General features: G+C 39.0%; 5 protein-coding genes, 1 long non-coding RNA gene and 2 pseudogenes across 6 annotated transcripts; 5 read left to right on the forward strand and 3 right to left on the reverse strand.

The window, feature by feature from the left end:
* Positions 1-2713: 2713 nt before the first annotated feature.
* Positions 2714-7537, forward strand: LOC120858067 (lysozyme C-2-like). Its single transcript, XM_040233938.1, has 4 exons — positions 2714-2909; positions 4401-4565; positions 6135-6210; positions 7459-7537. The coding sequence occupies exons 1-4, from the start codon at positions 2714-2716 to the stop codon at positions 7523-7525; spliced, it is 504 nt and encodes a 167-aa protein (XP_040089872.1). The 3' UTR covers positions 7526-7537.
* A 13879-nt stretch (positions 7538-21416) lies between these two features.
* LOC120857731 lies at positions 21417-27044 on the forward strand (annotated as a pseudogene).
* A 22055-nt stretch (positions 27045-49099) lies between these two features.
* On the forward strand, positions 49100-54547 carry LOC120857724 (lysozyme C-2). Its single transcript, XM_040233430.1, has 4 exons — positions 49100-49276; positions 50497-50661; positions 52472-52547; positions 54005-54547. Exons 1-4 carry the CDS (start codon positions 49141-49143, stop codon positions 54069-54071), a joined length of 444 nt encoding a protein of 147 aa, XP_040089364.1. The 5' UTR covers positions 49100-49140; the 3' UTR covers positions 54072-54547.
* Positions 54548-70910: 16363 nt separating this feature from the next.
* Positions 70911-72180, reverse strand: LOC120857736. Its single transcript, XR_005719726.1, has 2 exons — positions 72100-72180; positions 70911-71606 (listed from the first exon to the last, which is right to left on the reverse strand). It is a non-coding gene; the product is annotated as an uncharacterized LOC120857736 (long non-coding RNA).
* Positions 72181-73969: 1789 nt separating this feature from the next.
* Positions 73970-79662, forward strand: LOC120857729 (lysozyme C-2-like). The gene is made up of 4 exons (XM_040233434.1): positions 73970-74272; positions 75440-75604; positions 77671-77746; positions 79103-79662. Exons 1-4 carry the CDS (start codon positions 74077-74079, stop codon positions 79167-79169), a joined length of 504 nt encoding a protein of 167 aa, XP_040089368.1. The 5' UTR covers positions 73970-74076; the 3' UTR covers positions 79170-79662.
* A 19140-nt stretch (positions 79663-98802) lies between these two features.
* Positions 98803-104382, reverse strand: LOC120857728 (lysozyme C, intestinal isozyme). The gene is made up of 4 exons (XM_040233433.1): positions 104225-104382; positions 102830-102994; positions 100867-100942; positions 98803-99666 (listed from the first exon to the last, which is right to left on the reverse strand). Exons 1-4 carry the CDS (start codon positions 104358-104360, stop codon positions 99600-99602), a joined length of 444 nt encoding a protein of 147 aa, XP_040089367.1. The 5' UTR covers positions 104361-104382; the 3' UTR covers positions 98803-99599.
* Positions 104383-124514: 20132 nt separating this feature from the next.
* On the reverse strand, positions 124515-124619 carry LOC120858996 (annotated as a pseudogene).
* Positions 124620-127210: 2591 nt separating this feature from the next.
* On the forward strand, positions 127211-134080 carry LOC120857730 (lysozyme C, milk isozyme-like). The gene is made up of 5 exons (XM_040233435.1): positions 127211-127346; positions 128788-128952; positions 132253-132331; positions 133600-133675; positions 134013-134080. The coding sequence occupies exons 1-4, from the start codon at positions 127211-127213 to the stop codon at positions 133664-133666; spliced, it is 447 nt and encodes a 148-aa protein (XP_040089369.1). The 3' UTR covers positions 133667-133675; positions 134013-134080.
* Positions 134081-144179: the final 10099 nt, after the last annotated feature.

A 144179-nucleotide genomic window follows, 5' to 3' on the forward strand; every position in this document is an offset into this window, starting at 1 on the left:
TGTGGACAAAATCTGGAGTAAGGGAGCTTACGGAAATATCAAAGAACAGTTTGTTTTTAAAATCTATATATTTTTCCAGTCCCATGTTTGCTTTAGGCAACAGTTATCACTTTGGATGCTTGCATTTCAAAGATATGGTAAGGTCAATATTTCTATAGCACTGAGAAAAGATTGTAGGGTTTATCTAAGAAGGAATTCAGGCATTTTTGCCTATTATCAGAAATCTAAGTCAATTACTATAACACTTTGTTTAACAGTAAGATAGCCCAGTTCAAGGATATTTAAATTAAAAAAAAATTTTTTGTAGTGGAGCCCCAAAATACGGGAAGGTCTGGACATGGTGGTGTCTGCTTAGAATATAACAGACAATAAATCAAGCCTACCTGTGCATTTTCTGGACCTTTGCCAAAACTCTTTGCTAGCTATCTTTATTTCATTTTTTATACCTGCTTGAGTGACATCTGCAGATATTGATGCTTATTTTCTGATCTTCCCCTCCTAATCTTAAGAAAGTGTTTTTTTTTTTCTCACACTAACCGTGGTATTCTATACTTATCTTTCTCCTTCTTTCTTTCTTTTCATTGCAATTTGATCTTCCCATAGGTAAAAATAGGGCCTTTGTTAAAATGCGAGCTCTCTTAAAATTCCTTTTACGTGTAAAAGTTTAAATCTTAAATAAACGTATTCCAGTTGTGATTCTCAACCAGTGGGTCTATTATGGCTTGAAACTATTTTTAGGATTTAACCATGGACACAAGAGGTATCTCTTAAGAAATGTAGCCCTCTCAAGATCCAGAGACACTCCAGAGAAAACCTAAGGAAGGAAAGATCTTCCTGTTATACATGAAAAAGAAACCTCTATCTCCCACAAAGTGAGACACCTTGAATCACTGATCTCCTAACATGTGTTACCTGAAAGGTGATCCTGCTATGAAAGTTTTTCCTTCACAAGTCCGGTAATGAAGGTAGAGGTGATAGAGGCCCTTAGAAACTGAGACCACTTGTTAAGACAAAGTCCTTTGAGAGCCAGCACGGTGGGACAAGGAGAAGGTTGCCTATCACTTAAGGCTTAGGCTCCCAGCTGCCTGGCCAGCTGCTGATGCAAGCCTGACAGACAACATGCACTCCCCAGGTGGCAGAAACCAGAGGGAATATTCTCCCTGGTGACAAAGCCAATTTCTCAGTATGTAAAACAAGGCAAATAGAGATTCTCATCTTATGGCTTTTCATCTTTATGACAAATGACAGAGACAAAGAAACATAACTCTTTCTGGGAGGTTAAGAGTTAACAACTATAGATGTTGATTGCCAAAACCAAATTCACAAGTTATGATTCAAGATCTATTTTCACAAATGTTTTTCTCCTGCTGCTGTGAATTCAGAAAGGAAGGGACATGAAGAAAATTATCCTTCTCTCTTGGCTGTGCACTACAGAGAGCTGGGAGACTGACATGGTAAGAATTCTTACTTTCTGCTGATCTGTTGTTGGTTATCCCGTATCTCAACTGCAGTCTCTAGGGAGAGTGGAGTGTTCCAGCCTGTCAATGTTCCATCCTCATCACTAGAAACCGTACAGGATGAAACATTTGTTTCCCTTTTACCCTTTTCAGTTTTTGACTGGGTCTCTGTAAAAGGAAACAAGTATATTAACATATACATCTCATGTATACTTATGAGAAATGCGGAGATGAGTAACTCGAAGTGGCTGGAATTTGGATTTGTAGATCATCTTGATAAATAACAACATATATTGAGAGGAGACTACACAGAGAAAAAGAGTACTAGGTGCCAAGGGTGCCAAATTTCCAGACGATAAATACATTACAAACTGATGGAAGATAATACATAGTCAAAATGGCTGTTTCGTAGTCTTCTGGTGCTGTCTTGAGGCTGGTAAGTGTTAAGGGTTGTTGTTTCTGCACAAATTTATGTTCTACTTTCAGGATGATAAGGGGAGGAAAGAACATATCTGGGATCTGATTCTTCTCAATTGCTTTCAGCTCAAAATAATCCTTGGGCAAAAGGCAAGATTTTGGGGTGGCACATTCTGTTATTCCTCTGTAGGTTTTACTATAAAGTTCCCTGCGTTTACAATGACACTTTATGTCCTAACATGGAAATTGAAGTAAGGCATTATCAGAGAGGAGTTAGGAATGTTATTCACATGATGCTTACCAATTATAATAAGATATAGATTTATAAATTAAGAATTTATAAGAGACAGCAAAAGTATTTAGTATAAGAATCTGGCTGAGCAACGTGATGCTGGGCCTGATCAGAACAACAGGCAGTGTGTCATGTTCTTTTGTGAAAAGTATATATAAAATAATTTTAAGTGAAAAAGATAAAGACAATATGCTGCAGACATATAACACAACTTAATGTAAATGCATGTTAATCAAAGATGGGAGCTCATTTTCAGTTGAGTAAAATGTTCATTCAGGTTTTTTTTCTTTAAACTTGCTCAACTTCATAATAAAATAGGAGGAAATTCCTCCTTTGGCAGTGCTAATCCCAGTTTTTCCTGAGCAATGTCTTTAAGCAATCTCATTTCATTATTTTCTTGCAGGTTAATTCTTAGAGTATCGGAATATCTCTCTTCAAACGTAAGAAGGGAAACTTTTAAGTCAGTGGACCAAAAAGCTCTTTCTGTTTTCCACATATCTCAGAGGGTGGAGCAACCAAACCAGTGAGGTAAGAGGGAAGTGAAAAGATGTTAAATAGCAAGTCCAGCTCATGCTGGTCAGCCTGGAGGTCTGGCTTCTCAGTCAACGTGAGGGCCGTCCTTATTCTGGGGCTTCTCCTCCTTTCTGTTGCTGTCCAGGGCAAGGTCTTTGAGAGATGTGAGCTTGCCAGAACTCTGAAGAAGCGTGGATTGGATGACTATAAGGGAGTCAGCCTGGCAAACTGTAAGTTAACTCTTCTTCATCCCTCCAAATAGGTAGCCAGGTGTGGAACAGATACTAATAGAGAATGAATAATAAGAAAGGGACTTTGGGTGAATTACTTTTTTCTTTCTTGAAGGGTTTGTACACTTACATCAACTTGTTCCTTTAGAATCAGATGTACAGGCTGAAGGACTGAGGCACGGAAAGTTCAAATTCTGTCCTGTTCTAAGCATGCCAGGTTCCCATGTATTCCTCTAACACCACTAAGTTTGCCAGCTGGCACATGAAGGCTGACTATAAGATATATTTCAGCACCTGGGATATCTCTTTCAAGCACTTGGTGTCTGACTCTATCCATTTCCAGTTTAGAAGTTGGGTTCTTCAAGCCTGAGTAAGACCGTGTTTTTCTCATTTTCAATCCCCCTCCCATGATGTTGCAGAGAAGGCAGTGACACCCCGCTCCAGTACCCTTACCTGGAAAATCCCGTGGGTGGAGGAGCCTGGTGGGCTGCAGTCCATGGGGTCGCTAAGAGTTGGACACGACTGAGAGACTTCAGTTTCACTTTTCACTTTCATGCACTGGAGGAGGAAATGGCAACCCACTCCAGTGTTCTTGCCTGGAGAATCCCAGGGACAGGGGAGCCTGATGGACTGCTGTCTATGGGGTCGCACAGAGTCGGACACGACTGAAGCGACTTAGCAAGAGCAGCCCATGATGTTGGGCTTTTAACAGTAAGGTTTTTTAAAACTTACATTGAACCCTTAAAACAGGGATAGGTAAGAACGATTTCCCTTCGATCAGCATCTATCTGAGGATCCCAGAAATGCGGTATGTAATGATGTTTTATTATTCTGACTCTAACTCATTAATTATTTTTCATTTTCTTACATAGAATTGAAGATGTTCCCTAAGGAAAAGTCACTCTATATTTTAGTCCATATTTTTCAATGTCATTACTGTATTTTTCAGGTAGAATTCAGACATTTCCCCTCCATAACTATTTTTGAATGAATGAGCCAATGGCTAGATGGATGGATGACATAGTCTTTCCTATTCAATGATTCTTATTGTCTGGATTCAAATTTGATACCCAAATTCACCTTTAGGTATCATAAGAAATTTTCCTTCTCCCATAAAATCCTCATTTTTCCTAATAAAAGTGTTTTTCCACTAGTGTATACATCTGCATCAAACAACCAAAGCCACTCAACAATTCTGTTGATTTTCTATTCTAGGCTCAATCTTACTTGAGAGACGGGAGCAGAAGAGCATCTTTTAATATTAAAAAAATATATATTGTTTCATTGGTATTACCAAATGATTCACCAATGAAAGAATTCTCTTAACAGCCCTTTAACACAAAAGTGTTAAAATATTTCACAAGTAAATACATCTTTATACTTATAAATAAGTCATTACTAAAGTAGAATTAGTTAAAATTGAACTAGTTGGGCTATGAACTCTAAGTCTAGTTGTGTTGCTCTTTATAATCTAAAAATATTTTTATTCAGGGTTGTGTTTGACCAAATGGGAAAGCAGTTATAACACAAAAGCTACAAACTACAACCCTAGCAGTGAAAGCACTGATTATGGGATATTTCAGATCAACAGCAAATGGTGGTGTAATGATGGCAAAACCCCCAAAGCAGTTGACAGCTGTCACGTGTCCTGCAGCGGTAAGACAAGATGATGTTGAGTGATAGCTCAGGCCCCATCTGGTTACACCTATAAGAATAGAGATTAGGTAGAAATGAAAATGTCTTGAAGAGTTCATTAGGGACCTAGAAAAATTCCACCATAACTTCTATAAACTCTCTATTATCCTTTTCCTAATTTTTTAACCAAGAAATTAAAGAGCTGGTATCTTAAAAGGTTGCTGTTTGCTAACATACAGGTTAATTTATACATTTGTTTAATTGGAGTGAAATAAATATTCTATTGAGTTTCTTTTGAAATCTTAGCTGCACAAAATATTGGAGAACAATCCAGAATTTATATTGTTAAAATTTTTACATTAAAATTTCTAGTAAAGAAGATTAAGGCAATGGCACCCCACTCCAGTACTCTTGCCTGGAAAATCCCATGGGTGGAGGAGCCTTGTAGGCTGCAGTCCATGTGGTCGCGAAGAGTCGGACACGACTGAGCGACTTCACTTTCATTTTCACTTTCATGCACTGGAGAAGGAATTGGAAACCCACTCCAGTGCTTTTGCCTGGAGAATCCCAGGGACGGGGGAGCCTGGTGGGCTGCCGTCTATGGGGTCGCACAGAGTCGGACACAACTGAAGTGACTTAGCAGCAGCAGCAGTCTAAGAATATCTTTTGTAACCAGGTAATTTAATTAAAAAAAAATATTTTGTGTTATAATCTGTGGAGTGAAAGTCATTCAGTTGTGTCCAGCTCTTTGGGAGCCCATGGATTATACTGTCTATGGAATCCTCCAGGCCAGAACACTGGAGTGGATATATACATGTTCCTTCTCCAGGGGATTTTCCCAACCCAAGGACTGAACCCAGGTCTCCTGCACTGTAGGTGGATTTTTTTTTTTTTTTTTTGTAGGTGGATTCTTTACCAGCTGAGCCACCAATATATACACATCCGTCCCACATATGAACACGTAAGCAATGTATTTCACATAAAAAGAAACTGTAGTAAATTTACTGCTTTACAATATGCTCTTTATTATACAAAATTATTTTTATCAACAAATACCAATCTTTATTATATTTCAAGAAGAATAAATTCCACAAAATAAATATTCTATAATTTATTTATCCAACTCACACTGTTAAGGACTTAGGCTATAATTTATCCTTCTATTAATTGCTTTGAAACATCTTGTACACACATCTTTGGGTGCATCTCTTATTATTTCTTTAGGTTAAACTTCCAGTAATAGAATTGCTAAGCAAAAAACTGCTAGACCAGTTTCTGCTCGTTTGTTTTGTTCTGTTTTTGTGGTGCATAGTAAGAAAAAGAAGCTTCTATCACAATATTCAATAGTTCCAAAGGTTCCAATGACTTTGGAAAATGAGAAACAGAATGCTTTATTTCATGCCAAATTGGACAGAATAAAGAAAGAGTTTTCTCCCAACGTTCACAGACACACTCACTCTTAAAAAAACAATTTTAGCTGTTTTTTCCTCAACCTAAGAGAATTTAGTTGTTCTTTCATCAACCGAAGAGAATAAACTTAAATGAAATTTCTGTAAGTGTTGTTTTCATTTCTCACCACATTACTTTCATAATTAATGGAAAATGGCATAGCTAAAGCTGTAGCATGTGCTAAGAAGATTGTCAGCGAGCAAGGCATTACAGTATGGTATGCTGTTTTTGTTTGTTTTCTCCTTCCAGTTCTATTGAGATGTAATCGACATTCAGCATTGTAGAAGTTTAGGGAGTATAGCCTAACGATTTGACTTACATACATCATGAAATTATTGTCACAATGTTTAGTGAACATCCTTCTTGTCATATGGATACAGAATTAAAGAAATATAAGAAAACTTAATGTGTGATGAAAATTCTTAGGCTTTACTCTCAACAGTTTTCATTATAACATATAGCAGTGTTAATTGTATTGATCACATTCCAAATTACATCCTCAGTGTTTATTTATCTTACTCCTAGAAGTTTGTAGTACCTTTGACTGCCTTTGTCTAATTCCTCACCCCTCACCCCTCAGCCTCTAACTTCTGGTAACCACATATCTGACCTCTTTTTCTATGAGTTTGTTTGTATGCTTGTGTTTGAAGTATAAGGGACCTACAACAGTATGTAAGTTCATGTTACAGAGCGTGGTATGTGTTAAGCATTAAAGAGGAGAGCTGGGGACTTCCCTGGTGTCCAGTGGTTGAGCCTTTTTGCTCCCAACACAGGGGATACTGGTCAGGGAACCACTTGCCATGTGATGGAGAAAAAAAAAAAAAAAGGGTGATGGGGGGGCTTTTGGCAATGCCTCAGGCCAGGTGAGATTTTAGACCCCGACCCCACTACCAGGAATCAACCCCCAACCCCAGCATTGAAATGGTGGAGTCTTAACAACTGGACCACCAGGAAAGTCCCAGGTGAGAACTCTTTTATCCAACTTATGAGAGAAGTGAGGGAATATTCCCAAGTACGCTACCGAGAACTGAAAATTATAGCTTTAGGTTTATGCTAGACAATTTATTACATAGAAACAATCTATTTTCAGTGATTCAGAATCTTATTCTTTTACTCCTCAATTTATTATAGGGGATTCTAGAGTTTTTAAGGTTTTACAGGCTCTGCTAATTCCTTGTCATATCTTGAAATTATTTTGGAATTAAGTAAATGTGGAATGCACTCTGCAGTTGTGTTGTGGACTACACGGGACTCACCATTTGTGTTCGGCATTCTGTGCCCTAGTGAAGGCTTGGGGGAGATGTGAAGGCCTTGGTATACATGTCTCCAGTTAATAAATAGCAATACTTGGATCTGTCTGTAGACTCTATTAAACTATTTTGTTCTCCCAAAGGATTTGAAGTATGTATATTACAATGAAGCTATGTTTTAGCCTAAGTACCATTTGTTTCATCTTTCTCCATAGGGTGGCAGGGAAAAGTCATTGTCGAGACCATGACGTCAGCAGTTATGTTGAGGGTTGCACCCTGTAACTGTGGAGTTAACATTCTTCAGCTCATTTTGTCTCTTTTTCACATTAAGAAAGTAATAGTTGAGTGAAAGCTTATACCATCATTCTTTCAAGCAAATAATGGTTTTATAGAAGCAGGAGCTGTGGTTTTTCAAGAGACTTAAAATGTATTAATATGCTACTTGTTTGATACTAGGCCTACAACATTTTTGAGTTTGCTATTAGAACTAATGCTGGTGAATATTTGCCTAAAACCTTAATTATCAAATATATCTTCAGCATATTCGGTTCTTTATCAAAACAAGATCATTTATATATTTTGCTGGTCATGAAGGTATATAAAGGGGGATTAGGTGAGCTGTTGCATTTCCTTAATATTATTAGCTTAGATTCATGCGTTATGACAGATTCAGAGGCTGATGAGTTTGCAAGTATTGAAATAATTGCTATTAAACAAATGTGAAGTTATGCTTGCTGTAAAAAAAATGCATTTTCATTAAAAACTTTGCAATTCATACCTTGTCTGTCTTTGTTTGGAGCCATTTAGTTTTTCTGAAGAAATACATAAGTATATATTTGGGGAAAAATGAGCTGACACAGTAATTCAAACATCCTCACCTGTACACCATCAGATGGATATTGCTGAATAAAACTCCATAGGAATGCTGACAGATCTCATTTAATTTTTTTTTAGCTGAGCTGCACAGCTTGTGGGATATTAGTTCCCCAACCGGGGACTGAACCCCGACCCTCAACAGTGAAAATGCGGAGTCCTAACCACCAGACTGCTAGGGAATTCCCTTCAGTTTAAATTTGTAAACACAAACCTCAAATGGGCCCTGAAGTCTGCTTGCTCATCTTAATGTCTTCTTGGCAATCCTTCTGTGTGGCTGTCCCTACTCTCCAAACTGATTGTCACTATTTACTTCTCTCTTTTCAAAGTCCCAGCACACATGCCAGCTTCTAGCCTCCATACTCTGCTCTCAGTAGATGACCTGGCCTCACCTTACACTGACAGAACAGAAGCAACTCATACAAAACCCTCCCCTCCTGGCCACCGTAACAGACTTCACATCTTTCCCTGAACCTACCTTCCCTTCCTTCCCCTTGATCACTGGGATGAAGGGGTCTTCCTCCTGCCAATGGCAGGGTCTCCACATGCAGTCTTCATCACAGCCCTCTCACTACTCCAGTTTAGGCTGTTTCCTGCATCCTGAGGTTCTCCCTCTCTGCTGGATCATCCACATCACTATCTGAACTACCCTGGTAACCTTCCAGCTTAGAAAGAACTCTCCGTGGACTCTATATAACCCTCCAGCTACAACATTTTCAACTCCCTTTTACAGCAGCACTTCTGGGGTGAGATATCTATATTCACCCACTCCACGTCCTCACCTCCCTTTCTCTTTTTATCTCTTCTTAATCTGACTACTGTCCTCACTCAGCTGAAAAGGGCTCCAGCCTGACTCCTCCCAGGATGCCTTGGGGCAGAGTCTAGTGATCACCTGATTTCTGTTCATCCTGCTTGATCTCTCAGCAGCATTTGACAGAGTGAACCACTTCCTGCTTCTGGAAAAATATTTTTTACTCAGCCTTTCCTTCTTTATATCCTGCCTCATTGGTGGTTCCTTTTAGGACCCTTCTTGGCTGGCTGTTTCTCTGCTCTTTGATTTTCAACTGTGCGAATGCCCCAGGACTCAAGTCTGTAACCATTTGATAAAACTGTTTTACTTATCCATTTATTTCTCTTCTTGCTGAAGGATAGCTTTCAAAAGAATAGAGTCTTTCCAGCTCTTTAAGGTGATTAAAATATTTCAATCTTTTCCAGAATTTGCAAGTACAGAATAGACTTTTATGTTTCTGAACAGTATGAGAATATACTGCCAACATGGTGCCCAAAGGTTCTGAATCCTTCAGTCTGTAAATCCTACAGAACCTCAAAACTTCATCCAAATCAGGAGGTGAACACTGACAAATTAGGACCATCTCATCATCAGATCTATGCAGTTTTATCAATTGCCACATAACTTTTTCTTAACTAAAAGTTCTAATTCAGAAACACATGTGAAAATTGGTTGTTACATTTTTCAGTTTCCTTCAATCTAGATCATTTCTTCACTTTTCCCTTAACTTTTATGACTTTAACCCTTTTAAAAACCTCAACCAGTTGTGCTATAAATGGCCTAAGGTTTTTCTGATATTCTCTGGAGTAGATTAGGTTATGCATCTCTGGCAGGGATGCCACAGGCGTGATATTATGCTCTTCCTGTTGCTTCCTTTCAGGTGACATGCAATTTTGGAGTGTTCTATTACTGATGATGTTCTCATTGATCATTTGATTAAGATGATGTCTGCAAGTCACCTACATTGTGAGGTATATGGGAAAGGATGAGGTACTTTGAGAAATCTTCCTCATCAAAATGTCAATTTATGCATTTATTTCTTGTATCAGTATGGACCCTGGCTTTCTACTTTATTCCAATTATAATGAGGCATGAAAGTGAAGTCATTCAGTTGTGTCCGACTCTTTGCAAGTCCATGGACTGTCGCCTACCAGGATCCTTAGGTGACAGTCCATGGGGTTTTTCAGGCAAGAGTACTGGAGTGGGTTGCCATTTCCTTCTCTAGGGGATCTTCCCAACCCAGGGATCGAACCTGGGTCTCCCGCATTGCAGGCAGGTGCTTTACCATCTGAGCCACAGGGAAGCTTCATTATCATTTGCTTTGATGTTCACAGTATCCCTGATTTGGCCACAAGAGCCTCTGCAAGCTAGCTTCTGTGTCATTTTGACACATCCCTGTCATTCTCTGGGCACTTTTTTGTTTTCTGGCATAAAATGTTCTAATGCTCACTTTGTTCTTTTCTTGCTTCAGCCTGGAATTAGCCATTTCTCCAAAGAGCCCTTATTTTGAAAAACCAGCTCTGGGAAGTAAAGTCACTGTTCCCAGGCCCCATCAATGGTCAAAGCTGAAGGATGTAGTATTTAAGTAATTTTTCTCTATTTAAATTGAATTCATATATCTTCAACTCCAATCTCACATCACAAGGTTAATTCTAGCTTTTTCCTTTTTCATGTTGGCAACTCCCTTGTATGACAGTGAGAAACTGGGCATATATTGTCTTTAATATCCTTAAGATGTATCCTGAGCACATGCATATATTTGATCAATTTGCCTGTTTGTAACCAATTTTGTGATCTCCCAACACTGCCACATCATGGAATAGATGGTCTCCACTCAGGCCTTGATACCTCTCATCTGATCACCCCTTCTTCCACTCCTAGACACCTCCTTTACTGTGTTATATCTCTGATACTGTATGCAGGGCTGTGTCCTTGCAGGAAAGAGGGCAGAAATCCTTTACTCTTCTTTACACACATGTTCCAAATATATAGAATAGTGTCAGTAGCATTGTACATGCAGTAGCAGTAGTATTGTACACGATCAATAAATATTGGTTGATTTAATGAATATCTCAATAATTTGGCACATTCCTCCACACTGGGCATTCTGAGTTTTCTTACTCTCTGATCCCACGTGACTCCAGGATAGCAGCTTCTGGGGCTCCACGGGTCAGGTCTCAAGTCTATGTGACCAGCCATGAGAGGACAGCTGGGGGTTCAAGATTCCGGTACCATTTTAATATGAATAAATGCCAAAGCATATGGGTTTATTCATATCAGGATATCCAGAGGTGTATGGAGAATGAGTCAGGGTAGGGGAGAGAGATTTGAAGAGTGACAGTTCAGATGCAGAGACAGGATGTATCTAAGAAGCCCCAGAACTGACCCACGACAATGGCTGACTGACAAAACAACCAGAGATTAGCGAAAGTTGGCCTAAGAGGGATAGTGATTCTTGTTGAAGATTTTGCTTAGTGTTTTTGATAAATGGCATATCTTATTTATACCTGTTATTTTAATACCTTCAAGTTCCCAAACCAAATTTTGATCCTTGTTCTGAGACAGAAATAAAAATCAATATGAAAGTTTCATCATTTTTAAAAGACACTCAATTCCGATGTTGCTCAGTTTCACCTCAGGATATTATTTGAAATGCAGAGTGATATTCCAGATGATTACTGGGCTCTTCCCATAGCACTAGTTGTAACTGAACCTTGAGCACATCTCTTGCACTTATATTTAGCAGACTTATTTAAAGAATATTTTCTTAGAAGTTGCTAAAAGGGAATTACTAAAAATGCCTAATCATGTGTGACTAATTAGATATGATGCTTTTATATCCTTGTCTACTATGCAAAGTATACTTTAAATCATATAAAAATTTTTGTTGTTGCTGTTCACTCACTAAGTCGTGTCAGACTCTGTCTCCTGCACAATGTTAGGAATCTCCACCCATAGTTCTTTAGACACTCTATCCAGAAGATCTAATCCCTTGAATTTATTTGTCACCTCCACTGTATAACCATGAGGAATTTTATTTAGGTCATATCTGAATGGCCCAATGGTTTTCCCTAATTCTACAATTTGAACCTGAATTTTGCAATAAGGAGCTTATGATCTAAGCAACATTCATCTCCAGGTCTTGTTTGTTTTCTGACTGTATTGAGCTTCTCCATCTTTTGCTGCAAAGAATATGATCAGTCTGATTTCAGTATTGACCATTTGGTGATGTCCATGGGTAGAGTCACCTCTTGTGTTGCTGGGAAAGGGTGTGTGCTATGATCAGTGTGTTCTCCTGAACACACTGTTAGCCTTTTCCCTGCTTCATTTTGTACTCCAAGGCCAAATTTGCTTGTTACTCCAGGTATCTCTTGACTTCCTACTTTTGCATTCCAATCCTCTGTGAAGAAAAGGATGACATCTTTTGTTGGTGTTAGTTCTAGAAGATCTTCTAGGTCTTCATAGAATCAGTCAACTTCAGCTTCTTCAGCATTAGTTTTTGGGGACATACCTGAATTACTGTATTGTTGAATGGTTTGCCTTGGAAACAAACCAAGATCATTCTGTTGTTTTTGAGACTGTACCGAAGTACTGTATTTTGGACATTTTTGTTGACTATGAGGGGTACTCCATTTCTTCTAAGGCATTCTTGCTCACAGTAGTAGATACAATGGTCATCTGAATTAAATTTGTCATTCTGATCCCTTTTAGTTCACTGATTTCTAAAATGTCAGTGTTCACTCTTGCCATCTCCTGCTGATCATGTCCAATGATTCATGGATCATGGTAACATTCCCGGTTCCTATGTAATATTCTTCTTACAGCATTGGACTTTACTTTCACCACCAGACAAATCTACAACAGAACGTCATTTCCACTTTGGCCCAGCTCCTTTATTCTTTCTTGAGCCGTTAGTAATTGCCCTCCACTCTTCCCTAGTATCATATTTGGACCCCTGTAACCTGGGGGGACTCATCTTCTGGTGTCATATCTTTTTGCCTTTTCATACTGTTCATGAGATCCTCAGAACAAGCATACTGGTGTGGTTTGCAATTTCCTCCTCCAGTGGACCACATTTTGTCAGAATTCTTCAAGGGGACTTGTCTTGATAAACCTCTAGTAGGCTAACTAAATAAAAGAGATGGCACAAATTACTAAATTCTGATACATGTGCTGATTAGTACAAGAACTGATACAGGATGAACTTTGAAAAATTATGCTAAGTGAAAGAAGTCAGTCACAAAGGACCACCTATTATATGATTCCATTCATATAAAATACCCAGCCCAGGGAAGTACATAGAGATAGAAAGTAGATTAGTGATTGCCTAGTGCTGGAATTAGGGGTCAGTGGGTGAAAGCCGAAGGATACCTAGTTTCTTTTTTTAACGTGGTTTCTTTTGGTGTAATGAAAATGATCTGAAATCAACTTAGTTAATGGATATACCTATCTGTGAACAATTTTAATATATTCTTATATCCAGCAAACTTGCTGAACTTAGTTATTAGTTCTAACATGTTTTTTTAATGGGTTCCTTAGGATATTTTATCAGGTTGGCCAAAAGGTTCCATAACATTTTATGGAAAAACCTGAACAACATTTTTGGCCAACCCAATACATGAAAGATCATGTCATCTGTGAACAGAGATAGTGTTCCTTCTCCTTTCCAACCTGAGGGCCTTTTATTCCTTTTCAGTGTTGAGTTGAGGTGGTGAGAGTGGGCTTCTTTGTTTTGTTCCTGATCATAGAAGAAAAGTATCCTGTCTTTCTTCATTAAGTATAATCTTATCTTAGGTTTTTAAATAGACATCTTTTATCAGACTGAAAATGTTCCCTTCTAGTCCTAGTTTGCTGAGTTCATGAAACTGTGTTGGGTTTTTTCAATGTTGTTTTTTTATGTCTGCTGAGATCATTTTGTTTCTGTTTCTTTTTTTTTTTTATCCTATTGATGTGATGTGTTACACTGATTTTCAGGTGTTGAACCAACTAGTATTCCTGGGAAAAATCCATTAGTTTATAGGATATAATTCTTTTTATGTGTTGCTACATTCTGTTTCATAGTATTTTGTCAAGGATTTTTTACATCCATATTCATAAGAAATATTGATCTGTTAGCTTTCTGTCCTTGTGATGTCTTTCTTTAATTTTGGTATCAGGGTGATATTTGCCTCATAAAATGGGTTGGGTACCTTTTCTGGTTTTTGGTAGAGTTTATGAAGAATTGGTATTCATTCTTCTCTTATCCATTTACATTTAATGTTATTATTGATATAGTTGGATTTGTATCTGTGATTTTATATTTTATTTGTACATATCTCATGTCTTTTTTGTTCCACTTTTCCTCCCTTACTGTGTTTTTTCATTAAACAAAATTTTCTAATGTAGTATTTCAATTTCTTAAATGATTTTTCACTACTTTTAGGGATTTTTTCACTTGTTCAAAGAAATGTGGATAGTTTACAGGTGTTGGCTATTTAAGAATAAAGTTGCTATGAATACTCATATAGAAGTTCTTAGGAGGAAAGACATTACTCTGGGGTAAATACTCAAGAGTGGATTGCTGGGTTGTATAATAAGTCCATTTTCAATTTTGACAGGAACTGCCAAGCTATTTTCATATTTAATAGAGAAATGAAATCAGAATACTCTTCTGGAAACAGAAAACTAAAATGGGAACATTTCCATCACTTTGTAAACAAGATTATGCTTTATGACGTGTTTGAAAAATAATTTCTCAGTGATGATAGCCCAATTGTTATGTAAATTGAGAAAGAATTTTTGTAACTTGATCTATGTGGAAAGGGAAATATTTGTTCATAAAGTGAAAAGAAGTAAGATCCAGCCTAAGTTCTAATTGTATTGACTGTGGACATTTAAAGATAACAGAAATAATAGTACAAAGAAAGTATGCACAAAGAAATCCAAAGCTTTCCACAATTATCAGTTGTGCACATTAAGAATATTGATATTTAAATAGTCTCTAATTGTTCCTTGGCATTCCTGGTGTTAGATCAACCTCTTAGAGAAAACTCACACCTTAAAAATAAATACATAAAATGGGTTTGCACAACTATATTGGGATCCAAAATCAGATACGTGATAGACAAAGAAGTTATAGCTTGTTGAGGGATGAGGATTACATTGCAATAGAATTCCTTCCCTTTCACTTCAACTTCAAGATAATGTGGTAAACTGAAAAGGCCATGGAATTGACCTGAATCTTAAATCCTAGCTCACCTGCTCACTAGCTATATGTCTTTGGACAGATGATTTATCTTCTCTAGGACACATGTTTTTCATCTGTAAGATGGACATAATTCCTACCTGTTAGACCCCTGTACAATTATGCTGTTGTTGTTCAGTTGCTAAGCCGTGTTTCACTCCTTGCAACACTATACACTACAGCAAGCCAGAATCCTCTGTCCTCCACAGTCTCTGAGAGTTTTCTCAGATTAATGCCATTCAGTGATAATGCTTTCTAACCGTCTCATCATCTGCCACTCCCTTCGCCTTTTGCCTTCAGTCTTTCCCAGTATTATGGTCTTCTCCAATGAGTCGGCTCTTTACAGCACATGGCCAAAGTATTGGAACTTCAGCTTCAGCATCAGTTCTTCCAATGACTATTCAGGGTTAATTTCCTTTAAGATTGATTGGTTTGATCTGATTCCAGTCCACGGGACTCTCAAGAGTCTTCTGCAGGATCACAGTTCGAAAGGATCAATTCCTCAATGCTTATCCTTCCTTATGGTCCAGCACTCACGGCAAACACGACAACAGGAACCCCGTAGCTCTGAGTAGACAGACTTTTGTTGGCAAAGTGACGTCTTTGCTTTTGAATACGCTGTCTGGTTTGTAGTCGCTTTTCTTCCTAGGAGGAAGCATCTTTTGATTTCATGGCTGCACACACCTTCTGCAGTGATTTTGGAGTCAGAAAGTAAAATCTGTCACTCCTTCCACTTTTTCCCCCCTTCTATTTGTCATGAAGTGATGGAACTGGGGCCATGAGCTTAGTTTCTTGAATGTTGAGTTTTAACCAGCTTTTTCACTCTCCTCTTTCATCCTCATCAAGAGGCTCTTTAGTTCCTCTTCACTTTCTGCCATTAGAGTGGTATCATCTGCACATCTGAGGCTGTTGATATTTCTTCTGGCAAGCTTGATTCTAGCTTGTGATTCATCCAGCCTGGCACTTCCCATGATGTATTCTGTATATAAGGTAAATAAACAAGGAAATAACACACAGCCTTGTTGTACTTCTTTCCTAATTTTCAGTCAATCAATAATTGGTGTATTAATTCATTACCCAAAGTCTTGGCCAGATTAGTGGAACTCCTTTCAATAAGTTCACACATTCCAGGCCATCTTCAAGTTTTTCCCTGGGAAGTTCACAGGGACACTTTTCCCTTCATCTCAAAAATTTACCTTCTCCTTTCTTCTGTATTAGAACCTCATTTCCTAGATCCCTCATATTTGATCTTATTTATTCTTTTAAATTTTTATTTATTTATATATTTTTGGCTGAGCTGGGTGGCTTGCAGGATGTTAGTTCACCAGCCAAGGATTGAACCTGGTCTGGCAGTGTAAGTACCAATTCTTAACCACTAGACTACCAGGGAATCCCTAGGAATATATCATTTGGTAATTCCTAGAGACATATGTCTTTTTATAGGATGTTTGTTTAGAGTGGCAAAAAGAGCATGTTATTAACAGACCCAAATATTCTTCATTTCTCTAATAAGAAGTCAAAAGCAGATAAACATATGTTTGACAATTAATGTTTCAGTATTTTCTCTTTTTTTGGAAATGATGTACATATTCAGTGTTTGAGTTGCCATGAAAATTTCATGAGACACTAAAAATTAACCATCATTTAAAGCTGTTTCTCTTGTTGACAAATCCAGCAAGTAGCAAAAATCACAGAGCAAAGAACCTTAAAATTTACACGTCTTTTTTTCTTACCATATTGATGACATACATTAAAGAAATCATTTTTTAAAAATTCAGTTCTGAAGTTGAATTTATAATTTTATCACATCAAGCATATAGTAGAGACAAAATATTTGTTAGCAAGCTTATTTGATGAAGCTTACTTATTTTTTAAAAAAATATTTATTCAGTTATTTGGCTATACCAGGTCGTAGTTATGGCATGGGGGATCTAGCTCCCAGGCCAGGGACTGAACTTGGAACCCTTGCATTGGGAGCTCAGAATCTTAGCAACTGGACCACCAGGGAAATCCCATGACTAGTCTTAATTTATACAAGTGCTTTTATTTTCTTTAAGCCAGTTAAATAGAGCTCTTTCACAAGTTTTTAGGAATATATCAAGAGGGAGAAAAATATCCCATATACATAACATACATATACGGATATAGATAGACATATAGATAGATGCAAACGGATCTTATAGCTTTCATTTAAACATTTTAGCCACATTTCAGGTACAGTAGTACAAAACTCAATAGCTTATAAAAGAATGTGCTCAGTCACTTTAGTTCATGGGCTCTTTGAGACCCCATGAACCATATCCCATCAGGCTCCTCTGTCCATGGGATATTCCCAGCAGCAATACTGGAGTGTGTTGCCATTTCCTACTCTTGGGGATCTTCCTGATGCAGAGATGAAACTCTGCGCCCCCTGCATTGCAGGGGGGTATTTATTACCCCTAAAGCCCTGTAGGGAAGCTTCAGGAAAGCCCTGTAAAAGAATAATTGGCTCAAAATGGTGTTTCTGGCAGATAGAACAAGTTAAATTTACCCACTGAGATGGCTGACCCCTTTTACCAAGATTTGTGGATAAAACTTAAGATTTTTATTTGCCTTTAAAAGATAATCTTACAGAGGCTGTGAACAAAATCTGGAGTAAGGGAGCTTATGGAAATGTCAAATAACAATTTGTTTTAAAAAATCTCTCTCGCTATTTTTTTTCCAGTCCCATGTTTGCTTTAGGCAACAATTATTTCTTTAGATCTTAATGTTCAAAGATATGGTAAGGTCGATATTTCCAAAGTACTGAGAAAGAATTGTAGGGTTTATCTAAGAAGGAACTCAGGGGCATGTTTGCCTATTATCAGAAATCTAGGATAATTCCTATGGCATTTTTGTTTTCTTTAACAGTAGGATAGGCTAGTTCAATATCTTCGTTTTTTAAAAAAAAATTTGTAGCGCAGCCCCCAAATACAGGAAAGTCTGGAAATGGTCAGGTCTGCTATAGAGTAACAGGCAATACATCAAGCCCTCTTGTGCATTTCCTAGACCTTTGTCAAAGCTCTTTCCTGGCTATCTATATTAATGTAAATTTTACAATTGCTTGAGTGACTCCTGCAGTCCAGATGTTTATTCTCTGATCTTTTCCTAATCTTGTTAAGAATGTGTTTTGTTTTTTTCCTCACACCAAAGTATTCTTCTATAGCTATCTTTTTCCTTTCTTCCTTTTTTCTTTTCAATCTGATCTTCCCATTGGTAAAAACAGAACATTTGTTTAAAATATGAGCTCCCTTAAAAATCCTTTTAGGTATAAAAGTTCAAATCTTCAATATACCTATTTCAATTGTGACTCCAAACCACTGAGTCTTTTTATGACTTAAAACCAATATTAGGGCTTACCCACAGACATGAGAGGAGTCCCTTAAGAAATATAGCCCTCTTGAGATGCGGAGCCTCTCCAGAGAAAGCTGAAGAAAGCAAAGATCTTCCATGTCTCAGGTGGCAAAGAAACCTCTGTCTCACACGAAGCGAGACATCTAAAACGACTGATCTCCTCAGCCATATCACTAGAAAGGTGATACTGGGTTGAGAGTTTTCCGCTCAAACCAAGCCGAGAAGGTAGAGGCCATAAAGGCCCCTTATGCATGTGGACCCTCTGTTAAGACAGGCTGCCCTGAGAGTCGGCATGGGTGCACAGAGAATGCTGCCTGTCACTTCATGTCTCAGGCTCCCTGCTGGCTGGCTGCTGATGCAAGCCTGACAGACAACCGGCACCCCACAAGCGGCAGAAGCCAGAGGGAGTACTCTCACTGGTTACAAAGCCAAATTCTCAGGATATAAAACAAGACAAACGGAGATTCTCATCTTATGGTTTTTCATCCTTATGACAAATGACAGAGACAAAGCAAAACATGACTCCTTCTGGGAGGCTAAGGAGCAATAACCACAGGTGCTGATTAGTTAGTTAGTTCAGTCACTCAGTTGTGTCTGACTCTTTGTGACCCCATGAATCGCAGCACGCCAGGCCTCCCTGTCCATCACCAACTCCCAGAGTTCACTCAGACTCGCATCCATCGAGTCAATGATGCCATCCAGCCATCTCATCCTCGGTCGTCCCCTTCTCCTCCTGCCCCCAATCCCTCCCAGCATCAAAGTCTTTTCCAATGAGTCAACTCTTCGCATGAGGTGGCCAAAGTACTGGAGTTTCAGCTTTAGCATCATTCCTTCCAAAGAAATCCCAGGGTTGATCTCCTTCAGAATGGACTGGTTGTATCTCCTTGCAGTCCAAGGGACTCTCAAGAGTCTTCTCCAACACCACAGTTCAAAAGCATCAGTTCTTCAGTGCTCAGTCCCGAGTCATAATTTAAGATCTATTTTTACAAATGTTTTTCTTCTGCCACTGTGAATTTGGAAAGGAAGGGATAAGGAAAAGCTTTATCCTTCTCTCTTGACTGTGCACTCTAGATAGAGAACTGGAAGACTGACATAGTAAAAATTCTTACTTTCTGCTGGTCTGTTGTCAGCTATCCCATATCTCAACAGCAGTCTCCAGGGAGAGTGGAGTGTTCCAGCCTTTCACTGTCCCATCCTCATCACTAGAAACTGTACAGAAAGAAACATGTGTTTCCCCTTTACTCTTTACCATTTTTGGCTGGGGCTCCGTAAACCATTTTTGGCTGGGGCTCTGTAACAAAGAGTTACAGAGTTCCCTGGTGGCTCAGAGGATAAATCATCTGCCTGCCATGTGGGAGACCCAGGTTTGATCCCTGGGTTGGGAAGATCCCCTGGAGAAAGAAATGGCAACCCACTCCAGTATTCTTACCTGGAGAGGCCCTTGGACAGAGGAGCCTGGCAGGCTACAGTCCACGGGGTTGCAAAAAGTCGGACACGACTGAGCGAGTTCACTTTCACTGTAACAAAACACAGATTAACAAGAGAAAAGGAAACAAGTTTATTAACATGTACATCTCATGCATACTTGGGCTTCCCTGGTAGCTCAGATGGTAAAGAATTTGCCTGCAATGCTGGAGACTCGGGTTCCACCCATGGGTCAGAAAGATCCCCTGGAGAAGGAAATGGCAACCCACTCCAGTATTCTTGCCTGAAAAATCCCATGGACAGTCCATGCAGGCACAAAGAATTGGAAATGACTGAGCGAGCAACACTTTCACTTTCTCATGTATACTTATGAGAAATGAAGGGATAAGTAACTCAAAGAGGAGGCTAGAATTTAGATTTACAGATCATTTAAACCAAAGAACAGCATATATTTAGAGGGGCAACTAGAAAGAGGAAAAGAATACTAAGCTTCTGAGGGTTCCAAATTTTGGAACAATAAATACATTAGAAAGGGAAAAAAAGATACTACCTAGTCAAATTGTTGTTTTGTAGAATCCTTTGGTGCTGTCTTGGGGCTGATAAGTGTCCAGGGTTGTTGGTGATTAATTTATGCACAAATTTATGTTCAGCTTTCAGGAAGATAGGGGGAGGGCAGAGAACTTGTCTAGGATCTGCTTTTTCAGCTGAAAATAATCCTTATGCCAGAGGGGAAGATTTTGGATGGCATATTCTGTTATTCTTCTGTAGGTTTACTATGCAGTTTCCTTGCTTTACAATAACCCTTTAAGTTTAACATGGAAATGTGAAGAAGGCATAGTCAGAAAGGAATTAGGAATGTTGTTCATGTGAGGCTTACTTATCATAGTAAAACACTGATTTATAAATTAAGACTTTACAATAGACACCAAAAAGAGTGAGTATAGGAATCTGTGAGCAACGTGATGCTGGGCTATACACTGATCAGAACAACAGGCAGTGTGTCATCTTCTTGTGGAAAGTGTATATAAAATAATTTTAAGTGAAAAAGGTCAAGACAATATACTGCAGACATATAAAACGACTTAATGTAGATGCATGTTAATCAAAGATGGGAGCTTATTTTCAGTTGAGTAAAATGTTCATTCAGGTGTTTTTTCTTTATACTTGCTCAACTTCATAAAAATAGGAGGAAGTTCCTGTTTGGGCAATAGGGCTAACTCTGAATCTACCTGAGCAATGTCTTTATGCAATGTCATTTCATTATTTTCTGCAGATTAATTCTTAGGATATCAGAATATCTCTCTTCAAACATGAGAAAGAAAACTGTTCAAGTGTATGGACCAATAAACTGCTCCTGTTTTACACATGTCTCAGAGGGTGGAGCAAATCAGTGGTGTGGTTCACCACACCAAATCAGTGTGGTGAGAGTGAAGTGAAAACAATGTTAAATGGCAAGTCCAGCCCACCCTGGTCAGTCTGGACACTTGACTTCTCAGTCAACATGAAGACTCTCATTATTCTGGGGCTTCTCCTCCTTTCTGTCACTGTCCAAGTCAAGGTCTTTGAGAGATGTGAGCTTGCCAGAACTCTGAAGAAACTTGGACTGGATGGCTATAAGGGAGTCAGCCTGGCAAACTGTAAGTTAACTCTTCTTCCTCCTTCCAAACAGTTAGCCATGTGTGGAACAGATACTAATAGAGCATGAACAATAGGAAAGGGACTTTGAGTGAATGGCTCTTTTCTTTCTTGGAGGGTTTTGTACATTTACAGTGGTTAAAAACAGCAACTTGTTTCTTTAGAATCCGATGCACCAAGGGAAGGAGTGAGGCATAGGAGGTTCAAATCTATATCATTTAAGCATATTAAATGCGACTGTACTTGTCTAGTGCCACTAAATTTGCCAGGTGGCACAAGTAGGCTGACAATAAAAATATTTCGGCACCTGTGATATACCTGTCAAGTGTTTGACTCTCGTCAGTTTCAGTTTGGAACTTGGGTTCTGCAAACATGAGTAAGGTAGTATTTTTCTCACTTTTAACCCCCTTACCATGATGTTGAATTTTTAACAGCAAACTTTAAAAAAATTACTCTGAACTCTCAAAACAGGGACAGTGGGAACCTATTTCCTCTCAATTAATATCTGCATAAGGATCTCTGAAATGCACCATGAAATGATATTTTACTATTCTGACTAGTCCATTAGTTAATTTCCATTTTCTTCCACAGAATTCAAGGTGCACACTAAAGAAAAGTTACTGTGTATTTTAGTCCATATTTGTCAATGTCATCACTGTATTTTTCAGATTGAATTCAGACATTTCCCCATCATAATTATTTTTGAATGAATGAGCCAATGGCTAGACAGATGAATGGATGACATAGTCTTTTCTATTCTGTGATTCCTTTGGTCTGGATTCTAATTTGATACCCAAGTTTACCTTTAGGTATTATAAGAAATGTTATTTCTCCCAGAAATTCCTTATTTTTCCTAATAAATATTTTTTAAATAAAAGTATTTTTCCATTAGCTTATATATCTGCTGATAATGAACAATCTCATTCAACAATTCTGTTGATTTTTCTATTCTTGGCTGCATCTTACCTGAGGGATGGGAACAGGGGAAGAGTAACAGGAATGGAAGAAATAGCTATTTTAATGTTTTAAAAAATATGTTGTCTTGTTTCATTAGTATTACATGATTTGCTAATAAAAGAATTCTCTTAAGGGAATTCTTAACATTAAGGTGTTAGAATATCTCACAAGTAAGATACATCTTTAAACTTATAAATTAAGTCATTACTAAAATAGAATTAGTTAAATAGATGTCAAGTTATTTCATGTTGTCATGTCATATTGCTGTCTATAATAAAAAAATACATTTTTTTTCAGGGTTGTGTTTGACCGAATGGGAAAGCAGTTATAACACAAAAACGACAAACTACAATCCTAACAGTGAAAGCACTGATTATGAGATATTTCTGATCAACAGCAAATGGTGGTGTAATGATGGCTAAACCTCTAACGCAGTTGATGGCTGTATGTATTCTGCAGTGGTAAGACAAAATAATGTTGAGTGATGGCTCAGGCCCCATCTGGTTATACCTATAAGAACAGAGATTCCATACAAATGAAAATGTCTTGAGGAGTTCATCAGAGACCTAAAAAAATTCCATCTGAACTTCTAGAACCTCTCTATTATTCTCCTCAAAATTTCTTAAGTAAAAAATTAACGAGCTGGTATCATAAAATGTTGCTGTTTGCTAACCTATGAGATTTTCTGGAATGACCTGTCATGTTATTATACCTGGACTTGTTGATGCTTGTAAAGAACAATGCCGTTCCTCTTACTTACCTGGTTTGGGGAGGAGAAGGTAATTCGATTATGTGGTATTTTTCTAATCTGCCCTGCTTTATTGGAAAACAAAGGATTACTAACTAACCAAAGAGGAGGACTATGTGTGGTCCTTTTAAAAATTTTGTTTTTACTTTTTATGATTAAATGTTTTAAATATATGGAAAATTAGAAACATTAATATAATAACCTTCAATATGTTCATCATGTACTGTAACAGTTATTAACATTTGGTCATATTTATTTATCCTATGTATATAAACTGCTACTGTTGCTGCTGCTAAGTCGCTTCAGTCATGTCCGACTCTGTGTGACCCCATAGACGGCAGCCCACCAGGCTCCCCTGTCCCTGGGATTCTCAAGGCAAGAGCACTGGAGTGGGTTGCCATTTCCTTCTCCAATGCATGAAAGTCAAAAGTGAAAGTGAAGTCTCTCAGTTGTGTCCAATTCCCAGCGACTCCATGGACTGCAGCCTTCCAGGCTCCTCCGTCCATAGGGTTTGCCGGGCAAGAGTACTGGAGTGGGCTGCCATTGCCTTCTCCAGTATATAAGCTATATATATATATATATATATATGCATAACAAAATTTTGGTTGTTCTTTCCTCAGCCTAAGAAAACAAAGCTGATTGAACTTAAACTTATAATGAAATTTCTATGAATGTTGTCTTCATTTCTTACCATCTCCTTTTCAGAATTAATGGAAAATGACATTGCCAAAGCTGTAGCATGTGCAAAGCAGATTGTCAGTGAGCAAGGCATTACAGCATGGTATGTTTTGGGTTTTTTTCTCCCCTATTCCAATTCTACTGAGATGTAATTGACATATATCACTGTAGAAGTTTAAAGTGTACAGCAAAATGATTTGACTTACATACATCATGAAATTATTGTCACAATGAGATTAGTGAACATCTATCATGTCATATAGATACAAACAAAGAAATGGAAAAACTTTGTGTGTGTGATGAAAAGTCTTAGGCTTTACTCTCTTAATGATCTTTATATACAACATATATCAGTGTTAATTGTATTTATCGCCACATACATTACATCCCCAGTATTCATTATCTTATACCTAGAAGTTTGTAAGAACTTTGACTGACTTCATCTAATTCCCCACCCCCACCCCCTCCCAGTACCCCTACCTATAACCACACATTGACCTCTTTTCCTATGATTTTGTTTGGATGTTTGTGTTTGAAGTATAATGGACTTACAGTATGTACATTCCTGTTACAGAGCATGGTATGTGTTAAGCATGAAAGAGGAGAGCTGGGGACTTGCCTGGCCATCCAGTTGATAAGACTTTGTGCTTCAGTGCAAGGGGTGCTGGACAGGGAACCACATGCCTTTAGATGCAGCCAAAAAAATAACGGGAGGATGGAGAACTGGGGTTTTTAGTAGTGCCTTTGGGCACCTAGGAGAAGGCAACGGCACCCCACTCTAGTACTCTCGCCTGGAAAATCCCATGGACGGAGGAGCCTGGTAGGCTGCGGTCCATGCTAAGGGTCGGATACGACTGCATGACTTCACTTTCACTTTTCACTTCCATGCATTGGAGAAGGAAATGTCAACCCACTCCAGTGTTCTTGCCTGGAGAATCCCAGGAACAGGGGAGCCTGGTAGGTTTATAGCCTCCTACCTAACTACCAGGAATCTACCTCAATATTGGAGGGATGGAGTCTTAACCACTGAACCTCCAGGGAAGTCCCAGGTGAGAGCTGTTTTACTCTACTGTTATGAGAGAAGCAAAGGAATATATTCCCAAAGACCAAAATATGCTACTGAGGACTGAAAATTGCAGCTTTGTTTATGTGTTCAGTCAGTAAGTCATATCTGATTCTTTGTGACGCCATGGACTGTAGCACACAGGCTTCCCTGTCCTTCTTTATCTCCTGGAGTATGCTCAAATTCATGTCCATTGAGTTGGTAAAGCTATGTATGCATCTCATCCTCTGCCATACCCTCCTTCTTTTGCCTTCAATCTTTCCCAGCATCAGGGTCCTTTCCAATGAGTCAGCTCTTCAGGAAACCTGGCCAAAGTATTGGAACTTCAGCTTCAGCATCAGTCCTTCCAATGAATATTCAGGATTGATTCCCTTTAGGATTCACTGGTTTGATTTCCTTGCTGTCAAAGGGACTGTCAAGAGTCTTCTCCAGCACCACTATTCAAAAGCATCAATTCTCAGGCACTCAGCTTCTTTATGGTCCAGCTGTCACATCTGTACCTGACTACTGGAAAAACCATAGCTTTGACTATAAGAACCTTTGTCGTCAAAGTGATGTCTTTAGTTTTGAATACACTATCTAGGCTTGCCACAGCTTTCCTTGCAAAGAGCAAGTGTCTTAATTTCATGGCTGCAGTCACCAACCACAGTGATTTTGGAGTACAAGAAAATAAAATCTGTCACTGCTTCCACATTTTCCCCCTTCTATTTGCCATGAAGTGATAGGACCAGATACCATGATCTTAGTTTTTTGAATGCTGAGTTTTATCCAGCTTTTCCACTCTCTTCTTTCACACTCATCAAGAGGCTCTTTAGCTCCTCTTCACTTTCTGCCATTAGAGTGGTATCATTTGCACATCTGAGGTTGTTGATATTTCTCTTGGCAATGTTGATTCCAGCCTGTGATTCATCCAGCCCAGCATTTTGCATAATATACTCTGCATATAAGTTAAATAAACAGGATGACAATACATAGCCTTGTCATACTGATTTCCCAATTTTGAACCAATGAGTTGTTCCATGTAAGTTTCTGACTGTTGTTTCTTGACCCATATACATGTTTCTCAGCAGACAAGCAAGGTGATCTGGTATTCCCATCTCTTTAAGAATTTTCCACAGTTTGTTGTGATCCATAGCACAGTTTGCTTGCATATCCATACAAGGTTTAAGCATAGTCTATGAAGCAGAAGTAAATGTTTTCTAATAAATTCCCTTGTTTTTCCTATGATCCAATGGATGTTGGCAATTTGATCTCTGGTTCCTTTGCCTTTTCTAAATCCAACTTGTACATCTGGAAGTTTTCGGTTCATGTACTGCTGAAGCCTAGTTCGAAGGACTCTGAGCATAACCTTACTAGCATGGGAAATGTGCTATGTGAAATGTGGAAGGAGCACAATTGTATGATATTTTGAACATTCTTTGGCACTGTCCTACTTTGGAATTGGAATGAAAACTGATCTTTTTGAGTCCTGTGGCCACTGCTGAGTTTTCCAAATTTGCTGACATATTGAGTCAGCACTTTAAGAGCATAATTCTTTAGATTTATGCTGAACAGTGTATTATATAGAAACAGTCTATTTTAACTGAATCAAAATCTTATTCTGTTATTCCTCCGTTTATTTTAGGGGATTTCTAGAGGTTTTAAAATTCTCTCTCTTCTATCAATTCCTTGTCATATCTTGAAATTATTTTGGAATTAAGTAAATGTGGAATGCACTCTGCAGTTGTGTTGTGGACTACACAGGACTCAACATTTGTGTTCAGTATTCTGTGCTCTAGTGAAGGCTTGATGGAGATATGAAGTCCTTGGTATACATATCTCCAGTTAATAAATAGTGATACTTGGAACTGTCTATAGCCTCTATTTCATGTATGGATAAGCTATTTTGTTCTGCCAAAGAATTTGAATATGTTTATTACAGTATCACTATGTTTAAGTCTTATTAACATATGTTTCATCTTTCTCCGCAGGGTGGCATGGAAAAGTCACTGTCGAGACCATGACATCAGCAGTTACGTTGAGGGTTGCACCCTGTAGCTGTGGAGTTCTCATTCTTCAGCTCATTTTGTCTCTTTTTCACATTAAGGAAGTAATAGTTGAGTGAAAGGTTATACCACCAGTCCTTCAAACAAATAATATTTTTACAGAAACAGGAACATCTGGTCCTTCTTCTAAGAAGATTAACGTTTACCTGATGTGTTAACTGTTTGTTAATAAGCCTACAATATTATTCAGTGTGCTAACATAACTAATGTTGGTAAATATTTGTCTAAACTCTTAATTATCAAATATACCTCCAGTATATTCAGTTCTTAATCAAAGAAAGATCACTTATACATCTTGCAGATCAAGAAGGAATATAAAGAGGGATTAGGTGACCTGTTTCTTTTCCTTAATTTTATTATCATAGATTCATGCATTATGACTAAATTCAGATGAGATTGCCAGTATTGAAATAATTGCTAATTAACCATAGATATGAAATGATGCATCTGTAAAAAATACAGACATTTTCATTAAAAGCCTTGCAATTCATACCTTGTCTGTTTTTGTTTAGAGCTATTTAGTGTCTATGAAGAATACATATGTATATATCTGGGAAAAAATGATACTTAATATTTACAGCACCTTTATCTATACCCAAATAGATGGATATTGCTGGAGAAAAATCCATAAGCATGTTGACAGTTCTTATAATTTTTTTTTTGGCTGAGCTGATCAGCTTGTGGGATCTTAGTTCCCCAACCAGGGATTGAACCCACACCCTCAACAGTGAAAGATCAAAGTCCTAACCACAAGATTGCCAGGGAATTCCTTTCAGTTTTAATTTATAAACATAAACCTCAAGTGGGCACTCAAGACTGTCTGGTGTTCTTAGTCACTTCTCTGCAATCCTGTGTTGATGCTGCCACTCTCCAAAATGACTGTCACTATTTACTTGCCTCTTTTCAAATTCCCAGCACATACACCAGTTACTAGCCTTCTACACTCTGCTTTCAGTAGATGACCTGGCTTCTCACATTACACTGACAGAAGAGAAGCAACTCATACAAAACTCTCCCCTCCTCAGCACCATAACAGAGCTCACGTCTCTTCCTGGGCCCACCCTCCCTTCCTTCCCCTTTATCACTGGGATGAAGGGCCCTGCTCCTGCCAACGGCAGTGTCTCCGCATGCAGTCTTCATGACAGCCCTCTCCCTACTCCAGTTTAGGCTGAGGGTTTCCTGATCCTGAGTTTCTCCCTCATTGCTGGATCATCTCCATCACTGTACAAACTGCTCCGGTAATCTTCCATCTTAGAACTCTCCATGGACTCTATATAACCCTCCAACTACAACATCATTTTTGGCTCTCTTCTTTACAGCCACACTTCTGGGATGACATGTCTATATTCACCCACTCCACCTCCAACCTCCCTTTCTCTTTTCATCTCTTCTTAATCTGACTGCTCTCCTCACTTAGCTGAAAATTGCTCCAATATGACTCCTCCCAGGATGCCTTGGGGCCGAGACCAGTGATCACCTGATTTCTATTCATCCGACTTGATCTCTCAGCAGCATTTGGCAGAGTGAATCAATTGCTACATCTAGAAAAGTTCTTGTTCCTCAGCTTCTCCTCCTTTATATCCTCTCATTGATGGTTTCTTCTTAACTCTTCTTGGCTGCCTGTTTCTCTGATGTTTACTTCTAATTGTGGGAGTATCCTAAGACACAAGCCTGTAACCATTTGATAGACATGTTTTATTTAGTCATTGATTTGTCTCTTCCTGCTGAAATATAACTTTCAAAATAATAGAGTCCTTCCCCCTTTTCTAGAAATAGTCTCAATTGAAATAATCTCAATAATCTCAATTTTAATAATAATTCAATTTTCCCCCTAATTTGCAAGTACAATAATTGAAATAATAATCTCAATTGAAATTGAAATAATCTCAATTTTCCCCCTAATTTGCAAGTACAATACAGCCTTTTGAGAATACACTGACAACATGGTGTCCAGTGGCTCTGAATCCATCAGTGTGTAATTCCTACATAACATCAAAATATCATCCAAATCAGGAAGTGAACACTGACAAATTAGGACCACCTAAGCTATGGTTTTTCCAGTGGTCATGTATGGATGTGAGAGTTGGATTATGAGGAAAGCTGAGTGCCAAAGAATTGATGCTTTTGAACTGTGGTGTTGGAGAAGACTCTTGAGAGTCCCTTGGACTTCAAGGACATCCAACCAGTCCATCCTAAAGGAGATCAGTCCTGGGTGTTCATTGGAAGGACTGATGCTGAAGCTGAAACTCCAATACTTTGGCCACCTGATGTGAAGAGCTGACTCATTTGAAAAGACCCTGATGCTGGGAGGGATTGGGGGCAGGAGGAGAAGGGGACGACAGAGGATGAGATGGCTGGATGGCATCACTGACTCAATGGATGTGAGTATGAGTGAACTCCCGGAGTTGGTGATGGACAGGGAGGCCTGGCGTGCTGCGATTCATGGGGTCGCAAAGAGTCAGACACAACTGAGCAACTGAACTGAAAGTGAATCATCAGATCCTGTGCAATTTCATCAATTGTCCCGTTAGTCCTTCTTAACTAAAATGTCTGATTCTGATTCACATGTTATATTTGTTTGTCATGTTTCTCAGTTTACTGCAATCTAGATCACTTTTTACCCTTTCCTTGACTTTTATGGCGTTAACGCTTTTGAAGACCTCAACCAGCTATGGTGTGAAATGGTCTAAGATTTTTCTGATATTCTCTGGGTTAGATTAGTTATGCATCTTTGGCAAGGATACCATAGAAGTAATGCTGTGCTCATCTCATTGCACCCTTTCAGGTGACATTCAGTTTTGAAACATTTTATTACTAATGATGTTCTCATTAATCATTTGATTAAGGTGATGTTTGCAAGTCACCTCCATTGTGAGGTATTTGGGAGAGGATGAGGTACTTTGAGAAATTTTCTTCCTTATCAAAATGTCAGTTTATGTTTTTACTTATCATATCAGTATGGACTCCTGGCTTCCTACATTACTCCAATTATTATGTATCATAATCCGTGGCTATCATTTATTTTGATGTTCACATTGTCCCTGATTTGGCCATGAGAGCCTCTGCAAGCTAGCTTCTATGTCACTTTGGCTTGTCCCCATCATTCTTTGGGGACGCTTTTGTTTTCTGGTGTAAGATGTTCTAATGCTCACCTTCTTTTCCTGTTTCAGCTTAAAATAAGTGATTTCTCTCATGAACCCTTATTTTAAGAAAACAGCTATAGGCAGTAGAGTCACTGTTCCCAGGCTCCATCAATGGTCAGAGCTAGAGGATGTAGGTATTTACATTATTTTTATCTATTTAAATTGAATTCATATAGCATCTCCAATATCAATCTCACACCACAAGGTCAATTCTAATTTATTCCTTTTTCAGGTTGGTAACTCCCTTGTAGGACAGTGAGAAACTGGGCACCCATTGTCCTTAATATCCTTAAGATGCACTGTGAGCACATGCGTATATTTTATCTATTTGCCTGTTTGCAACCATTCTCCCAACACTGGCGCACCATGGAGTTGATGCTGTCCACTCAGGCTTTGATACCCCTCACTGTGTCACCCCTTCTTCCACATCTGGACACAGTTTTCACTGTGTTACATCTCTGACACACCATCTGGGCCACTGTCCTTACAGGAAATAGGGCAGAACTCCTTTACACTTGTTTACACCCATATCCCAAATATCTGGAACTGTGCCTGTAACATGATGAACAATAAATATCGGTTGATTTAAAGAATCTCTGAAATTATTTGGCATATTCCCACCACCCAGGGGATTCTGAGAGTTTTCTTATTTTAGAGTCCCACATGATTCCAGCATAGCAACCTCTGGAGCTCCAAGGGTCAGGCTTCAAGTCTATGTGACCAGCCATGGGGGAAAGCTGCGGGGGGGGGGGGGGTCCAAGATTCTGGGATCATTTTGATATGAATCAACAGGAAAGAATATGGGTTTATTCATATAAGGGTATCAAAAGGTGTATGGAGAATGAGTCAAGGTAGGGGAGAGAGACTTGAAGAGTGTCAGCTGAGATGCAGAGACAAGATATAGCTAAGAAGCACCAGGCCTGATCCATAACAATGACTGACTGAGGAAACAACCAGAGAGTAGCAACAGTTGGCCTAAGAGGGAAAGCAATGCGTATTGCAGATCTTCCTTTTTTTTTTTTTCCACATCATATCTTACTTATTCCTGTTATTTTAATACAATCAAGCTCCCAAACCAAAAATTGACCCTTATTCTGAGAATGAAGTAAAAATCAATATCAAGGTTTCCTCATTTTTATTTCAGTTCAGTTCAGTTACTCAGTCGTGTCCAACTCTTTGTGACCCCATGAATCGCAGCATGCCAGGTCTCCCTGTCCATCACCAGCTCCTGGAGTTCACCCAAACCCATTTCCACTGTCAGTGATGCCATCCAACCATCTCATCCTCTGTCGTCCCCTTCTCCTCCTGCCCGCAATCTTTCCCAGCATCAGGGTCTTTTCAAATGAGTCAGCTCTTCGCATCAGGTGGCCAAAGATTTGGAGTTTCAGCTTCAACATCAGCCCTACCAATGAATACTCAGGACTGATTTCCTCTAGGATGGACTGGCTGGATCTCCTTGCAGTCCAAGGGACTCTCAAGAGTCTTCTCCAACACCACAGTTCAAAAGCATCAATTCTTCGGCGCTCAGTCTTCTTCACAGTCCAACTCTCTCATCCATACATGACCACTGGAAAAACCATAGCCTCGAGTAGACGGACCTTTGTTGGCAAAGTAATGTCTCTGCTTTTCAATATGCTATCTAGGTTGGTCATAACTTTCCTTCCAAGGAGTAAGCGTCTTTTAATTTCATGGCTGCAATCACCATCTGCAGTGATTTTGGAGCCCCCCAAAATAAAGTCTGACACTGTTTCCACTGTTTCCCCATCTATTTGCCATGAAGTTATGGAACCGGATGCCATGATCTTCGTTTTCTGAATGTTGAGCTTTAAGCCAACTTTTTCACTTTCCTCTTTCACCTTCATTAAGAGGCTCTTTAGTTCTTCACTTTCTGCCATAAGGGTGGTCTCATCTACATATCTGAGGTTATTGATATTTCTCCCAGCAATCTTGATTCCAGCTTGTGCTTCCTCCAGCCCAGCGTTTCTCATGATGTACTCTGCATAGAAGTTAAATAAACAGGGTGACAATAGACAGCCTTGACATACTCCTTTTCCTATTTGGAACCAGTCTGTTGTTCCATGTCCAGTTCTAACTGTTGCTTCCTGACCTGCATACAGATTTCTCAAGAGGCGGGTCAGGTGGTCTGGTATTCCCATCTCTTGAAGAATTGTCCACAGTTTATTGTGATCCACACAGTCAAAGTCTTTAGCATAGTCAATAAAGCAGAAATAGATGTTTTTCTGGCACTCTCTTGCTTTTTTGATGATCCAGCATTTAAAAGAAACTCAATTTCAATGTTGCTTAGTTTCACCTCAGGATAGGATTTGAAATGCAGAGTGATATTCCAGATGGTAATTGGGCTCTTCCAGTAGCACTAATTATAACTGAGCCCTGAGCACATCTCTTGCACTTATAGTTAGCAGACTTATTTTAAAAGTATTTTCCGAGAAGTTGCTAAAGGGAATTATGAAAAGTTATAATCATGAGTAACTAATGTCATTCACAGATACATTTTTTAAGTTATGTGCATGTCTATTATGCAAATTATATCTTAAATCATTTTCTTAATTGTTGTTGTTTTTCAGTCACTAAGTCATATCTGACTTTGTGACCCCATGGACTGAAACTAACCCAATTTTATAAATCTAAATCTAAATATTATATAAAATAAAAAATAATTTTTGAAAAGAAACAGTTGCAACAACAATAACAAATAAATAGACACCTGAATTCCATTATTTGAAGAGGGGAGAGGTTGGTTAGGAGAAAAATAGCTGAAGTATGGCAGACACCATTGTAAAGTAATTATTCTCCATTTAAATACACAATTAAATTAAAAAAAAAAAAAAAAAAGAAATGAGGCCCTGGAAACTTCATTCACCAAGAATTTTTCTTTTTTTTGGCAATGCTTTGTTGCATTTCAGATCTTAGTTACCTGACCAGGGACCCAGGGCGGTGGAAGCACAAAGTCCTAATCACTGGGCCTCCAGACAATTTCCACACTAAGAATTTCTAATCATATAACATAGTTACTCTTGTTGTTTCTCAGGAATTCTTAATTGCTGACTTTCCCCCTCCCTATGTTTATTTCTAGAAATAGAATGGAATCTTTAAAAATTGAAATTCCTCTATATTGTTGTAAATTTTAGAGAAATCACACTGTGATATGAATGCTTCACTTTTCTATGTTCAGTTGAGTTCAGTTCAGTCGCTCAGTCATGTCCGACTCTTTGCCACCCCATGAATCGCAGCACGCCAGGCCTCCCTGTCCATCACCATCTCCCGGAGTTCACTCAGACTCGCGTCCATCGAGTCAGTGATGCCATCCAGCCTCATCCTCTGTTGTCCCCTACTCCTCCTGCCCCCAATCCCTCCCAGCATCAAAGTCTTTTCCAGTGAGTCAACTCTTCACATGAGGTGGCCAAAGTACTGGAGTTTCAGCTTTAGCATCATTCCTTCCAAAGAAATCCCAGGGCTGATATCCTTCAGAATGGACTGGTTGGATCTCCTTGCAGTCCAAGTTAGGACCTTATAACTCCAGCCCAGATGCTTTTTTTTTAAGATGAAAGGACCCAGCTGGACAACCAGACATATGGACTTGGGATTTCAAACACAACATATTAAAAGCTGGACTTATCATATCCTATGCTATCCTCCTCTAAGTTTATTCACTGTCCAATATTCCCCATAACTGCCTGCCAGCAACTCCAAAATTAAGCTTGCTTTCCCCCTTTGCCTTGTACCTCTCCATCAAAGCAATAAAAAAATTCTCCTGGTTCCGATCCTTTGATATCTGTCTTATCTATCCCCTTTTCTCTGTACATCCTACCTGCTTCTATCTTGATCTTTTATTATTTCTCTTGTAAATTGTAACAGCAGTTTCTCAAAGAATTATTTGCAGTCCACAGTCCTCCTAAGAGACCATGAATTGAACAAAATATTAAAGACTTTTTGCCCATTTTATGGACTAATGATGCACAATTTTATATATTTTCATTTGTAAATAAAGGATTAATTATTAATAACCAATTAAATGAGTTATTAAGGATTGCCAATATTTTGTATTTATAAAATAAAATGAGCACATTAATAGGATTTACTGATTAAAATATATCCCACAAAGAAGTCTGGCTGAATGTAATGTTATTGTACATCAGTAGTTGAAATTACCCTTATTTTCAGAATAGAAGCCTTCATGTCAGTGTCATAGTTTTAAATTCCTGCTCTTTTGCTTTTTAACTATAATTTCCCATAAATGTAGCTTTCATCATAGTGCTTTAGGTTTATAGATACCTTTAAAGACATATATGCATTTTTATTCAAATACTAGCCACTCACAACCCTAATGATAAAGTAGGTATATATATATAATCCCATTAAGTCTTGGTTTACAAAAAATGACATTTCATCCTATGACTCAGAATTTTTTTTCTCAAGAAAGTGGCAACAGTGGGTAAAATATCTTATGGGGTCATTTCTTCCTCCTGCAAAATAGACTACAATCTAAAGAATCTGAAGATCATAGTCTTTATTACCATCTTGGCTTTAACTTCTGCCTTATTTCTCCAAACACATACACATTATCACTGTAGTCTAGACTATCAAGAAGAGATCTTTTTTGCACACAAAACAGAATTGTTTCATAACTCTTGCTCAGAATATTTCAGTTTCAACATTACCTTCAACAATGATTATTAGCATATTTTAGATGCTTTTCCTTTTAAGAATAAATGAAAAATAATTAAAGTTTCTAACTTTCTTCTGAGGAAAATGTACATATACACATACACACGATATACAACTCAAGAGGTTTTGCAACACCCCTGAAGCCCATCCACAGATCTTTTAGGAATCCCTCACCCAGCCTATACAATTTGCAAATTGAGTCTCCTTTGAATAGTACAAAAGATCTTTTGCCTACCTAACCAAACTCTTAACTTTCTCTCCCCACTTCAAAAGGAATTTTCAGAGCATATTATATTCTCTTATACCTCTTTTTTAAAATAAACTTTTAATTTTAGAATAGTTTGAGATTTACATTAAAGTTCCTATGATAGTGCATATTGCTTCTGTGTGCACCAAATCCACTTTCTCCTATTATTAACATTTTACATCAGTGTAGTACATTTATTACAATTAATGAAAAAATGTGGTGGTTTAGTAGTTAAATCATGTCTGACCCTTGTGACCCCATGGTCTGTAGCCCACCAGGCTCCTTTATCCATGAGAGTTCTCAAGAAAGAATACTGGAGTGGATTGCCATTTCCTTCTCCAGGGGATCTTCCTAAGCTGGGGATTGAACCCTGGTCTCCTGCAGGCAATCTCTTGCATTGCAGGCAGATTCTTTACTGGCTGAGCCACCAGGGCAGGCCCAATGAACCAATATCAGAATGTTATTACTAAATAAAGTTCATACTTTTTTTCCAGATTTCCTTAGGTTTTATGAAATTACCGTTTTCTAAGATCCTCTCCAGAGCACCACATTATATTTAGTTGCTATGTTCTTTTGGCTCCTCTTAGCTCTAATAGTCTCTCAGACTTTCTTTGTTTTTTGATGACCATGACAGTTTTGAGGGACACAGATCAGATATTTGGTAAAATGATGCTTACCTGGGATTTGTCTGACGTTTTTTCTCATGATTAGTCAAGGATTATGTGTTTGAAGAAGGAAGACCACAGATATCATTTTCATCATATGGTATCTAGGATACCTCCCACCAAAATAACCTATTACTGTCGATATTAACTTGGATCCACTGCTGAAGTAGTATTTGTCAGGTTTCTCTGCTGTAAAATTACTCCTTTATCCTCCTTTCCATACTGTATTCTTGAGAAGGAATTCACTATGCACAGCCCACACTAAAGAGTAGGGCGTTATACTCTATTTCCTTGAGGGCAGAGTATCCTTGTAAGTTTCTTGGAATACTTTTGCATGGGAGATTTGTCCATTCTTCTTTCCCTTTGTTTTTAAAATTGTTTTACCTCCATCAAAATGACGAAATAACAAAACATTCCCCAAATTTCTATGACTAAACACACAATGTATTTCTCATTCATCTCACAATGTCCAGCATGGTTCCACATGTGGCTCTGCTCCACACAGTCACGCAGGCACTCAAGCTGACAAGAGGTTTTACCAACAGGTGACTATGCCTTCTGACACACACAACTTCATCAGTTGCCAAGGTAGGTAGAAAGCACTGGAGTGTTTTCACTAGCAATTAAATGTTTTCACTTTTAAAGTGACCGGTATCATTTCTACCCATAGCTCATTGGCCAGAATTACATAGTTCTCTGTAAATTCAAGGGAATAGGGAAGTATCATCCTCCCCTGTGCCTGGAAGGAGAGAGAACCAGACTTGGAAGGTTCCTATCACAAATCTGCTACCCCAACTATCCACCTAACAAAATCCTATTCTTCCTCCAGTTCTCCTTTATCTTAAATGCTGTGAAGCCTTCAATTCAGCTCCCCCTCCTTGCTCCATCAGTCCTGTGAGCAGACCAACAGTAAACAACTATTGTGAGTGAGTGTTAGTCACCCAATCATGTCTGAGCCTTTGCAACCTCATGGTCTGTAGCCTGCCAGACTCCGCTGTCCATGGGATTATCCCAGTAAGAACACTGGAGTGGGTTGCCATTGTAATTGTTGGTTTGCAGAGAAAAACAATTATGCCTTTTCACCTTGGTATCCTCAGGTTTAATACAGTACCTCTTACCTAGAAAATATTCAATCAACTTCTATTATTTATCAAATTAACAACTGGAGGAAATCCTAAATTCATAACCAAATGTTACATAGGAACTTTTTCCCTAATAAAATTATTCATGCATAAATTCTTGACAATTGAAGTATAAAATTATTTTCTTTTACTAACTTTAATGTTGAATCATACCTTCAAAGATTTTACATATATTGGCCTGAGTAATCCTGTATCTCAAACATATGGTCTTGTTTCTAATTTATTTCAGAGACCTAAGTTAACTCTTTATTAAAAAAGTAATAATTCTGTCTTTAAAATTTTAGATTTGTTGGTGCACTTAATCGCTCAGTCATGTCTGACTCTTTGCAATCCCATGGACTGTAGCCCACCAGGTTCCTCTTGTCCATGGAATTTTTCAGCAAGAATATCAGAGTGGGTTGCCATTTTCCTCCTCCAGGGGATCTGCCAGACCCAGGGATTGAACCCAGGGTCTCTTGCATTAGCTGGCAGAGCCTTTACCAATAGCACCATCTGAGAAGCCCCCAAAGTAAATGGTCTCATTCCTAATTTCTTTCAGAAATCTGAGTTAACTTTATCTAAAAAGTGATTCTATCTTTAAAATTCTAGGTTGTCTTTTGTAATTACTTTCCCATGTTGGAGAAGCACATCCTTCTGTAGTTTATGTGCTATGCATGTGCTTAGTTGCTCAATCATGTCTGACTCTTTGCGACCCTATGGACTATAGCTTAACAGGCTCCTCTGTCCAAGGGATTCTCCAGGCCAGAATACTGGAGTGGGTTGCCATGCCCTCCTCCAGGAGATCTTCCCAACCCAGGGATTGAACCAAGGTCTCCCACTTTGCACTCAGATTCTTTACCACCTGAGCCACCAGGGAGGCCATGGAAGCCGTGGCTGTAGTTTGTGGTTGATATTTGTTTGTAAGCTTGCATTACTTCCCTGCATCATTTGTAATATCAAAACACTATTTTAACGCAGGTGGTCAAGAGAGGAGTGTAACACCTTAATTGCAGGTGGAGTATATTTATATACAAGGAATTTACCAATTTTGTTGAATGTCTACACTATTCATATGAGTATCCTTCTTTCTGAGAAAGCAGAGGAGAAGCCTTAAGGGAGCATAAGACCTCAAGTAGCTCATCATGATGAGTATAAGGACATGACCGCAAACCTCAGGATAGACAATAAAGTCATAGGTGACATGTGATTGACATATGTGTGTTATAAAGGCCGAGTCCTCTGAGTTCAAGGTAGGCATGCTCTGGATGCAGAGTGGGTCAGAGAGAAGAGAAACCAGAGGGAAGAAGACTGCTTAGAAAACCAAATCAGTAGTCCCATCATGAAATTCAAATCCTAACCAGATTTTACATGCTGACTGCGCAGAGGATATTTAACTTGCCGTGGATTTAACTTTTACATAAGGAAGATATTTTAAGTGCATTCACTCAGTCGTGTCCAATTTTTTGTGACCCCATGGGTTGTAGCCTTTCAGGTTTGTCTGTCCATGAAATCCTCCAGGCAAGAATACTGGAGTGGGTAGCCATTTCCTTCTCCAGGTTTCTATACTTAGGCTTATTTTATTCCCATTATTTTTCAGAAAAATTAGTAGTCATGCATGTATGTATAAGTGAGCTTGTGTAAACTTTCCTATTAGAAGATAGTATACTTTTGAGGAAACTTATAAGTACCTTAACTTCCCAGATGTTGAAACATCCATTTATTTTTTTTTAAAGCAGGTTTAAGTTTACCATTTTATATTCACATGATATTTCTGATTTACTAAATTGCTCTTTAACTGAAAATCCTTTTGCAGAAGGAGAGAAGCTCAAGAGGGAGGGGATTTATGTAAACTTAGGCTTCCCTGGTGGTGCAGAGGTTAAAGCATCTGCCTACAATGTGGGAGAACTTGGGTTCGATCCCTGGGTTGGGAAGATCCCCTGTAGAAGGAAATGGCAACCCACTCCAGTATTCTTGCCTGGAGAATCCCATGGACGGAGAAGCTTGGTGGGCTACAGTCCACGAGTTGCAAAGAGTCGGACACGACTGAGCAACTTCACTTTCACTATAGCTGATTTACATTGTTATACAGCAGAAGCCAATGCAATATTGTTAAGCAATTATCCTCCAATTAAAAATAAATCTTAAAATAGAAAATCTTATTGAATCAGTAGTCAAGGAAACTATTTTCCAAAATAAATCTATAAGGCACTGATACTAGCCCTCATCATCTTTGGGATCAAATCATGTTAGACTCTGTGAAAATGGTGCCATGTTTGTGAGCTCAGCTTCTATTTGACTGAGTTGGAAATAGACCACTCCCATGCCAGCAACCAGCTACCTCACAGAGGTATGATATTGGCTTGAGGTGAGGGGTTGGGGTGAGAAAATGAATTTTAAAAAATCTTAAACAATTTGGAGTGTTTCATCTTCAATTCAATGTGTACAGATAAATTGTTGTTAATAAGAAGCTGAGCACATTATCTTATTTGGTTCCTAAGGGTAGCAATAACAGGTTTGTTGAGAGAGAGAAAAAATACAACCCAAGTACATGACCTCATTTGTAACAATTTCTTCTCTCTTAACCCAACATTTTGTGATGTTGCTGCTGCTACTGCTGCTGCTAAGTCGCTTCAGTCATGTCCGACTCTGTGCGACCCCATAGACAGCAGCCACCAGGCTGCCCTGTCCCTGGGATTCTCCAGGCAAGAACACTGGAGTGGGTAGCCATTTTCCTCTCCAGTTTTTTTGTGATGTTACTAGAGCTAAATTACAGATTGAAACCATAGCTTTCTAGTTCAAGAAAGAAACTGAATGACTACGCAGCTACACAAATAAAAAGATCAAACCTAATCTTAAATCAAAAAGTAATGCTTAACAGAGAAATAAAATCAGAATTCTCTTCTGGAAAGAGGAAACTAAAATGGGAACATTTTGTTCTCTTTGTAAACAAGATTATGGTTTATCACCTGTTTGAAAAATTACTTTTCAGTGATGAATGCCCAATTGTTATGTGAATTGAGAAAGGATTTTTGAACCTGACCTGTATGGGAAGGGAAATATTTGCTCATAATGTGAAAAGGAGAAGTGAGATCCAGCCTAAGTTCTAATTGTATTGACCATTAACCTTTAAAGATAATAGAAATAATAGGACAAAGAAAGTATGCACAGAGAAATCAAGATTTCCTCAGTTATCAGTCGCGCATACTTTAAGAATTTTGTTATTGAAATAGTCTCTAATTGTTTTGTGGCATTCCTGGTGTGGGATCAATCTCTTAAAGAAAAGTCACACTTTAAAAATAAATACATAAAATGGGTTTGTACAACTGTATCAGGAACTAAACGTGGCAGATAAAGGAGTTACAGCATGTTAGGGGGTGAGAATTGCATAGTGATAGAATTCCTTCCCTTTCACTTCAACTTCAAAGTCAAGTGGTAAACTGAAAAGACTGAGAGGATCTGAATCTGAATCCCAGCTCTACCACCATCTGTGTCTTTGGGCAGGTGACTTTTCTTCTCTGGGACTCATATATTTTAATTTGTAAAATAGACATAATACTTACATTTAAGACACTGGTATGAATTATGTTGTTGTTGTTCATTCAGTAAGTCATGTAGTCTCTGTGGCCCCTAGGACTATAGAACACTAGGCTCCTCCATCCTCCACTACATCCCAGAGTTTTTTCAGATTAATTCCATTCAATGGTAATACTATCTAACCATCTCATCCTCCGCTACCCCTTTCTCCTTTTGCCTTCAATCTTTCCCAGCATCAGGGTCTTTTGCAATGAGCTGGCTCTTTGCATCACATGGGCAAAGTATTGGAGCTTCAACTTCAGCATCAGTCCTTCCAATGAATATTCAGGTTTGATTTCCTTTAGGACTGACTGGTTTGATCTTCTTGCAGTCCAAGGGACTCTCAAAGTCTTATCCAGTACCATAATTAAAAAGCTTCTGTTCTTCAGCACTCAGTCTTCATGATGATCCGACTTTCACATGACTTTTTACATGACTGCTGGAAAAACCATAGCTTTGACTAGACAGACCTTTGTCAGCAAAGTGATGTCTCTGCTTTTGAATACATTGTCTAGGTTTGTCACAGCTTTCCTTCCAAGGAGCAGAGCAAGCGTCTTTTAATTTCATGGCTGCACTCTCCGTCCACAGTAATTTTGGAGCCCAAGAAAATAAAATATCTCACTGTTTCCACTTTTCCTTCTTCTATTTGCCATGAAGTAATGGGATCAGGAGCGGAGCAGTGGCTGCATGGGCACAGGACGGCCTAGAGGAGCTATCCCATGTTGAAGGTCAGGAAGGGTGGTGGTGAGGAGATACCCTTTGTCCAAGGTAAGGAGCAGTGGCTGCACTTTGCTGGAGCAGCCGTGAAGAGATACCCCACGCCCAAGGTAAGAGAAACCCAAGTAAGATGGTAGGTGTTGCAAGAAGGCATCAGAGGGCAGACACACTGAAACCATACTCACAGAAAACTAGTCAATCTAATCACACTAGGACTACAGCCTTGTCTAACTCAATGAAACTAAGCCATGCCCATGGGGCAACCCAAGATGGGCGGGTCATGGTGGAGAGGTCTGACAGAATGTGGTCCACTGGAGAAAGGAATGGCAAACCACTAAAGTATTCTTGCCTTGAGAACCTCATGAACAGTATGAAAAGGCAAAATGATAGGATACTGAGAGAGGAACTCCCCAGGTCAGTAGGTGCCCAACATGCTACTGGAGAAAAGTGGAGAAATAACTCCAGAAAGAATGAAGGGATGGAGCCAAAGCAAAAACAATACCCAGGTGTGGATGTGACTGGTGATAGAAGCAAGGTCCGATGCTGTGAAGAGCAATATTGCATAGGAACTTGGAATGTCAGGTCCATGAATCAAGGCAAATTGGAAGTGGTCAAACAAGAGATGGCAAGAGTGAACGTCAACATTCTAGGAATCAGCAAACTAAAATGGACTGGAATGGGTGAATTTAACTCAGATGACCATTATATCTACTACTGCGGGCAGGAATCCCTCAGAAGAAATGGAGTAGCCATCATGGTCAACAAAAGAGTCCGAAATGCAATACTTGGATGCAATCTCAAAAATGACAGAATGATCTCTGTTAGTCTCCAAGGCAAACCATTCAATATCACAGTAATCCAAGTCTATGCCCCAACCAGTAACACTGAAGTAGCTGAAGTTGAACAGTTCTATGAAGACCTACAAGACCTTTTTGAACTAACACCCAAAAAAGATGTCCTTTTCATTATAGGGGACTGGAATGCAAAAGTAGGAAGTCAAGAAACACCTGGAGTAACAGGCAAATTTGGGCTTGGAATATGGAACGAAGCAGGGCAAAGACTAATAGACTTTTGCCAAGAAAATGCACTGGTCATAGCAAACACCCCCTTCCAACAACACAAGAGAAGACTCTACACATGGATATCATCAGATGGTCAACACCGAAATCAGATTGACTATATTTTCTGCAGCCAAAGATGGAGAAGTTCAATATAGTCAACAAAAACAAGACCAGGAGCTGACTGTGGCTCAGATCATGAACTCCTTATTACCAAATTCAGACTCAAATTGAAGAAAATAGGGAAAACCGCTAGACCATTCAAGTATGACCTAAATCAAATCCCTTATGATTATACAGTGGAAGTGAGAAATAGATTTAAGGGCCTAGATCTGATAGATAGAGTGCCTGATGAACTATGGACCGAGGTTCATGACATTGTACAGGAGACAGGGATCAAGACCATCCCCATGGAAAAGAAATGCAAAAAAGCAAAATGGCTGTGTGGGGAGGCCTTACAAATAGCTGTGAAAAGAGGACAGGTGAAAAGCAAAGGAGAAAAGGAAAGATATAAGCATTTGAATGCAGAGTTCCTGAGAATAGCAAGAAGAGATAAGAAAGCCTTCTTCAGCAATCAATGCAAAGAAATAGAGGACAAGAACAGAATGGGAAAGACTAGAGATCTCTTCAAGAAAATTAGAGATACCAAGGGAACATTTCATGCAAAGATGGGCTCAATAAAGGACAGAAATGGTATGGACATAACAGAAGCAGAAGATATTAAGAGGAGGTGGCAAGAATACACAGAGGAACTGTACAAAAAAGATCTTCATGACCCAGATAATCACGATGGTGTGATCACTCATCTAGAGCCAGACATCCTGGAATGTGAAGTCAAGTGTGCCTTAGAAAGCATCACTACAAACAAAGCTAGTGGAGGTGATGGAATTCCAGTTGAGCTGTTTCAAATCCTGAAAGATGATGCTGTGAAAGTGCTGCACTCAATATGCCAGCAAATTTGGAAACCTCAGCAGTGGCCACAAGACTGGAAAAGGTCAGTTTTCATTCCAATCCCAAAGAAAGGCAATGCCAAAGAATGCTCAAACTACCACACAATTGCACTCATCCTACATGCTAGTAAGGTAATGCTCAAAATTCTCCAAGCCAGACTTCAGCAATACGTGAACCGTGAACTTCCTGATGTTCAAGCTGGTTTTAGAAGAGGCAGAGGAACCAGAGATCAAACTGCCAACATCCGCTGGATCATGGAAAAAGCAAGAGAGTTCCAGAAAAACATCTATTTCTGCTTTATTGACTATGCCAAAGCCTTTGACTGTGTGGATCACAATAAGCTGTGGAAAATTCTGAAAGAGATGGGCATACCAGACCACCTGACCTGCCTCTTGAGAAATCTGTATGCAGGTCAGGAAGCAACAGTTAGAACTGGACATGGAACAACAGACTGGTTCCAAATAGGAAAAGGAGTACAACAAGGCTGTATATTGTCACCCTGCTTATTTAACTTCTATGCAGAGTACGTCATGAGAAACTCTGGACTGGAAGAAACACAAACTGGAATCAAGATTGCTGGGAGAAATATCAATAACCTCAGATATGCAGATGACACCACCCTTATGGCAAAAAGTGAAGAGGAACTAAAAAGCCTCTTGATGAAAGTGAAAGAGGAAAGCAAAAAAGTTGGCTTAAAGCTCAACTTTCAGAAAATGAAGATCATGGCATTCGATCCCATCACTTCATGGGAAATAGATGGGGAAACAGTGGAAACAGTGGCTGACTTTATTTTTGGGGGCTCCAAAATCACTGCAGATTGTGACTGCAGCCACTAAATTAAGAGACGCTTACTCCTTGGAAGAAAGGTTATGACCAACCTAGATAGCATATTCAAAACCAGAGACATTACTTTGCCAACTAAGGTCCGTCTAGTCAAGGCTATAGTTTTTTGTGGTCATGTATGGATGTGAGAGTTGGACTGTGAAGAAGGCTGAGCGCTGAAGAATTGATGCTTTTGAACTGTGGTGTTGGAGAAGACTCTTGAGAGTCCCTTGGACTGCAAGGAGATCCAACCTGTCCATTCTGAAGGAGATCAGCCCTGGGATTTCTTTGGAAGGAATGATGCTAAAGATGAAACTCCTTTGGCCATCTCATGCGAAGAGTTGACTTATTGGAAAAGACTCTGATGCTGGGAGGGATTGGGGGCAGGAAGAGAAGGGGACGACAGAGGATGAGATGGCTGGATGGCATCACTGACTCAATGGGCATGAGTCTGAGTGAACTCTGGGAGTTGGTGATGGACAGGGAGGCCTGGCGTGCTGTGATTCACGGGGTCACAAAGAGTCGGACAGGACTGAGCACCTGAACTGAACTGACCTGAGTTCTTAGATTAAATTTATAATTTTATCATCTCAAGCATCTAGTAAAGACAACATAAAATTTGACAAAACTGAATCATTTTATTAAAAAAAATTTACTTAGCTATTTGGCTGCACCAGGTCTTAGTCGTGGCAAGCAGGATTTCTATTTGCAGTATATGGGATCTAGTTCCCAGACCAGGGACTGAACCTGGGCCCCCGGCATTGGGAGCTTAGAATTTTAGTCACTGGACTGTCAAGAAAATCTTATGACTAGTCTTAATTTATACAAATGATTCTATTTTCTTTAAGCCAATTAAATAGAGCACAAGTTTTTAGGAATATTATCCAGAGGGAGAAAAATATCACATATATACAACATAAAAACATATATATATATATAGACATATAGACATGTGCAAACACAGATCTCATAGCTTTCATTTCAATTTAGTCACATTTCAGGTACAGTAGTACAAAACTCAAGAGCTTATAAAAGAATAGTTGGATCTAAATGGTGTTTCTGGCAGATGGAACAAGTTTTCCCCTCAGATGACTGGCGTCTTTTACCAAGATTTGTGGAAAAGACTATTAAGATTTTTACTTGTCTTTAAAAGATAATCTTATGGAGGCTGTCAACAAAATCTGGATCAAGGGAGCTTATGAAAATATAAAGAAACAGTTTGTTTTTCAAATCTCTCTTTTTTCTCCAGTCTCATGCTTGCTTTAGGCAACAATTTTCTCTTTGCATGTTTACATTTCAAAGATATGGTAAAGTCAATATTTCCAAAGTACTGAGAAGGAATTGTAGGGTTTAATCTAAGAAGGAACTCAGGGGCATATTTGCCTATTATCAGAAATCTAAGTTTATTCCTGTGATTCATGGGGTCACAAAGAGTTGGACACGACTGAGCGACTGAACTGAACTGAAGCTTATTCCTATAACATTTTTCTTTTCTTTTATGATAGGTTAGTTCAATGATATTTTAAGTTTCTTTTTCTTTTTCTTTTTCTTTTAGCCCAATCCAGACTATAGGATATTCTGAATGTGGTGGGATCCTCCTACAGAGTAACAGACAATACATCAAGATTTTTTGTGCATTTTCTGGACCTTTGTCAAAACTGTTTCATGGCTATTAATATTTATGTAAATTATAAACCTCCTTGAGTGATGTCTACAGGTTTTGACAATTATTCTCTGATCTTCTTCTTTTAATCTTGTTAACAAAGTGTTTTGTTTCGCTTTGTTTTCTCAAGCAACCAAGATATTTTTCTGTAGCTATCTTTGTCTTTCTTTTTCTTTTCTTTTCAATAGGATCTTACCATAGGTAAAAATAGGACCTTTGTTTAAAATGCAAGCTCTCTTAAAAATACTTTTTAGATATAAAAGTTCAGATCTTCAATATACTTCTTTCAACTGTGACTCCAAACCAGTGAGTCTTTTTATGGCTTAAAACCAATATTAGGGTGGCTCAGATGGTAAAACGTCTGCCTGCAATGCGGGAGACCTGGGTTTGATCCCTGGGTCAGGAAGATCTCCTGGAGAAGGAAATGGCAACTCACTCCAGTACTCTTGCCTGGAAAATTCCATGGATGAAGGAGCCTCACTGGCTAAAGCTCATGATGTTGCAAAGAGTCAAACATAACTGAGCGACCTCACTATGGACACGAAAGGTGTCCTCTAAGAAACGTAGGCCTTTCAAGATGCAGAACCTCTCCAGAGAAAGCCTAAGAAACAAAGACCTTCCTTGTCGCAGGTGACAAAGAAAGCTCTATCTCCCGCAAAGTGGGACACCTTAAATGACTGACCTCCTAACCTATGCTACCAGAAAGGTGATACTGGGATGAGAGGTTTTCCTTCCAAACCAGACAATGAAAGTAGAGGCTATAAAGTCCCTTTATGAACTGAGACCCTTTATTAAGACAAACTCCCCTGAAAGCCAGCATGTTTGGACAAAGAGAATGTTGCCTGTCACTTCATGTCTTCAGCTCCTAGCTGGCTGACTAGCTGCTGATGCAAGCCTGACAGACAACCTGTGTTCCCAAGCAGCAGAACCCAGAGGGAATATTCTCACCAGTTACAAAGCCACATTCTCAGGATATAAAACAAAACAATTGGAGATTCTCATCTGATGATTTTTCATTGTTATGACAAATGAAAGGGACAAAGGAAACCATGACTCCTTCTGGGAGGCTAAGGATCAATAACCACAGGTGTTTATTACCAAAACCATGTTCACAAGAGTCACAGTTCAAGATCTATTTTCACAAATGTTTTTCTCCTACCACTGTGAATTTGGAAAGGGAGGGAGAAGGAGAAATATTTATCCTCCTCTGTTGACTGTGCACTACAGACAGAGAGTTGGGAGACCGACATGGGAAGAATTCTTACCTTCTGCTGGTCTGTTGTCAGCTATCCCATATCTCAGCTGCAGTCTCCAGGGAGAGTAGAGTGTCCTGGGTTTTCACTGTCCCATCGACAATACTAGAAACTGTACAGGAGGAAACACATGTTTCATTTTACTCTTTTCGGTTTTTGGCTGGAGCTCTGCAATAAAATACAGATTAACAAGAGAAAAGGGAACAAGTATACTAACATGTACATCTCATGTATACTTATGAGAAATGCGGGGATAAATAACTCACAGAGGTGGCTGGAATTTGGACTTACAGACCATCTGAACCAAAGAACAGTATATAATTAGAGGAGCGACTACAGAGAGGAAAAGAGTAGTAGGCTTCCAAGTGTATCAAATTTGGGGATGATAAATACATTTGAAACTAATGGCAGATAGTAACTAGTACTAATGTTTGTTCTGTAGAGTCCTCTGGGGCTGTATTGGGGCTGATAAGTGTTCAGGGTTGTTGGTGATTAATTTATGCACAAATTTATGTTCTTTCCAGAAAATAAGGGGAGGACAGAGAACTTGTCTTTGATCTGCTTTTCCTCCATTGCCTTCAGCTCAAAATAATATTTGTGTCAAAGTGGAAGATTTTGGAGTGACATACTCTGTTAATCCTCTGTCAGTCAGTCAGTTCAGTCGCTCAGTTGTGTCTGACTATTTGCAACCCCATGAACGGCAGAACGCCAGGCCTCCCTGTCTATCATCAACTCCCGGAGTTTACCCAAACTCATGTCCATTGAGTCAGTGATGCCATCCAACCACCTCATCCTCTGTCATCCCCTTCTCCTCCTGCTCTCAATCTTTCCCAACATCAGGGTCTTTTCAAATGAGTCAACTCTTCACATCAGGTGGCAAAAATATTGGAGTTTCAGCTTTAACATCAGTCCTTCCGATGAACACCCAGGATTGATCTCCTTTAGAATGGACTGGTTGGATTTCCTTGCAATCCAAGGGATTCTCAAGAGTCTTCTCCAACACCACAGTTCAAAAGCATCAATTCTTCGGCTCTCAGCTTTCTTCACAGTCCAACTCTCACATCCACACATCACTACTGGAAAAATCATACCCTTGACTAGACGGACCTTTGTAGACAAAGTAATGTTTCTGCTTTTTAATATGCTGTCTAGAGGTCATAACTTTCCTTCCAAGGAGTAAGCGTCTTTTGATTTCATGGCTGCAGTCACCATCTGCAGTGATTTTGGAGCCCCCAAAAATAAAGTCAGCCACTGTTTCCACTGTTTCCCCATCTATTTACCATGAATTGATGGGACCGGATGCCATGATCTTAGTTTTCTGAATGTTGAGCTTTAAGCCAACTTTTTCACTCTCCTTTTTCACTTTCATCAAGAGGCTTTTTAGTTCTTCTTCACTTTCTGCCAGAAGGGTAGTGTCATCTGCATATCTGAGGTTATTGATATTTTCTCCTGGCAATCTTGATTCCAGCTTGTTGTAGGTTTTACTATAAAGTTCCCTTGCTTTACAATAACCCATTATGTTCTAATATGGAAATGTGAACTAAGGCTTTGTTAGAAAGGAGTTAGGAATGTTGTTCACATGAGGCTTACAGATCATAGTAAAATACTGACTTATAAATTAAGAATTTACAACAGACACCAGAAGAGTGAGTATAGGAATCTGTGATCAACATGATGCTGGGCTATACACTGATCAGAACAACAGGCAGTGTGTCATGTTCTTGTGGAAAGTGTATATAAAATAATTTTAAGTGAAAAATGTCAAGACAATATACTGCAGACATATAAAACCACTTAATGTAAATACATGTTAATCAAAGATGGGAGCTCATTTTCAGTTGAGTAAAATGTTCATTCATGTTTTTTTCTTTATACTTGTTCAACTTCATAATAAAATAAGAGGAAGTTCCTCTTTTGGCAATAATGCTAACTCCAGTTCTTCCTGAGAAATGTCTTTAAGCAATGTCATTTCATTATTTTCTGCAGACTAATTCTTATGATATCAGAATATCTCTCTTCAAAGATAAGAAGGAAAACTTTACAAGTGTGTGGACCAATAAACTTTCTGTTTTCCACATGTTTCGGAAGGTGGAGCCACCAAACCAGTGAGATAAGAGGGGAGTGAAAAGATGTTAAATAGCAAGTCCAGCTCACCCTGGTCAGTCTGGACATTTGGCTTCTCAGTCAACATGAAGGCTCTCGTTATTCTGGGGCTTCTCTTCCTTTCTGTTGCTGTCCAGGGCAAGGTCTTTGAGAGATGTGAGCTTGCCAGAACTCTGAAGAAACTTGGACTGGATGGCTATAAGGGAGTCAGCCTGGCAAACTGTAAGTTAACTCTTCTTTCTCCCTCCAAACAGTTAACCAACCAGGTGTGGAACTAACAGAGGATGAATAATGAGCAAGGGACTTTGAGTGAATGGGTTTTTCTTTGTTGGAGGGTTTGTACACTTACCATGGTTAAAAACATCAACTTGCTCCTTTAGAATCAAATGTACCAGGTGAAGGATTGAAGAATGGGAGAGTCAAATTCTATATCATTCTAAACATGCCAGGTCCCCCTATACTCCTCTAGTGCCACTAAATTTGCCAGCTGGCACTTGTAGGCTGATGATAAAATGTTTCAACACCTGGGATATCTCTTTCAAGCCCTTGGTGTCTGTCTCTAGCCATTTCTAGTTTGGAACTTGGGTTCTACAAGCCTGAGTAAGGCATTATTTTTCTCATTTTTATACTCCTACCAAGATGTTGGGCTTTTAACAACAATGCTTTTTCAAAAAATTACATTGAATTCATAAAACAAGAACAAGGACAGTAGGAACCTATTTCTCTTTAATCAATATCCATATATAGATCCCTGAAATGCACCAAGAAATGACATTTTATTATTTTCACTCGTTGATTAATTTTCATTTTCTTCCTCAGAATTCAAGATGTGCCTTAAGTAAAAATTTTAGTATTTTAGTCCGTATTTGTCAAGGTCACCACTGTATTTTTCAAATTGAACTCAGACATTTCCCCTCTATAACTATTTTTGAAAGAATGAGCAAATGGCTAGATGGACAGATGCATGATATAGTCTTTCCTAGTTTATGATTCTTATTGTTCAGATTCTAATTTGATACCCAAATCCACCTTTAGATATGCTAAAAATTTTTCTTTCTCCTAGAAACATATTTTTCTTAATAAAAAGCGTTATTCCAATAGTATGTACATCTACTGATAAAGACCAAACCCATTCAACAACCCTGCTGATTTTTCTCTTCTATGGTCAGTCTTACCTGAGGGATGGGAGCAGGGGAAGAGCTATTTTAATGTTTTTTTAAAATGTATTATCTTGTTTCATTAGAATGATTTACTAATAGAAGAATTCTCTTAAGGATGCTTTAACCTGAAAGTGTTAAAATATCTTGCAAGGAAAATATTTCTTTATATTAATACTTATAAAAGTCATTAGTAAAATATTATTATTTAAAAGAACTGATTTGTCTGTGAAGTATAAGTCAGGTCCAGTTGTTGTTTTTCAACTAAAAATACATTTTTTTCAGGGTTGTGTTTGACCAAATGGGAAAGCGGTTATAACACAAAAGCTACAAACTACAATCCTAGCAGTGAAAGCACTGATTATGGGATATTTCAGATCAACAGCAAATGGTGGTGTAATGATGGCAAAACCCCCAAAGCAGTCGACGGCTGTCATGTGTCCTGCAGCGGTAAGACAAAATGAACATTGAGTGATGACACAGGGTCCATCTGGTTTTACCTATAAGAATAGAGATTCAATACAAATGAAAATGTCTCGAAGAGCTCATCAGGGGCCTAGAAAAGCTCCATATTAATTTCTAGAAGCTCTCTATTATACTCCTCCTAATTTTTTAAGTAAGAAATTAAAGAGCTGGTATGATAAAAGGTTACTTGCTCTTGCTAACATCAAGAGTTTCTGGAATGACTTATAACTTTATTATAACTAGACTTGTTGATGCTCTGTAGAGAACAATACCATTCCTCTTTCTTATCTTGTTTGGGGAGATTTAGGGATAATTTGGTTGTGTCGTCTTTTTTTTTTTTTAATCTACTCTCCTTTATTGGAAAATAAAGAATTACTAGTTAAACAAAGAGGAGGAATACATGTGGTCATTAAAAAAATTATTTTTACTTTTAATGATGAAATGTTTTAAAAAATAGTAAATTAGAAACATTAATAGACATCAATATGTTCATTATGTACTTTAACAGTTTTTAATATTTTTTCATATTTACTTCTTTTATGTATATAAATTATATGTGAAAGTGAAAGTTGCTCAGTCATGTCCAACTCTTTGCGATCCCATGGACTCTACAGTCCATGGAATTCTCCAGGCCAGAATACTGGAGAGGGTAGTCCTTCCCTTCTCCAGGGGATCTTCCCAACAAATTACATATATGGGTTTTTTTTCTTACTTAGCTATTTAAAGAGAATTAGAAACATTATGATATTTCATTTCTAAATTCTTTAGCTTGCATCTCCATAAGATACAGTTCCTATATAAATATTGTCATTTGAGCAAGTTAATTTACACATCTGTTTAATTGCAGAGAAAAAAATATTCTATTGAGTTCCTTTAAAAATAGAGATATGGAATCTTTAGTGCATAAAATATTGGAGAACTATTACAAAATTTATAGTTAAATTTTTAAATATTAAAATTCTTAATGAGAAGATTAGTCTAAGAATATTCCTTTGTATCCAGTTAATTTTCTTTAAAAATATTTTGTATTATGCAACAATATGTGGTCATTGAGTAAATATTCTTACTACCCTGAGATGTATGACCACCGGCAACTTTTGGTACCCACGGTTTCTTTTGGAATATACATCACTCTTGGACATGAATGTAAAGCTAAATTACATATATCTGTACTCAGATACGAACATGTAAGCAATGTGTTTCAACAAAACAGAAATTGTACTAAACTTATGACTTAAAAATATGCTCTTTATTGTACAAAATTGTTTTTATCAACAAATACCAATCTTTATTATATTTCAAGATGAATAAATTCCACTAATAAAGTGTTCTATAGTTTATCAATCCAAATCACACTGTTAAGCACTCAAGCTGTATTTTCCCCTTTTATTAATTGCTATGGAACATCTGGTATACACATCTTGGGTGCATCTCTTAGTACTTCTTTAGGATAAACTTCCAGTAACAGAGTTGATGAGCAAAAAACTGCTAGACTGGTTTCTGCATGTCTGCTTGTTTTATTTTGATTTTATAATCCCTAGTAAAAGAGAAGATTCTATCACATTAGTTAATTCCCAGAGCTTCCATTGACTTTGGCAAATGAGACACAGAATGCTTCTTTTCATGTCAAATAAGATGGAAAAGAATTTTCCCATGATATTCATGGACACATGGACTCTTAAAACATACTTTTAATTGTTCTTTCCTCAGCCTAAGAGAATAAAGCTGGCCGAACCTAAATTTAAAAAGAAATTTCCATGAATGTTGATTTCATTTTTCACCATCTCCTTTTCAGAATTAATGGAAAATGACATCGCGAAAGCTGTAGCATGTGCAAAGCACATTGTCAGTGAGCAAGGCATTACAGCATGGTATGTTTTTGTTGTGTGTGTGTGTGTGTTTTTTTTTTTTTTCCTCCTTCCAGTTCTATTGAGATGTAATTGACACACGGCACTGTAGAAGTTTAAGACAAACAGCAGAATGATTTGACTTACATACATCATGAAATTATTATCACAATAACTTTGGTGAACATCCATTATATCATACGGATACAAATTAAAGAATTAGGAGAAAAAAATTTATGTGTGATGAAAAGTCTTAGGCTTTACTCTGTTAGGAATTTTCATACATAACAATAGCCATGATAATTGCATTTATCACGCTGTACATTCGATTCCTAGTATTTATCGTATACCTAGAATGTTGCAGTACCTTTAACTGCCTTCATTCACTTTCCCACCCCTCACTTCACCCACTACACCCTCCACTGGTAACCATAAGTTCAGTTCAGTTGCTCAGTCATTTCGGACTCTTTGCAACCCCATGGACTGCAGCACACCAGGCTTCCCTATCCTTCACCAACTCTGAGAGCTTGCTCAAACTCAGGTCCATCTAGTCGGTGATGCCATCCAACCATTTCATCCTCTGTCATCCCCTTCTCCTAATCTGATCTCTTTCACTGTGAGTTGTTCCTATATTTGTTTGTTTGTTTGAAATATAATCGATCTACAACACTATGTAAGTTTCTGATACAGAGCATGGTTTGTGGTAAGCATTAAAAAGGAGAACTGGGGACTTCCCTGGTGGTCCTTTGATAAGACTTGTGCTTCTAACGCAGGGGGTGTTAGACAGGGAACCACATGCCATTAGATGCTGCTAAAAAAAGGTGGGACTCAGGAAGAACTGGGGTTTTTTGGCAGCACTCCAGGGCATGTGGGACTCTAGCCTCCCACCCCACCGTCAGAAATCAGAACCACTGCCTCAGCACTGGAAGGTCCAGTGGTCCTTAACGCTGGACCACCAGGGAAGTCCCAGGTGAGAGCTGTTTTACCCTACTCTTCTGAGAGAAGGGAGAAAATATTCTCAAAGACAAAAATATGCTACTGACAACTGAAAATTGCAGCTTTAGATTTATGCTAAACAATGTATTACATAGAAACAATCTACTTTAACTGATTCAGAATCTAATTCTTTTACTCCTCAATTTATTTTAGGGGATTCTAGAGTTTTTAAGATTCTACAAATAATATCAATTCCTTATCATATCTTGAAATAATTTTTGGAATTCAGTAAATGTGGAATGCACTCTGCAGTTGTGTTGTGAACAACACAGGACTCCACATTTGTGTTCAGCATTCTGTGCTCTAGTGAGGGCTGGTGGAGATGTATGTATCTCCAGTTAACAAATAACAATACTTGCATTTGTCTATAGCTTGTATTTCATGTATTGATGAACTATTTTGTTCTCCCAAAGGATTTGAAGTATGTACTTTACAAGGAAGGTATGTTTTAGCCTTATTACAATTTGTTTCATCTTTCTCTACAGGGTGGCATGGAAAAGTCACTGTCGAGATCATGACGTCAGCAGTTATGTTGAGGGTTGCACCCTGTAACTGTGGAGTTATCGTTCTTCAGCTCATTTTGTCTCTTTTTCATGTTAAGGAAGTAATATTTGAATGAAAGCTTATACCACCATTCCTTCAAGCAAACAATGGTTTTACAGAAGCAGGAGCATATGGTCTTCTAAGAAGCTTGATGTTTATCTAATGTGTTAGTTGTTTGACACTAGGCCTATAATATTTTTCAGTTTGCCAGTAAAACTAATATTGGTGAATATTTGTCTTAATTATCTTATATATATCTCCAGTACATTCAGTTCTTAATTAAAGCAAGATCATTTATGCATCTTGCTGATCATGAAGGAATATAAAGAGGGATTAGATGAACTGTTGCTTTTTCTTAATTTCATTAGCATTATGACAAATTCAGAGACAGATGAGTCTGCAACTATTGAAATAATTGCTAGTTAACCACAGATATGAAATGATGCATGCTGTAAAAATACAAACATTTTCATTAAAAACTTTGCAATTCAAACCTTGTCTTTGTTTGTTTAGAGCCATTTAGTGTCTCTGAATAAATATCTATGTATATTTTGAACAGCAACAAAAAGGGCTTCCCTGTTGGCTTAGAGGGTAAAGTGTCTGCCTGCAATGCAGGAGACCCGGGTTCGACCCCTGGGTTGAGAAGATCCCCTGAAGAAGGAAATGGCAATCCACTCCAGTACTCTTGCTTGGAAAATCCCACGGACAGAGGAGCCTAGTAGATTACAGGTCATGGAGTCACAAAGAGTTGGACACGACTGAGCGACTTCACTTTCCTTTCCTTTCCTTTTGAAAAAAATGACATTTAACATTTCCAACATCCTCTTCTATACCCAGACAGATATGCTGGAGAAAAACCATAAGCATGGTGAAAGATCTTACTTAACTTTTAAAATTTTTTTGGCTAAGCTGCACAGCTTGTGGGATCTTAGTTCTCCATCTAGGGACTGAATCTTTGCCCTCAACAGTGAAAGCAGGGAGTCGTAACCACCAGACTACCAGGGAATTCCCCTCAGTTTAAATTCATAACCACAAATCCCAAATGGGCCCTCAAGACTACCTGGTCATCTTAGTCACTCCTCTGTATCGGTGTCCCCACTCTTCAAAATGTCTGTCATTATTTACTTCTCTCATTTCAAAGTCCCGGCACACATGCCAACCACTGGTCTTCCACGCTGTCAGATCTCCGTAGATGACCTGGCCTCACATTACACTGGCAGAACAGAAGCAACCTCATAAAAATTCTCCCCTCCTCGCCACCATAACCGAGCTCATGTCTTTCTCTGGGTCCATCCTCCCTTCTTTCCCCTTTATCACCAGGACAAAGAGCCTATGCTTTTGCCAACTGCAGTGTCTCAACAGGTAGTCTTCATCACAGCCCTCTCACTACCCCAATTTAGGCTAAGTTTTTCCTGCATTCTGAGTTTTTCCTTTTCACTGGATCATCCCCATCACTGTATTAACTGCCCTGGTAACATTCCAGAGCTCTCAGTGTACTCTACATAATCCTCGAAGTAAAATATTATTCTCTGCTCCCTTTAACAGCAACACTTCTGGGATGAGATATCTATATTCATCTACTTCATGTCCTCAACTCCTTTTGCCTTTCAACTCTTCTTAACATGACTGCTACCTCACTTCGGAGAAATCTGCTCCAACCTGACTACATCCACGATGTCTTGGGGCCAGTTCTAGTGATCAGCTATTTCCTGTTCATCTTACTTGATCTCTCAGCAGCATTTGACAGAGTGAGCTACTTCCCACTTCTAGAAAAGTTTTTTCGTCCTCAGCTTCTCCTCCTTAACATCCTGACTCAATGATGGCTCCTTCTCAATTCTTCATGGCTGGCTGATCTCTGCTGTTTGATTTTTAACTGTGGCCGTGCCCCAGGATTCAAGACTATAAAAGCATCTGATAGACCTGTTTTACTTATTCATTTATTTGTTTCTTCTTGTGGAAGTGTAACTTTCAAAAGAATAGAGTGTTTCCCACTTTTTCAGGAGATTGAAATATCTCAACCTTTCCCCAAAATTTGCAAGTTTGAAAAATTTAAATTTTTGAACAGTTTGAGAACACACTGCCAATACAGTGCCCAGTTGCTCTGGAATCCATCAGTGTGTAATTCCTACAGAAGCTCAAAACATCATCCAAATCAGGAGGTAAACACTGACAAATTAGGATCTCCTGGCTGGATGGCATCACTGACTCGATGGACGTGAATCTGAGTGAACTCCAGGAGTTGGTGATGGACAGGGAGGCCTGGCGTGCTGTGATTCATGGGGTCGCAAAGAGTTGGACATGAATGAGCGACTGAACTGAACTGAACTGAACTGAATCATCAGATTCTATGCATTTCATCAATTGTTCCATAAGTCCTTCTTAATTAAAAAGTCTAATTCAGAATTGTGTTATATTTAGTTATGTTTCCCAGTTTTTTAATTTAGATCACGTCACATTTTTCCTGACATTTATGACTTTAACCCTTTTGAAGACCTCAAGAAGCTGTGGTGTAAAATGGCCTAAGTTTATATATATATATATTCTCTGGAATAGGTTAGGTTATGCATCTTTGCAGTGGAATCTTAACCAATGGACCTCCAGGAAAGTCCCCGAAAGTGAGGTTTTTTTTTTTTTTTAATGAAATATAGTTGGATTTTGCTTTTTTATCCAGTCTGACTTCTCATTTCGGTATCAAGACATCCTAAGTGCTTTTTCTTTTGATTATCAATACTTGTACTCTTCTTCTGCTATTTGCTCTTAGCCCACTTTTTCCATAAAATTTGATTATAGTTACTTTAAATAGCTTGTTGTTGTTCAGTCGCTCAGTTGTGTCTGACTCTTTGCAACCCCATGGACTGTAGCACATCAGGCTTCTCTGTCCTCCACTAGCTCCTGGGGTTTGCTTAATCTCATTTCCATTGAGTCTGTAATGCCATTCAACATCTCATCTTCTATCCCCCCCTTCTCCTCCTGCCTTCAATCTTTCCCAGCATTAAGATCTTTTCCAGTGGCTGTTCATATGGCTTTTCCCAGCATCAGGATCTTTTCCAATGGCTCTTCATATCAGGTTTCCAAAGTATTGGAGCTTCAGCTTCAGCATCAGTCCTTCCAAGGAATATTCAGGGTTAATATCCTTTAGGATTGACAAGTTTGATCTCCTTGCTGTCCAAGAGACTTTCAAGAGGATTCTCCAGCACCACAGTTTGAAGATGAATTCTTTGATGCTCAGCCTTCTTTATGGTCCAACTCTCACAGCCATACATGACTACTGGAAAAACCATCAGTTCAGTTCAGTTCAGTAGCTCAGTCGTGTCCAGCTCTTTGCGACCCCGTGAATCGCAGCACGCCAGGCCTCCCTGTCCATCACCAACTCCCGGAGTTCACTCAGACTCACGTCCATCGAGTCAGTGATGCCGTCCAGCCATCTCATCCTCTGTCGTCCCCTCCTCCTCCTGCCCCCAATCCCTCCCAGGATCAGAGTCGTTTCCAATGAGTCAACACTTCGCATGAGGTGGCCAAAGTATTGGAGTTTCAGCTTCAGCATCATTCCTTCCAAAGAAATCCCAGGGCTGATCTCCTTCAGAATGGACTGGTTGGATCTCCTTGCAGTCCAAGGGACTCTCAAGAGTCTTCTCCAACACCACAGTTCAAAAGCATCAATTCTTCGGCACTCAGCCTTCTTCACAGTCCAACTCTTACATCCATACAAAACCATAGGAAAAACCATAGCCTTGACTAGACGGACCTTAGTCGGCAAAGTAATGTCTATGCTTTTGAATATGCTATCTAGGTTGGTCATAACTTTTCTTCCAAGGAGTAAGCATCTTTTAATTTCATGGCTGCAGTCACCATCTGCAGTGATTTTGGAGCCCCCAAAAATAAAGTCTGACACTGCTTCGACTGTTTCCCCATCTATTTCCCATGAAGTGATGGGACCGGATGCCATGATCTTCATTTTCTGAATGTTGAGCTTTAAGCCAACTTTTTCACTCTCCTCTTTCACTTTCATCAAGAGGCTTTTTAGTTCCTCTTCACTTTCTGCCATAAGGGTGGTGTCATCTGTATATCTGAGGTTATTGATATTTCTCCCAGCAATCTTGATTCCAGCTTGTGTTTCTTCCAGTCCAGCGTTTCTCGTGATGTACTCTGCATAGAAGTTAAATAAGCAGGGTGACAATAGACAGCCTTGATGTGCTCTTTTTCTTATTTGGAACCAGTCTGTTGTTCCATGTCCAGTTCTAACTGTTGCTTCCTGACCTGCACACAGATTTCTCAAGAGGCAGGTCAGGTGGTCTGGTATTACCATCTCTTTCAGAATTTTCCACAGTTTCTTGTGATCCACACAATCAAAGGCTTTGGCATAGTCAATAAAGCAGAAATAGATGTTTTTCTGGAACTCTCTTGCTTTTTCCATGATCCAGCAGATGTTGGCAATTTGATCTCTGGTTCCTCTGCCTCTTCTAAAACCAGCTTGAACATCAGGAAGTTCACGGTTCACGTATTGCTGAAGCCTGGCTTGGAGAATTTTGAGCATTACTTTACTAGCTTGTGAGATGAGTGCAATTGTGTGGTAGTTTGAGCATTGCCTTTCTTTGGGATTGGAATGAAAACTGACCTTTTCCAGTCTTGTGGCCACTACTGACTTTTCCAAATTTGCTGGCATATTGAGTGCAGCACTTTCACAGCATCATCTTTCAGGATTTGAAATAGCTCAACTGGAATTCCATCACCTCCACTAGCTTTGTTCTTAGTGATACTTTCTAAGGCCCACTTGACTTCACTTTCCCGGATGTCTGACTCTAGGTGAGTGATCACACCATCATGATTATCTTGGTCGTGAAGATATTTTTTGTACAGTTCCTCTGTGTATTCTTGCCACATCTTCTGCTTCACTATATGAACCTTTAAAAAAATCATTTAAAATTTTGTTGTTGCTGTTGTTCAGTCACTAAGTCAGATTCAACTCTTTGGGACCCCATGGACTGCAGCACACCAGTCTCCACTGTCCTTTACTAACTCCTGGAGTTCACTCAGATTCATGTACATTGAGTTGGTGATGCCATCTAACCATCTCATCCACTGCCTTCCCCTTCTCCTTTTGCTTTCCAGCATTATGGTCTTCTCAACGAGTCATTCTTTATATCAAGTGACCAAAGTATTGGAACTTCATCAGTCTTTCCAATGAATATTCAGGATTGATTTCCTTTAAAAATGACTGGTTTGATCTCCTTGCAGTCCAAGGAACTCTCTTTTTCCAGTATTAGATATAATGGTCATCTGAATTAAATTCACCCAATCTTGTCCATTTTAGTTCACTGATTTCTAAAATGTCAATGTTTCATCTTGCCATCCTCTGCTTAACTATGTTGACTTTATCTTGATTCATGGACCTAACATTCCAGGTTCCTATGCAATGTTCTTTACAGCGTTGGAGTTTACTTTCACCACTAGGCACATCCACAACTGACTATTTTTTCCTACTTTGGCCCAGCCACTTCATTCTTTCTGGAACTATTTCTCTGCTCTTCCCCAGTAGCATACTAGACACCTACCAACCTGGGGGACTCATCTTCTTGTGTCCTATCTTTTTGCCTTTTCATACTGTTCATGGAGTTCTTGAGGCAAGAATACTGCAGTGGTTTGCCATTCCCTTTTCCAATGGACCGTGTTTTGTCAGAACTCTCCACCATGATCCTTCCTTCTAGGGTGGTCCTGCAAAGGATGACTCATGTCTTTATTGAGTCACACAAGACTGTGATCCATGTGATCATTTGTTTAGCTTTCTGTGATTGTGGTTTTAGTTCTGGAGGATGTGAGATTATGCTTCTTATTTCTGTCTACCCTCTGATGGATGAGGATAAGAGACTTGTGTAAGCTTCCTGATGGGAGTGACTGTCTGTGGGGAAAACTGGGTCTTGCTTCGGTGGGCTCAGACAGTAAAGAATCTACCCGTGATGCAGGAGATCTGGGTTCAATCCCAGGAGAAGGGAATGGTTACCCACTTCAATATTCTTGCCTGGAAAATCCCATGGACAAAGGAGCCTGGTGGCTTACAGTCCTTGGAGTCACAAAGAGTCAAACACAACTGAGTGACTAACACTTTTGGTGGGCAGGGCCATGCTTAGTAAATCTTTAATCCAATCATCTGCTGATGGGTGGGTCTGTTCTCACTCTCCATTAGTTGCTTGGCCTGAGGAAACTCTTTGGCCACTTGATGGGAAGAGTTGACTCATTGGAAAAGACCCTGATGCTGGGAAAGATTGAAGGCAGGTGGAGAAGGGGATGACAGAAGATGAAATGATTCGATGGCAACACCGACTCTATGGACATGAGTTTGAGTAAGCTCCAGGAGTTGGTGATGGACAGGGAAGCCTGGCATGCTGTAGTCCATGGGGTCACAAAGAGTCAGACATGACTGAGTGACTGAACTGAACTGAACTGAGGCAACTCAGTCCTGGAGTGTACAAGCTCTATGGTGGGGCTACTGTTTTTGTTCAGTAGCTAAGTCATCTCTGACTTTTTGTGACCTCATGGACTGCAGCACCACAAGCTCCTCTGTCTTCCACTAGCCCCTGGAGTTTGCTCAAACTCAAACATGTCCATTGAGTCAATGATGCCATCCAATCATTTCATTCTCTTACCGTTTCTCTTCCTGCCCTCAATCTTTCCCAGCATTAGGGTCTTTCCCAGTGAATCAGCTCTTTTTATTAAGTAGCCAAAGTATTGGAGCTTCAACTGCAGCATCAGTCCTTCCAATGAATATTCAAGGTTGATTTCCTTTAGGAATGACTGATTTTATCTCCTTGCTGTTCAAGGGACTCTCAAGATGATGCTCCAGCAACACAGTTGGAAAACATAAATTTTTTGATGCTCAGCCTTCTTTATAGTCCAACTCTCACAGCCACACATGACTACTAGAAAAATCATCGTTTTGACTATAAGGAACTTTGTCAGCAAAGTCATGTCTCTGTTTTTTAATATGTTGTCTAGGTTGCTCATAGCTTTCCTTCCAAGGAGCAAGCATCTTTTAATTTCAAGGCTGCACTCACCATCCACAGTGATTTTGGAGCCCAAGAAAATAAAATCTCTCACTGCTTCAACTTTTTTCCTATTCTTTTTGCCATGAGGTGATGGGGCCAGATGTCATGATCTTAGTGTTTTTGGAATGTTGAGTTTTAAGCCAGCTTTTTCACTCCCCTCTTTCACCTTCATCAGGAGGCTCTTTAGTTCCTCTTTGCTTTCTGCCATTAGAAGTGGCAGTGGCATCATCTGCATATCTGAGGAGGGCTACTGGCTACCTCCTCAAAGGACTGGTGCCAACACTTGCCTCCTGGGACTGCTGCTGCCTGCGCTCTTGTCCCCATGGCAGGCTACTTCCAACCCTTGCCTCCGTAGGAGAAAATCTTTTCATCCGTGTCAGACTGGCTTCTGCTCAGGATTTTAAAGCTGCCATATTTCCGAGTCATTTTCTGTTCTGCTCCTCTCCATTCATTCTGGAAAATTGTTCAGGAGGTCAAAAGTCCATCACTGGTCTTAGGTGATAATCAAAGCACTGACAGGCCTGTATTCCATTCTAAAGGTTCAGGGACAATCCATTTTCTTGTCTTTTCCAGTTTCTGGAGGCCATCGGTCTTCCTAAAGCTGAGATGCCTGCAGCAGCAACTTCTTCCAGCCTCTACTTAGTTTGGTTTATCAAACCTCTACTAAACTTTTCAGAGAGCCAGATTTTCGTTTGCTGATTTTCTCTATTGTTTTTCTGTTTTCAGTTTCACTGATTGCTGCTCTAATTTGTATTATTTCTTTTCCTCTGTTTTAGGTTTGAGTTGTTCTTCTTTTAGGTTCTAAGTTAGAAGCTCAGGGTTGTTTTATTTTTTATTTCACAGTTTATTCTCTACTAATACATGTCTTTAATGCTATACATTTCTCTGTAAGCACTGTTTTTACTGTACCCCATACATTTGTATGAGCTTATTTTTATTTTCATTTAGTATAAACAAAATTTTCATTTCTCTTGAGAGTTTTTATGGACCCAGTGTTATTTAGAAGTGTGATGCTTCACCTTTATTTTTAAAATATTTTTTCTGTGTATAAAATACTAGGTTGACTATTTTTGCCTTTCAGTACTTTAAAGATGTTACTCCAATGACTTCATTGTTTTTATTGTTTCTGATAAGAATTCTAATCTCACTCTTTGTTTCTCTATATGTAACTAGTCTTTGTTTTCTGGATCCTTAAAAAACAGAAACAGCTTAATTGAGATAAAATTATTTTCATCACCCATTAGTAGTCCCTTCTCATTTCTCCCCAATGCTCATAACAGTAGCCAGCCACTAATCTCCTTTCTGTCTCTACAGGATTGCCTAACTAGACAACTCATGCATATAGTGTGTGGTCTTCTATAACTGACATTTTTCACTTAGCATCTTGTTTTCAAAATTTATCCATGTCGTAACATGTATCAGTACTTTATTTCTTTTTATGGTGAAATAATATTCAGTTATATGTATCCTGTTAAATGTATGTGCCACATTTTATTTACATGTTTATTAGTTGATGGATATTTGAATTGTTTTCGTTTTTAGCTGTTATGAATAATACTACTATGAACATTTGTTTACAAGATCTGCATGAACATGTGTTTTCATTTCTTTTAAAATGAAACCTAGGAGTTGAAGTGCAGGATCATAAGGTAACTATGTGTTTAACATTTTGAAGAACTGTTAGACAATTTTCCAAATGACTGCACCATTTACATTCCTGCCAGGAGTGCGTGAGATTTCTAGTTTCTTTGCATCCTAACCAATATATGTTATTATCTGTATTTATGAATCTAGCCCTTCTAGCCAGTACCACACTGTCTTGATTACCATTGTTTTGTAGTAAGTTTTGAAATTGAGGAGTGCGAATCCTACTTTATTCTTTTTCAAGATTTTTTTTGCTATTCTGGGTCCCTTGAATTCCATATGAATTTTAGGATCAGCTTGTCAGTTTCTACAAAGAAGTTACTGGAATTCTGATAAGGATTTTGTTGACTCTATAGATTAGTTTGGAGAATATTGCTACCCTAACAATGGTAAGTCTGCTGGTCCTTGAACATGAAAATTTTCCCAATTATTTAGATCTTAACTTCTCTCAACAATGGCTAGTGATTTCCAATGTGTATGTTTTGCACTTTTTTGGTTAAAGTTATTCCTGAGTATCTCATTCTTTTTTATAAAGAATAAATAATCTTATTTTTTAATAAGAATAAACAGTAATTCCATTTGTAAAAGGAATTATTTTCTTAATTTCATCTTTGGATGGTGCATGAAAAGTGCAGAGAAATGCAACTGACTTTTATAACTGGATCCTGGATCCTGCAACCTTGCTGAACTTGTTTATTAGGTGTTTGTTTGTTTGTTTGTTTTTAACAGATGCTTTAAGATATTCTATCAGGTTGGCCAAAAAATTCATAGTTTTCCATAATGTTTTATGGAAAAATCTAAATGACATTTTTGGCCAACCCAATACATACAAGATCATGTCTACTGTGAATAAAGATGGTTTTACTTCTGCTTTCTGATCTGGATGACTCTTATCCTTTTTGTAACTAATTGGTTTGGATAGGGCCTTCAGTACAATGTTGAATAGAAGTGGTAAACAAAGAAGGGCTTCTTTGTTTTGTTCCTGATCTTAGGGGGAAGCTATTCAGTTTATCAAAATTAACTACACAGGTTTTTTTTATAGACATCCTTTATCAGACTGAAAATGTTCCTTCTGTTCTTAGTTTGTTGAGTAGTTCCATCAGGAAATGGTACAGGATTCAATGTTTTTTCTATATCTACTGAGATGATAATGTAATTTTTGTTTTTTATCTTGTTGAGGGGATGTATTGCATTGTATTCAAGTGTTAAGCCAGTTGGTATTTCTGGGATAAAATCCACTAGATCATGGTGCATAATTTGTTTTATGTGTTGCTACATTCAATTAGCTATTATTTTTTGAAGAGCTTTACATCCATCTTCATAAGAAATACTGATCTGTATTTTTCCGTTTTTGTGATGTCTTTCTTTACTTTTGGTATGAGGGTAATATTTGCCTCCTAAAATGGGTTGAGTAGTTTCTTATTCTGATTTTGGTAAAGTTTGTGAAGAATCGGTATTCATTCTCTTATCCATTCACATTTAATGTTATTATTGATAGTTAGATTTACATCTGCAATTTTATTTTTTTTTACACGTCTCATGTTTTTTTGTTCCACTATTCTTCCTTTTGGAGAAGGAAATGGCAACTCACTCCAGTACTCTTGCCTGGAAACTCCTATGGACAGAGGAGCCTGGAAGGCTGCAGTCCATGGGGTCGCTAAGAGTCAGACACGACTGAGCGACTTCACTTTCACCTTTCACTTTCATGTACTGGAGAAGGAAATGGCAACCCACTCCAGTGTTCTTGCCTGGAGAATCCCAAGGATGGGGGAGCCTGGTGGGCTGCCGTCTATGGGGTTGCACAGAGTCGGACACAACTGAAGTGACTTAGCAGCAGTAGCATTCTTCCTTTACTGCATTTTTTCATTTAACAAACTTTTCTAATGTAGCACTTTAATTGAATGATTTTTCACTATTTTTAGGGTTTTTTAGTAGTTGCTCTAGGTTTTACCATCTTTATCCTAACTTATCAAAATCAGCTTCAGATTTTTACCACCAAAAAATAAAACTATTCTTCTTGGCATTCAGTAGGAGGGGCTTTCCTGATGGCTCAAATGGTGAAGAATCTGCCTGCAATGTAGAAGACCCAGATTCAATCCCTGAGTTGGGAAGATCCCCTGTTGATGGGAATGGCAACCCACTCCAGTATTCTTGTCTGGAGAATTCCATGGATAGAGAAGTCTGGCAGGGAACAGTCATGTGGTCACAGAGAGTCAAATATGACTGAGCGACTAACAACACAGCAACAGCTTTATTAGTATGACAATTTTATATTATTTACAATTTTGCAACAGCTGTGTTCTTTTTATAGTCACACAAAAAATAAAAATGAAATACACAAATAAATAAATAAAAAGAAAAACAATGTTGAGGTTCAAGTAACCTGCAACACATATAGGAAAAAATTTAAAGATAAAGGGTATACTTTCATGTCAGCTTATTTTCTTTTTCCTAAAATGACAGCATGTCCAGATCATTTGTGAACACCTGCAATTACATATTTCTCACTGGTCCTTTTTGTTATATCAGCTTCTAAGTGTCAAAATAATTCTATTCAAAGGTTTTCAATGAAAGGTAAGAGAAGATAGTAGCTTTAGATTCAGTAAAGTTCAACAAAGGTAAAGTTTTTTTCTGTGTAACTGACAAAATTATTAATTATAAGTAAATCATATTCTTAAAATGTTCATAGCTGCCTTAAAACATTCTTATTTTGAAATAATTATAAATTCATAGAAGTTACAAAAAATGTACAGAAGAATCCTATGCACTCTCCCTCCAGCCTCCTCCAGTGTTCACATTTTGCACAACTATAGTACAGTACCAAAGTAAAAGACTGACATTGATACAATCTAGAAGGCTTATTTAAATTTACCACTTATACATGTACTTATTTGTGCGTGTGTGTGTGTGTGGCTTTATGGTGTTTTATCACATGTGGAGTCTTGGATAATTACAATCAAGATACTTGATCATACATATCAGCCCAAGACTCCTCTCTTCCACTACTTTATAGTCATAACTCTCTACTCCCTCCCATCCCTAACACCTATAACTGCTTCTCTATTCTCCGTCTCTTTTATTTAACATTATTTCGTGAATGTTAAATAAGTGGAATCTTTCAGTGTGTATCCTTTTGAAATCTGTTTTTTTCATTCAGTATGATTTTCTTGATGTTCCTCCAAGATGTTGCATGTATTAATAGTTTGTTTCTTTATTATCACTGGGTATTCAACCATGGTTTGGACACACCAGTTTGTTAAACCATTCCCTTGTTCAAGGAAATTTGGATAGTTCACAGTTATTGGCTATTTAAGAATAAAGTTGCCATGAATACACTTACATAGAATTTCTCATGAGGAAAGAAGACGTTTCTCTGGGGTAAATACCCAAGAGTGGATTGCTGGGTTGTATCATAAGTCCATTTTAATTTTTCCATGATTTGCCAGGCTATTTCATACTTAACAGAGAAACAAATCTGAACACTCTTCTGGAAAAAAACCAACTAAAATGGAAAATTTTCCATCACTTTTTAAACAAGATTATGCTTCACGATGTGTTTAAAAAATAATTTCTCAGTGATGAAGGCCTAACTGTTATGTCAATTAAGAAAGGATATTTTAATCTGACTTATGTGGGAAGGGAAATATTTGTTCATATTGTGAAAAGGAGAGTGAGATCAAGCCAAAGTTCTAATTGAACTGACCATGGAAATTTAAAGATACCAGAAATAATTGTACAAAGAAAGTATACACAAAGAAATCCAAAGCTTTCCACAATTATCAGTTGTACACACATTAAGAACTAATGTTTAAATAGTCTCTAGTTGTTTCATGGCATTCCTGGCATTAGATCAATCTCTTAAAGGAAAGTCACACTTCAAAAATAAATACATAAAATGGTTTTGCACAACTATATCAGTAACTAAAGTCAGACACGTAGTAAATAATGAAGTTACAGTGTGTTAAGGGGTGAGAATTGTGTTGCGATAGAATTCCTTCCCTTTCACTTCAACTTCAAAGTAACGTGGTAAATTGAAAAGGCCAGGGAACTGACCTGAATCGAAATCCCAGCTCTCCCACTCCCTGTCTATATGTCTTTGGGCAGATGAATTTTCTTTCCGGGACACATATTTTTTGATTTGTAAAATGGACACAATACCTATGTTTAAGACCCCTGTTTGAATTGTGTCATTGCTGGTGTTCAGTCGCTAAGTCATGTCCAATTCTTTGTGATCCCATGGACTACAGCATGCCAGTCTCCTCTGTCCTTCACTATCTTCCAGAGTTTTCTCAGATTAATTCCATTCAGTGATAATACTATCCAACCATCTTGCCCTCTGCCACCTCCTTCTCCTTTTGCCTTCAGTCTTTCCCCGCATCAGGGTCTTCTCCAATGAATTGGCTCTTTGCATCAGGTAGCCAAAGTATTGGAGCTTCAACTTCAGCATCAGTCCTTCAAGTGAATATCAGGGTTGATTTCCGTTATGATTGACTGGTTTGAACTACTTGCAGTTCAAGGGACTCTCAAGTGACTTCTCCAGCACCATAATTTGAAAGCATCAGTTGTTCAGCACTCAGCCTTCTTTATGTCCAACGCTCACATCTGTACACATCTACTGGAAAGACCATAGTTTTGACTATACGGACCTTTGTCAGCAAAGTGATGTCTCTGCTTTTTAATATGCTGTCTAGGTTTGTCATAGCCTTCCTTTCAGGGAACAAGCATCTTTTTTTATTCTTTTCTCTTGACAACAACATCCTTTTATGTCTTATATATTGATGTGCTCCTATGTTGGACGTATGTATACTTACAATTGTTATACCTTCTTCTTAGGTTGAGTTTTTCATCATTATGTAGTTAGTGTCCTTCTTTGTCTCTTGTAACAGTGTTTATTTTAAATTTTATTTTGTCTGATATAAGTACTGTAACCGACTTTCTTTTGATTTCCATGTGCATGGAATACCTTTTACCATGCCCTCACTTTCAGACTGTATGAGTCTCTTGATCTGAAGTGAGTCTCTTGTAAGCAGCAAATATATGGGTCTTATTTTGTATTCATTTGGTCAGTCTTTGTCGTTTGGTTAGGGCATTTAGTCCATTTGCATTTAAGGTAAAAATGGATATGTCTGTCCTATGGCCATTTTGTTAATTGTTTTGGATTTGGTTTTGTAATGTTTTTTCTTTATTCTTCTTTTCTTCTCTTCTCTTGTGATGTGATGACTATCTTCAGTTTCATTTTTAGGTTCCTTTTTGTATGTGTATCTATTATAGATTTTTGTTTTGTGGCAATCATGAGAATTTTGTTTAGGAGTCTATATTTATACATGCTTGTTTTAAGTTGCTAATCTCTTGATTTCAAGCAAGCAGTCTTTTATTTCATGGCTGCAATCACTGTCCACAGTGATTTTGGAGCCCAAGAAAATAAAACCTGTTACTACTTCCATTGTTTCCCATTCTACTGGCCATGAAGTGATGACATTGGATGCCATGATCTTAGTTTTTTGAACATATAATTTTAAGCCAGCTTTTTCACTCTCCTCTTTCACCCTCATCAAGAGGCTGTTTAGATCCTCTTCACTTTCTGCCATTAGAGTGGTATCATCTGCATATCTGAGGTTGTTGATATTTCTCTCAGCAACCTTGATTCTAGCTTGTGATTCATCCAGCCTGGCATTTTGCATAATATAGTCTGCCTATAAATTAAATAAGCAGGGTGACAATATACAGCCTGTTATACTTTTTCCCCAATTTTGAATTAGTCAGTAATTGATGTGTTAATTCATTACCCAAAATAGTCAAACTCCTTTCAATAGGTTCTCACATTCCAGGTCATCTTTTAAGTTTTTTCCCAGGGAGTTCACAGGGACTCTTCTCCCTTCATCTCAATAATTTACCTTTTCCTCTCTCCTGTATTAGAACTCTGTCTCCTAGAACCCATATATTCTGTCTTATTTGCTCTTTTAAATTTTTATTTATTTTTTTTTTTGGCCAAGCTGTGTGGCTTGTGGGATCTTAGTTTCACAACTAGGGATTGAACTTGGGGCCTGGCAGTGAATGCACAAAGTCCTAACCACTAGTTGGCCAAGGAATTCCCAGGAATATATCATTTTGTAATTTTTAGAGACATATGCCTTTTTAAAGTACATTTTTTTTCAAGTGGACAAAAGAACATTTTATTAACAGATCCAAATATCTTTTGTTTCTATAAAAAGTCAAAAGCTTAAACTTAAACATGTTTAGCAATTAATGTTTCAGTATTTTCTCTTTTTTTGGAAATGATTTACATATTCAATGAAGGGACTTCATTTAAAGTTAATGTTACAAAAAGATTTTGGAAACTTTCTAAGTAGACATATTTTATAAAGTATAATGATGGTTGCAACATTCATTTATAAACTTTTCTCCCACTTATATCCATTTAATTCAGTGTTCTTAAAAATTATGCTTGAGTTGCCATGAAAATTTCCTGAGATATTAAAAATTAACCATCAGTTTATTTTTCTTATTGAAAAACCAGGCAAGTAGCAAAAGTCACAGAAGCAAAGAACCTTAAAATTTATATATGGTTTTTTTATCCTTACCATATTGACATACATTAAAGAAATAATTTTTATTGTAAGTTTAGTTCTTAGACTGAATTTATAATTTTATCATCTCAAGCAGCTAGTGGAGGTAACATAAATATATTTGACAAGGCTTAATTTATTTTATTTTTAAAAATTTATTTATTTGGCTACATCAGGTCTTAGTTGTGGCATGCGGGATCTTTATTTGCACACGTGGGATCTAGACCAGGGACTGAACCTGGGCCCCCAGAACGGGGAGCATAGAATCTTAGCCACTGAACCAACAGGGAAGTCAAATGACCGGTCTTAATGTAAAAATTGCTTCTATTTTCTTTAAAGCAATTAAATAGAGCTCCTTCACAAGTTTTTAGGAAAACTATCCAGAGGGAGAAAAATATCACACACACATTGCATACATACATGGACATATGTAAACATATAGATGAATGCAGACACACCGTATAGCTCTCATTTAAGGGTCATAGCCACAGAGCAAGTGCATGTGTAGCTCAGCTGCTCAGTTGTGCCCAACTCTGCAACCCTGCGGACTGTAGCCCTCCAGGCTCCTCTGCCTATGGGATTCTCCAGGCAAGAACACTGGAGTGGGTGGCCACAACCTCCTCAGAGGATCTTCCTGACCCAACCCATATCTCTTGTGTTTCCTACTATAGGCAGGCAGGCTCGTTACCACTTGTGCCATCTGGGAAGCCCCTATAAAAGAGTAGTGAAAGTGAAGTCGCTCAGTCGTGTCTGACTCTTTGCGACCCCATGGACTGTAGCCTACCTGGCTCCTCTGTCCATGGGATTTTCCAGGCAATAGTACTGGAGTGGATTGCCATTTCCTTCTCCAGGGGATCTTCCTGACCCAGGGATCAAACCCAGGTTTCCCGCATCATAGACAGACGCTTTACCATCTGAGCCACAGGGAATAGTCGGATGTAAATGGCTATGGTTTTTCCAGTAGTCATGTATGGATGTGAGAGTTGGACTATGAAGAAGGCTGAGCGCCAAAGAATTGATATTTTTGAACTGTGGTGTTGGAGAAGACTCTTGAGAGTCCCTTGGACTGCAAGGAGATCCAACCAGTCCATTCTGAAGGAGATCAACCCTGGGATTTCTTTGGAAGGAATGATCCTGAAGCTGAAACTCCAATACTTTGGCCACCTATGCGAAGAGTTGACTCATTGGAAAAGACTCTGATGCTGGGAGGGATTGAGGGCAGGAGGAGAAGGGGACGACAGAGGATGAGATGGCTGGATGGCATCACTGACTCGAGGGACATGAGTCTGAGTGAACTCCGGAAGTTGGTGATGGACAGGGAGGCCTGGCCTGCTGCGATTCATGGGGTTGCAAAGAGTCGGACACGACTGAGCGACTGAACTGAACTCAACTGAACTGAAATTGTTTCTGCCAGGTGGAACAAGTTAAGTTCACCCACTAAAATGGCTGAAGTATTTACCAATATTTGTGGATAAGACTTTTAGATTTTTACTTGTCTTTAAAAGATAATCTTATGGAGGCTTTTGGCAAAATCTGGAGGAAGGGAGCTTATGGAAATATCAAATAAAGTTTGTTTTTAAAATCTCTCTTGGTTATCATTTTTTCCACTCCCAAGTTTGCCTTAAGCAACACTTATCTTTTTGGATGCTTACATTTCAAAGATATGGTAAGGTCAATATTTCCAAAGTACTGAGAAAGAACTGTAAGGTTTATCAGAGAAGGAATTCAGGGGCATATTTGCTTATTATCAGAAATCTAAGATAATTAATTACTATAACATTTTTCTTTCCATTAGCAGTAGGTTAGGATAGTTCAATGATATTTTAAAATTTTTAAGTTTTTTATAGGGCAGTCCCAAAATACAAGAAGGTCTAGACATGGTGGGGTTAGCTTACAGAGTAATAGACAATAAATCCAGACTTCCTGTGCATTTTCTGAACCTTTGTCAAAGCTATTTGTGGCTATCAATATTTATGTAAACATCACAACTGCTTGAATGACGTCAGCAGCTCTTAATGTTTATTTTCTGAACTTACCCTCCTAATCTTGTTAAGAAAATGTTTTGTTTTTTCTTACACTAACCAAGGTATTCTTCTATAGCTATCTTTTCTTTCTTTTTTTTTTTTCTTTTCAATCTCATCTTCCCATAGGTACCAATAGGACCTTTGTTCAAAATGCAAGCTCTCTCAAAAACCCTTTTAAGGTGTAAAAGTTCAAATCTTCAATATACCTCTTTCAACTGTGACTCCAAACCAGTGAGTCTTTTTATGGCTTAAAACCAATATTAGGGCTTACTCATGGACACAATGGGGCTTTCTGGGTAGTTCAGTTGGTAAAGAATCTGCCTCCAATGCAGGAAACCCCAGTTTGATCCCTGGGTCAGGAAGTTCCCCTTGGAGAAGGGATAGACTGCTGCTGCTGCTGCTGCTGCTGCTGAGTCGCTTCAGTTGTGTCCGACTCTGTGTGACCCCATAGACAGCAGCCCACCAGGCTCCCCCATCCCTGGGATTCTCCAGGCAAGAACACTTGAGTGGGTTGCCATTTCCTTCTCCAGGGATAGACTACTCACTCCAATATTTTTGGTTTTCCCTCATGGTTCAGACAGTAAAGAATCCATCAGCAATGGGGAAGACCTGGGTTTGATCCTGGGTTGAGAGGATCCCCTGGAGGAGGGCATGGCAACCCACTCCAGTATTCTTACCTGGAAAACCTCCATGGACAGAGGAGCCAGGTGGGCTACAGTCCATGGGGTTGCAAAGAGTCAAACACGACTGAGCGACTAAATACACACATGGACACAAGGGGTGTCCCTAAGAAATGTGGCCCTCTCAAGATGCAGAGCCCCCCCAGAGAAAGCCTAAGGAAACAAACACCTTCTGTGTTTCAGGCGGCAATGAAACCTCTATCTCTCACAAAGTGAGACACCTTAAGTCTCTCATCTCCTCACCTCCAATACCAGAAAGGTGGTACTGGGATGAGAGTCTTCCCTTCACAAACCAGGCAACAAAGGTAGAGCCTGTTCATAGAGGCCCCTTATGAACTGAGACTCTTTATTAAAACAAACTCCCCTGAGTGTTCACATGGTTGAATAAAGAGAAGGCTGCCTGTCACTTCATGTCTTAGGCTCCCTGCTGGCTGGCTGCTGATGCAAGCCTGACAGACAACCTGTACCCCTCAAGTGGCAGAAGCCAGAGGGAGTATTCTCACTGGTGACAAAGCCAAGTTCTCAGGATATGAAACAAAACAAATGGAGATTCTCATCTTATGGTTTTTCATGCTCATGACAAACGGCAGAGACAAACAAAAACATGACTCTTTCTGGGAGGCTAAGAATCAATAACCATAGGTGTTGATTACCAAAACCAAATTCACAAGAGTCACAATTAAAAATCTATTTTCAATTGTTTTTCTCCTGCCAGTGTGCATTTGGAAAGGAAGGGACAAGGAGAAATTGTTATCCTCCTTTTTCGTCTGTGCACTCTAGACAGAAAGCTAGGAGACTGACATGGTAAGGATTCTTATCTTCTACTGGTCTGTTGTCAATTAAACCATATCTCACCTATAGTCTCCATGAACAGTAAAGTGTTCCGGCCTTTCACTGTCCCATCCTCATCACTAGAAGCTGTACAGGAGACAACATGTGTAACAAAAGACAGTTTAACAAGAGAAAAGGAAACAAGTATATTAACATGTACATTTCATGTATACTTATGAGAAACGCCAGGATGAGTAAATCAAAGAGTAGCTGGAATTTGGACTTAACAGATCATCTTTACCAGAGAACAGTAAATATTTAGAGGTGCAACTAGACAGAGGAAAAGAGTACTGGGCTTCCAAGGGTGCTGAATTTTAGGATGATAAATACATTAAAAACTGATAGGCGATAGTAGCTAGTCAAAATCATTGTTTTGTAGAATCCTCTGGTGCTGTCTTGGGGCTGGTAAGTATCTGGGGTTTTGGTGATTAATATCTGCACAAATTTATGTTCTGCTTTCAGGATGATAGGGGGAGGGCAGAAAACTTGTCCAGGATCTGCTTCTTCAGCTCAAAATAACCCTTGTGCCAAAGGGGAAGATTTTGGAATGGCATATTCTGTTATTCTTCTACAGATTTTACCATCCTGTTTTTTCACTTTACAATGACACTATGTTCTAACATGGAAATGTGAAGTAAGACATTGTCAGATGGAGTTAGGAATGTTGTTCACCGGAGGTTTATTTATTGTACTATGACATTGATTTATAAATTAAGAATTTATAATAGACACCAAAAGAGTGAGTATAGGAATCTGGCTGAGCAACATGGTGCTGTGCTATATACCGATCAGAACAACAGGCAGTGTGTCATGTTCTTTGTGAAAAGTGTATATAAAATAATTTTAAGTGAAAAAAATGAAGACAACATACTGAAGTCACATAAAACAACTTAATGTAAATGAATGTTAATCAAAGATGGGAGCTCATTTTCAGTTGAGAAAAATGTTCGTTCAGGTTTTTTTTTCTGAATACTTGCTCAACTTCATAATAAAATAGGAGGAATTTCCTCTTTTGGCAATAGTGCTAAACCCTGTTCTTTCTTTTTTAATGTCTTTATGTAATCTCACTTCCTTATTTTCTGCAGACTAATTCTTAGGGTATCAGAATATCTCTCTTCAAACATAAGAAGGAAAATGTTTAAGTCTGTGGACCAATAAACTGTTTCTGTTTTCCACATGTTTCAGAGGGTGGAGCCACCAAACCAGTGAGATAAGAGGGGAGTGAAAAGATGTTAAATAGCAAGTCTGGCTCACCCTGGTCAGTCTGGACATTTGACTTCTCAGTCAACATGAAGGCTCTCGTTATTCTGGGGCTTCTCTTCCTTTCTGTTGCTGTCCAAGGCAAGGTCTTTGAGAGATGTGAGCTTGCCAGAACTCTGAAGAAACTTGGACTGGATGGCTATAAGGGAGTCAGCCTGGCAAACTGTAAGTTAATTCTTCTTTCTCCTTCCAAACAGTTAACCAGATGTGGAACTAACAGAGGACGAATAATGAGCAAGGGAATTTGAGTGAATGGGTTTTTCTTTGTTGGAGGGTTTGTACACTTACCATGGTTAAAAACATCAACTTGCTCCTTTAGAATAGATGTACCAGGTGAAGGACTGAGGCATGAGAGGGCCATTCCAGTCCCTCTAAACATGCCAGCTGGCACATGTAGGGTGATGATAAAATGCATTTCAGCACCTTGGATGTGTCTGTCAAGCCCATGGTGTTTGACTGTAGCTATTTCCAATTTGGCAGTTGGGTTCTTCTAACCTGAATAAGGCAGTATTTTTCTCATTTTTAATTCCCCTACCAATGTTGGGTTTTTAACAGCAAGGTTTTTAAAAAATTACATTAAACTCTCAAAACAGGGACAGTAGGAACCTATTTCACTCAATTCATTTCTATAATAAGGATCCCTGAAATACAGCAGGAAATGACATTTTATTGTGCTCACCCTAGTTGATTATTTTTCATTTCTTCCACAGAATTCAAGAAATGGCCTTAGGAAAAGTTCCTCTGTGTTTTGGTTTATATTTTTCAATGTCATCACTGTATTTTTCATATTGAATTCAGACATTTCCCTCCATAACTATTTTTGAATGAATGAGCAAATGGCTAGGTGGATGGATGGAGGAGAGTCTTTCCTATTCTGTGATTCTTACTGTCTGAATTCTAACTTGGTACCCAAATTCACCTTCAGGGTCATAAGAAATTTTCTCTCTCCCAGAGAATCCTTATTTTTCCTAATAACATATTTTTCCTTAATGTGTGCATCTGCTGCTAATGACCAAACCCACTCAATTAATCTGTTGGTTTTGCTATTCTAGGCTCAGTATTAACTTAGGGATATGTGAAGGGCAAGAGCTATTTTAATATATTTTTTTAAATTTATTATCTTGTTTCATTAGTATTACCAAATGATTTGCTAATAAAAGAATTCTCTTAAGAGAATTCTTAACATGAAAGTGTTAAAATATTTCACAAGTAAGTACATCTTTGTACTTTTAAAGTAAGTTGTTAGTAAAGTAGAACTAAATAGAACTGATTGGGCTATGAAGTGTAAGTCATCTCATGTTGTTTTTCAACTAAAAATACATTTTTTTCCAGGGTTGTGTTTGACCAAATGGGAAAGCAGTTATAACACAAAAGCTACAAACTACAATCCTGGCAGTGAAAGCACAGACTATGGAATATTTCAGATCAACAGCAAGTGGTGGTGTAATGATGGCAAAACCCCTGATGCAGTTGACGGCTGTCATGTGTCCTGCAGCGGTAAGACAAGATGATGTTGAGTGATAGCCCAGGCCCCATCTGGTTACACCTGTAAGAACAGAGATTCAGTACAAATGAAAATGTCCTGAAGGCTTCCCTGGTGGCTCAGGTGGTAAAAAATCTGCTTACAGTGAGGGAGATCTGGGTTTGATCGCTGTTCAGGGAGAATTCCATGGACAGAGGAGCCTTGCTGGCTACAGTCCATGTGGTCGCAAAGAGTCTAACACAACTGAGCGATTAACACTTTCACTCATCGTGAAAGTTGGCTGTTTGCTGACATACAAGAGTTTCTTGAATGACCTAGCACTTTAGTATAACTGAACTTGTTGATGCTTTGTAAAGGACAATGCCATTCCTCTTATCTTGTTTGGGAAGGTTTAGGGATAATTAGGTTTGTGTGTGTGTTTTTTTATTTAATATACCCTCCTTTATTGGAAAACAAAGGATTACTAGTTAATCAAAGAGGAGGAATACCTATGGTTCCTTTTAAAAAATTGTTTTTACTTTTTATGAGTATATATTTTAATTATACAGAAAATTAGAAACATGACTATATCAACCATCAATATGGTCATCATGTACTTTAACAGTTATTCACATTTTGTCATATTTACTTCTATGTATATAAACTGTATATATATATATATATATATGTGTGTGTGTGTGTGTGTGTGTGTTTTGGCTGAGTGATTTAAAGTGAGTTTGAAACTCTAAATTCTTGGGCTTGCATTTCCAAAAAATACAGTTCGTGTTTAAATACTGTCATTGTGACAAGTTAGTTTGCAGATTTGTTTAACTGGGCTAAAATAAATTTTCTATTGAGTTCCTTTTAAAATAGAGATGACATGCAGTGTTTAGTGCATAAAATATTGGTGAGCTGATACAAATTTATATTGCTAATTTTTTATATATTAAAATTCCTAATAGAGAAATTAGTCAAAGAATATTCTTTTGAATCATGTTAATTTACTTTAAAAAGCATTTTGCATTATATAATAATCTGTGGTCACTGAATAAAAATTCTCACTATCCAGAGATTTATGATAACTGGTAAGTTTTGGTATCCACATCTTTCAAAAGATACATCACTCACATACATGAATGTAGGACCATATTATGCATATTTGTACCCACATACAAGCATGGAAGCAATGTATGTCAGCAAAAATGAAATTATACTAAACTTGCTACTTTATAATATGCTGTTTATTACACAAAATTATTTTATCAACAAATACCAATCTTTATTATATTTCAAGATGAATAAATTCCACTAAATAAATATCCTATAATTTATCAATCCAAATCTCATTGATAAGCACTTAGGCTGTATTTTCCCCTGTTATTAATTGATATGAAACATCTGTACACACATCTTTGGGTGCATCTCGTATTATTTCTTTAGAATAAACTTCCAGTAATAAAATTGCTGAGCCAAAAAATGCTGGACCCATTTCCCCTTGGTTGTTTTAGTTTTGTTTCAGTAGCTCAGCTGGTAAAGAATCCACCTACAATTCAGGAGACCCTGGTTCGATTCCTGGGTCGGGAAGTTTCCCTGGAGAAGGGATAAGCTACTCACTCCAGTATTCTTGGCCTTCCCTGGTGGCTCAGATGGTAAAGAATCTGCCCACAATACAAGTGACCTGGGTTTGATCCCTGGGTTGGGAAGATCCCCTAGAGGAGGGCATGGCAACCCACTGCAGTATTCTTGCCCGGAGAATCACCATGGACAGAGGAGCCTGGTGGGCTACAGTCCATTGGGTCGCAAAGCATTGGGCATGAATGAGCGACTAAGCCCAGCACAGTAAAAAGAGAATCTTCTATCACATTAATTAGTAATTCCAGAACTGTCAAAGACTTTGGTAAATGAGAAACGAAATGCTTTAATTTCATGCCAAATAGGACAGAATTAAGAAAAAGTTTTCCCACAACATTCACAACATGGACTCTTAAAAAATAATTTTAGTTGTACTTTCCTTAGCTTAAGAAAATAAAGCCTGCGGAACCTAAACTTAAAATGAAATCTCTAGGAATGTTGTTTTCATTTCTCACCATTTGCTTTTCAGAGTTAATGGAAAATGACATCGCTAAAGCTGTAGCATGTGCAAAGCATATTGTCAGTGAGCAAGGCATTACAGCATGGTACGTTGTTTTTTCTTCTGCTTCCAATTCTATTGAGATGTAATTGACACACAGCGCTGTAAAGTTTAAGGTGTACGGTATAAGAGTTTGACTTACATACATCATGAAATTATTATCACAGTCAGTTTAGTGAACAACCATTATGTCATATGGTTACAAAAATAAAGAAATTGAAAAAAATATGTGTGTGTGATGAAAAGTCTTAGGCTATACTCTCTTAACAGTTTTCATATATATATGAATTTTATGTAGAATATGTATATTAATATAAATGAATTCACTAAATTCATTTATGTGAATTTTCATATATCTCTTATTTCATACATATAGCGGTGTTGATTGTATTTATCACATTGTACATTACATATCTAGTATTTTTATACTTGGAAGTTTGTAGTACCTTTAGTTGCCTTCATCCACTTCACCACCCCTCACCTTAACCACAACCTGATTCTCTGGTAACCACGTATCTGACTTCTTTTTCCTATGAGTTTGTTTGTATGTTTGTTTGTGTTTGAAGTATAATGGACCTACAACACTATGTTAATTTCTATTACAGACTATGGTTAGTGTTAAGCATTAAAAAGGAGAGCTGAGGTCTTTCCTGGTGGTCCAGTTGATAAGACTTTGTGCTTCTAAGGCAGGGGGTGCTGGACAGGAAACCAACAACATCAGGTGTGGCAAAAAAGATAAGACGGTGGAGAGAACTGGGGTTTTTTTGGTAGCACCTCAGGGCACCTGGAATTTTAGCTTCCCTCTCCCCCACCAAGACTTGAATCTTGTCCACAACTTTGGAGGGGCAAAGTCTTAACAACTGGACCACAAGGGAAGTCCCAGGTGAGAGCTGTTTTACCCTACTCTTATGAGAGAAGCGAAGGAATATTTCCAAAGAACAAAGTATGCTACTGAGAACTGAAAAATTGAAGCTTTAAATTAATGCTAAACAAGGTACTAATATAAACAGTTTACTTTAATAGGCTCAGAATCTTATTCTTTTCCTCTTCAATTTATTTTAGGAGATTCTAGAGTTTTTAAGATTCTACACACTCTACCTTGTCATATCTTGAAACTATTTTTGGAATTCAGTAAATGTGGAATGCACTCTGCAGTTGTGTTGTGAACAACACAGGACTCAACATTTGTATTCAGCATTGTGTGCTCTAGTGAAGGCTGCTGGAGATGTGAAGTCCTTGGTATACATATCTCCAGTTGGCAAACAACAATACTTGGATTTGTCTGTAGCTTGTATTTCATGTATTGATGAACTATTTTGTTCTCCCAAAGGATTTGAAGTATGTACATTACAATGAAGCTATGTTTTAGTCTTATTACCATTTGTTTCATCTTTCTCCACAGGGTGGCATGGAAAAGTCATTGTCGAGGCCATGACGTCAGCAGTTATGTTGAGGGTTGCACCCTGTAACTGTGGAGTTATCGTTCTTCAGCTCATTTTGTCTCTTTTTCATATTAAAGAAGTGATAGTTGAATGAAAGTTTATACCACCATTATTTCAAACAAATAATGTTTTTCCAGAAGCAGGAGCAGGTGGTCTTTCTTCTAAGAAGCTTAATGTTTATCTAATGTGTTAATTGTTTGATATTAGGGCTACAATATTTTTCAGTTTGCTAATGAAACTAATACTGGTGAATATTTGTCTAAACTCTTAATTATCAAATATGTCTCCAGTACATTCAGTTCTTAATTAAAGCAAGATCATTTATGCACCTTGCTGATCATGAAGGAATATAAAGAGGGATTAGATGAGCTGTTTCTTTCCTTAATTTTATTAGTATAGATTCATGCATTATGACCAAATTCAGAGGCAGATAACTATTGAAATAACTAATTAACCACAGATATGAAATTATGCATGCTGTAAAAAATACAAACAATTTCATTAAAAGCTTTGCAATTCATTCCTTGTCTGTTTTGTTTAGATCCATTTAGTGTCTCTGAAGAAATACATATGTATGTACTTGGGAAAAAATGAGCTGACACTTAGTATTTCCAACATTCTCACCTGTATCCAAACAGAAGGATATTGCTAGAGAAAAATCCATAGGCTTATTCACAGATCTCAATTAAAAAAAAATTGGTGGAACTGCACAGCTTTGGGATCTTAGTTCCCCAAGCAGGTACTGAATCTCCACCCTGAACAGTGGAAGCATGGATTCCTAGCCACCAGACTGGCATTCCTTTCAGTGTGGTTAAATTCATAACCACAAATCCCAAATGGGCCCTTAAGACTGATTATTGGTCACTTCTCTGCAAACTTTCTGTGCTGATATCCCCACTCTCCAAAATGACTGTCACTGTTTACTTCTCTCTTTTCAAAGTTCCAGCAAGCACACCAGCTGCCAGCCTTCCATCCTCTACTCTCAGTAGACCTGGGCTCACATTACACTGACAGAACAGAATCAAGTCATACAAAGTTCTCCCCTCCAGGCCACCATAATAGTGTTCGCATCTCTCCTTGAGCCCTCCTTCCCTTCTTTCCCCTTTATCACTAGGATGTAGGGCCTCTGCCCTTGCCAGTGACAGTGTTTCTACATGCAGCCTTCATCATACATAGCCCTCTCACTACTCCAATTTAAGCTAAAGTTTTCCGGCATCCTGCGTTTCTTCCTCATTGCTGGATCATCCCATCACTGTACAAACTGTCCCAGAAAAGTTTCGTCTTGCAAAGAACTCTCCATGGACTCTACCTGCCAGAGTCCAGCTCCAGCAGCCAGGGATTCAACCTGAAGGGAGGAGCAGTGTCGGCGAGAAACTGAGGCAGCCTCTCAGTTTTTCTTTGGACTGCCTGTTTATTTCAAGCTTATGATTCTGTTTTATACTTTTACAAAAGCATTAGGTCAGAGGTTTGATATTTTTAGTTCCCAGAGACCCAGATTTATTTTTCTCCAAAAATCACTGTTGCCCCTCAAAAGGAGTTCCTTCCGCAGCGATTCTCTTATCTACTTTTTCTCATGTGTCCTTGTGAATACACTAACTCATGCTAATGTCTGGGTTGCATACCACATTCCTCAGTTTAATTCTTATCTTTCTAAGTCCTGTTTGCCCCTAGTATCCTAAGCTCAACATTTCTAAGAAAGGGCTTCTAGCTATAAATATCTCTAACGTCCCTAATCTCTATAAGCTATAGTAGAATATGCTAACATTACAGCATCCCTTAAATCTTTAGCTTCTAGCTATTTTAACTATTCCTAAACCCTAAATTCAGCAAACTCCTTTGCCGTAAACACTTTTCTCACAAATGGGCTTCAGATAGCAATCCCTACAATGGCCTCAAGCTGCAGCCTGTGTGCTTACCCTGGAACACTTTTTTGTAAAAGTCCTTGAACAAATGTCAGTGATTAACTTTATGAATTATTCTTTGAGCACAGCTGCAGAAGGCTTTATGCCCTCTCATGCTCCTCTCAAAAACAATAAGCACCTTAATATTCTCTTCAGTCAACTCAGCCGAGGCAAGGAAAAAACAAGTCAGAATCACAAAGCCTAACTCCTTCATTCTGGGTCCGTGCCTATGGAACAACGGGAGGGGGTTTAGGGCCGTGCCTCCATTTTGTCAGTAATGCCTAAGCCTGCTCCCGACATCTACATAACCCTCCAAGTACAGGATTCTTTGCTCCCTTTTACAGCAGCATTTCTGGGGTGAGATATCTATATTCACCCACTCCATGACCTCACCTCCCTTTCTCTTTTCATCTCTTCTTAATCTGACTGCTCTCCTCACTTAGCTGAAAACGGCTCCAGCCTGACTCCTCCCAGGATGCCTTGGGGCCGAGTCTAGTGATCACCTGATTTCTGTTCATCCTGCTTGATTCTCAGCAGCATTTGACAGAGTGAACCACTTCCTGCTTCTAGAAAAGTTTTTCTTCCTTAGCTTCTCCTCCTTTACATCCTGCCTCATTGATGGCTCCTTCTCAGCCCTTCATGGATGGCTGTTCTTCTGCTCCTTGCTTTTTAACTGTGGGAGTCCCCAGGACTCAAACCTGTAAAACCATCTGAAAGAACAGTTTTACTTATTCATTTATTTTTCTTTTCTTGCTGAAGTATAACTTTCAAAAGAATAGAGTCTTTCCCACTCTTTAAAGACATCAAAATAATCTCAGTGTTTCCCGAAATTTGCAAGTACAGTAAAGCCTTTTAAGCTTTCTGAACAGTTTGAGAATATACTACCAATATGGTACCCAGTGGCTCTAAATCCTTCAATATACAACTCTCACAGAACCTCAGAACATCATCCAAATTAGGAGGTGAACACTGACAAATTAGGACCACCTCATCATTGGATCTAGACAATTTTATCAATTGTAACATAAGTTTTTCTTAACTAAAAGGTCTAATTCAGAATAACGTGTTTAAATTGGTTGCTATATTTTTCAGTTTCCTTCAATCTAGATCATTTCTTCACTTTTTTCTTAACTTTTATCACTTTAACCCCTTTAAAGACCTCAAACCAGCTATGGCGTAAATGGCCTAAGGTTTTTCTGATATTCTCCAGAGTAAATTAGGTTATGCATCTTTGGCAGAGATACCATAGACATAATACTGTGCTCTTTCTGTTGTATCATTAAGATGACATGCAGTTTTGAAATATTCTTTATTTATGACGATCTCATTGATTATTTGATTAACATAATGTCTGCAAGTCACCTTCACTGTGAGGTATTTGGGAGAGGGTGAGGTACTTTGATGGTGTGGATCACAATAAACTGTGGAAAATTCTGAAAAAGATGGGAATACCAGACAACCTGACCTGCCTCTTGAGAAACCTATATGCAGGTCAGGAAGCAACAGTTAGAACAGGTTCGATGCATGACACTGGATGCTTGGGGCTGGTGCACTGAGACGACCCAGAGGGATGGTACGGGGAGGAAGGAGGCAGGGGGATTCAGGATGGGGAACACATGTATACCTGTGGCAGATTCATGTTGATGTATGGCAAAACCAATACAATATTGTAAAGTAATTAACCTCCAATGAAAATAAATAAATTTATATAAAAATAAATAAAAATAAAATAAAATAAATGTTTGAGCAAGGAAAAAAAAAGAACTGGACATGGAACAACAGACTGGTTCCAAATAGGAAAAGGAGTACGTCAAGGCTGTATATTGTCACCCTGCTTATTTAACTTCTATGCAGGGTACTTCATGAGAAACGCTGGGCTGGAAGAAGCACAAGGTGAAATCAGGATTGCCAGGAGAAATATCAAGAACCTCAGATATGCAGATGACACCACCCTTATGGCAGAAAGTGAAGAACTAAAGAGCCTCTTGAAAGTGAAAGAAGAGAGTGAAAAAATTGGCTGAAAGCTCAACATTCAGAAAACGAAGATCATGGCATCTGGTCCCAGCACTTCATGGCAAATAGATGGGGAAACAGTGGAAACAGTGTCAGACTTTATTTTGGGGGACTCCAAAATCACTGCAGATGGTGACTGCAGCCATGAAATTAAAAGACGCTTACTCCTTGGAAGGAAAGTTATGACCAACCTAGACAGCATATTCAAAAACAGAGACATTACTTTGCCAACAAAGGTCCGTCTAGTCAAGGCTATGGTTTTTCCAGTGGTCATGTATGGATGTGAGAGTTGGACTGTGAAGAAAGCCAAGTGCTGAAGAATTGATGTTTTTGAACTGTGGTGTTGGAGAAGACTCTTGAGAGTCCCTTGGACTGCAAGGAGATCCAACCAGTTCATTCTGAAGGAGATCAGCCCTGGGTGGTCTTTGGAAGGAATGATGCTAAAGCTGAAACTCCAGTACTTTGGCCACCTCATGTGAAGAACTGACTCATTGGAAAAGACTCTGATGCTGGGGGAGTTTGGGGGCAGGAGAAGAAGGGAACGACAGAGGATGAGATGGCTGGATGGCATCACCAACTCAATTGACATGAGTTTGAGTGAACTCCAGGAGTTGGTGATGGACAGGGAGGCCTGACGTGCTGTGATTCATGGGGTCGCAAAGAGTTGGACACGACTGAGTGACTGAACTGAACTGAGGTACTTTGAGAAATTTTCTTCCTCATCAAAATGTCAATTTTTGCATGCACTTACTATATCAGTATGGACCCCTGGGTTCCCATCTTACTGCAATTATTATGTGTCATAATCCATGGCCGTCATTTATTTCGATGCTCATATTGTCCCTGATTTGGCTAGGAGAGCCTGTACACACTAGCTTCGGTGTCCCCATCATTCTCTGGATACATTTTTGTTTTTTTTTTGTGTGTAAAGTGTTTTAATTATCCCCTTGTTCTTTTCCTCCTTCAGCCTGGAATCTTCCACTTCTCCCAAAAAACCTTATTTTAAAAACCAGCTCTGAGTAGTTGAGTGTTATTGTTTGCCTATCCCATCAATGATAAGGGCTATAGAATGTATGAATTTACATATTTTTACCTATTTAAATTGAATTCATATAATACCTCCAGTTCCAGTCTCATACAACAAGGTTAATTCTAGTTTTTTTCCTTTTTCATGTTGGTATCTCCCTTGTATGCTGCTGCTGCTACTGCTAAGTTGCTTCAGTCATGTCTGACTCTGTGCGACCCCATAGACCATAGACGGCAGCCCACCAGACTCCCCCATCCCTGGGATTCTCAAGGCAAGAACACTGGAGTGGATTGCCATTTCCTTCTCTGTTGGGGGCCAGCGTGAGGAACTCCACCCATGGCAAAGGTCATGAGGAAGGAGGCTTGGCATAGGCTTGGCATACGCAAAGGCGTGATCAAGCCTCAGGAAACCCCCTGTTCCCGAGCATCTACCCCAAAACCAGAGTCTGTTTTATGCTCTCGCCTACACCTCTGACTTTACGGGGGGCTCTCCCCCATAACCATTTCTCTTGGAGAAGGAGTAAACATGCAGCTCCAAGGCAATAAAAATTCCTGGGCGTGACAAGAGTGTTTCAGCTTACGGACTCCTCTGAAGGTTATCTAGCCCACCTGTATAGGTTCCTCTGGCCACATGTGATTGTTTACAGCCTCCCAATCTGAGAGGCACGAGATGTTTTAGACTTACTAAAGGCAAATTCTTTTGGGGAGTTAGAAATTATTAGGATAGTGGGTTGGTTAGGAATTATATTGGTGAAGGGTTTTTCATTTGTTGTGCCAATAATTGCTGCTAATTCCCTACCCTGGGTGGGACAAGGATGTCTCAGGTCAAACCTCTCTGCTGACAGGCTAGCCTGTGTGACAGGATTATCCATACTCCTGCCACTGCTGCACATGATTGTTTACTACCTCTCAAGCATAAACAGCACAGAGAGTTTTGGAGTATTTTGAGAGTCTTAATTAGCATAGGGCTTTTTCTTCTCATTGAGTCAATGATTGCTGCCAGGCCTCCATATCCTTAGGCACCTGGGAATATATTAATCAATGTATTTGGAATATAGAAAAGGAAATATAGTGGTTTTTGATGTTAGCAATACTAGACTTTCTGAGTTAATGAATTTTCTCTTTCATAATAGATCACTGTGCTTTGTTATAAATCACTGTGTCCTTGTTATGTAAAAATGTAACTTTATCGCTATCTTAAGACTAAATAGATCTTAAGGGGAGCATTGAGGAAAGGATTTTCATTTGTTGGGCTGATGTTTGCTGCTAAATCTCCATATTCCCTGCCCTTATAATGAATATAACTAACATATAGGAGAAATAAGTATTAACCTTTAAGCATATAGGAGAAATAAGCATTACCTTTAAGATTAATCATGTTAACCTTGGGTTAAATAAATTCCTTTATTGATTGTAACTCACTACACCCTCACCCTATAGGAATGCAACTTTATCTGGAGGGTAGTGCCTGGTTTAAGAAAAAAACACCCTTGGAAGAAATGAGGTTTTTGGTTATCAGAAAGAAAGGATCATAGAATGTCAGCAGGTCTCACTCATGGCCAGAAGATGATGTAATATCCCTAAGACCCCCACGTGACTCTGTATTCATCCCTATGTGTAACAAAAGGTATATAAGCAAACCCAAAAATAAAGAAATCAGACCAGTTTCCGGAAATACTGTTTCCACCATGTCACTTCTTTCTTGCTCCCATTTCTCTGGCTGAATTCCCGTCTGGATTCAGCCTCCTTTTCTCCACTACACTATCTGCTACTACACTATCCATTTCTAATCTCTCTCTATATCTGTAATTAAATATGTATTTTTCCAAAGACGCCGACGCCGTCCCCACCTTCGAATTCCCTGGATCCACCAGGGCTGGACCCCGGCACTTCTCCAATGCATAGAAGTGAAAGTGAAGTCGCTCAGTCGTGTCCAACTCTTAGCGACCCCATGGACTGCAGCCTTCCAGGCTCCTCCATCCATGGGATTTTCCAGGCAAGAGTACTGGAGTGGGTTGCCATTGCCTTCTCCAACTCCCTTGTATGACAGTGAGAAATCAGGCACCCATTGTCTTTAATACCCTTAAGATTTATTGTGAGCACATGCATATATTTGATCAACTTGACTGTTTGTAACCAATCTCCCAACACTGCCACACCATGGATTTGATGCTGTGCACTCAGGCTTTGATACCTCTCATTGGGTCACCCCTTCCTCCACATCTGGACAGCTGCTTTGGTGTGTTATATCTTTGACACAACATGTTGGACCACTGTTTTTACAGGAAGGAGGGCAGAAAGGTTTTACTCTTGTTTATACCTGTATTCCAAGTACCTAGAGCAGTGCCTATAACATCATATATGCCCAATAAAAATCAGTTGCTTGAATGAGTCTCCCTGATGATTTAGTATATTCCCCCACCCTGGGGATTCTAAGAGTTTTCTTACTATCCAATCTCAGATGATTCTAATACAGTAGCTTCTGGGGCTCCAAGTATCAGATCTCAAATCTATATGACTAGTCATAGGAGGACAGCAGAGGGTCCAAACTCTAGTACAGCCTCTGACTTCAAGATTTTAGGACCATTTTGCTATGAATAAAGGGTTTATTCACATCAGGATATCCAGAGGTGTAAGAAGAATGAGTCAAGGTAGAGGAGTGAGGCTTGAAGAGTGACGGCTCAGATGCACAGATAGGATATATCTAAGAAGCAGCAGGACAGACGTATAACAATGGCTGACTACAGAAATAACCAGAGAGTAGCAAAAGTTGGCCTAACAGGGAAAGCAGTGGTTGTTGAAGATTTTGCTTAGTGTTTTTGATAGATGTCATGCCTTTACTTATACCTGTTATTTTAATACAATTAAGTTCTCAAGCCAAATTTTCACCCTCATTCTGAGAACAAAGTAAAAACCAATGTGAAAGTTTCATCATGTTGAAAAGACATTCAGTTCTGATGTTGCTTGGTTTCACCTCAGGATATTATTTGAAATGCAGAGTGATATTCCAGATGATTTTACTGGGCTCTTCCTGTAGCACTAGTTATAACTAAGCCTTGAGCATATCTCTTGCACTTATATTTAGCAGACTTACTCAAAAAATATTTTATAGAAATTGCTAAAGGGAATTTAAAAGTTATATCATAAATGACTAAAGTCATTCATAGACATAATGTTTTTCAGTTATATATATGTCTATTATGCAAATTACATTTTAAAAATAATTTTATGTATTCATTTTATTTTTTGCCGTGCTGGGTCTTCATTGTGTGGGCTTTTCCGTAGCTGAGGCAAGAAGGGGCTATCTCTAGTTGCAGTACGTGGGCCTCTCCTTGGGGTGGCTTCTCTTGTTGCGGAGCTCTAGGGGGCTGGGGCTTCAGTAGTTGCTGTACAGGGCTCAGTAGTTGCAAGCCCCAGGCTCTAGAGCACAGGCTCAGTAGTCGTGGTGCACAGGTTTAGCTGCTCTGCAGTACATGGGATCCTCCAGGTCAGGGATCGAACATGTGTCTCCTTCATTGGCAGGTGAATTCTTTACCACTAAGTCCACCAGGGAAGCAGCAAATTATATTGTATACCATTCAAAATTTTTTACGAAGTTATAAATTCTCAGTGTTTACAGAATGAGATGTTTCTACAGATTTGTTATGAAAGATGTTACTCCTCGTTTCTCCCACTTTACAGGCAACAATTTTCTACTCTTTTAGCTTAATGTTAGGAATTTTAGACAGTGCCCTATTGGCCTGGTGGTTAGCATTTTGCACTTTCACTGCTGTGGCCCAGGTTCAATCCCTGGTCTAGGAATTGAGATAACACAAGCTGTGTGGCATGGCTGAAAAAAAAAAAAAAGAATTTTATTTATACTCCCATGCTTTTATGTATCAGGCTTGTATTGCTTCTCCTTGATTTCTCCATTTTATGATATTGATTCCTATGGTTAAGGATTAAGTTCTATTTCCTCCTCCTGCATCTTCATCATACGTGGCAACTTTCCCTAAAACCTATCCTTCTGATGTAACTATATATACTTTATTAGATCAATACTCAGTTTTTACATAGTCATAAATACAATTATTTTCTTCTCTTATGCGAGATTTTATTTCCCCTAGAGCTAATAACTACACGATCTTAAACTGGCTTAGCTTTCTTTGTATCTATCATTAGTTCAACTCCCAACTTCAAGGTGGCTTCAATACTTTATTGAAGTATAGTTGATGTAAATACAATATTATATAAGTTTTAAGTGTACAACATAGCAATTCACAATTCTTAAAAATTATATTTCATTTGTAGTTATATAGTATTGGCTATATTCCTTGTATTGCCCATTATATTTGTGTAGTTTGCTTATTTATTTATTTTGTCTGTGCTACATGGCTTTCAAGATTTTAGTTTCCAACCAGGGTCCAAACCCGTGCTCCCTGCAGTAGATGCATGGAATCCTATCTGCTGGACTGCCAGAGATTCTCGGCTTATTTATTTTATACATAATAGTTTGCACCTCTTAATCCCCACTGCTATCTACGTCTCCCGTTTGAATCTCCTCTTAGGTCTTTAGATGCAGATAGTATTTCATCAGTCTTAGCTTTCTCCAAGTTTTTTCATTTCTGCTATCAAAGTTTTAATTCCAACGGCTCTTTTTCACTCCCTGAGTATTCTTTTCTTCCTTGTTTTGTGTCTTGTTTGCTATTTCTTATTTTATCTGGATCTAGTAATAACAGTTTGGGTTTGTTTTGGCTTTAGTTGACTTCTCTATGTTTCCTCTTATCTGCCATTTTGCTTTTTTTAAAATTTGAATTATATCTTTTTGTATTAGAGGCATTTCTCCGTTATTTGGCAATCCTTGGTTATCTACTTAAATTCAGGATTAGGAAACTTTAAAAGTCATTTGAGGTTCCAAGGGCCTATGTGGATTTGACCATGTGTACTTCTCAGAAGGATGACCTGGTTGGTTGAGTCAGTTTCACTGAGCCCCCTTAGATCTCCTCTTAGACTAGACACATCCTCAGGGCAGCCTCTCCCTCCTCTCTGCTCACACACACATAAAAAGTCCTGGTTGCCAGTATTTCAAGAGTTAAGTCGGGGATGAAGGTTTTAGTACCAGGCATGTGTTTGGCTAATCTACTTATTTTCTGTAGGGTATTCCTCCCTTAATCCTGTCTGGTGACCCTCAATGCAAAGGCCTTACTTTACCCCTGTTTTATCCCATGGGGGTAAATAAGGGGTAATTGTTCAGCTGTAAGGACCCGAATTAAAAAAAATTTTTTTGTGGTAAAAGTCACATAATATAAAGCATACTATTTTAACCATATTTAACTATATATTTCAGTGGCACTGAGTGCATTCACATTATTGTGCAACTCTCACTATCATCCATTTCTCAAATTGTTCACCTTCCTACTGAACCTCTGACCCTGTTAAACACTAACTCCCCATTCTCCCTCCCCCAGCCCCCCGGCATCTATCGTGTCCTTTCTGACTCTATGAGTTTGAGTATTCTAGGTGTCTCCTTGGAGAAGGCAATGGCAACCAACTCCAGTACTCTTGCCTGGCAAATCCCATGGACAGAGGAGCCTGGTGAGCTGCAGTCCAGGGGGTTGATAAGAGTCTTACACGGCTGAGCGACTTCACTTTCACTTTTCACTTTCATGCACTGGAGAAGGAAATGGCAACCCACTCCAGTGTTCTTGCCTTGAGAATCCCAGGGACGAGGGAGCCTGGTGGGCTGCCGTCTATGGGGTCACACAGAGTCAGACACGACTGAAGCGACTTAGCTGCAGCTGCAGCAGCAGCAGGTGTCTCCTATAAGTGGAATCAAACAGTATTTGTCTGCATCTGATATATAGTCCCTTGTGGCTCAGCGGGTAAAGAATCTGCCTGCAATGCGGGAGACCTGGGTTTGACTCCTGGGTTGGGAAAATCCCCTGAAGAAGTGAAAGGTTACCTACTCCAGTATTCTGGCCTGGAGAATTCCATGGACTATACAGTCCATGGGGTTGCAGAGTTGGACACGACTGAGTGACTTTTACTTTCAATGTACATTGGAATGTATTTTTAGGTAAATATATGTCCTACAAACAGATTATAACTTCTTTCTTTTTTTCTGCTATGGGAACAGTTCAGTTCAGTTCAGTTCAGTCGCTCAATCGTGTCCGACTCTTTGCAACCCCATGAATTGCAGCACGCCAGGCCTCCCTGTCCATCATCAACTCCTAGATCTCAATAATCAGCTATTTTATACATGGTAGTGTGTACATGCCAATCCCAATCTCCAAACTTATCCTACCTCGGTACCCCCCTTGGTATCCGTGTGTTTATTCCCTAAGTCTGTAGAACCTGAATATTTTTTAAACAGAATCTCAACCAGTCTTTTTGTTCTAGCTCCTCACTTCCTCCTCCCTTCCCTTACTTCCAGAGATCCCTACACCCAGAAATTCTTGAGATTCAGGGAGTTCCTGCAGTGTAAACTGGATAGGTTCTTAGCTCTGACCTCAGCTCCCAGGACTGCCCTATACCACTTGCCTTTTCTAGTGCAAGTTTCAAGACTTCTGTTTCTGTCTTCTCTCTCATTCTCCCAGTCCTGATAGGTTTACGTCTTTTTGAAAATCTCTTATTTTTTGATTCTTTCTTTTATTTTTGGCTGTACTGGTCTTCTTTGCTGAATGCAGGCTTTCTCCAGTTGTGGCGAGCGGGTGTCACTGTGCGTTGCAGGGTGCGGTTTTCCCATTGTGGTGACTCCTCTGTTGCAGAGCACGGGCTTTAGCCTGGAGGGCTTCAGTAGTCACAGCTCACGTGCTCAGTAGTTGTGGTACACAGTTTTTAGGTGGCATGTGGGTCTGTATTCCCAGACCAGGGATCAAACCTGTGCCCTCTGCTGTGGAAACACAGATTCTGAACCATTAGACTACCAGGGAAGTCCTTACTTTTATTTTATGAAAGCTTATTTTGCTTTAAAAATACTTAGGGTAACCTCTTAAGCAAAGAATAAATTTTTTTTTTTTTTTGAGAAATGGGAGAAGCAGAAATAGGAAAGCTGGAGAAATAATTACAAAGAGGAAAGTTCTGCTCCAGAGATCACATTATTTTTTGTGTGTGGCTAAGGCGGGTCTTACTTGCAGAATGCTGGGTCTTTAGTTCCGGCATGTGTAGCCACTGGACCACCAGGGAAGTTCTAGAGACCACATTCTGAAAGGTAGAATCCAGTAGAGTGTGCAGAGGACAAAAATTCCTGTATTGTGGTATGAAGAATGTATTGTAACTGAAAGTTGGATACCGCTGCTCACTATGCAAAAGCCAATAAAGAGGCCAGGGTGGTGTAAAAGAAAGTTTGCTTTATTTTGAATGCTGGCTACAGGAGTGGGAAGGGTGCGGGGGGGTGGGGCAGGGGGGAGGGGATGCCTGTTCAAAGACTGACTCCCCCCAAACCCCTCCATAGTCAGTGGACAAGAGCTTTCATAGGCCGAGGAAGGGGGTTATATGTAGGAATAGTATAATCAGCTCTGATGTCGTCTTGAAATTGGTCACGTGTTAGTCTGACCACTGCTATGTTGTTTTAGGGACAGTGACTCTTCAGTTCTAGGTCTGGTTTGTTTCCATTTCCTTGAGGTCAGTTCTCAGAATTGTGGCAGCTTATGTCCTGGGTCCTGCTCCATTTCAGTATGACAGGGTACTTTAACAGACCTCAGTGATTTCAACCACTTTTGGGAAAAGAGCCTCAAGTTTCTTAACTTTTCCAATTTTCATTTATTCACTATTCAACAAACATAGATGACTAGAAACATTTTGTAGGGCTTAAGAACATTAAAGTATATAAGATACAGTTATTGGCCTCATGGAGTTCACAAATAATTAGTATATAACTTAAGTGTTATAATAACTTAAGTGTTATATAACTTAAGTGTTTCAATCCAGTAAGCACCACAGAAATAGAGGACAGTGTGACTGAACTATTTGGAAGTCAGCTGCCAGAAAGATAGGAGAAAAAAGAGACTATATTTTATAAAAGGAGGCATAGATAGCTGTGTCAAATCCTGCCAAGAAGCTAAGGAATTAGGGGAAGTGGCAGATGGATTTACTGATCCACTAGCTTTGTTCATAGTGATGCTTCCTAAGGCCCACTTGACTTCACATTCCAGGATGTCTGGCTCTAGGTGGGCGATGGCACCCCACTGCAATACTGTTAACTAGAAAATCCCATGGACAGAAGAGCCTGGTAGGTTGTAGTCCATGGGGTCGCTAAAAGTCAGACATGACTGAGCGACTTCACTTTCAATTTTCACTTTCATGCACTGGAGAAGGAAATGGCAACCCACTCCAGTGTTCTTGCCTGGAGAATCCCAGGGACGGGGGAGCCTGGTGGGCTGCCATCTCTGGGGTTGCACAGAGTCGGACACGACTGAAGTGACTTAGCAGCAGCAGCAGCAGCAGGTGAGTGATCACACCATCGTGACTACCTGGGTCGTGAAGATCTTTTTTGTACAGTGCTTCTGTGTATTCTTGCCACCTTTTCTTCATGTCTTCTGCTTCTCTTAGGTCCATACCATTTCTGTCCTTTATTGAGCCTATCTCTACATGTCTCCAATTTTATTTTTGTCTTTGCCTTTTAATATATATATATATATTTAAATTTTTTATAGTTGGGGCTGTGCTGAGTCTTTGTTGCTATTAGGGTTTTTCTCCAATTGCAACAAGCAGGGGCTACTCTCTAGTTGTGCTCAGGCTTCTCACTGTGGTAGCTTCTCTTGTTGTGGAGCACTGGCTTTGGGGTGTATGGGCTTCAGTAGTTGAGCTCCCGGGCTCTAGAGCACAGGTTCAATAGTAGTGGTGCACGGGCTTAGTTGCAGCAAATGGAACCTTTCCAGATCAGGGATCAAACCCTATGTTTCCTGCACTGGCAGACAATGACACAGAAGTTAGCTTGCAGAGACTCTCCTGGCCAAACCAGGGACAATGTGAACAACAAAATAAACGACAGCAATGGATTATAGCAAAGCTAGTGGAGGTGATGGAATTCCAGTAGAGCTATTTCAAATCCTGAAAGATGATGCTGTGAAAGTACTGCACTCAATATGCCAGCAAATTTGGAATACTCAGTAGTGGCCACAGGACTGGAAAAGGTCCGTTTTCATTCCAATTCCAAAGAAAGGCAATGCCAAAGAATGCTCAAACTACCACACAATTGCATTCATCTCACATACTAGTAAAGTAATGCTCAAAATTCTCCAAGCCAGGCTTCAACAATACATGAACCATGAAATTCCAGATGTTTAAGTTGGTTTTAGAAAAGGCAGAGGAACCAGAGATCAAATTGCTACATCATGGAAAAGCAAGAGAGTTCCAGAAAAACATCTATTTCTGCTTTATTGACTATGCCAAAACCTCTGACTGTGTGGATCACAATAAACAGTGGAAAATTCATAAAAAGATGGGAAGACCAGACCACCTGACCTGCCTCTTGAGAAATCTATATGCGGGTCAGGAAACAACAGTTAGAACTGGACATAGAGCAATAGACTGGTTCCAAATAGGAAAAGGAATATGTCAAGGCTGTATATTGTCACCCTGCTTATTTAACTTATGTTCAGAGTACATCATGAGAAACCCTGGGCTGGAAGAAGCACAAGCTGGACTCAAGATTGCCAGGAGAAATATCAATAACCTCAGATATGCAGATAACACCACACTTATGGCAGAAAGTGAAGAAGAACTAAAGAGCCTCTTGATGAAAGTGAAAGAGGAGAGTGAAAAAGTTGGCTTAAAACTCAACAGGGATCATTCTGTCATTTTTGAGATTGCATCCAAGTACTGCATTTCAGACTCTTTTGTTGACCATGATGGCTACTCCATTTCTTCTAAGGGATTCCTGCCCACAGTAGTAGATATAATGGTTATCTGAGTTAAATTCACCCATTCTAGTCCATTTTAGTTCGCTGATTCCTAGAATGTTGACGTTCACTCTTGCCATCTCCTGTGTGACCACTTCCAATTTGCCCTGATTCATGGACCTAACATTCCAAGTTCCTATGCAATATTGCTCTTTACAGCATCGGACCTTGCTTCTATCACCAGTCACATCCACACGTGGGTATTATTTTTGCTTTGGCTCCATCCTTTCATTCTTTTTGGAGTTATTTCTCCACTGATTTCCAGTAGCATATTGGGCATCTACTGACCTTTTGGAGTTCCTCTTTCAGTGTCCTATCATTTTGCCTTTTCATACTGTTTGTGGGGTTCTCAAGGCAAGAATACTGAAGTGGTTTGCCATTCGCTTCTCCAGTGGGCCACATTCTGTCAGACCTCTCCACCATGACCTGCCCGGCTTGGGTGGCCCCACAGGGCATGGCTTAGTTTCATTGAGTTAGACAAAGCTGTGGTCTGTGTAATTGGACTGACTAGTTTTCTGTGATTATGGTTTGTGTGTCTGCCCTCTGATGCCTCTCGCAACAGCTACCATTTTACTTGGGTTTCTCTTACCTTGGACGTGGGGAATCTCTTCATGGCTGGCTGCTCCAGCAAAGTGCAGCCGCTGTTCCTTACCTTGGATGAGGGGTATCTCCTCATGGCTGCCCTTCCTGACCTTCAACATGGGATGGCTCCTCTAGGCCCTTCGGCACCCGCGCAGCCACTGCTCCTTGGACATGGGGTTGCTCCTCTCAGACACCTCCCCTGACTTTGGAAAAAGGAAAAGAGTTCCAGAAAAACATCTCTTTCTGCTTTATTGACTATGCCAAATCCTTTGACTGTGTGGCTCACAATAAACTGTGGAAAATTCTGATAGAGATGGGAATACCAGACCGCCTGACCTGCCTCCTGAGAAACCTCTATGCAGATCAGAAAGCACAGTTAGAACTGAACATGGAACAACAGACTGGTTCCAAATAGGAAAAGGAGTACATCAAGGCTGTATATTGTCACCCTGCTTATTTAACTTACATGCAGAGCACATCATGAGAAACACTGGGCTGGAAGAATCACAAGCTGGAATCAAGATTGCCAGGAAAATATCAATCACCTCAGATATGCAGATGACACCACCCTTATGGCAGAAAGTGAAGAGGAAATAAAAAGCCTCTTGATGAAAGTGAAAGAGGAGAGCGAAAAAGTTGGCTTAAAGCTCAACATTCAGAAAACGAAGATCATGGCATCTGGTCCCATCATTTCATGGGAAATAGATGGGGAAAGAGAGGAAACAGTGTCAGACTTTATTTTGGGGGGCTCCAAAATCACTGCAGATGGTAATTGCAGCCATGAAATTAAAAAACGCTTACTCTTTGGAAGGAAAATTATGACCAATCTAGATAGCATATTCAAAAGCAGAGACATTACTTTGCCAACAAAGGTCCGTCTAGTCAAGGCTATGGTTTTTCCAATAGTCATGTATGGATGTGAGAGTTGGACTGTGAAGAAAGCTGAGCACAGAAGAATTGATGTTTTTGAACTGTGGTATTGGAAAAGACTCTTGAAAGTCCCTTGGATTGCAAGGATCTCCAACCAGTCCATTCTAAAGGAGATAAGTCCTGGGTGTTCTTTGGAAGGACTGATACTGAAGCTGAAACTCCAATACTTTGGCCACCTCATGTGGAGAGTTGACTCATTGGAAAAAACTCTGATGCTGGGAGGGATTGGCAGCAGGAGGAGAAGGGGACGAGAGAGGATGAGATGGCTGGATGGCATCACCGACTCGATGGACATGAGTTTGGGTGAACTCTGGGAGTAGTTGGTGATGGACAGGGAGGCCTGGCATGCTGTGATTCATGGGGTCGCAAAGAGTCGGACACAACTGAGTGACTGAATTGAACTGAACTGAAAGCTCAACATTCAGAAAACTAAGATCATGGCATCCAGTCCCATCACTTCATGGCAAATAGATGGGGAAACAGTGGAATCAGTGGCTGATGTTATTTTTCTGGGCTCCAAAATTATTGCAGATGGTGATTGCAGCCATGAAATTAAAAGATGCATACTCCTTGGAAGGAAAGTTATGACCAACCTAGAGAGAATATTAAAAAGCAGAGACATTACTATGCCAACAAAGGTCTGTCTAGTTAAGGCTATGGTTTTTCCAGTAGTCATGTATGGATGTGAGAGTTGGACGGTGAAGAAAGCTGAGCACCAAAGAATTGATACTTTTGAACTGTGGTGTTGGAGAAGATTCTTGAGAGTCCCTTGGACTGCACGGAGATCCAACCAGTCCATCCTAAAGGAGATCAGTCCTGGGTGTTCATTGGAAGGACTGATGCTGAAGCTGAAACTCCAATACTTTGGCCACCTGATGTGAAGAGCTGACTCATTTGAAAAGATCCTGATGCTGGGAAAGACTGAGGGCAGGAGGAAAAGGGCACAACAGAGGATGAGATGGTTGGATGGCTTCACCAACTCAATGGACCTGAGTTTGGGTAGATTCCAGGAGTTCGTGAAGGACAGGGAGGTCTGGCGTGCTGTGGTTTATGGGGTAGCAAAGAGTCAGACATGACTGAACGAATGAACTGAACTGAACTGAATGGATTATGACTCATTATAATTGGAATAAAGTAGGAAGCCAGGGGTCCATCCTGATATAATTTATGCATGCCTGCATGTGCGCTTACTCGTGTCCGACTCTTTGTGACCCCATGGACTATAGCCCTCCAGGCTCCTCTGTCCGTGGGATTATACTGGCAGGAATACTGGAGTGGGCAGCCGTTTCCTTTACCAGGGGATCGTTTTGACCCAGAGATCAAACCCATGTCTTGTGTGTCTCCTGTATTGGCAGGCGAATTCTTTACCATTGAGCCACTGGGGAAACCCATACTGACACAATAGGTGAATACAAAAATTGAAATTTTGATCAGGAACAAAATTTCTCAAAGTACCTCACCATCTCCCAAATATTTGACAGTGGAGGTGACTTGCAGACATCACCTTGATCAAATGATCAATGTGTACATCATCAGTAATAGAACATTTCAAAACTGGATGTCACCTGAAAGGATGCAATGGGAAGAGCACAAAATCACTTCTATGGTATCCCTGCGAAAGGTGCATAACCTAATCTACTCCACAGAATATCAGAAAAGCCGTACGCTGTTTTACACCATCGGTGGTTGAGGTCTTCGAAAGGGTTAAAGTCATAAAAGTCACGGAAAAGATGAAAAAGGGATCTAGACTGAAGGGAACTGAGAAACACAACAACCAAATAAAATACTTGGTTCTTTTAATTAAGAAAATCTTTTGGGACACTTGATGAAATCGCATAGGATCTGGGGATTAAGTGGTCCTAATTTGTCAGTGTTCACCTCCTGATTTGGATGGTGTTTTGAGGAGTTACACACTGAAGGATCAGAGCCACTGGGCACCATTTTGGCAGTGTATTCTCAAAGTGTTCAGAAAACATAAAAGACTGTACCGTACTTGCATATTTTGGGGAAAATTGACATTATTTCAGTGTCTTCAAAAAGTTGTAAAACCTCATTTTTACTGTTATACTTCAGCTAGAAGAGACAAATAAATGAATAAATATGTCTATCAAATGATTACAGGCTTGAGTCCCAGGGCACTCTAACTCTTAAATATCAGTCAGCAGAGAAATAGCCAGAATGGCTGTGACGGAAGCATCAGTGAAGCAGGGTGTAAAGGAGGAAAAGCTGAGGAAGAAAAAGTTTTCAAAAGTAGGAAGTGGTTCACTCTGTCAAATGCTTCTGGGAGATCAAGGAGGATGAACAGAAAACAATTGATCACTGAACTGGCCCCAAGGCGTCCTGGAAGGAGTCAGGCTGGAGCCGTTTTCAGCTGAGAAAGGACAGCAGTCAGATTGAGAAGAGTCACAAAGAGAAACAGAGGTGAGGATGTGGAGTGGGTGAATATAGATAACATCCCAGAAGTGTTGCTGTTAAAGAAAATAAAAAATGTTGTAGTTGGAGGGTTATGTAGAGCTCACAGAGAGTTCTCTGTAAGAAGCAAGGTTACCAGGCCAGTTGGTACAGTGATGGAGATGATCCAGCAAAGAGGGAGAAACTCAGGCTGCAGGAAACCCTCAGCCTAAACTGGAGTAGGGAGAGGGCTGTGATGAAATCTGCATATTGAGACACTGCCATCGGCAGGAGCAGCTGTCTTTCATCATAGTGATAAACAGGAATGAAGCGGGTGTGGCCCAGGGAAAGAAAGATGTGAGCTCTAGTATGGTGGGGATGAAGGGAGAATTTTCTATGAGCTGCTTCTATTCTGTCAGTGTAACATGAAGCCAGCTCATCTACTGAGAGCAGTGTGTTGAAGCCCGGTAGTTGGGCGCGTGTGTTAGGACTTTGAAACGAGAGGAGAAGCAAATAGTGACAGCCACTTTAGAGAATGGGGACACCAACACAGAACCGCAGAGAAGGGACTGTGACGACCAAGCAGATCTGAGTGCCCATTTGAGATTTACGTTTATGAATTTAAGGTGAGGGGAATTCCTTGGTGGCCCCATGATTAGGACTCTGTGCTTTCACTGTTTAGGGTGCAAATTCAAGCTCTGGCTGGGGAACTAAGGTCCCAGAAGCTGTGTGGCACCACCAAAAAAATTTTTTTAATTTAAAATATTAAGTGAGATCTGTCAGCATGCTTATGGATTTCTCGCAACAACACCCAGCTATTTCATTACAGGTGAAGATGTAGGGAATACTAAGTGTCAGATCATTTTTTTCCCCAAATATATACATATGTATTTTTTCAGAGACATTTCATGGCTCTTAATAAAGGAAGACAAGGTATGAATTGCAAAGCTTTTAATGAAAATGTTTGTACTTTTTTACTGCCTGCATAATTTCACATCTATTTATTAGCAATTAATTCAATGCTTGCAAACTCATCTACCTCTGTATTTGTCATAGAGTGTGAATCTGTTAATAAAATTAAGGAAAAGCATCAGCTCATCTAATCCTTCTTTACGTTCCAGAATCAGCAAGATGCATATATGAGTTCTTTACAAAGGCTAAAATAGGTTGATGTATAAATTGTGAGTTTATTTTTAAAGCTGTGTAAATGCAACATTTCTACAAAAACATTTAAATCAAAGGCCATACTGTATGAAAACAAAATTCTTAATTCAGGCTGTTTTCATATTTAGCCATTTGGCATTCATCTCCTTTTGGCTGGACAGATGAAAATTCACATGCCTACACAGTGGGCCTTTGCCCAAGATCAATTTGCTTAAAGATATTCTTTTGTAATATTTGTGTTAAATATTGGGGAGTACTTGTATCATTCAAAATTAAGTTTGGGTTATTTCTTTGATTAAGAACTTAATGTACTAGGGATACATTTGATAACTAAGGTTTTAGACAGATATTCACCAGCATTAGTTCTGTTAAGAACCTGAAAAATGTTGTAGTAATATCAAACAATAAACACATGAGGTAAGCATCAAGCCTCTTAGAAGAAAGACCACATGCTCCTGCTTCTGTGAAAGCATTATTTGTTTGAAAGAGTGCTAGTATAACCTTTTACTCAACTATTACTTCTTAATATGAAAAAGAGACAGATGAGCAGAAGAAAGAAAACTCCAGAGTTACAGTTTGCAACCCTGAATATAACTGCTGACATTTCGGTTTCGACACTTGTTTTTCCACGCCACCCTGTAGAGAAAGATGAAACACATGGTAATAAGGTTAAAACATGTCTTCATTGTTTATACATTCTTATGCATATTTCAGATCCTTTGGGAGAACAAAATTGTTTATCAATATATGAAATACAGGCTGCAGACCAATCCGAGTATTGCTATTTATTAACTGGAGACATGTATACCAAGGCCTTCACATCTCCCCAAGGCTTCACTAGAGCACAGAATGCTGAACACAAATATTGAGTCTTGTGTAGCCCACAACACAACTGCAAAGCGTATTCCATATTTACTTAATTTCAAAATTAATTTCAAAATATGACAAGGAATTGGTAGAGTGCGTAGAAACTTAAACACTCTAGAAGCCCTTAAAATAAATTGAGGAATAAAATAATTAGATTCTGAATCAGTTAAAGTAGATTATTTCTATGTGATACACTGTCGAGCATATATCTAATTTTTTAGATTTTCAGTTCTCAGGAGCATACCTTGGTCTTTGAGAATATTCCCTCACTTCTCTCATAACAGTAGGGTAAAACTACTGTAAAACAGTAGGGTAAAACTCCCCCCTACCCTTTTTTTTTTTTTTGGCTGCACCACATGGCCTCTGGTATCTTAGTTCCCCAACCAGGTACCAGACTCCCACCTCCTGAATTGAAAGCACAGAATCTAAACTACTAGGGAAGACCACAGATCTCCTTTTAATGCCTAACGCATACCTTGCTCTGTAAAAGGAACTTACATAGTGTTGCAGTTTGAAGTTTATACTTCAAACACAAACAAACAAACAAACCAGCTCATAGAAAAAGAGGTGAGATTTGTGGTTATCAGAGGTGGCTGTTGCGAGTGGGGTGAGGGGTGGGGAATTGGATGAAAGCAGTGGAAAGTACTACAAACTTCCAGGTATAAGATAAACAAACACTAGGGATGTAATGTACAACATGATAATATAATTAACACTGCTATATCTTATATATGAAAATAGATTAGAGTGTAAATCTTAAGCTTTTCATCACACACACAAAATTTTTTCTTCTGTTTCTTTAATTTTTTATCCATTGAGATCATGGATGTTCACTAAACTTACTGTGATAATCATTTTGGGATGTACATAAGTCATTATGCTGTACACCTTAAACTTACAAAGTGCTGTGTGTCTATTATATCTCAACAACACTGGACAGAAAACAAAAACAAAACCAAAAGAACATACCATGCTGTAATGCCTTGCCGACTGACAATCTTCTTTGCACATGCTACAGCTTGAGTGATGTCATCTTTCAGCAAAGCTGAAACAGAGGTGGTGAGAAATGAGGACAATGTTCACAGAAATTTCATGTAAATTTTAGGTTCAGCCAGCTTTATTCTCTTAGGCTGAGGAAAGAACAACTAAAATTATTTTTTTAAGAGTCTCTTTATCTGTGAATATTGGGAGAAACTCTCTCCATTCCATCTCACTTAGCATGAAATAAAGCATTTGTTTCTCATTTACCAAAGTCATTCAAAGCTCTGAAACTATTAACAAATATGATAGAAGGTTCTCTTTTCACTGGACACTGTGAAAACAAAACAAAAACAAACAAGCAGAAGCCAGTCTAGCAGTTTTTTGCTCAGCAATTCTACTAGTGGAAATTTATTCCAAAAAAAAAAAAAATAAGATATGTACCTAAGATCTATGTGTTAATACAAGAGTTGGATTGATAAATTTTAGAATATTTATATAGTAGAATTCTATTCATCCAGAAAAAATAATAAAGATTAATATTTGTTGAAAAAATGATTTTTTACAGTAAAGAGCAAATTGTAAGCTGGTAAATATAATTCAGTTTCATTTTTGTTGAAGCACATTGCTTACATGTTTGTGAGTACAAATGTGGATAATACAGCTTTGCATTCATGTACTTGAGTGATGTATAATCTGAAAGAAAACTTGAATACCAAACCAGTGGTCATAAATCTCTGGGTAGTAAGAATTTTTATTCAATGACCACAGATTATTATATAATAAAAAATAATTTTTAAACCCTAACAATTAACTGAGTACAAAAGAATATCCAGAAACTAATCTTATTTATTAGGAATTTTAATATTAAAAATTAAACAATATCAAATTTACAATACTTCTCAATATTTTATGCAATAAATATTGTATATGTATGCACATTTGCTAAGTAGCTTCAGTCATGTCCGACTCTGTGAGACCCCATGGACTGTAGCCCCTCAGGCTCCTCTGTCTGTAGGGATTCTCCCAGGCAAGAATACTGGAGTGGGCTGCCATGCCCTCCTCCAGAGGATCTTCCCAACCCAGGGATCAAACCCGTGTCTCTTATGTCTCCTGCGTTGGCAGGCAGGTCCTTTACTACTAGCCTCACCTGGCAAGCCCTAAATATTGCATATGTTATCTCAATTTGAAAAGGAACTCAATAGAATATTTGTTTCATTCTGATTAAACAAATCCATATATGAAATTGTTAGAATGATAGTGATCAAATATGAAGCGTATTTTTTAGAGATGCACAATAAAGAATTTAGAAATGGAATGTAATAATGTTTCTAATTCACTTTACAATCATTCAGCAAAAAACCACCAACTGGATAATATATACATAAAAGAAGTAAACATGACAAAATGTTAACAACTGCTAAAGCACATATTATGCTGTTAAAGTACACATTTATGTTGATATGTGTTTCAAATTGTTCACATATTTAAAATATTTCATAATCAAAAGTAAAAGTTTTTTAAAAAGACCACATATATTCCTCCTCTTTGGTTAACTACTAATTCTTTCATTTTCCAATAAAGGAGTGTATATTTAAAACACACACACACACACACATACAACCTGATTATCCCTAAACCTTTCCCAAACAAGGTAAGTAGGAGGAATAGCATTGTTCTTTACAAAGCATCAACAAGTCCAGTTATAATAAAGTGATAGATCATTCCAAAAATTTTTGTATGTTAGCAAACAGCAACCTTTTATGATACCAGCTGTTTAATTTCTTACTTAAGGACTTATAAGATAGATAATAAAGCATTTCTAGAAGGTAAGATGGAGTTTTTCTAGGACCATCATGAACTCTTCAAGATCTTTTCATTTGTATTGAATCTCTATTCTTGTAGATATAACCAGAAGACGTCTGTGCCGTCCCTCAACAGTATCTTGTCTTACCACTGCAGGATACACCACAGCCGTTAACTGCTCTGGGGGTTTTGCCATCGTTACACCACCATTTGCTGTTGATCTGAAATATCCCATAATCAGTGCTTTTGCTTCCAGGATTGTAGTTTGTAACTTGTGTGTTATAACGGCTTTCTCCATAGATCAAACACATCCCTGAAAAAAAAAACGTATTTTTAGTAATAAACAGTAACATCATATAACTTATATTTCATAGCACAATTCTATTTTACTAATGACTTATTTTAGAAGCATAAAGATGTATTTTACTTGTAAATATTTTAACACTTGGTATTAAGGGCCCTTAAGAGAATTCTTTTGTTAGCAAATCATTTGAAAATACTAATGAAATAAGATAACATATTGCAAAAATATTAAAATAGCTGTGTCTTCTATTACTCTTACCCTTCCCCTGCTCCCATCCCTCAGGTAAGATTGAGCCTTGAATGGAAAAAGCAACAGAGCTGTCGAGTTTATTTGGTCATTAGCGGCAGATGTATATACTAATGGAAAAATAACTTTATTAGGAAAAGTAAGGATTTTCTAGGAGAAAGAAAATTTCTTATGATACCTAAAGGTGAATATGGGTATCAAAATAGAATCCAGACAACAAGAATCATAGAATAGGAAAGACTATGTCATCCAGCCAGCCAGCCAGCCAGTTGCTCATTCATTCAGAAATTTTTATGGAGGGGAAATATCTGAATTCAATTTGAAAAATACAGTGATGACATTAACAAATACGGACTAAAGTACACAGTCACTTTTCCTTAAGGCACATCTTTAATTCTGTGGAAGAAAATGAAAATTAATTAATGGAGAGTCAGAATAATAAGATATATTTTCATGCTGCATTTTAGGGATCCTTATGTAGATATTGATTGAGGGAAGATAGGTTCCTACTGTCCCTGTTTTAAGAGTTCAATGTAAGTTTTAAAAAACTTTGCTGTTAAAAGCTCAACATCATGGTAGGGGGATTAAAACAAAACAAAACAAAACACTTCCTACTCAGGCTTGCAGAACACAAGTTCCAAACTGGAAATGGGTAGAGTCAAACACTAAGGGCTTGACAGACATATCCCAGGTTCTGAAATATATCTTAGAGTCAGCCTTCATGTGCCAGCTGGCAAATTTAGTGACACTAGAGGAGTATATGGGGATCTGGCATGCTTAGAATGGTATAGAATTTGACCCTCCCGTGACTCATTCCTTCACCTGGTACATCTGATTCTAAAGGAATCTTTGATGTTTTTAACTATTGTAAATGTACAGACCTGCTAAGAAATAAAAAAAGCCCATTCACTCAAATTCTCTTTCTTCTTCCTCTGTTAGTGTCTGCTCCACACCTGGCTAACTGTTTGAAAGGATGAAGAAGAGTTAACTTACAATTTGCCAGGCTGACTCCCTTATAGCCATCCAGTCCAAATCTTCTCAGCGTTCTGGCAAGCTCACATTTCTCAAAGACCTTTCCCTGGACAGTGACAGAAAGGAGGAGAAGCCCCAGAATAAGGACAGCCTTCATGTTGACTGAGAAGCCAGACCTCCAGGCTGACCAGGGTGAGCTGGACTTGGTATTTAACATCTTTTCACTTCCCTCATCTGTGATCAGTTTGGGGGCTCCACCCTTGGAGACATGTGGAAAGCAGGGACTTTTTATTGCTTCACTTACACTAAAAGTTTTGTTCTGTATGTTTGCAGAGGGGTATTCTGATGTCCTAAGAGTTAATTGCAAGAAAATTATAAAAGATACTGCTCAGGAAGAACTGGGATTAGCACTATTGAATTTGAGCAACTATAAAGAAATAAAAACCCTGAATGAACATTTTACACAACTGAAAATGAGTTCCCATCTTGATTAACATTCATTTGCATGGTGTTGTTTTATATGCTTTCATTATATTGTCATCTTTTTCCTTAAAATTTTTTATATACAGTTTCCACAAAACAATATGACACACTGCCTGGTGTTCTGACAGGTATGTAGCACCACACCATGTTGCTCAATCAGATTCCTCTACTAACATTTTTGGTGTCTATTATAAATTCTTAATTTATGAATCACTGTTTTACTATAATAAGTAAGCTCATGGTGAACAATATTCCTAACTTCTTTCTGACAAAGCCTTATTTCACATTTCCATGTTAGAACATATAATGCAAAAGAAAGTGAAAGTGAAAAGAACTTAATAGTAAAACCTACAGAAGGATAACAGAATATGCCACCCAAAAATCTTCCCCTTTAGCACAAGGATTATTTTGAGCTGAAGGCAATTGAGAAGAAACAGATCCAAGAAAAATTCTCTGCTCTCCTCCTGTTTTCCTGAAAGCAAAGCATACATTTGTGCAGATATTAATCATTTTGATTAATTGACACTTATCAGGCCCAAGAAAGCAACAGAGGACTCAACAAAATAACCTTTACTGAGTAGCTAGTATCTTCCATCAGTTTCTAATGTATTTATTGTTCCACAGTTTGCCAACCTTGAGGCCTCAGTTCAGTTCAGTCACTCAGTCGTGTCTGACTCTTTGCAACCCCATGAATTGTAGCACGCCAGGCCTCCCTGTCCATCACCATCTCCTGGAGTTCACTTAGACTTACGTCCATCGAGTCCGTGATGCCATCCAGCCATCTCATCTTTGGTTGTCCCCTTCTCCTCCTGCCCCCAATCCCTCCCAGCATCAGAGTCTTTTCCAATGAGTCAACTCTTCACATGAGGCGGCCAAAGTACTGGAGCTTCAGCTTTAGCATCATTCCTTCCAAAGAAATCCCAGGACTGATCTCCTTTAGAATGGACTAGTTGGATCTCCTTGCAGTCCAAGGGACTCTCAAGAGTCTTCTCCAACACCACAGTTCAAAAGCATCAATTGTTCTGTGCTCAGCCTTCTTCACAGTCCAACTCTCACATCCATACATGACCACAGGAAAAACCATAGCCTTGACTAGACGGACCTTAGTCGGCAAAGTAATGTCTGAGGCCTAGCACTCTTTTCCTCTGTCTTGTTGCTACTTTAAAAGTATATTGTTCTTTGGTTAAGATAATCTGTAAGTCCAAGTTTTAACCATGTTTTTAAGTTACTCCTGTTAACATTTCTCATAAGTATATATGAGATGTACATGTTAATATACTTGTTTACTTTTCTCTTGTTAATCTTTCATACAGAACCCGAGCCAAAAACTTAGTAAGGTAAAATGAAACAAATGTTTCCTTCTGTACCATTTCTAGTTATGAGGATGAGACAGCGAAGTGTGGAACACTCCACTCTCCCTGGAGACTGCAGTTGAGATATGGGATAACTGACAGCAGACCTGAGAATTTTTACTATGTCAGTCTCCCAGCTGTCTGCCTGCAGTGCACAGTTAAGAGAGGAAGATAACAATTTTTCCCTGCCCCTACCTTTGTGAATTCACATTGGCAGAAGAAAAACATTTGCGAAAATAGATCTTGAATTGGGACTCTTGAAGTGAAGAGGAACTAAAAGCCTCCTGATGAAAGTAAAAGAGGAGAGTGAAAAAGTTGGGTTAAAGCTCAACATTCAGAAAATGAAGATCATGGCATCTGGTCCCATCACTTCATGGGAAATAGATGGAGAAACAGTGGAAACAGAGTCAGACTTTATTTTGGGGGGCTCCAAAATCACTGCAGATGGTGACTGCAGCCATGAAATTAAAAGATGCTTACTCCTTGGAAGAAAAGTTATGACCAACATAGATAGTATATTCAAAAGCAGAGACATTACTTTGCCGACTAAGGTCCATCTAGTCAAGGCTATGGTTTTTCCAGTAGTCATGTATGGATGTGAGAGTTGGACTGTGAAGAAGGCTGAGTGCCCAAGAATGGATGCTTTTGAAGTGTGGTGCTGGAGAAGACTCTTGAGAGTCCCCTGGACTACAAGGAAATCCAACCAGTCCATTCTGAAGGAGATCAACACTGGGATTTCTTTGGAAGGAATGATGCTAAAGCTGAAACTCCAGTACTTTGGCCACCTCATGTAAAGCGTTGACTCATTGGAAAAGACTTTGATGCTGGGAGGGATTGGGGGAAGGAGGAGGAGGGAATGACAGAGGATGAGATGGCTGGATGGCATCACTGACTCGATGGACGTGAGTCTGAATGAACTCCGGGAGTTGGTGATGGACAGGGAGACCTGGCGTGCTGTGATTCATGGGGTTGCAAAGAGTCGGACACGACTGAGCAACTGAACTGAACTGAACTGAATTTTGTTTTGGTAAGCAACATCTATGGTTTTTGATTCTTAGCCTCCCTGAAAGAGTCATGCTTTCCTTTGTCACTGTCATTTGTCAGAAGAATGAAAAACCATGAGATGAGAATCTCCATTTGTTTTATGTATTGAGAACTTGGCTTTGTCACCAGTGAGGATTCTCCCTCTGGATCCTGCCACTGGGGGGTGCAGGTTGTCTGTCACGCTTGCATCAGCAGCCAGCCAGCTGGGAGCCTACGACATGAAGTGACAGGCAGCATTCTCTTTGTCCAACCATGCCAGCTTTTAGGGGAGTTTGAATAAAGTATCCAAGTCCATAAGAGGCCATAATGACCTCTACCTTTGTTGCCTGGTTTTGAAAGGAAAACTCTCTTTGTAGTATCATCTTCTGGTAACACAGGTTAGGAGGCCAGTGATTTAAGGTGTCACTTGGTGGGAGATAGAGGCTTCTTTGCCACCTGTGACATGGAAGGTCTTTGCTTTCTTAGGCTTTCTCTGGAGAGGCTTTGCATCTTGAGAGGGCTATGTTTCTTAGGGGACACCTCTCATGTCCATGGGTAAGCTCTAATTTTTTTTTTTTAATTTTATTGGAGGCTAATTACTTTACAATATTGTAGTCGTTTTTGCCAAACATCAACATGAATCAGCCATGGGCGCACGTGTGTTCCCCATCTAGACCCCCTCTCCCACCTCCCTCCCCATTCCATCCCCCAGGGTCATCTCAGTGCACCAGCCCTGAGCACCCTGTCTCATGCATTGAACCTGGACCGGCGATCCGCTTCACATATGATAATATACACATTTCAATGCTACCCTCTCAAATCATCCCACCCTCACCTTCTCCCGCAGAGTCCAAAAGACTGTTCTTTACATCTGTGTCTCTTTTGCTGTCTCACATATAGGGTCATCATTACCATCTTTCTAAATTCCATATGTATGCATTAGTATACTGTACTGGTCTTTTTCTTTCTGACTTACTTCACTCTCTATAATAGGTTCCAGTTTCATCCACCTCATTAGAACTGATTCAAATGCATTCTTTTTATTGGCTGAGTAATATTCCATTGTGTATATGTACCACAGCTTTCTTATCCATCCATCTGCTGATGAGCATCTAGGTTGCTTCCATGTCCTGGCTATTGTAAACAGCACTGCAATGAACATTGGCGTACACGTGTCTCTTTCAATTCTGGTTTCCTTGGTGTGTGTGCCCAGCAGTGGGATTGCTGGGTCATATGGCAGTTCTATTTTCAGTTTTTTAAGGAATCTCCACACTGTTCTCCATAGTGGCTGTACTAGTTTGCATTCCCACTAATATTGGTTTTAAGTCATAAAAAGACTCACTGGTTTGAAGTCAGAACTGAAATAGGTATACTGAAGATTTGGAGTTTTACACCTAAAAGTATTTTTAAATTTTTATTTATTTATTCATTTATTTATTTATAGCTAAACTGGGTCTTCATTGCTGCATGCAGGCTTCCTCTAGTTGCTGTGAGCAGAGGCTACTCTCTAGTTGTGGAGGGTGAGCGTCTCATTGCAATGGCTTCTCTTGTTACCAAGCATGGGCTCCAAATCCCCAGGTTCAGTAGTTGCAGAGTGTGGCCCAGTAGTTGTGGTGCAAAGGCCTCGTTGCCCCTCAGCATGTGGAATTTTCCCAATCAGGGATCAAACCCATGTACCCTGCATTGGCAGGAGGATTCTTAACTGCTGGACCACCAGGAAAGTGCCTAAAAGGACTTTTTACAACTAAGTTATTTTATTTCTAGCTGTCCTGGGTCTTCATTGCTGCACAAGCTTTTCTCTGGTTGTGCAGAGGGGGTGCTGCTCTCTTGTGTGTGGGCTTCTCATTGTGGTGGCTTCTCTTGTTTTTGACCACAGGCTCAAGAGCACACAGGCTTCAATAGTTGGGATTCACGGGCTCAGTACTGCAGGTCCCAGCCTTAAGAGAACAGGCTTAGGCATTGTGGTACACAGACTTGGTTGCTCTGGGGCATGTGGGATCATCCTATATCAGGGATTGAACTCGTGTATACTGCATTGGCAGGTGGATTCTTTACCACTGAGCTTCTAGGGAAGACTGATAAAGGGATTTTTCAAAGAGCTCTAATCTGGACAGGTTCAAAATTGGGAAAGGAGTTCATCAAGGCTGTATATTGTCACACTGCTTACTTCACTTCTACACAGAATGCACGTGTGCCTGCATGCTAGGTCACTTCACTCGTGTCCAGCTCTGTGCAACCCTATGGACTGTAGCCCACCAGACTCCCCTATCCATGGGGATTCTCCAGGCAAGAATACTGGAGTGGGTTGCCATGCCCTCCTCTAGGGAATCTTCCCAACCCAGGGATCAAACCTACATCTCTTATGTTTCCTGCATTGGCAGGTGGGTTCTTTACCACTAGTGCCACCTGGGAAGCCCTCTATACAGACTACATCATGAGAAATGCTGGGCTGGAAGAAGCACGAGCTGGAATCAAAATTGCTGGAAGAAATATCAATAACCTCAGATATGAAGATGACACCACTCTAATGGCGGAAAGCAAAGAGTAACTAAAGAGCCTCTTGATGAAGGTGAAAGAGGAGAGTGAAAAAGCTGGCTTAAAACTCAAAATTTTTAAAACTAAGATCATGGTATCTGGTCCCATCACTTCATGGCAAGTAGATGGGGGAAAAAAAAATAAAAAAGGAAACAGTGACAGACTTTATTTTCTTGAGCTCCAAAATTACTGCAGACAGTGAGTGCAGTCATGAAATTAAAAGATGCTTGTTCCTTGGGAAGAAGCTGTGATAAACCTAGACAGCAAATTCAAAAGCAGAGACATTACTTTGCCAACAAAGGTCCATCCAGTGAAAGCTGTTTTTTCCAGTAGTCATGTATGGATGTGAGAGTTGGGCCATCTGTTTGAAGGCAGAGCACTGAAGAATTGATGCTTTCAAACTATTGTGCTGGAGAAGATTCTTGAGAGTCTCTTGGACTGCAAGGAGATCAAACCAGTTGATCCTAAAGGAAATCAACCCTGAATATTCATTGGAAGGACTGATGCTGAAGCTGAAGTTCCAATAATTTGGCCACCTGATGCGAAGTGTGGGCTCACTGGAAAAGACCCTGATGCTGGGAAAGATTGAGGGCAGGAGGAGAAGAGGGTGACAGAGAATGAGAGGGTGGGATGGCATCATCGACTCAATGGACGTGAGTTTGGGCAAGCTCTGGGAGATAGTAAAGGACAGGGAAGCCTGGTGTGTGCGAGTCCATGGGGTCACAAAGAGCTGGACACAACTGAGTGACTGAACAGTAACAACAATCTTAAACTAATGTCCTTGTGGTACCTGTAGGAAGATCAGATTGAAGAGAGAGAGAGAGAAAGAAAGAAAGGAAAGAAGTATATATGGAATACCTTGGCTAGTGTGAGAAAAACTAAAACACTTCCTTAACAAGATTAGGAGGGGAATATCAGAGAAAAACTTCAAGAACTGCAAATGGTACTCAAGTAGGTGTAAAATTTATGTAAATGTTAAAAGCCAGGAAATAGCTTTGACAAAGGTCCAGAGAATGTACAGAAAGGCTTCATAGATTGTCCCTTACTCTGTAAGCAGACCCCATCAGGTCCAGACCCTCCCACATTTGGAGCTAGCACTACAAAATAAAAATTATTGAGCCATATTATCCTACCATCAAAGAAAAGGAAAGCATTATAGTACTTATCCTAGATTTCTGTTAATAGGAAAATATGTCCCTGAGTTCCTTCTTAGATAAAACCAACAATTCTTTCTCAGTCCCTTGGAAATATGGATCTTACCATATCTTTAAAGTGTAAGCATCCAAAGAGATAAATGTTGACTAAAGCAAACATGGGACTGGTAAAAAAAAAAAAAAGAGAAAGATTTTATTTAAAAAAAAAATAAATTGCTGTTTGCTATTTCCATAAGCTCCCTTGCCCTAGATTTTGTTCACAGCCTCCATAAGATTATCTATTAAAGACAAGTAAAAATCTTACATTTCCAGAAATACTGGTAAAATGCTTCAGCCATCTGAATGTGTAAATTTAAATTGTTCCACCTGCCAGAAACACCATTTAGATCCACCTATTCTTTTATAATAATTAAAAGAACATAACTATTCTTTTGTTTTAATTTACAAACCATAGAAGTTTATTTCTCACAGTTCTGGAGGCTGGAAAGCCCAAGATCGAGGCATTGGCACTGTGAATTCTTCTACAGGTTCTCTTCCTGGTTTGCAGCCTGCACCTTCTTGCTGTTCCTCACATGGTGGAAGGGTCTTTGTGGGGTCTGTTTTATGAGAACACTAATCCCATTCATGAAGGCTCTACCTTTATGACCTGAGAACTGCTCAAAGGCCTCATCTCCTAATACATCATCTTTGGGGATTTAGGACGTCAACATCTCAATTCGGGGGAATACAAACAATATAAATATTCTTTTATAAGTTCATTTCAAGGTTCAGTGGTAATGTTTTGAAATTTTTATCTCTATAAGGGAGTTAGCTTCCTGCCCTAGAAATTTGCTACCAGTTGATAATTGCTTAAATGAATATTCTTATGTTTCAGGATTTGTTCTCAAGAAATTTCAGTGTTCTGGGACTCTGTCAAGTGATCTTAATTAGGGGTTTTGGGTTATTAAAAAAGGGGAAATCTATTAACAGGATTTCCTTGATTTACTGTGGGGTTACATTCTGATAACCCATCATAAGTCAGAAATAACATAAGTCAAAAATGCATTCTACACATCTAACCTACCAAACATCATAGTTTTGCCTAGCATACCTTAAACCTCCCTGGGACACATTCATTAGCCTACAGTCAGGCAAAATCATCTGACACAAAGCCTGTTTTAGAATAAAGTGTTGAATATGTCATGCAATATTGAATATGCTCCTGAAAGTAGAAGACAGAATGGTTGTCTGGGTACAGAACTGTTTTAAATATATTGGTTGTTTACCCTTGTAAACAAAAGGTAACACTAGCCTGGGATAAGATAACATTTCAAACTCCAAGTATATTTTCTACTGAATGCATACCACTTTTACGCCATCGTAAAGCTGAAAAACCATAAGCCATGTTGAAGTTGGCAGACCTTCTGTATGGTAACAGCAAATTCAGACACCGTGCATGCATGCCATGTCCCAGACATTATTCTAAAAAGCTTAATATGTATTAACTCACTTAACTCCCCTTGAAAAAGGTATTGTCACATTGGCATTTTACAGATGAGGAAACAGAAATTCACTGAAGTCCAGCAGTTTGCCCACAGCCCCTCTGGGAGTGAGTCAAAGGGCCCCCTGCCTGTCCACCTGCTTTTCCTGTAAGCTCCACCCAACACTTCAGTAAAATTACCTGTTAAAAGCCCATCAGAGTGCCTCTAACAGGAAGTTCATCTGAAAGCAGGCCAGTTAGTAGAGTTGGGATCTGTGGGAAATGGAAGGACAGGCTTGGTGTCAGAGTACTCTATCATCCTTTTGTTATTGCTATTCACTTAGCATTCCATTTAAGTGGTCATACTAAGTCACATAGAAGGAGACGCCTACCTATATTTTTGTTTATAGGTTCTTTTGCATGCAAGAAGCTGACAGGTCACATAATCAAACCTTGTGATCATTGTTAATAGGGTGATTCCCTGGCTCCACCAGAAAAATAGCTTCAGAGAGAAGTCACAGTTCCCAGGAGCCACCAAATACTTGCAAAGGCTGGAGTTAGACTTTCTCATCAAGAATGAGCCTCTCCAAAGAAACATGGGAAACTAAGTATGCAAATTCTTGAAAGTATACATTTGCCTGGTGTGAATCACTGCTTGCTTAATTAGGTGCTTAGTTAAAAAAAACAGCTTTGTATAAGGATAGGGGGAGAAATAGGGACAGGAGGTGGTGGAGATGGTGCTGGAAAGGAATGGGCAGGATAAATAACTATTAGGGAAAATGTATTAATTCTATCTGCAGAGTTTTTGGTTTTTAATTTTTATTGGTTTGGGGGTTTTGGAGGGGTTTTCAGGTTTTGGTATCATTTTGATTTGTTTTTTGGCAGATCTTTCTCTTTAATTCTACAAGTTGAGAATGACGAAGCAAAAAATAGACCCTCTGATCTTAGTGATGATAGCTTCCAAAGTTACTTGTTACTCACTTGGTGGCTGCTGAACTCTGAAATCTCCTCTTTTACTTTCTGAGAAAGGTGAGAATTCCATTTTTAAAAGTTTGTGCACAGAAAACATCAGGATTCTGTAAACTTCATAAGAAGTTGGGTTTTGGCTTTGTGTCTGGGAGAGAGTTCCTTTATCCAGGAGAGCTGGTTTTGATCTTTCTAGGCAACGAGGATTACCGTGGATGCTCTTCTCTCTTCAGCAGCCACAGGTCTGCTTGTGGCCTGGCGTGTGCACCCTCCCCTTGCTTTAGCCACCCTGTGTGGACATGGGAGATTAACTAAACCCTGTGCAGTTCCTTTTCTTTCAAGTTCTGCTTGAGAGAACGTTCTGATTTTCAAGCGAGAAAATTTAAGTTCTAGTCATTCTGGAGCAGCATCCTGAGGTGTCTTGCCACAAGTTAGAATCCTTGAATTATGGGCCGGGAGGCTATAGCTTAAATTCAAATCTTTTTCTTGCATGTGTGATCTCTCAAGGAAAATGTTCCAAGTCCATGACTTATAGGTAAAACTGAGCATGTCATTAAATGATGGAGGCTAATAAAAGATGGAGGCTTCCCTGTTGGCTCAGTGGTAAAGAATTAGCCTGCCAATGCAGGAGACACAGGTTCGACCCCTGGGTCGGGAAGATTGCTTGGAGAAGGAAATGGCAGCCCACCCCCGTGTTCTTGAGTGGGAAATCCCACAGACAGAGGAGCCTGGTGGGCTACAGTTCATGGGGTCATGAAAGAGTCAGACATGACTTAGTGACTATAACAACAGCAACAATGAAAGATGCTTGTCTGAGAATTTACACAGCAGGATTAGAAATCCAGGAACTTGGCTGTCATCCTTCAGAAAAGCCCAAGCCACATTGCTTTTGTTCCAGACAAATTTTCTGTGGGTGTTTGTGTGTTTTGCAAGGGTAAGTGCTTCAAGGAAGACAAGGAGCAGTGTGCAGGGTGTGGGTGAGGCCGGGAATGGTGTTCCTGTCCCTTGTGTCATGCCTGTGTCACCTTCATGCCACCCTCCACCCCTGGCTTGCTTTTAAAGTTTCTGTTGTTTTGCAAGCAAGGTGAGCCAAGCAGAGGCACTGTAGTTCTTGGGGGATAAGTTGTTATGAAGCTCATAGTTGGGAAAGGGTGGTGTTTAAGATCTGTTAGATTGTATTTTAAGACAAAACAGAGGTAATTACTCTATTTCTTTATGGACCACCCGCAGAACTACTGGAGGTACTGACTTTTAAAAAGAAGAGTTTTCTATACCCCCCCAAAGTTGATATTAAGCCCTAAGAATCTGCTACTTTAACAGGCACCCCATGTTTTTTCAAATATTAACTGTAAATCTTAGAGCTTTGCAGAGTATTTCATAGACTAAAGGGATATATACATGGGCACAGTTCTCTCTCTTTAAAAAAATTACTTCCACATTGAGAGTAACGGCCAACCTGCAAAGAGACTCCCTGTCCTGCTTCACTTAGCCCTGGAAGGGATTCAGTTCAGTTCATTTGCTCAGTCATGTCCGACTCTTTGCAAACCATGGACTGCAGCACACCAGACTTCCCTGTCCATCACCAACTCCCAGAGTCTACTCAAACTCATGTCCATTGAGTCAGTGATGCCATCCAACCATCTCATCCTCTGTCCTTCCCTTCTCCTCCTGCCTTCAATCTTTCCCAGCATCAGGGTCTTTACAGATGAGTCTGTTTTTCCAATCAGGTGGCCAAAGTATTGTAGTTTCAGCTTCAGCATCAGTCCTTCCAAAGAATATTCAGGACTGATTTCCTTTAGGATGGACTGGTTGGATCTCCTTGCAGTCCAAGGGACTCTCAAGAGTCTTCTCCAACAGTTCAAAAGCATCAGTTCTTCAGCACTCAGCTTTCTTTATAGTCTGACTCTCACATCCATACATGATTACTGGATGGACCTTTGTTGGCAAAGTAATGTCTCTGCTTCTTAATATCCTGTCTAGGTTAGTCATAGCTTTCCTTCCAAGGAGCAAGCGTCTTTTAATTTCATGGCTGCAATCACCATCTGCAGTGATTTTGGAGCCCCCCAAAATAAAGTCTGACACTGTTTCCACTGTTTCCCCATCTATTTCCCATGAAGTGATGGGACCAGAAGCCATGATCTTAGTTTTCTGAATGTTGAGTTTTAACCCAACTTTTTCACTCTCCTCTTTCACCTTCATCAAGAAGCTCTTTAGTTCTCCTTTGCTTTCTGCCATAAGGGTGGTGTCATCTGCATGTCTGAGGTTATTGATATTTCTCCTGGCAATCTTGATTCCAGCTTGTGCTTCTTCCAGCCCAGCGTTTCTCATGATGTACTCTGCATATAAGTTAAATAAGCAGGGTGACAATATACAAACTTGACGTATTCCTTTCCCTGTTTGGAACCAGTCTATTGTTCCATGTCCAGTTCTAACTGTTGCTTCCTGAGCTGCATACAGATTTCTTAAGAGGCAGGTTAGGTGGTCTGGTATTCCCATCTCTTGAAGAATTTTCCAGTTTGTTGTGATCCACACAGTCAAAGGCTTTGGCATAGTCAATAAAGCAAAAGTAAATGTTTTTCTGGAACTCTGTTGCCTTTCCAATGACAATTCTATGTATATGTTACCTTGTGCCCTGAACATGGCTAACTGGATTTTAGTTAGACCTGGGATACAAGTTTGTTGATCAATTAGAGTTTCTTAAAATTTAAAGTAAATAAAAAAAGCAATTGTCGTTAGTCCATGATGAGTACTCATAAACCAGGGGACTGAATGCACCAATGGGCCTTGTATCAGGGGCAGAGAGAGGCTACAAACAAATTTAGCCTCTACCATTGGACAGCTTTGCCCTGTCCAGGTACCTACAATTGGACAGGTTTTGGCAAAAGGTTTGTCCCAGTTTCTCATGGTAAACCAGGTTTGGTCATTATATTAGTCACACATTGCCAAAGTTAGTTACAAAAGTTTTTTGTGTGTGATGATGTTAAACATGTACTTTCAACAAATTTAAATGTGCAATAGAGTAACTATAGTCACTGTGCTGTACTTCATATCCCCATGACTTGTTTTGTGACTGGAAGTTAGTACTTTTGGACCTCCTTCACCTTTTCTTCCACTGCCCACCACCTTCCCCCACTTCTGGCAACTATTCATCTGTTCCCCATATCTATGAGCTTGGTTTTCTTTCCTGTTGTTGTTGTTTTGTTTGTTTATTTATCCCATGCTGGGTCTTTGTTGTAGCCCTTGGGATCTTTGATCTTCACTGGGGCATGTGGAATCTTTAGTTGCAATACTTGGGATCTTTTTTTCTTCAGTTGCATCTTTGGGATCTAGTTCTCTGACCAAGGATCAAACCTGGGCTCCATGCAGTGGGATTGTGGAGTGTTAATCACTCCACAACAAGGAAGTCCCTGTTGGTTCACATAGTAGAAGAGGAAATTTCAGAGTTCAACAGGCACCAAGCGAGTCACACGTGACTTTGGAAACTAAGATCAGAAAGTCTGTCCTCTACCTGGACATTCTCATCTTGTAGAATCAAGAGAAAGATCTGCCAAAAAAACAAACCAAAATGAAACAAAAATAAAAAAAAAAAAAACCACAAAAATTTAAAAACCACAAAACCCTGCAGATGGAATTAATACTGTAGGTGGTAGAATAGGGAAAAAGAGTCCAAAATGACGGTGGCTAAAAGACAAAGAAGGGAAAAGCCCATGAAAATAGAACAAAAGAAGGTCCGAGGACCAGAGTGAGGACCTCAGGTAAAACAAACAACACTCCTGGCTGGCTCATTTTACATAGGACAGGCCCAGGAAGAAATAAACATATAAAAAGAGGAGCCAAAGCTAGCTCTCTCTCTCTCTCTCCTGCACGCTGGGGTGCTCTTCTCCTCGTATCTTTGGATCAACGTGCCCTCATGTCTCGAAGATGGATTTTCCTGCTATCTTCTAAATAAAATAAAGCTGTAACACTGAGCTGTAACACTGATTTGTCTAAAAGCTATAACATGGCCCTTTCAGGACCTGAGAGCTATAACATGGTCTATCCAAGACCTGAGAGCTGTGACATGCCAAGGAGGCTTTAATGTCCGTCACTCCAAATCTTTGTTGTGACGAGACAAAGAACCGAGGAACATACACTCTCATGACAATACATTTCCCCTGACAGTTATTTAACCTTTCCATTCCTTTCCAGCACCATCTCCACCACCACCCTCTGTCCCCATTTCTCCCCCATCCTTCTTCAAAGCTATTTTCTTAACTAAGCTAGTAGTGATTCACTCCAGACAGTGTATACTTTCAAGAGTTTGCATACTTAGTTTCCCATATTTCTTTAGAGAGGCTCATTCTTGATGAGGGAGTAAAACTCCAGCCTTTGCAAGTATTTGGTGGCTCCTGGGAACTGTGACTTCTCCCTGAAGCTATTTTTCTGGTGGAGCCAGGGAATTACCCTACTAACAATCACAATGAACACATGGTTTGATTATCTGCCCTGTCAGGTAGGCCTCTCCTTCTGTGTAACTTAGAATAATCACTTGAATGGAATGCTAAGTGAACATCAACAATAAAAGGAAGTTTGATAGAGCACTCTGACTTCAAGCCTGTACTTCCATTTCCCACAGATTCCAACTGCTTTCCAATGAACTGCCCATTAGAGGCATTCTGATGGGCCCTTATTAGGCAGTTTTACTGAAGTGTTGGGTAGAGCTTACACGAAAAGCAGGTGGACAGGCAGGGGGGCCTTTGACTCACTCCCAGAGGGGCTGTGGGCAAACTGCTGGACTTCAGTGAATTTCTGTTTCCTCATCTGTAAAATGCCAATGTTGACAATACCGTTTTCAAGGGGAGTTAAGTGAGTTAATACATACAAATAATGCCTGGAACATGTCAAGCACTATGTCTGTATTTGCTGTTACAGTACAGGAGGTCCCCAACTTCACAATGGCTAAAGGTTTTTCAACTTTACAATGGTGTGAAAGTGGTACGCATTCAGTAGAAAATATACTTGGAGTTTGAAATGTAATCTTGTTCCAGGCTAGTATATATTTTGTTTACAAGGGTAAACAACCAATATACTTAAAACAATTCTGTACACAGACAACCATTCTGTCTTCCACTTTTAGGAGTGAATTCAATATATTACATCAGATATTCAACACTTTATTCTAAAATAGGATTTGTTGCCCAACCATAGGCTAATGTATGTGTCCCAGGGAGGTTTGAGTTATGGTAGTCAGAAGTATGATGTTTGTAGTACTGGAAGTTTTGGCCACAGCAATCAGAGCAGAAACAGAAATAAAAGGAATCCAAATCAGAAAAGAAGAAGTAAAACTCTCACTGTTTGCAGATGACATGATCCTCTACATAGAAAACCCTAAAGACTGCACCAGAAAATTACTAGAGCTAATCAATGAATATAGTAAAGTTGCAGGATATAAAATCAACACAAAGAAATCCCTTGTATTCCTATACACTAAAAATGAGAAAGTAGAAAAAGAAATTAAGGAAACAATTCCATTCACCATTGCAACGAAAAGAATAAAATAGTTAGGAATATATCTACCTAAAGAAACTAAAGACCTATATATAGAAAACTATAAAACGCTGATGAAAGAAATCAAAGCCCTAATAGATGGAGAAATATACCATGTTCATGGATTGGAAGAATCAATATAGTGAAAATGAGTATAATACCCAAAGCAATCTACAGATTCAATGCAATTCCTATCAAGCTACCAGTGGTATTTTTCATAGAGCTAGAACAAATAATTTCAAGATTTGTATGGAAATACAAAAAACCTTGAATAGCCAAAGCAATCTTGAGAAAGAAGAATGGAACTGAAGGAATCAGCCTGCTTGACTTCAGGCTCTGCTACAAAGCCACAGTCATCAAGACAGTATGGTACTGGCACAAAGACAGAAATATAGATCAAGGGAACAAAATAGAAAGCCCAGAGATAAATCCACACACGTATGGACACCTTATCTTTGACAATCTCTTTAACAAGTGGTGTTGGGAAAACCGGTCAACCACTTGTAAAAAATGAAACTAGATCACTTTCTAACAGCATACACAAAAATAAACTCAAAATGGATTAAAGATCTAAATGTAAGACCAGAAACTATAAAACTCCTAGAGGAGAACATAGGCAAAACACTCTCCGACATAAATCACAGCAGGATCCTCTATGATCCACCTCCCAGAATACTGGAAATAAAAGCAAAAATAAACAAATGGGATCTAATTAAACTTAAAAGCTCCTGCACAACAAAGGAAACTATAAGCAAGGTGAAAATACAGCCTTCTGAATGGGAGAAAATAATAGCAAATGAAGCAACTGACAAACAACTAATCTCAAAAATATACAAGCAACTCCTGCAGCTCAATTCCAGAAAAATAAAGGACCCAATCAAAAAAATGGGCCAAAGAACCAAATAGACATTTCTTCAAAGAAGACATACAGATGGCTAACAAACACATGAAAAGATGCTCAACATCACTCATTATTAGAGAAATGCAAATCAAGACCACAATGAGGTACCACTTCACACCAGTCAGAATGGCTATGATCCAAAAGTCTGCAAGCAATAAATGCTGGAGAGGGTGTGGAGAAAAGAGAACCTTCTTACACTGTTGGTGGTAATGCAAACTAGTAAAGCCACTATGGAGAACAGTGTGGAGATTCCTTGAAAAATTGCAAATAGAACTGCCTTATGACCCAGCAATCCCACTGCTTGGCATACACACCGAGGAAAGCAGAATTGAAAGAGACACATGTACCCCAATGTTCATCGCAGCACTGTTTATAATAGCCATGACATGGAAACAACCTAGATGTCCATCAGCAGATGAATGGATAAGTAAGCTGTGGTACATATACACAATGGAGTATTACTCAGCCATTAAAAAGAATACATTTGAATCAGTTCTAATGAGATGGATGAAACTCGAGCCGATTATACAGAGTGAAGTAAGCCAGAAAGAAAAACACTAATACAGTATACTAACACATATATATGGAATTTAGAAAGATGGTAATGATGACCCTGTATGCGAGACAGCAAAAGAGACACAGATGTGTAGAGCGGACTTTTGGACTCTGAGGGAGAGGGAGAGGGTGGGAGGATTTGGGAGAATGGCATTGAAACATATATACTATCATGTAAGAAACGAATCGCCAGTCTATGTTCGATGCAGGATACAGGATGCTTGGGGCTGGTGCACGGGAATGATCCAGAGAGATGATCAGGGGTGGGAGGTGGGAGGGGGGTTCATGTTTGGGAACTCATGTACACCCGTGGTGGATTCATGTCAATGTATGGCAAAACCAATACAATATTGTAAAGTAAAATAAAGTAAAAATAAAAATTAAAAAAAGAAGAAGAAGAAGTATGATGTTGGGTAGGTTAGGTGTATGGAATGCATTTTTTTATTTATATTTTCTAACTTATGATGGGTTTATCAGAATGTTACCCAACTGTAAATCAAGGAAGATCAGTATATAGACTCCCCTCTTCTTTCAGAAACACAAAACTCCTGATAAAAATCACCTGGCAGAGGCCCAGAGCAGTGTAAATTCATGAGAACTAATTTTGAAACATAAGAATATTCATATAAACAATGGCATCGCTGGGTGGCTCAGAGGGTAAAGAATCCACCTGCAATGTGGGAGACCTGGGTTCAATCCCTGGGTTGGGAAAATCCCCTGCAGGAGGGCATGGCAACCCACTCCACTATTCTTGCCTGAAGAGTCACGGCAGGCCTTAGTCTATGGGGTTTCAAAAGTCGGACACGACGGAGCAGCTAAGCACAGTAAATTCCTAGGGCAAGAGCTAATTCCCTTCAAATGATTAAAAATTCTAAAACATTACCCCTGCACTTTGTCTGAAAGTTATAAAAGAATAGTTTTATAAAAGAATATAAGGAAGTAGTTACATTCTTATAACTATTAAGCAAGAATTTGTTGCTATTGTTCAGCTGTTAATTTGTGTCCATCTGTTACCCAAGGACGGTAACCTGCCCAGTTCCTATGTCCATAGAGTTTTGGCAAGAATAATAGAGTGAGTTGCCATTTCCTGCTCTAGGTAAGCAAGAATCAGTTCAGTTCAGTTCAGTCGCTCAGTCGTGTCCAACTGTTTGCGACCCCATGAATCGCAGCACGCCAGGCCTTCCTGTCCATCACCAACTCCCGGAGTTCACGCAAACTCATGTGCATCGAGTCAGTGATGCCATCCCAGCCATCTCATCCTCTGTTGTGCCCTTCTCCTCCTGCCCCCAATCCCTCCCAGCATCAGGGTCTTTTCCAATGAGTCAACTCTTCGCATGAGGGGGCCAAAGTATTGGAGTTTCAGACTCAGCATCAGTCCTTCCAATGAACAGCCAGGACTGATCTCCTTTAGAATGGACTGGTTGGATCTCCTTGCAGTCCAAGGGACTCTCAAGAGTCTTCTCCAGCACCACACTTCAAAAGCATCCATTCTTCTGTTCTCAGCTTTCTTCACAGTCCAACTCTCACATCCATACATGACTACTGGAAAAACCATAGCCTTGACTAGACGGACCTTTGTTGGCAAAGTAATGTCTCTGTTTTTGAATATGCTATCTAGGTTGCTCATAACTTTTTTTCCAAGGAGTAAGTTTCTTTTAATTTCATGGCTGCAATCACCATCTGCAGTGATTTTGGAGCCCCCCAAAATGAAGTCTGACACTGTTTCCACTGTTTCCCCATCTATTTCCCATGAAGTAATGGGACCAGATGCCATGATCTTCATTTTCTGAATGTTGAGCTTTAAGCCAACTTTTTCACTCTCCTCTTTCACTTTCATCAAGAGGCTTTTTAGTTCCTCTTCACTTTCTGCCATGAGGGTGGTGTCATCTGCATATCTGAGGTTATTGATATTTCTCCCAGCAATCTTGATTCCAGCTTGTGATTCTTCCAGTCCAGCGTTTCTCATGATGTACTCTGCATATAAGTTAAATAAGCAGGATGACAATATACAAGCCTTGACGTACTCCTTTTCCTATTTGGAACCAGTCTGGTGTTCCATGTCCAGTTCTAACTGTTGTTTCCTGACCTGCATACAGATTCTCAAGAGGCAGTTCAGGTGGTCTGGTATTCTGTCTTTTTCAGAATTTTCCACAGTTGATTGTGATCCACACAATGAAAGGCTTTGGCATACTCAATAAAGCAGAAATAGATGTTTTTCTGTAACTCTCTTCCTTTTTCAATGATCCAGCGGATGTTGGCAATTTGATCTCTGATTCCTCTGCCTTTTCTAAAACCAGCTTGAACATCTGGAAGTTCACAGTTCACGTATTGCTGAAGCCTGGCTTGGAGAATTTTGAGCATTACTCTAGTCAAGTGTGTGAGATGAGTGCAATTGTGCGGTAGTTTGAGCATTGTTTGGCATTGCCTTTCTTTGGGATTGGAATGAAAACTGGCCTTTTCCAGTCCTCTGGCCACTGCTGAGTTTTCCAAATTTGCTGGCATATTGAGTGTAGCACTTTCACAGCATCATCTTTCAGGATTTGAAATAGCTCAACTGGAATTCTATCACCTCCACTAGCTTTGTTTGTAGTGATGCTTCCTAAGGCCCACTTGACTTCACATTCCAGGATGAGACTGTGGCTCAGATCATGAATTCCTTATTGCCAAATTCAGACTTAAATTAAAGAAAGTAGGGAAAACCACTAGACCATTCAGGTATGACCTAAATCAAATCCCTTATGATTATACAGTGGAAGTGAGAAGTAGATTTAAGGGACTAGATCTGATAGACAGAGTATCCTTTTTCTAAGGGATTCCTGCCAGCAGGAGTAGATATAATGGTCATCTGAATCAAATTCACTCACTCCAGTCCATTTTAGTTGGCTGATTCCTAGAATGTCGACATTCACTCTTGCCATCTCTTGTTTGACCACTTCCAATTTGCCTTGATTCATGGACCTAACATTCCAGGTTCCCATGCGTTATTGCTCTTTACAGCGTTGGACCTTGCTTCTATCACCAGTCACATCCACAACTAGGTATTGTTTTTGCTTTGGCTCCATCCCTTCATTCTTCCTGGAGTCATTTCTCCACTTATCTCCTGTAACATATTGGGCAGCTACTGACCTGGGGAGTTTCTCTTTCAGTATCCTATCATTTTGCCTTTTCATACTGTTCATGGGGTTCTCAAAGCAAGAATACTGAAGTAGTTTGCCATTCCCTTCTCCAGTGGACCACATCCTGTCAGACCTCTCCACCGTGACCCATCCATCCTGGGTGGCCCCACACAGCATGGCTTAGTTTCATTGAGTTAGACAAGGCTGTGGTCCATGTAATCAGATTAACTAGTTTTCTGTGAGTATGGTTTCAGTGTGTCTACTCTCTGATGCCCTCTCACAACACCTACCATCTCACTTGGAGTGTGAAGACAAAAGAGTCTGAAATGCAGTACTTGGATGCCATCTCAAAAATGACAGAATAATTTCTGTTCATTTCCAGGGCAAACCATTCAATATCACAGTGATCCAAGCCTATGCCCCAACCAGTAACACTGAAGAAGCTGAAGTTGAACGGTTCTATGAAAACCTACAAGAGCTTTTAGAACTAACACCCCAAAAAGATGTCCTTTTCATTATAGGGGACTGGAATGCAAAAGTAGGAAGTCAAGAAACACTTGGAGTAACAGGCAAATTTGGCCTTGGAATATGGAATGAAGCAGGGCAAAGGCTAATAGAGTTTTGCCAAGAGAACACACTGGTCATAGCAAACACCCTCTTGTAAGGAGGCCTTACAAATAGCTGTTTAAAGAGGGAAGATAAACTCAAAAGAGGAAAGGAAAGATATTCCCATTTGAATGCAGAGTTCCAGAGAATAGTAAGGAGAGATAAGAAAGCCTTCCTCTGCGGTCAGTGTAAAGAAATAGAGGAAAACAACAGAATGGGAAAGACTAGAGATCTTATCAAGAAAATTAGAGATACCGAGGGAACATTTCATGCAAAGAAGGGCTCAATAAAGGACAGAAATGGTCTGGACCTAACAGAAGCAGAAGATATTAAGAAGAGGTGGCTAGAATACACAGGAGAACTGTACAAAAAGATCTTCACAACCCAGATAATCACAATGGTGTGATCATTCACCTAGCGCCAGACAAGCAAGAATAGTTGGATATAAATGGTGTTCCTGGCAGATGGAACAAGTTAAGTTTACCCACCCAGAACGTTGAATCCTTTTACCAGTATTTGTGGGAAGACATTTTAAGGTTTTTACTTGCCTGTTTTTAACTTTTATTTTTAAATGGGGGGAAATTGCTTTACAATGTTGTGTTGGTTTCTGATGTACAACAACACAAATCAGCCATAACTATACATGTATCATCTCCCTCTTGAACTCAGAATTACTCTTCTCCACAGAAATTTTTAGTAAAAGGTGAAAGATTTATATGATAGGAAGAGAAGCAGAATATTACTTGCTTTTAATAGATAATCTTATGGGGGCTGTGGATAAAATTTGTGGCAGTTACAGAAGTTGCAGAAATATCAAGTAGCAGTTTGCTGTTTAAAATCTCTCTCTCTCTTTTTTTTTTTCCAGTCCCAAGCAAGGATACTTTAGCCAACCATTTGGATGCTCCATTTCAAAGATATGATAAGATCAATATTTCCAAGGGACTAAGAATCATAAGTTTTATCTAAGAAGGAAGTCAGGAACATATTTGCCTGTTATCAGAAATCTAGGATAAGTACTATAATCTTTTTTATTTTCTTTAATAGTCTGTAGATTAGTTCAATATTTTTTGTGTGTGAAGTCCTGTCCCCAAATATACAAAGATCTGGACCTGGTGGGGTCTGCTTACAGAGTAAGGGACAATAAATCAAGCCTTTCAGTACATTTCCTGGACTTCTGTCAAAGCAGTTTCCTGGCTATCAATATTTACATAAGTTTTATATTTGCTGTGTGCCATTGTAGTTCTTGACATCAATATTAACAGTTTTATACTTGCTGTGTGCCATCTGTAGTTCTTGACATTTGTTCTCTGATCTTCCCCTCTTAATCTTGTAGAAGCAATAAAGGGCCCTTATAATGTCTTTATAAAGACAAACTTTCCTGAGACCCAGTGTGGTTAGTTAGACAATGTTGCCTGTTACTTCATGTCTTAGGGTCCTAACTAGTTACTGAGGCAAGCCTGACAGACAACCTGCACCCCTCAAGTGGCAAAAATGAGAAGGAATATTCTCACTGGTTACAAAATTCTCAGTACTTACTGCTGCTGCTGCTAAGTCACTTCAGTCGTGTCCGACTCTGTGCGACCCCATAGACAACAGCCCACCAGGCTCCCCTGTCCCCAGGATTCTCCAGGCAAGACCACTGGAGTGGGTTGCCATTTCCTTCTCCAATGCATGAAAGTGAAAAGTGAAAGTGAAGTCGCTCAGTCATGTCTGACTCTTAATGACCCCATGGACTGCAGCCCCTCAGGCTCCTCTGTCCATGGGATTTTCCAGGCAAAAGTAAAGGAGTGGGGTGCCATTGCCTTCTCCGTCTCAGTACATAAAACAAGACAAATAGAGATTCTTGTTTTAATGTTTTTCATTCCTATGACAAATGAGAGAGACAAAGGAAAGCATGACTCTTTCTGGGAGGCTAAGAATCAATAACAATAGGTGTTGATGACCAAAAAAAAATTCACAAGAGGCATGATTCAAGATCTATTTTCACAAATGTTTTTCTCCTGCTAGTGTGAATTTGGAAAGGAACAGAGGAGAAATTTTTATCCTCCTCTTTTGAGTGCACTACAGAGAGCTGGGAGACTGACATGCTAAGAATCCTTACCTTCTGCTGGTCTGTTGTCGATTATATATCTCAACTGCAGTTTGAGGAAAGAGGAGTGTTCTAGCCTTTCCCTGTCTGTCCTCATCACTAGAAACTACAGGAAGAAACGTGTTTCCTTTTGCCATTTTAAGGTTTTTGTTTGGGTCTCTGTAACAAAAGATTAACAAGAGAAAAATAAACAAGTCCATTAACATGCACATCTCATATATGCTTATGAGAAATGCTACTAGGCATAACTCAAAAAGATGGCTAGAACTTAGACTTACAGATTATCTTAACCAAAGAACAATATACTTTTAGAGTAGCAACAAGACAGAGGAAAAGAATGCTAGGCTTCAAGCCTGGTAGATTGTGGGATGATAACAAATACATTAAAAACTAATACTCAGTAAATGTTGTTTTATTGAGTCCTCTGGTGCTGTCTTGGAGCTGATAAGAGTCAAGGGTTGTTTGTTGGAGATTAATATCTGCACAAATTTATGTTCTGCTTTCAGGGAACTAGGGGGAGGGATTTTTCTTGGATCTGCTTCTTTTCAATCGCCTCAGCTCAAAATAATCCTTGTGCCAAAGGGGAAGACTTTTGGGTGGCATATACTGTTATCCTCCTGTAAGTTTTACTGTTAAGTTCTTTTGCTTTACAATGAACCTTTATGTTCTAACATGGAAATGTGAAGTAAGGCATTGTCAGAAAGGAGTTAGGAATGTGTTCACAGGAGCAATTTGGTTGAACAACATGGTGTGGTGCCACATACTTATCAGAACACCAGGCAGTGTGTCATGTTGTTCTGTGGAAAATATATATAAAATAATTTTATGTGAAAAAGAAGACAACATAGTGAAAGCACATAAAGAAGTTTAATGAAAGATTAGAGTTCTTTTTCAGTTGGATAAAATATTCATTCAGTAATCTTTTTCTTTATAGTTTGTAATAAAATAAATTATTTGTAATAAAATAGGAGGAAATTCTTCTTTGGGCTAGAGTGCTAATCCCAGTTCTTCCTGAGCAAGGTCATTAAGCAATCTCATTTTATTATTTTCTTGCTGGTTAATACTTAGGATATCAGCATATTCCTTTAAACATAAGGAAGAAAACTTTGGTCAGTGGACCAAAACACAGGCCCTGCTTTCCACATGTCACCAAGGGTGGAGCCCCCAAACTAATCAGAGAAGGGGGAAGTGAAAAGATGTTAAATACCAAGTCCAGCCTGGATATCTGGCTTGTCAGTCAACATGAAGGCTGTCCTTATTCTCGGGCTTCTCCTCCTTTCTGTCACTGTTCAGGGCAAGAAATTTCAGAAGTGTGAGCTTGCCAGAACTCTGAAAAGACTTGGATTAGATGGCTATAAGGGCGTCAGCCTGGCAAAGTGTAAGTTAACTATTCCTCCTTCCAAATAGTGAGCCAAGTGTGGAACAGATACTAATAGAGGATGAATAATAAGAAAGGGATGTTGTGTAATGGACTTTTCTTATTTCTTTGAGGTTTTGTACATTCACAGTGGTTAAAACATCAATGGTTCCTTTAGAATCAGATGTACCAGGTGAAGGACTGAGGCATGGGAGGGTCAAATTCTGTACCATTCCAAGCATGCCAGGTACTGCTATACTCCTCTAGAGCCACTGAATTTGCCAGCTGGCATATGGAGGCTGACTATAAGATATATTTCAGAACCTGACATATGTCTGTTAAGCCCTTGGTATTTGACTCTAGCCATTTCCATTTTGGAACTTGAGTTCTGCAACCCTGAGTAAGGCAGTATTTTTCTCATTTTTAATGCCCCTACCATGATGTTGGGCAAAGTTTTTTAAAAATTTCATTGAACTCTTAAAACAGGGACAAAAGGAACCTATTTCCCCTCAATCAATATCTATATAAGGATCCCTGAAATGCAGTATGAAATGACATTATTCTGCCTCTAGTTGACGAATTATTTTTCATTTTCTTCCACAAAATTCAAGATGTGTCCTAAGGGAAAGTGACTGTGTATTTTAGTCCATATTTGTCAGTCATCAGTGTATTTTTCAGATTGAATTCAGACATTTCTCCTCCATAACTATTTTTAAATGAATGAGTAACTGGCTAGAAGGATGGTTGGATGACATAGTCTTTCCTATTCTATGACTCTTTTCAGGATTCTAATTTGATATCCAAATTCAACTTTAGGTATCATAAGAAATTTTTTTTTCCTCCCAGAAAAAAATACTTAAAAAAAATTTTCCCTAATAAAAGTATTTTTCCATTAGTGTATGCATATGCCGCTAATTGGGCTTTCCAGATGGCTCAGTAAAAGAAACCATCTGCTGATGCAGGAGACGCAAGAGAGGTGGATTCGAGACCTGGGTTGAGAGGAGGGCGTGGCCACCCACTCCAGTATTCTTGTGTGGAAAGTCCCATGGACAGAAGAGCCTGGCCGGCTACAGTCCATGGGGTTGCAAAGAGTCGGACACCACTTCGCTCACACATATACTAGTTATGACAAAATCTACTCAGTAACTCTGTTGATTTTTCTATTCTAGGCTGAATCTTGCGTGAGCAATGGGAGCAGGGGAAGGGTAATAGCAATAGAGGAAACATCTATTTTAATGTTTTTTTTAATATGTTACTTGTTTCATTAGTATTAACAAATGTTTTGCTAACAAAAGAATTCTCTTAAGGGCTCTTTAACACGAAAGTGTTAAAATATTTTACAAGTAAAATACATCTTTATACTTATAAAATAAGTTGTTAGTAAAATAGAATTAAATAGAACTAATTATGCTGTGAAATATAAGTTATGTCGTGTTGCTGTTTATTACTAATTTTTTTTCTGGGATGTGTTTGGCCAGATGGGAAAGCAATTACAACACACGTGCTACAAACTACAATCGTGGAGACAAAAGCACTGATTATGGGATATTTCAAATCAATAGCCACTGGTGGTGCAATGATGGCAAAACCGCAAGAGCAGTTAACGCCTGTTGTATACCCTGCAGCAGTAAGACAAGATAATGTGGAGTGATGGCACAGGACTCACCTGGTTATACCTGTTGGGTTATGCAAAAGGTTCGCTCAAGCTTTCCCATAAATATCTTATGGGAAAACTGGAATGATACTTTAGGTCAAGATTCAATAGAAATAATGAGTGATGTTGAGCATTTTTTCATGTGTTTGTTAGCCATCTGTATGTCTTCTTTGGAGAAATGTCTATTTAGTTCTTTGGCCCATTTTTTGATTGGGTCGTTTATTTTTCAGGAATTGAACTGCAGGAGTTGCTTGTATATTTTTGAGATTAGTTGTTTGTCAGTTGCTTCATTTGCTATTATTTTCTCCCATTCTGAAGGCTGTCTTTTCACTTTGTTTATAGTTTCCTTTGTTGTGCAGAAGCTTTTAAGTTTAATTAGATCCCATTTGTTTATTTTTGCTTTTATTTCCAGTATTCTGGGAGGTGGATCATAGAGGATCCTGCTGTGATGTATGTCAGAGAGTGTTTTGCCTATGTTCTCCTCTAGGAGTTTTATAGTTTCTGGTCTTACATTTAGATCTTTAATCCATTTTGAGTTTACTTTTGTCTATGGTGTTAGAAAGTGTTCTAGTTTCATTCTTTTACAAGTGGTTGACCAGTTCATTATCAGAGAAATGCAAATCAAAACCACAATGAGATACCATTTCACACCAGTCACAATGGCTGCGATCCAGAAGTCTACAAGCAATAAATGCTGGAGAGGGTGTGGAGAAAAGGGAGCCCTCTTACGCTGTTGGTGGGAATGCAAACTAGTTCAGCCACTAGGGAGAACAGTGTGGAGATTCCTTAAAAAAACTGGAAATAGAACTGCCTTATGACCCAGCAATCCCACATACACACCGAGGAAACCATAATTCAAAGAGACACATGTACCCCAATGTTCATCACAGCACTGTTTATAATAGCCAGGACATGGAAGCAACCTAGATGTCCATCAGCAGACGAATGGATAAGAAAGCTGTGGTATGTGTACACAATGGAGTATTACTCAGCCATTAAAAAGAATACATTTGAATCAGTTCTAATGAGGTGGATGTAACTGGAGCCAATTATACAGAGTGAAGTAAGCCAGAAAGAAAAACACCAATACTGTATATTAACGCATATATATGGAATTTAGAAAGATGGTAACGATAACCCTGTATGCAAGACAGCAAAAGAGACACAGATGTATAGAACAGTCTTTTGGACTCTGTGAGAGAGGGAGAGGGTGGGATGATTTGGGAGAATGGCATTGAAACATGTATGCTATCATGTAAGAAACGAATCGCCAGTCCAGGTTCGATGCATGACACTGGATGCTTGGGGCTGGTGTACTGGGACGACCCAGAGGGATGGTACGGAGAGGGAGGAGGGAGGGGAGTTCAGGATGGGGAACACGTGTATGCCTGTAGTGGAAACCAATACAATATTGTAAAGTAATTAACCTCCAATTAAAAAAAAAAGATTTAATAGAAATAAAAAGGTCTTGAGGGGCTCATCAGGGACCTAAAAAATCTCCATCTTAACTTCTAGAAGCTCTTTACTTTGCTCCTCATAATTCCTTAAGTTAGAAATTAAAGAGCTGGTATCATAAAAGTTTGCTGTTTGTTAACATACAAGAGTTTCTAGAGTGACCTATCACTTCATCATAACTGGACATATTGATGCTTTGTAAAGAACAATGCCATTCCTCCTACTTTCCTTGTTTGTGGAGGTTTAGGGATAATTTGGTTGTGTGGGAGTTTGTTTTTTTCAATGTACCCTCCTTTATTAAAAAACAAAAGTATTAGTGGTTAACCAAAAAAGAGGAATATATGTGGTCTTTTTAAAATATAACTTTTACTTTTTATTGTGAAATGTTTTAAATATTTGGAAAATTAGAAATATTAGCATAATAAACATCAATTTGCTCATCAATTTACAGTTACTTACATTTTGTCATATTTACTTCTTTTATGTATATCACATATATGGGATTGTTTGCTGAGTGATTTTAAACTGATTTAAAAACATTATGACATTTCATTTCTAAATTCTTTGGTTTGCATCTTCAAAAAATCCAGTGCCTATATAAGCATAATCATTCTAATAAGCTAATTTACAGTTTTGTGTAAATGGGGTGAAAAAATATTCTATTGAGTTCCTTTTAAAGTAGAGATAACATATGAATCTTTACTGCATAAAATATTGAAGAAATATTGCAAAACTGATAGTTATATTTTAAATATTCAAAATCCTAATAAAAGATTAGTCTTTAGAATATTATTTTGTATGCAGTTAATTTATTTTATACAAATATTTTACATTATAGAATAACCTGTGATCATTGAATAGAAATTCTTACTACCAAGAGATGCATGAACACTGGTAACTTTTGGTATCCATATCTTCTTTCAAAATCTACATCACTCATGTAAATGAATTAAAGCTATATTATGCACATTTGTATCCACATATGAACATGTAAGCAATGTGTTTCAACATAAAAGAAATTGTACTAAATTTATAGCTTTACAATTTGCTCTTTATTACACAAAACTATTTTTGTTAACAAATACCAATCTTTATCATTTTTTAAAATGAATAGAGTTATACTGTGTGGATGTTCTATAATTTATCAATCCACTTCTTTTTTTTAACATTTGTTTGTTTATTTTTGGCCATGTGAGGTCTTAGTTGCCACAGGCAGGATCTTCATTGTGCCATGCAGGCTTCTCTCTAGTTGGGATGTGCAGGCTTAGCTGCCCTGCAGCATTTGACATCTTCCTTCCCCCACCAAGGATTGAACCAGCATCCCCTGCACTGGAAAGTACACTCTTAACCACTGGACCACCAGGGAGTCCCTCAGTCTATCTCTCACTGTTAAGCACTTAGGCTGTTTTGATTTTCTCCTTTTATATTAACTGCTATGAAACATCTTATACACACATCTTTGGGTACATACCATGATTTTTTTAAGATAAATTTCCATTAGAATTGCTAAGTAAAAAACTCTAGACCTGTTTCTGCTTGTTTGTTTTGTTTTTACACTGCCTAGTAAAAAGGGTCCCTTGTATCCCATTAGTTAATAGTTCCTGAACTATTTGGTAAAGGAGAAACAGAATGCTTTATTTCATACCAAAGGAGATGGAATGAAGAAAGAGTTTCCCTCCAACATTCACACAGACATATGGACTTTTAAAAAATAATATTAGTTGTTCTTTCCTCAGCCTAAGAGAAAGCTGACTTAACCTAAACTTAAAATGAAATTTCTGTGAAGATTGTTTTCACTTCTCACCACTTCTTTTTCAGATTTGCTGAAAGATGACATCACTCAAGCTGTAGCAAGTGCAAAGAAGGTTGTCAGTGATCCACAAGGTGTTAGAGCATGGTATGTTTTTTCCCCCTTTCCAGTTTTACTGAGATGTAATTAACATACAGCACTGTAAAAGTTTAGGGTGTACAGCATAGTGATTTGATTTATAGTCATCATGAAATGATTATCACAATAAATTTAGTAAGCATTGATTATTTCATATTGATACAAAATTATAAAAATAGAAGAAAAAAAATTCTGTGTGGGATGAAAAGTCTTAAAATTTACTCTCAACATCCTTTATATACATATAACATATAGCTGTGTTAATTATATTTATCATGTTGTATATTGTGTTGTTGTTGTTTAATTGCTAAATCCTGTCCAGTTCTTTCAGGACCCCATGTACTGTAGCCCGCCAGGCTCCTCTGTCCATGGGATTTCCTATTCAAGAATACTGGAGTAGGTTGCTATTTACTTCTCCAGCGGGTCTTCCCGACCCAGGGATCAAACTTGGGTCGCCTGCACTGCAGCTGCAATCTTTTGCCACTGAGCCACCAGGGAAGGTCTGTTGTACATTACATCCTTACTATTGTCTTATAACTGGAAGTCTGTAGTACCTTCCACTGCCTTCGTCCAGTTCCTCACCCCTCACCCCACCCTAAAGCCCCACTCTGGATAACCACAAATCTGACCACTCTTCTATGAATTTTTTTGTACATTTGTGTTTGAAATATAATGGACCTACAACACTGTGTAGATTAGTCTTTAGAATAAGACTAATCTTATTAGTCTTTAGTTCCTGTTATAGAGCACAGTATATGTTAAGCACTAAAGAGGAGAGTTGATTCATCGTGCTGTTATGAGAGAAGTGACGGAATATTCCCAAAGACCGTGGTAAAATTGTAGCTTTAGATTTATGCTAAACAGTGTATTACATAGAAACAATATTTTACCAGGTTCAGAATCTTACTCTTTTACTACTCAATTTTTTTAGGGAATTTCTAGAGGCTTTACAATTCTCCATATAATACCAATACCTTGTCATATCTCAAAATTAGTTTTGGAATTAAGTAAATGTGGACTGCACTTTGCAGTGCTGTTGTGGATTGCACAAAACTCAACATTTGTGTTCAGCATTCTGTGCCCTAGTGAAGCTTTGGGGGAGATGTGAAGGCCTTGGTATACATGTCTCCAGTTAATAAATAAGCAATACTTGGATCTGTCTGTATCTTGATTTCATGTACTGATTAACTATTTTGTTCTCACAAAGGATTTGAAGTATCTATAACACAATGAAGATATGTTTCAACCTTCTTACCATGTTTCATCTTTTTCTACAGGGTGGCATGGAGAAACAAGTGTCAAAACCAAGATCTCAGGAGTCATCTTCAGGGTTGCGGAGTGTAACAGTGGATTTTTCACTTCAGCTCATTTTGTCTCTTTTTGATATAAAGGAAGTAATAGTTGAGTAAAAGCTTACACTACCACTCTTCAAACAAATTATGTTTTTATAGAAGCAAGAGCATGCAGTCTTTCTTCTGAGAGGCTTGACGTTTACCTCACGTGTTTATTGTTTGATATTAGGCCTACAACATTTTTCAGATTGCTAACAGAACTAATGCTGGCGAATATTTGTCTAAAATCTTCATTATCAAATGTATCTAGTACATTCAGTTCTTAATCAAAGAAATAACCCAGACTTAATCTTGAATGATACAAGCACGCTCCAGTATTCAACAAAAATATAATGAGTATCTTTAAACAAATTGATCTTAGGCAAAGTCCCACCTGTGTAGGCATGTAAACCTTCATCTGTTCAGTCAAAAGGAGCAGAACAGTGAAAGCACGGAGTCTTAACCTTGGGTGTTTGTGTTAGTTGCTCAGTCATGTCCACTCTTTGCAACCCCAACTATAGCCCACCCAACTCCTATGTCCCTGGAATTCTTCAGGCAAGAATACTGGAGTGGGTTGCCATTTCCTTCTTTAGGGCCTAACCATGGAAACACCAAGGAATTCCCCTCACCTTAAACTCATAAACATAAATTTAAATTGGGCCCTCAAGTCGGCCTAGTCATCTTAGTCCCTTCTCTGCAATCCTTCTGTGTTGGTGTCCCCACTCACCAAAATGATGGTCACTAATTTTTTTTTCTTTTCTTTTTTTGACTGTCACTGTTTACTTCTCTCTTTTCAAAGTCCCAGCACATACGCCCAACCACTGGCCTTCTACACCTGCACTCAACTAGATGATCTAACCTCATTTTACACTGACAGAACAGAAGCAACTCATACAAATTTTTACCCTCCTGGCCACCGTAATAGAGTTCGCGTCTTTCCCTGGGCCCACCTCCCCTTCCTTCCCCTTTATTGCTGGGATGTAGGGCCTCTGCTCCAGCCAGTGGCAGTGTCTCCACATGCAGTCCATCACCATACTGCCCTGGTAACCTGGCTTGTTACACAGACCTCTCCATGGGCTCTACATAACCCTCCAGCTGCAACATCATTCTCTGCTCCCTTTCCAGTAACACTTCCGGGATGAGATATCTATTTCACCCACTCCATGCTCTCACCTCCCTTTGTGTTTTCATCTCTTCTCAGTCTGTCCTCACTCAGCTGAAAATGGCTCCAACATGACTCCTCCCAGCATACCTTGAGGCCAGTTCTAGCGATCAACTGTTTTCTGCTCATCCTACTTGATCTCTCAGCAGCATTTCACAGAGTGAACCGCTTCCGATTTCTGAAAAGTTCTTCTTCCTCAGCTCTCCTCCTTTTATATTCCGTCTCACTGATGGTTCCTACTCAGCTTTTCTTGGCTGGCTCTTTCTCTGCTGACTGATTTTTAAATGTTGGAGTGTCCCAGGGCTCAAGCCTGTAACCATTTGATACACGTTTTACTTATTCTTTTATTTATTCTTTTTGACAAAGTATAACTTTCAAAGGAATAGTTTTTCCCACTTTTTAAAGATACTGAAATAATCTCATTCTTTCCCCAAATTTGCAAATACAGTACAACCTTCTATGTTTTCTGAACAGTTTGAGAATACACTGTCAACATAGTGCCCGTGGCTCTGAATCCTTGTGTTTAACTCCTACAGAACCTCAAAACATCATCCAAATCATCAGGTGAACACTGACAAATTAAGACCACCTAGTCATCTGATCTATGCAATTTCATAGATTGTTCCATAAACCCTTTATTAAAAGGTCCAATTCAGAATCACATGTCATATGTGGTTGTTATGTTTTCCTGTTTCCTTCAGTCTAGATCACTTTTTCATCTTTTCCATGACGTTTATGACCTTAACCCTTTTGACGACCTCAACCACCTATGGTGTAAAATGGCCTAAGGTTTTTCTGATATTCTCTGGAGTAGATTAGGTTATGCGTCTTTGGCAGGGATGCCACAGATGTGATATTGTGCACTCTCATTGTGTCCTTTCAGGTGACATGCAGTTTTGAAATGTTCTGTTTCAGATGATGTTCACATTGATCATTTGATTAAGGTAATGTCTGCAAGTCACCTCCACTGTGAGGTACGTGGGAGAGGCTGAGAAATTTGAGAAATTTTCTTCCTCATCAAAATGTCAGTTTTTGCATGTACTTATTACATCAGTATGGACCCCTGGCTTCCTACTTTATTCCAATTATAATGAGTCATAATCCATTGCTATCATTTATTTTGATGTTCACCTTTTTCCTTATTTTTCTCCTTTCAGAAAGCCTCTGCAAGCTAGCTTCTGTGTCATCTTGACGTGACCTCATCATTCTTTGGGTACTTTTTTGTTTTCTGGCACAAGCTGTTCTAATGCTCACCTTGTTCTCTTCCTGCTTCAGCCTAGAATCAGCTATTTCTCCAAAAGCTCTTAGCCCTCACAGTTGATAACAGTATTAAAAAACCAGTTCTGGGCACTAGAGTGGCACTGTTCCCATGCCCCATCAAAGGAAAGAGCTAGAAGATGTATGTATTTGCCTAATTTTATCTACTCTAATTGAGTTCATAGAATACCTCCAATTCCAATGCCATACATATTACAAGGTTAATTGTAGATTTTCTTTTCTTTTATGTTGATAACTTCCTTATAATACAGTCAGAAAGTAGGTACCCGTTTTTCTTAAAATTCTTAAAGTGTATCCTGATCAGTTTGCCTGTATGTAACCAATCTCCCAACACTGCCACACAATGGAATAGATGGTCTCCACTCAGGCTTTGATACTCCTCAGGCGGAGTATACTCCTTCTTCCACATCGGGACATCTTTATGGCATTACATCTCTGACATACCATGCTGGGACACTGTTTTTACAGCAAGGAGGGCAGAAAGTTTTTCCTCTTGTTTCTGCCCACATTCCCAATACCTAGAACAGTGCCTGTAATGTGATATATGGTCAATAAAAACCAGCTGCTTGAATGAATCTCCCTGATGATTTAGTATATTCCCCCACGCTGGGCATTCTGAGAGTTTTCTTACTCTCCAATCTCACTTCTAGTATAGCAGCTTCTGTGGCTCCAAGGGTCAGGTTTCAAATCTATGTGACCAGTCCCCTGGAGGACAGCAGAGGGGCCCAACTCAGGTGCATCCTCAGATTTCAGGATTCTGGAACCATTTTGATATGAATCAACAGGAAAGAATGTGGGTTTATTCATATCAGGATATCCAGAGGTGCATGAAGAATGAGTCAAGGTAGGGGAGAGAGGCTTGAAGAGTAAGAGCTCAGATTCAGAGACAGGATATATCTGAGAAGCACCAGGACTGAACCATAACAATGGCTGACTGAAGAAACAACCAGAGATTAGGAAAAGTTGGCCTAAGAGAGAAAGCAATTCTTGTTGGAGATTTTGCTTAGTGTTTTTGATAAATGTCGTGTCTTACTTATACCTGTTATTTTAATGTAATCAAGCTCCCAAACCAAATTTTCACCCTTATTTAAAGAACAAAGTGAAAACCAATATGAAAGTTTCATCATTTTTAAAAGAAACTCAATTCCGATGTTGCTTAGTTTCACATCAGGATATTACTTGAAATGCAGAGGGATATTACTTGAAATGCAGAGGGATATTACAGATTAAAACTGGGCTTTCATGTGGCACTAATTATAGTTGAGCTCTGAGCACATTTCTTCCACTTATATTTCAATTCAGTTCAGTTCAGTTGCTCAGTCATATCCAACTCTTTGCAACCCCATGGACTGCAGCACACCAGGCTTCCCTGTCCATCACCAACTCCTAAAGCTTGCCCAAACTCATGTCCATTGTGTCAGTGATGCCATCCAACCATCTCATCCTTTGTCATCCCCTTCTCCTGCCTTCAATCTTTCCCAGCATGAGAGTCTCTTCCAATCACTTGTATTTAGGAGGCTTTAAAAATATTTTTTAAAAGTTGCTAAGGAGCTTCCCAGGTGAATCTGTCTGCCAGTGCAGGAGATGTAAGAGATGCGGTTTCAATCACTGGATTGGGAAAATCCCCTGGAGGAGAGCATGGCAACCTACTCCAGTATCCTACCCAGAGAATCTCATGGATAGAGGAGCCTGGCAGGCTAGAGTCCATAGCAACACACAGAGTCAGATATGACTGAAGAGATTAGCAGGCACAAAGGGAATTACTAAAAGTTATAATCATGAGTGACTAATATCATACATAGATAAAATGTTTTCAATTAAATATATGTCTATTAAACAAATTATATTTTAAATAATTTAACAATTTTATGAGGTTATAAGTTAATGTTTACAGTCAGATAGTTCTACAAGATTTTTATGTAACTCCCCATTTTTCCCTCTTCACATGAAGCAGTGTTCTACTTTTTTAGCTTAATGTTAGGAATCCTAGGCAGCAGGCACCGCAGCTACTGAGCCCCTGGGCTGCAATCACTGAAGCCCACACGCCCTAGAGCCCATGCTCCCCAACAAGAGAAGCCACTGAAATGAGAAGCCTGAGCACAACTAGAGTGTAGTCCCCGCTTGCTGCAACTGGAGATAGCCCCTGCGCTGCACAAAGACCCAGCACAGCCAAAAAATAAATTTAATTAATTTAAAACAGAATCCTAGGAAGTTCCCTGGTGGCCTACCTGTTAGGTCGGTACTTTCAGTTCCATTGCCTGGATTCAATCCCTGGCCTGGGAACTGAGATCTCAGAAGCTGTGAGACATGACCCTAAAAAAAAAAAAAAAAACAGAAAAAGAATTTCACATTTTCTCCCATGGTTTGATGTATCAGGCTTGTATTGTTCCTGATGTTGATTCCTAAAGTGGAAGTTAAGGATTAAGTTCTATTTCCTCCTCCTGTATCTCATCACACATGGCACCTTTCCCTAAAACCCATCCTTCCAATGTAATTACATATACTTTTTAAGATCAATACTCAGTATTTACATAGCCGTAAATACAATTACTTTCTTCTCTTATGCAAGATTTTATTTCCCCTAGAGCCAGTAACTGCATAATTGTTATACTGGCTTACCTTTATTTGTATCTATCATTAGTTCAATTCCCAAACTCTAGGTCTCTTTTTTTTTTTATTGAAGTATGGTTCATGTACAATATTACTAAATTTGAGGTGTACGACATAGTGATTCACAATTTTATAGGTTATATTTCATTTAGTTATTATAAAATATTGGGTATATTCCCTGTATGGTACAATATATCCTTGTAACTTATTTATTTTGGACTGTGCTGCATGGCTTGTGAGATCTTAGTTCCCAAAGCAGGGATCAAACACATGCACCCTGCAGTAGAAGTGATGAGTCCTAGCCATTGGATGGCCAAGGAAGTCTCAGTTTATTTTATACATGCTAGTTTGTACCTTGCAATCCCCACTGCTCTATGTCTTCCATTTAAATCTCCTCTCAGGTCTTCAGAGGCAGCGAGAATTTCATTAGTCTAACCTCGGTTTGAGGTTTTTTTTTTTTTTTTTCTTTCCATTTCTGTTATCATAGCTTTAATTTCCAACAACTCCTTTTCATTTTTGAATATTCTTTTCTCATTGCATCATGTTTGCTGTTTCTTATTTTGTATACAGTATTAATATGGGCTATATTTACTATATTTTGGATATAGTAATAATAAGAGCTTCCCTGGGAGCTCAGCTGGTAAAGAATCCACCTGCAATGCAGGAGTCCCCGGTTCAATTCCTGAGTCGGGAAGATCCCCTGGAGAAGGGAAAGGCCACCCACTCCAGTATTCTTAGGCTTCCCTGCTGGCCTGGATGGTAAAGAATCTGCCTGCAATGTGGAAGACCTGGGTTCGATCCCTGGGTTGGGAAGATCCCCTGGAGGAGGGTATGGCAGCCCACTCCAGTATTCTTGCCTGGAGAATCCCCACGGAGAGGGGAGCCTGGTGGGCTATATACTCCATGGAGTCACAGAGTTGGACATGACTGAGTGACTAAGCACAGCACACAGCATAGAAATAATAACATTTTGGTTGTTTTTGGTTTTAGTTGACTTGTCTATGTTTCCTTGTTTGTTTACTTTGGATTATATCTTTCATACCAGAGTCATTTTTCTGTTATTTGGCAATCCTTGGTTATCTACTTAAATTTAAGATTGGGAAACACTACTATTCATAAGGAACAAAAAAGTAATTCTGTAAATGTTATTGGAAAAATTGATAACTTTTGAGAAGAAAACTTCATTTAGATTGTGCTTCATAGCACTTACCAAAACAAATTCCAGTTTTATTAATGATAGTTAATTGTTTGGGGTTTTCTTGGTTTTCTTGCCACACCATGTGGCATACAGGATCTTATTCCCCAACCAGGGATCAAACCCATGCCCCGTGCATTGGAAATGCAGTTTTAACCAATGAACTGCTAGAGGAGTCCCTAAATATTTCTTTAAAATCTATTTACCTGTTTAAAAAGTTAGAGAAATGATTGTCTGTCCTGGCTAAGGCAGACTTTCTAAATTTGAGGTGTTAGAAGAAATTATATTGAAAGAAAGACCAGAAAAAATTTTGCAAGATGTGTATAACTTACACATTTCAAAAGGGCAAAAAAAAAAAAAAAAAAGAGAGAGAAAGAAAGAAATTTGTAGAAAATATGAGAAAAGATTAATATCTTTAAAACAAAAAATAAAAAAAAGAGAATAAAGTTTTAAACTGCAGTTGATAAATGGACAAAAGACATGGACAGACAGATGAAAGAAAAGATGGTTAGTAAATAGAAAGGCAAAGTATTTGACCGTGCTAATAATTATTAAAATGCAAAACAGATAATAATGGGTGGTTATATTTGTATCAGATAAGCAAAGAAATGTTTCATAGTTGGGCCTGTTAAGGATGTGGTGAAACTTGTGTTCTCATGAATTGTTTGTGAGTAGACCTTTTGGGAAAGCAATTTGGGAATGTTAATTAATGGTTTAAAAAAGATAGGTACACTTTTGTTTGTATGAGAGCATTATATCCAATATTTGACAATAATATCAGATTTATTGAGTGCTTACTATGTGGCATCATCTAAATCTGTGCATGTATAAACTCATTTACATCTATAATAATTTTATTAGGTTATTCATTTAGCAAAGGAAACTGAGGCATAGGTTGGTAAGAAGTCTGTAGAAGTTAACATGAGTTAGAGATAGAGCCAGGACTCCTGGGCAGTCCTCAGAACTTAGGTTCTGAAAACATTGTGATATTTTTAGATAGAGTAATAGTCAGGATGCAGACTGTTCATTATAAAGCAACATTAAAAGCTTGTAAAGATATTTTTTATTGGTAAACCTGTGGAAATTTACTTAAGCACCAATTTTCTAGATTTTAACTGAAATTGCTTCACAAGGAATAACTAAAGTGATAGGGAATGCTTAATGAGAGCTTCAGTTCAGTTCAGTTCAGTTGCTCAGTCGTGTCCAACTCTTTGCGACCCCATGAATTGCAGCATGCCAGGCCTCCCTGTCCATCACCAACTCCCGGAGTTCACCCAGACTCACATGCATCGAGTTGGTGATGCCATCCAGCCATCTCATCCTCTGTCATCCCCTTCTCCTCCTGCCCTCAATCCCTCCCAGCATCAGAGTCTTTTCTAATGAGTCAACTCTTCGCATGAGGTGGCCAAAGTATTGAAGTTTCAGCCTCAGCATCAGTCCTTTCAATGAACACCCAGGACTAATCTCCTTTAGGATGGACTGGTTGGATCTCCTTGCAATCCAAGGGACTCTCAAGAGTCTTCTCCAACACCACAGTTCAAAAGCATCAATTCTTCGGTGCTCAGCTTTCTTCACAGTCAACTCTCACATCCATACATGACTATTGGAAAAACCATAGCCTTGACTAGATGGACCTTTGTTGGCAAAGTAATGTCTCTGCTTTTCAATATGCCATCTAGGTTGGTCATAACTTTCCTTCCAAGGAGTAAGCAACTTTTAATTTCATGGTTGCAATTACCTGTACTAAATAAGTGCTTTTACATTTCTTAACTTAATGAATATCCTTAACAACCCTTGGAGGAAGGTACTGTTAGCCCCATTTTGCAGAGAGATTTGATATCTTGCCTCAAGTTACTCAGCAGAGCCAGATTTAAACCCATACAGAGTCTAGACTCTTAACCAACATACAGAGTTGTATCTCTTTTTAAAAAGCCCTATAGTCCAGTTACATTGTAAATTACATTAACTTTGCAAAAATAACAATTCTTCTTTGAATTGATTTACTGTAAATTGAGGCTTCATTTGGAAATTTGAAACATTTTATATATATTTATAAACATACACACATATATACATACATATATAATGTATGTATAAGCATTTAATCTAAAGAAACAGAAAACTAAAATAGGCTAAAAGAAGTTTTTAAATGTTTTCCCCTAGGATCTCATTGCTATTTAACCCAGTTCTTCCAATATATGGTACCCTTTAGAATCTTCTGATTTATCAAAAATAAAGTGTAGTGACTAAATCAAACAACAAAAATCCATATATGTAGTGAGGCAATCCTCTGACAAATGAGTTAAAATCAGATCCTCCTGACTAGATTTATTTTTTTTAATTTTTATTTTTACTTTATTTTACTTTACAATATTGTACTGGTTTTGCCATACATTGACATGAATCCACCACAGGTGTACATGAGTTCCCAAACATGAACCCCCCTCCCACCTCCCACCCCATATCATCTCTCTGGATCATCCCCGTGCACCAGCCCCAAGCATCCTGTATCCTGTATCGAACATAGACTGGCGATTTGTTTCTTACATGATAGTATACATGTTTCAGTACCATTCTCCCAAATCATCCCACCCTCTCCCTCTCCCTCAGAGTCCAAAAGTCCGTTCTATACATCTGTGTCTCTTTTGCTGTCTCGCATACAGGGTTATCATTACCATCTTTCTAAATTCCATATATATGTATTAGTATACTGTATTGGTGTTTTTCTTTCTGGCTTACTTCACTCTGTATAATAAGCTCCAGTTTCATCCATCTCATTAGAACTGACTCAAATGTATTCTTTTTAATGGCGGAGTAATACTCCATTGTGTATATGTACCACAGCTTTCTTATCCATTCATCTGCTGATGGACATCTAGGTTGACTAGATTTAAAACTACTTGTTACACTCAGGCAGTCCTTGTTGTTTCCCTAATCTTTCTGTACTATTTCCAAGGCCTGCTATATCCACTTCATCCAATTTCTTTCTTAGTCTTTAAAATTCAGTTCAGATTTTACTACTGCCAAGAAGCCTTCCTTAATGTACACACACACCATTTGCCCTTTTGTATGACTCCTCTCTGCTCTCTTAGCTCCCTGACTACTTCATGACACTATAATGCATTTTTCCTTCTTATCTGTCTGCTACCTCTACTGTATCTGCTGTATCCCACCCAGCATCTAACAATGTGTTTTCACTCTGCATGTGTTTTAAATTGATATGGTGGGGGAGGGCTGAGGGGGAATAGGAAGATAAAAATTTCTACATACTAAAAAAAGTATTGTCAACAAAGTCTATAGACAGACATACCATGAAGAAATAGTGTATTCATACCCCACATGACTTTTTTCTTTGAAACAGAAACAGCTCCTGCACTTCATTAAAAAATCCACTAACCAATAACTAAAAGGCCTCTGCATAGCAAAGGAAACCATCAATAAATGGAAAGGCAGCTTACTGAATGGGAGGAAATATTTGCAAATTATGTATCTGATAAGTCCAAAATATATTTTTGTTTTTATCAAAAGTACATAAATGCATGCAACTCTGTGGCAAAAAAAAAAAGCATAAATTTCAATTAAAACTGAGCAGAAGAGTTAAATAGATATTTTTCTAAAGTAGACATGCAGATGGCCAACAGATACACAAACATGTTCAATATCACTAATCATCAAGGAAATGTGAATCAAAAACACAATGCACTATCACTTCATATCAGTTAGAAAGTCTATTATCAAAAGCACAAGAAGTAACAAGGTTGGCAAGGATGTGGACAAAAGGAAACCTTTGTGCAATGTTGATTGGTACAGCCACATCTAGACTGTATATTGTCACCCTGCTTATTTAACTTCTGTGCATAGCACATCATGCGAAATGCCAGGAGGGATGAGGCACAAGCTAGAATCAAGATTGCTGGGAGAGATATCAACAGCCTGATATGCAGATGATACCACTCTAATGACAGAAAGTGAAGAGTAACTAAAGAACTCTTGATGAGGGTGAAAGAGGAGGGTGAAACAGCTTAAAACTCAACATTCAAAAAACGATTTCATGGCATCTGGTCTCATCACTTCATGGCAAATAGAAGGAGAAAAAGTGGAAGCAGTGACAGATTTTATTTTCTTGGGCTCCAGAATCACAGTGGATAATGACTACAGCCATGAAATTAAAAAACAATTGCTCCTTGGAAGAAAAACTATGACAAACCTAGACAGTGTATTAAAAAGCAGAGACATTACTTTGCAGACAAAGGTGCATATAGCCAGTGCTGTGATTTTTCC

The sequence above is a fragment of the Oryx dammah genome, unplaced genomic scaffold (genome assembly GCF_014754425.2).
Source record: "Oryx dammah isolate SB20612 unplaced genomic scaffold, SCBI_Odam_1.1 HiC_scaffold_29, whole genome shotgun sequence".
Taxonomy (NCBI): domain Eukaryota; kingdom Metazoa; phylum Chordata; class Mammalia; order Artiodactyla; family Bovidae; genus Oryx; species Oryx dammah.

Coding starts and splice junctions, on each gene's coding strand:
- LOC120857728 (XM_040233433.1), bottom strand. CDS start 104,360: ATGAAGGCTGTCCTTATTCTGGGGCTTCTCCTCCTTTCTGTCACTGTC. Junction 102,995..104,224: donor GGGAGTCAGCCTGGCAAATT/GTAAGTTAACTC, acceptor TTTTTTTTTCAG/GGATGTGTTTGATCTATGGA. Junction 100,943..102,829: donor CTGTGGTGTATCCTGCAGTG/GTAAGACAAGAT, acceptor CCTCTGTTTCAG/CTTTGCTGAAAGATGACATC.
- LOC120858067 (XM_040233938.1), top strand. CDS start 2,714: ATGTTAAATAGCAAGTCCAGCTCATGCTGGTCAGCCTGGAGGTCTGGC. Junction 2,910..4,400: donor GGGAGTCAGCCTGGCAAACT/GTAAGTTAACTC, acceptor ATTTTTATTCAG/GGTTGTGTTTGACCAAATGG. Junction 6,211..7,458: donor GAGCAAGGCATTACAGTATG/GTATGCTGTTTT, acceptor CTTTCTCCATAG/GGTGGCAGGGAAAAGTCATT.
- LOC120857724 (XM_040233430.1), top strand. CDS start 49,141: ATGAAGGCTCTCGTTATTCTGGGGCTTCTCTTCCTTTCTGTTGCTGTC. Junction 50,662..52,471: donor CTGTCATGTGTCCTGCAGCG/GTAAGACAAAAT, acceptor TCTCCTTTTCAG/AATTAATGGAAAATGACATC. Junction 52,548..54,004: donor GAGCAAGGCATTACAGCATG/GTATGTTTTTGT, acceptor CTTTCTCTACAG/GGTGGCATGGAAAAGTCACT.
- LOC120857729 (XM_040233434.1), top strand. CDS start 74,077: ATGTTAAATAGCAAGTCTGGCTCACCCTGGTCAGTCTGGACATTTGAC. Junction 75,605..77,670: donor CTGTCATGTGTCCTGCAGCG/GTAAGACAAGAT, acceptor TTTGCTTTTCAG/AGTTAATGGAAAATGACATC. Junction 77,747..79,102: donor GAGCAAGGCATTACAGCATG/GTACGTTGTTTT, acceptor CTTTCTCCACAG/GGTGGCATGGAAAAGTCATT.
- LOC120857730 (XM_040233435.1), top strand. CDS start 127,211: ATGAAGGCTGTCCTTATTCTCGGGCTTCTCCTCCTTTCTGTCACTGTT. Junction 127,347..128,787: donor GGGCGTCAGCCTGGCAAAGT/GTAAGTTAACTA, acceptor ATTTTTTTTCTG/GGATGTGTTTGGCCAGATGG. Junction 128,953..132,252: donor CTGTTGTATACCCTGCAGCA/GTAAGACAAGAT, acceptor CTTCTTTTTCAG/ATTTGCTGAAAGATGACATC.